At 45.9% G+C, this 122489-nt stretch overlaps 2 protein-coding genes and 2 long non-coding RNA genes across 6 annotated transcripts; 1 reads left to right on the top strand and 3 right to left on the bottom strand.

The window, feature by feature from the left end:
* Positions 1 to 494: 494 nt before the first annotated feature.
* LOC125091261 (uncharacterized) lies at positions 495 to 3457 on the bottom strand. Its single transcript, XR_007124632.1, has 3 exons — positions 2973 to 3457; positions 1645 to 1715; positions 495 to 1452 (listed from the first exon to the last, which is right to left on the bottom strand). It is a non-coding gene; the product is annotated as an uncharacterized LOC125091261 (long non-coding RNA).
* Positions 3458 to 5634: 2177 nt separating this feature from the next.
* On the bottom strand, positions 5635 to 12843 carry LOC125091260 (uncharacterized). Its single transcript, XR_007124631.1, has 4 exons — positions 12397 to 12843; positions 10851 to 11003; positions 7879 to 7994; positions 5635 to 5692 (listed from the first exon to the last, which is right to left on the bottom strand). It is a non-coding gene; the product is annotated as an uncharacterized LOC125091260 (long non-coding RNA).
* A 12547-nt stretch (positions 12844 to 25390) lies between these two features.
* ZBTB33 (zinc finger and BTB domain containing 33) lies at positions 25391 to 33008 on the top strand. 2 transcript variants are annotated; one of them, XM_047716155.1, is made up of 2 exons: positions 25391 to 25528; positions 28011 to 33008. In XM_047716155.1, the coding sequence occupies exon 2, from the start codon at positions 28013 to 28015 to the stop codon at positions 30029 to 30031; it is 2019 nt and encodes a 672-aa protein (XP_047572111.1). In that variant the 5' UTR covers positions 25391 to 25528; positions 28011 to 28012; the 3' UTR covers positions 30032 to 33008. The 2 variants fall into 2 exon arrangements, with proteins under 2 accessions (XP_047572111.1, XP_047572112.1); XM_047716156.1 differs by lacking the exon at positions 25391 to 25528 and adding an exon at positions 26951 to 27305.
* Positions 33009 to 34079: 1071 nt separating this feature from the next.
* Positions 34080 to 83265, bottom strand: TMEM255A (transmembrane protein 255A). 2 transcript variants are annotated; one of them, XM_047716723.1, is made up of 10 exons: positions 83010 to 83265; positions 76198 to 76340; positions 66750 to 66812; positions 64599 to 64688; positions 59452 to 59520; positions 58221 to 58292; positions 57749 to 57837; positions 49637 to 49799; positions 43443 to 43586; positions 34080 to 36493 (listed from the first exon to the last, which is right to left on the bottom strand). In XM_047716723.1, the coding sequence occupies exons 1-10, from the start codon at positions 83065 to 83067 to the stop codon at positions 36335 to 36337; spliced, it is 1050 nt and encodes a 349-aa protein (XP_047572679.1). In that variant the 5' UTR covers positions 83068 to 83265; the 3' UTR covers positions 34080 to 36334. The 2 variants fall into 2 exon arrangements, with proteins under 2 accessions (XP_047572679.1, XP_047572680.1); XM_047716724.1 differs by lacking the exon at positions 58221 to 58292 and having other exon boundaries at positions 83010 to 83263.
* Positions 83266 to 122489: the final 39224 nt, after the last annotated feature.

The raw sequence follows: 122489 nt of genomic DNA, 5'->3' as shown, positions 1-122489 counted from the left end.
GCCTGCTTCTCCCTCTGCCTGCTGCTCTCCCTGTTTGCATGCTCTCTCGGTCAAATAAATAAAATCTTTTTACAAAGTAAAAACAAAACAAAATCAGTTTTATTACAAAAGTACTGCATGCCCACTGTTGAGGAGAGTAAGCCAGGCCGCACGCAGGGAGAGACTGGCACTGCAGGCCGATGGACTCTGTATCAAGTCACAGAAGCAAGAGAAAGAACATGGAAGACTGAGGAGACCGTCGTTCTCAGGCTAAGAGGATGCTGCAAGAGGCACAGGGCATGTGTAATCAGAGAGGGATCAATCAGGGTCCCAAATTCACCCTGAAGACGACAGAGAGCTGCTGAAGGATTTTTAAGTAGGGACAGATATGCTCACATCTGAGCTCTCAGAAAGTTCATCAGGGCACCTGGGTGGCCCAGTCGGCTGAGTGGCTGCCTCCTCATTTCAGCTCAGGTCACGATTTCATGGGCAGCGGGATCCAGCCCTGGGTCAGGCTCCATGGTCAGTGGGGAGGTCAGCTCCAGATTCTCTCTGTCGGGCCCTCCCTCCCACCTGCACACCTGCACACTCTCTCTAAAATAAATAAATCTTTTTTAAAAATAAAAGGTAGTTCACTCTCCCAGCAGTGAGGAAGAAAAGTAACAACAGGAGCCAGGAAACCCCAGTGACATCAGGGGAAGAGACACCATTATGCAATGTCCCCAGAGGTGGGGGGGGGGGGTCAATCATCCTGTCAACCATCAGCCAGGAGAAGGCACAAAAAGGGGGCTTTCTGGGAGGCACCACGCCACGGAGGGTGGGGGTGTCCTCCATAAATCAGCTGCCAGCCGGCAGGGGGTCCTCTGAGGTGTGCCTTTTGGAAAATGGCACAGAGGTGCCCGCTGAGTGTGAGGACGACACAAGAGAGCTGCTCCCCGGGCCTGACGCAGCCCCATGGGGCTGGCTTTGCTGCCACACGTCTCCCGGCCCGACCCCGCCTCGGTTCGGTTTGCTGCCACGACGTGCCTTGTACGGCTAGACACCACCCATCTGGGGTCACAGCGCTTGGGTCTGGATCTCAGCTGTGTGAGCCTGAGTGCGGTGTCGCAACCTGCTCTGCGCCCCATTTCCCCATCTCTAAGACGCAGTCTGGAGCCACGTGTGGACTGAGCAGCACTGAGAACAGCCAGCGCTTAGCGGGGCTCCTGGCACCGAGACAGCCAGTGCTCAACACCTCTCGGCCACTGTCCTTAACCTTCCTCTGCAATCAGTTCTACGAAGGAAAACGAGTTTTGAAGCCAGGCCTGCAGAGTGATGCCGCCTTCTTACCACTGGAGTCTGAGTCAGAGTCAGAGTCAGAGTCACTGTCGCTGTCATCAGAGTACTTCTTGCATTTTCTTTTAGAGGATTTCTTCTTTCTCTTTTTCTTGGACCTCTCTTTCAAATGATTAGAATTCTTCTTCTTCTTTTCTTCTACATGAAGTACAGATATAAAATTAACTTCTAGGCAAGTATTACGATTATCAATTTTACTGTATCTGAAATACTGAAAAAGAACAGATGACGGGCAACTTGATTTGTAAAAGCAAAGTCTACTGTTTGACTATTTATAAACTTTTTCTTCAACTTCTCAATACAGCAGCTCTGTAGTAGTTAAAAAAATACCTTCTGAAGTAGAAGCTGAACTGGTGCTTTTCTTTGGCTCATCGTCCTCCACTGGTGTGTGTTCATCAGAGCTGAATTTAAAGAAGACGGTTGTAAGAATCAGAAAACTGATAAACCGTGAATCATGGAGTATAAAAATACAGAATCAAAAAATTTCAGTAATGACACCGGTTGTCCAAGAACCATCAAAAGCAAACACTGGAATAACTTTGTAAAGGTACAGTTCAAGAGTCTACCACCTTCAAAATAACATAATAATCATTTACATTTGCATGCTTTAGCATTTACAAAACACTATTCAAACTGAAAGGAACATATAAGATTTATATTTTCTTTTAAGACTTAGTTTACTGGGGCACCTGGGTAGCTTAGTGGGTTAAAGCTTCCACCTTCAGCTCAGGTCATAATCTCAGGGTCCTGTAATCAAGTCCCGTGTCAGGCTCTCTGCTCAGCAGGGAGCCTGTCTCCCCTCCCACCCCGTGCCTGCCTCTCTGCCTACTTTTGATCTCTGTCTGTCAAATAAATAAATAAATCTTTTTTAAAAAGACTTAGTTTATTATCTGAGACACAGAGAGAAGTGGGGAAGGGGCAGAGGGAGAGAGAGAATCCCAAGCAGATTCTCTGCCTAATGCAGAGCCCAATGCAGGGCTCGATCCTACAACCCCAAGATCATGACCTGAGTCAAAATCAAGAGTCGGACACTTAACCAACTGAGCTACCCAGGTGCCCTGTAAGATTGATATTTTCAATGCTGCCTACAAGATACTTCAGACCTAATGGCATGCACACTGAAAGTGAAGGGATGGAAAAACATTTACTGTGGAAATGGAGGTGGAAAGAAAGCTGGGGTAACAATACTTATATCAGACAAAATAGACTTTATTTAAAAAAAAATTTTAGGGGCGCCTGGGTGGTTCAGTGGGTTAAAGCCTCTGCCTTCAGCTCGGGTCATGACCCAGGGTCCTGGGATCGAGCCCCACGTCAGGCTCTCTGCTCAGCAGGTAGCCTGCTTCCCTGTCTCTCTCTGCCTGCCTCTCTGCCTACTTGTGATCTCTCTCTGTGAAATAAATAAATAAAATCTTTTAAAAAATTTTTTAAAATTCTGAGTAATCTATATGCCCAACATAGGGCTTGAACTCATCACCCCAAGATCAAGAGTTGTATACCCTACCGACTGAGCCAGCAGGGGCCCCAGACAAAATAGACTTTAAAACAACAACTAGTAGGGGTGCCTATTTTCCATTTTTTTGGTTTTAAAAATTATTTTTATTGTTACATTCCAAAGAGGACATAAGAGCAAAAAGCCAGTTATCTGATAACTGCTCTACCTTTCAGAAGGAGGCACCCAGAAAGGAACTCCAGTCTTAGTTCAAAGCTGTACACAACAGAGCTCAAACAGCCGCCTCTCCACCTACTGGAAATGTTGACAAATGTGTGTATGTCACCAATCCAGAGACAGCTGGGGTTAAAAGAAAATTCCTTTATTGCAAGCGTCCAAGTTCTTAGGATTCATCCTTAAAGATACTGGAAGAAAATGAGAAAGACCACACACACCAGACCATATTTAGTCATCAGAGTAAACTAGCGAATTGCTAGTTTATTCAGGATGCATTGCATCAGACACCACAGTACACAAGGAAAATCTGCATTTTATGAATAAATGAATTCAATAAGAACTCACACAACAAGAATCTGGTGCATTTACACAGTAATAATGAAGTGGCAGAACGAGATATTAAGAAAACAATTCCATTTACAATTGCACTAAAAATAATAAAATACCTAGGAATAAACTTAAGTAAGGAGGTGAAAGACCTGAACTCTGAAATCTATAAAACATTGATGAAGAAACTGAATATGACACAAACAAATGGAAAGGCAGCCCATGCTCATGGATTGGAAGAACAAATACTGTTAAAAAGAGCATTCTACCCAAAGCAATCTACAGATTTAATGCAACCCCTAGCAAAATACCAACAGCATTTCTCACAGAACTGGAACAGATAATCCTAAAATTTGTAGGGAACCACAAAAGAATTCCAACCAGCCAAAGCAATCTTGAAAAAGAACAAAGCTGGAGGTATCACAGTCCCAGATTTCAAGATCTACTACAAAACTATAGTAACCAAAATAGTATGGTAGTGGCACTAAAACAGACACATGGATCAGGAGAACAGAGTAGAGAGTCCAGACATAAACCCACACTTTTATGGTCAATTAATCTATGACAAAGTAGGCAAGAATATACAATGGAGAAATGACAGTCACCTCAACAAATGCTGTTGGGAAAACTGGTTGGCTACATGCAAAACAATGAAACTGGACCACTTTCTTACATCATCCACAAAAATAAACTCAAAATAGATAAAGGACTTAAATGTGAGACCTGACACCATAAAAATCCTAGAAGATAACACAGGCAGTAACCTCTCTGACACTGGCAAATGATCTATCTGATAATGGGTTAATATTCCAAAATATATAAAGAACTCACAGAACTTGGGGTGCCCGGTTGGCTCAGTCAGTAGAGCATGTGACCTTTCATCTAGGGGTTCTAAGTTCAAGCCCCACACTGGGTATAGAGATTACTTAAAAATAAAATCTTAAAAAAAAAGAACTCAAGCAACTCAACACCCCAAAAAAAAGAATATCCAATTAAAAAATGGGCAAAGGACCTGAACAGATATTTTTCCAAAGAAGACATCCAGATGGTTAACAGACACATGAAAAAATGTCCACATCACTCATCATGAGGAAGTGCAAATTTAAAACCACAATGAGGGGGCGCCTGGGTGGCTCAGTGGGTTAAGCCGCTGCCTTCGGCTCAGGTCATGATCTCAGGGTCCTGGGATCGAGCCCCGCATGGGGCTCTCTGCTCAGCAGGGAGCCTGCTTCCTCCTCTCTCTCTGCCTGCCTCTCTGCCTACTTGTGATCTCTCTCTGTCAAATAAATAAATAAAATCTTTAAAAAAAATAAAAAAAAATAAAACCACAATGAGGTATCACTGTATACCTGTCAGATGGCTAGAATAAAAACACAAGAAATAACAACTTCAGGTGAGGATGTGGAGAAAAAAGAACCCTCATGCTCTGTTGGTGGGAATGCAAACTGGTACAGCCACTATGGAAAAGAGTATGGAGGTTCATAAAAAAATTAAAAATAGAGGAGCGCCTGGGTGGCTCAATCAGTTCAGTGTCTGACTCCTGGTCTCAGCTCAGGTGTTGATCTCAGGGTCATGAGTGCACTGAGTGGAGCCTACTTAAAGAAAAAAATTAAAAATAGAATTACCAAATGATCCAGTAATTCCACCATTTTTACCCAGAGAAAACAAAAACACTAACTAGAAAACATATGTACACCCTTGTGTTTATTGCAGCATTATTTCCAAGAGCCAAGCTATGGAAACAGCCCAAGTGTCCAATGACAGACAAATGGATAAAGATGTCGTGCATGTATGTGTGTGTATACACACACACACATACATATACGTACACATACACTATGGAGTATTACTCAAACACAAAAGAGAATGAAATCTTGCCATTTGCAACATGGACAGATCTAGAGGGTATAATGCTAAGTGAAATAAGTCAGAGAGAGACAAATACCGTATGATTCCACTCATGTGTACAGTTTAAGAAATTAAACAGAGTGAACAAAGAAAAAAAGAGGCAGACAAAAAACCAGACTCTTAAATACAGAGAACAGGGGCTCCTGGCTGGCTGTTAGTGGAGCTCGCAACTCTTGATCTTGGGGCTTTAAGTCTGGGCCCCACACTGGATGTTGAGATTACTTAAAAATAAAATCTTAAAAAGAAATACAGAAAACAAACTGTAATTGCCATAGAGAAGGTGGGTAGGGGAGTGGATGAAATAGATAAAGGGGATTAAGAGTGCACTCACCAGGGTGCCTGGGTGGCTGAGTCTGTTACACATCTGCCTTCAGCTCAGGTCAGGATCCTGGGGTTCTGGCTCCCTGCTCAGCACGAAGCCTGCTTCTCCCACTTCCACTCCCCCTGCCTGTGTTCCCTGTCTCGCTGTGTCTCTCTCTGTCAAATAAATAAATAAAATCTTTAAAAAATAAAAAAATGAGTACACCCACTGAGATGAGTGATAAGTAAAATTGCTGAGTCATTATATGGTGCACCTAAAACTAACATAATACCATATGTTAATTATACTTGAACAAAAAAAAAATCCATGGAGGAATCGTAAATGCATATTGCTAAGTGAAAGAAGCCAATCTGAAAAGTCTACATACTATATGGTTCCAACTATACGGCATTCTACTAAAGGCAAAACTGTGAAGACAGTAAAAAGATCAGTGGTTGGAGGGCAGAGAGAGATGAATAGGCAGAGCAGAAAACTTTTTAAGGCAGTCAGACTCTTGTGTATGATAGTATAATGGTGAGTACATGTCATTATACAGCTGTTCCAAACCCACAGAATGTATCATATCAAGAACGATTCCTAACGTAAACTATGGACTTTGGGTGATTATGACGTGTTGGTGTAGGTCTCACCGGCTGTAACGGAAGCACCAGTCTGGTGAAGGGTGCTGACAGTTAAGGGGGCTGTCCATGTTTGGGGCAGGGAGTATGCGGGATTTCGCTGTATTTTGTGCTCAGTTTTGCTGTGGACCTACACTGCTCAAGAAAAAAAAAGTGATTTATCTTTTCAGAATGAAACCACAGGGTAAATACAGGAAACTATAAGGAAAGATGGAAAAAACTAGAGATGGGAAGACTGAAGGAAGACCTCATGATTGCAAGGACATAGGGTAGAGCGGCAACCATTCTGTCCCCAGAGCAAGAAGCTAACACACTACAGGAAAAAGAGATTTCATTCTGTTGTAGAGAATTCTGAAAATGAGTATTATTAAAATTCTATAATAGTTAAAAAGGGAATTTCCATATCATATAATCTTTACCTCTGGAGATCACATCCAGAATAATTTAGTTATTGCCTAGAACATTATTTTTAGGGATCCTTCCAACTCAAATTCTATGATTTCAGGTTCTTAAAATCATTTCTCTTAAGAAAAAGTTTTCTGGTTTGTTATTTTTATTTTTTAAAAGATTTTATTTATTTATTTGACAGAGAGATAGAGAGCACAAGTAGGCAGAGTGGCAGGCAGAGGGAGAGGGAGAAGCAGGCTCCCTACTGAGCAGGAAGCCCGATGTAGGGCTCAATGCCAGGACCCTGGGATCATGACCTGAGCCGAAGGCAGATGCTTAACAACTTAGCCACCCAGGAGCCCCCAGTTTGTTTTTAGAAGATTTTATTTTTAAGTATGCTCTATGCCCAACATGGGGCTTGAATTCACAATCCTGAGATCAAAAGTTGCATGCTCCACCAGCTGAGCTGGTCAGGTGCCCCGTAAGAACAAGTTTCTGGGGCACCTGGATGGCTCAGTGGGTTAAGCCTTTGCCTTCAGCTCAGGTCATGGTCTCAGGGTCCTGGGATGGAGGCCTACATTGGGCTCTCTGCTCAGAAGGGAGCCTGCTTCCCTGTCTCTCTCTGCCTGCCTCTCTGCCTACTTGTGATTTCTCTCTCTGTCAAATAAATAAATAATCTTAAAAAAAAAAAGAAAGAAACAAGTTTCTGATAATCCTTTATCACCCTGTCACAAATTACAAATTCTACCTGTCAAAGCACATTGTTTCAACTCAACCTAAAGTAGACCCAGAAATAGATGAGAGGTGGGGGGTCTGGCTGGCTCAGTCAGTAGAGCACACAACCTTTGATCTCAGGGTGGTGAGTTTGAGGCCCATGTTAGACATAAAGATCGTTGAGGGGGGATAAAAATAGAGAAGAGGGAAAAAATGCTTATGAATAGCACCAAGGAAGAAAGAAAAAAGGAAAAAGAAGTAGCATTAAGCCTTCAGAGACTACTGATGTTAGGAAAATTAACTAAACCAAGCCATACTGGTATATTCATTTTAAGAAATCCCTTTGTGATGCTAAAACCTGACAAGCAATCTGCTACTGAGTTAGCTGAGAAATTCAAAATAATAGAAATGTATCATTAACACTGAACCCTTCCATGAATAAGAAATTAGCACCCCATGAATTATAATTTAAAGAAAACATTTAGCTAAAATCCACTAGCAACATGTTTTAATTCTTACATATGTTCTACGTTTTTATTTTTTTAATGATTTTTTTTCTATTTTGTAAAGTAAAAGAATATTATAACAAAATATCACATACTGGGTGGCCTTTATTTTCTCACCATTCTGGAGGTTAGTAGATGAAGATCAAGGTGCCATCAGAACTGAATTCTGGTAGACCTCTCTTCTTGGCCTGTAGATTGGCAACTTCTCCCTGTGTCCTTACATGGCCTTTCCTCTGCACACACAAGAAGGTGGGGGGAGATATCTGATAGCACTTCCTGTTCTAAGGATACCAGTCCTACTGAATTCAGGCTCCAGCCTTATGACCTCATTTAACCTGAATTACCTCTTAATTCTTTTTTTAAAGATTCATTTTTAAGATGTTATTTATTCATATGAGAGAGAGAAAAAGAGAGCAAGTGTGCACACATGTGCATAGGGAGAAGCAGACTCCCAGCTGAGCAGGGAGGCTGATGCTGGCCTCAATCCCAGGACCCCAGGATCAAGACCTGAGCAGAAGGCAGATGCTTAACCAACTGAGCCACCCAGGTGCCCCTAAAGGCTTTACTGCTAAATATAGTCACTTTGAAAATTAGGGCTTCAACATTTGAATCTGGGGGGGGCACAATTCAGTCTGCAACAAGGATTCTCTGGAAATAGTCTTCATACTTCAGGAGCTCCCAAATCTTCAATCCTCTCTCACTTTAATCTCCTAGAAGATACTGGCATGCAAATTGTTAACTCAGTGGCTAGACTGTAAGGTGCTTGCATATATGTCTCTAATCTGATAGGTCCCATTAAGTTCTATTTTCCCTTTACATTTTAAACTTTAAATTAATAAAAACTTGGCATAAATGTAAACTCAACACTTAGGATCTGATGTTCTGATAGTGCAAATGGTACAGACTGGAGTCAGCCTGAGCAACCAGGCTAGAAATGCAACCTTGGGAAGCTGTCAAGTGCATTTCTTCTGCCTCACACATGACATAGCTCCTAGTTGCTTATTTTGTCTTCTGCAATAGGTGACACAAACAGTTTTACACCTGGAAATAACTTCATTTGTTTACACATAGTTATGAGAGGAAAAAGAAGTCTATTTCAAATCTTTTTTTTTTTAAGATTTTATTTATTTATTTGACAGAGAGAGATCACAAGTAGGCAGAGAGGCAGGCAGAGAGAGAGAGAGAGGAGGAAGCAGGCTCCCTGCAGAGCAGAGAGCCCGATGCGGGGCTCGATCCCAGGACCCTGGGATCATGACCTGAGCCGAAGGCACAGGCTTTAACCCACTGAGCCACCCAGGCGCCCCAAAAGAAGTCTATTTCAATTTGGTTAACACTTTAGTTTTCAGAAACCCAAGAATCAGTAAAGACAATTTTAAAAAAATGAAGCACTAGAAGGAGACAACAATAAAGGGAGTTCTGAAAAGAAAAGTTCTAGGTCACGAAAGTTATATTCATTGAGATTCAAGGTTGTTCCCGCTCTATGCTTTCCCTTTAGTTCCTTTTTGGAAAAGGAGTATATTGTCTATAGCTCTTTGGAGGACACTAAAATAATTTTGTTTGCAATTCCTTCTGTTTCAATTTTTGTTGTTATGCATAAACTGAGAAGAAAAAAAGGGGGGCATAATTCTCCAAAATTTAGCTGCTTATGTCTCTATTTGGTTTTTCAAAAAAATCCTTACACATAAATGTATTTTGTTTCATTGTTTGAATAAATTTATCTTTCTTTCTTTCTTTCTTCAGGAGAAAAGGTATTAGAACTATGCAGAGTGGGACTCAGAGGGTCTCCAACTTTGAGGAGCAATCTAAAAATAAACATACAAATAACAGTTCTCGGAATATATGAGGAGTATAGGGGCCAGTGATGCCTGCCGGCCTGTAAAGGCACGCAGCTCTGGTGGCGTAAGGCTTAAAATTAAGGCCCACTACTATGTACTGCTCTGACATCTCGGAAAACCAGCAGTAAGGCCTCCACTGGCCTAACGGCAAATTCCTCTCCCCACTCTGCCTCTGTACGTGAGGTCCCCTAGCCAAACAACCCTCTTCATCATAGGGAACAGGCACAGTTCCAGATTATCCCTGAGTAGTGGGTCTTAGTCCTCTGCCAGCATATGGATCTCGTCTGCTCAGTGTCAGGTGTCCTGTGTTCGGCCTCCGCATAACCTGGGAGGGAAAGCCCTCCCTGACCAACAAGGTGAATAGGAGACCATTAAGATTGTCCCTGTTGCTGCCTGCTTTCATCTGTACTAGTAAGATAAGTCATGCACAAACGCAAATCTCACCCAAGCTGTTCTTGCATCTTTTAGAATTCTAAAATAAGAAGCTACTTGGTGGGGGCGCCTAGGCGGCTCAGTTGGTTAAGCGGCTGATTTCAGCTCAGGTCATGATCTTGGGGTCCTGGGACTGAGCTGTGTCAGGTTCCCAGCTCAGCAGAGTCTACTTCTCCCTCTCCTTCTGTGCCACCCCCCCACCGTGCTCTCTCTCAAATAAATACATAACATCTTTTAAAAAAAGAAAGAAAAATCACAGCTTCCTAGGTGCAACTTTATATATATATAAAGATATCTGTAAGTCTTTATATATATGTGTGTGTGTGTATATATATATAAAGATATCTGTATATCTTTATATATATATAAAGTTGCACCTGTGAAGCTGTGATTTTTCTTTCTTTTTTTGTATATCTTTATATATATATATATATATATATATATGCATAAAAGAAGCTATTTGGTTTGGCACACAGATTTGAGAGTACCCTTATGAAACACAGAACTGGAAGAGGTAGGTCTTCAGTATACTCAGGACTGTTTTTACTCTCTCTGCTCCCGGGCATGAAACCCTAGTAGCTAACAGGAATGTATATTCTGTTCCAGGCACTAACTCATTGCAACAACTCTAAAAATATCAGCACTATTTTTATCCCCTTTCTATAGGTGAATAAATGAGCTAGAGAGGTGAAGTAATTTGTCTGATGTTTTGACTCTGAATTCAAACAACATTTGTTAAGTAGAGCACAAGGTGCTGGATGGTGAGCCGAAGTTCAACAACAGACCACAAGAGAAATTAAAATAGAGTAGTTAATTACTCACAAGACCTGGAGGAAGTACAGGGAATGCCTCCAGAGGCCACACAAGGAGGTCAAAGCAGAGTGCAGATGGAGACAGGGCCTGGGGTATGGGCTTTCATTAGGGTCTGCGGGTGTGGTGCTTCCGAGTTCCTAGTTTAGAGTGTGATCAGTCAATCTAAAGCAAAAGAGAAAAGAGCGCAGTTTTGGTAAGCCCCACAGGGACCTTATCTTAGGGACCATACAGGCACTGGGAGGCAGGGGAGACGGTTGATCACAAGGGCTACTGGGGAAATCCTATCAGGAACTTACCATTTGCTTGTGACTCTGTGGGCTGCTATCTAGGGCACATGCTTGCATGGGTGGGGGGTGGCTAGTGTTAAGTTTAAGGTCTCTGCAGGCCACTTAGCCAAACAAAATAGATGCCCAGGCAGCAGCACCATGGAGTAGCTTGGCGAAACTCTCCACACTCAAGGCCACACAGGGATTAAGTGGCAAAAAACGGCTTCAAACTCGGGCAGTCTGAATCCAGAGACTATCCTCCTATGCCTTATTACCTCCATGCCAGAAGAAAAAGAATCAAGACATCACCCAGCTGTTGTAATTTCAACCTACCTCTCAATGCCTGTAATGTTTTTTAAATTTTTAATTTTTTAACACATTCAAGGAAGGCCCTTAGTATGGTACCTGACACACTCAATGAACACTCATATAGCAATAATTATCTCTTTTCCTTCTTCTTAAATTACTTTTCCACTCCGATACTCACTTACATTAGAGGAAAACTGAATCTCACCCTCCCCTCATTTCTCAAGATCAAGATTGAGACCCCTTTTTAACAAGACCTTTCTAGGTAGCCTCATCTCCATTAGAGCACATCACTTTTTCTACATTCACCCAATCACTCTAAAGGAATGTTCTTTTAGAGAACATTCTTGGAGGAAGGTTCTTCTAACTTTACAATTTAAACCCATTTCCAGGCGCCTGGCTGGCTCAGTCGGTAAAGCATGCAGCTCTTGATCGTGGGGTTGTCAATTGTAGCGTAGAAAGTACTTTAAAAAAAAAAAAAAATCACCATAATCTCAACCCTTCCCGACTCCCTAACAAAGAATTTCCGTTTACATATCCTGTTATCATCTCAAACCGATCTGCTCAATCAACCCACCGTGGTTGAGCTAGCTCTTCACTAAGTGCTAGACGCTGTATATTCTGTAATGAATAAAATCCTCATTTCCACGAACTCAGTCCAGTGGAGAATAATGCTCATGAATGAGACATAACGCGAATAAATGCTACACATAAATCTGCGACCCCTGCTCACCGCCGCTACGATGCCGGGGACGGGAGAGGGGGTGGAAGGAGGTGATGGGACACCAGGGGCACTGGAGGAGGGCGCCCAAGGATGAGCGAGCATTAAAGGTTGGAAAGAGGCAAATAAGCGACTGCGGTGCGCAGACTGAAAAAAAAGATGAAAATGGGCGCAAGGAAGGGAGAAGGGGGAGAAGTGCTAGCGGGATGGACGATGAAGGCAGGCGGGCTCCTCGGGGCGAAGGTGCGTCCGTCTCACTCACCTCCTCCCTCTCCCCGTCCCGGAGGCCAGGCCGCGCGGATGGTCGCTCCCGGAGGGGCGCAAGGAGCGGACCAGGAGGCAGAAGCGAAGTTGGCGGGGGGGGGGGTGGGGGGGAGCCTCTCTGGAGAGCGGGAGAGCGAACGGCATCTGCAGGGCTGGTGTGGGGGAATCCTCGGTCGGGGCCACTCCCCTGACGGCGCTGGCCATTCCAGGGCCCGCGCAGCCAGCAAGAGTGCGAGCGAGAGCCGCGGCCCCACAGCGCACCGGCGGATTTGCCCGGCTCCGCGCTCTTTCACGAACAACTGCGACGCTTCCCCTCGGATCCCGACGCCTCCGTCTCCGGACCGCAGAGCGGGACACTGGAACCATCGTTGCCACCAAAGTAGGGAACACGCTCAGGAGCCTGGGAAAATCTCTGTTGCCTTGGCTCCCAGAAGCCACCTGCGCAACCGCCCGAAGCTGAGAAAAACGTGGAAAGCGTTCCGGGTACGTCGGCAAAACCCTTCCCCGGGGCTACGTGGCGTCCAGCACATGTGAAACGGGTGGTGTATCCGTGTAAATAAGCCGCCGCTGCTGCCATGGGTTCGGAGCGCCCGTCCTTCCAGTTCCGCAGGAGGCTCTGCGGGTCTCGTTCGGATCAGAGAGCTTGTCTTAGCCTTACACCTGAAATACCCCAGGGGAAGGATGACAGACCGCAAGGTACATTTCACAGAATGGCCATATCAACAACACAGTCAGTTCCGCTGTGTTTTAGGTGCTTTCTGTGAGTCTCTGTATGTAACATATTCTATAATACTGGGCGCTTAGTGTGTCTCATGGATATGTGTATATATGTATGTATGCATAATATATGCAGATATACGTGTATACATGTACATATATGATATATAGGAATGGCTCAAGTCGAATCACATCTTTTTTTTCTGAGCCTACCCTGAATTAAAAATCTAAATGGGGAATGGGAGGAAAAAGCACAAAGTAGTCAAGGTACTTCTACACAGCTGATAGCGTATTTATTATAGTGTTGTCATATTTAGCAAAAAGAAAAAATACAGTAGACCAACTTACATTTGAATTTCTGATAAACAATGAACAATGTTTTAGTATTAGTTGTAAGGTTTCACAGGCGAGATACACACGACACCAGGCGAGATAGGAGCAAGGCAAGGTTTATTAAAGGCGCCCTTGGGGAGGTTCCGCACTCAGGAGAGAAGAGTGTGGGAAGTCACACACAGGAAGGGGTTGAGTGAGCTTTTATTAGGCCAGGGTAGGGCGGGGCTCATAACCATATTTGGTAAGGTTAGAGGTTGGGGGTTAGAGAGTCCCAAAGTGGCTGGTTTCTGTTTCTCACATAGGTTTTGGTTTACTCAGGGTGACATGTCCTTGACAAATGTCCTTCTGGCGGGAAAGTCCTGGGTGGGGGAAGATGGCGGCCGCCAGGCCGCCAGGACGCCAGGACGCCATCTTATTGTTCCTCCTGCATTCCCAGGGCCGCCGACCCAACATTCGGACCTTTTTGGTGTAATAGGGGCAGCGACTCAGATCTGGCTACTTCCTGCTGGCAGGGGGGCGTTGTCATAGGGTTCCTTGGATGTGGGCAGGCGGGAGTAGGGATGCAGGAGGAGCTAGTTGACAGTGACCCTGGAAACCTCACGTATGCCAGCCTGAATGAAGCCAAGAACACAGGGGGCGATTAGTAATAAGAGGCAAAGGAGAATAAGAGGACTTAGGATCGGGAGGAGCCAGGTCATCAAGGGGGAGAGCCACCATTAAGAGAGGGTTGCTCCAGGGCAGGGCTGGCTATGGAGGGAGTCACGGACTTTTGCCAAGGTGTCGATATTGGTTTTGACTATACCGGATTCATTGATATAGTAACAGCACTCTTCACTGAGGAACATGCAGGTTCCTCCGTTGTTTGCGGTGAGAGGGTCCAGGGCTCCTTGATTCTGTAGAGCTACCTGAGCCACTGAGGTAATCTGCCACTGTAGGGATGCCAAGGACTCAGCTGAGGCCTTGACGGCTGTCCAGAGCTGTTCAGATAAATCTCGGGTAGTGTCTATGGAGTGGGCTGGGGCCCCAGTGCCAAGTCCGGTGGCCACTAAGGAAGATGCTAAGGAGACCCCAATGACCAGGGGAAGAAATTCAGCCCTTTTCTCTTGGGGGAGGGGGATAGTGAGGATGGCCATTTCCGCTAGGGCTGGCACCCTCCAGGCTGGCAATCTGTGGTGACCAGCTGACTAGACCAGGTGGTATTCCCATGGGTCCAAGTTTCCACTAGGAAGAAGCACCACCTGAACCCAGGGTCACCAGAGGGGCGGCTATGAGGGGGTAGAAGGAGGTGTGTGAGGAGAAGTGGTGCAGGAAATCCTCAACCGTGTAGGCCGCAGGGTCTGGGAAGTCCAGCCATCCTGTGGTGGAGCTCACTTTAGGCTGGAAATGTGTACCCGTGGGTGGTGTCCCGGACGTTTTGCCACGGTGGGGGTTGTAAGAATAACAGTATGGGGGCCGGTCCACCTGGGCTGTAAAGATTTTGGGAGAAGTTCTGGTAGAAGAACCTGGTCCCCTGGGGTTTAGGGACTGGGGGAAGTCTCCACCCAGGCTGTTGGAGACGGGGATGGTCGCATCACCATGGGGCCCTAAAAGGGCTCCTAGGAGGGTCAGATGGGGCAGATAGGATAGGAGGGGTGGAGGAGAAGCAGGGAGGTTGTGATTGAGCAGGAAGGGCCTGCGGTTCAAGAGTTCAAAGGGGCTGAGTCCTGACGGTTCGCGAGGAGAGGCCCTGAGTCGGGTGAGTGCTAGTGGGAGAAGGGTTGGCTAAGAGAGGCAAGTTTCGAGTGTGAATTTGGTGAGTTGCTCCTTGAGGAGGCCATTGGCCCTCTCGACCTTACCCGAGGACTGGGGATGATAGGGGATATGGAGTTTCCAGGTAATGCTGAGGCTCTCGGAGACTTGTGTTGCTGGAAATGAAGGCTGGTCCGTTGTCCAATTGTGGGGTTCCAGGGAGCCCAAATCTTGGGATAATGTGTTTGATGAGAATTGTGGCGACCATGTCTGCTGTTTCCCTAGCAGTGGGGAACGCCTTGATCCAGGCTGTGAAGGTGTCCAGGGAGCTGATGGGTGGGTCCCGGTCTGCGGAGGCTGCCCTGGGCGTTGACCGCAGAACAGGTTTTGGGGGCCTGGTGTACATCCTTAATGGTCTTTTGGAGGAGGGGGTGGTGAAAGAGAGGTTGGAGAAATTGGTATAAGGCCTTTGGACTGATGTGAAGGGACTGGTGGATGTCAGTAATGAGGGTGTGGATTAGGCCAATCGGGAGGGCAATTTTGTCCTGGACATAATACCATCCCTTGTCGCCTAACCTGCCACCTAATGTCTCAAGGGCCCGAATCTCCTCATCAGTGTACGAGGGACTGTAGGGAGTGTTGAGGAATAGGAGGGGGGCTGGTGAGGAGTTTAAGGCCGTTTATTGAGCAATAGAGTCGGCCTTGTTGCTCCCTAAAGAGATGGGGGTCCTTGGAGGTCTGATGGCCATGGCAGTGGACGATAGCCACCTCAGTAGGGTTATTGAGGGCCTCAAGAAGTTTGGGAATGAGAGGCCTGTTGATTATGGGGGTTGCCTTGGTCATGAGGAATCCCCTTTCTCACCAAAGGACAGAGTGGGTGTGGGTAATAAGGAAAGCATATTTGGAGTCAGTATAGATGGTGACCCGTTGACCCTTAGATAAGTGAAGGGCCCTGGTGAGAACCACGAGTTCTGCCTTTTGAGAGGTAGTCCCGATGGGAAGAGGGGCTGCCTCTATGACAGCATCTAGGGTGACCACTGCATAGGCAGTGTGTCGCTGTCCATCCGGCACTATAAGGGAGCTCCCATCCATGAACAGTGTGATTGGGGTCAGGCAGTGGCCGATCCAAAAGTCCTGGATGGGAGGGAGTAAGTTCTTCCAGGAGTTGAGAGCAGGAGTGGGAAGGAGTGAGGGTAGACGAGGGTGTCGGCAAGAAAGTGGTGGGATTTATGTGAGGAGAGACAGAGTGTGACCTGGGGGTTTTCTATGACAACAGGTGGTAGAGTTGAAGACGGGAAGGAGTGAGTTGTGCCAAGGACTTGTGGCTGACTAAGTCTCCCAGTCGATGGGGAGAGAAGACCGTGAGGGGTTGTCCTAAGGTAAGTTTGAGGGTCTCCTTTGTAAGAGAAGCGGCTGCCACTAGGGCCCTGAGGCAGGGCTGCCATCCCTGGGCAGTGACATCTAGTTGTTTGGAGAGATAGGCCACTGCCCCATAGGTGGGACCAGTTGGTTGGGCCAGGAGGCTGGTGGCCAGCCCAGACCATTCGTCTGTGAAAAGATGAAAAGGCTTTGAAGGGTCGGGCAAGGCCAGACTCGGTCCCGAAATGAGGTGGTTCCTGAACTGGTAGAACAGGCATCTGACGGAGCCTGGGTCGGTTAGAGGTCCCTGTGGTGTGTCTTTGGTGGCCCGGTATAAGGGCCGGGCCAGAATAGCAAAATTGGGAATCCAATGTCTAAAAAAGCCCACCAGTCCTAGGAATGACAGTAAGTCTTCCACATTCTGAGGGGGTTGTAGGTCTTGTAGGAGGCGGATACGATCTCCTGTGAGGGATTTGGAAGTGGGAGTTAGTAATATTCCCAAGTAGGTGACTGAGGGAGTACAGAGTTGGGCCTTGGCAGGCGAGAATTCTACCACTGAACCACCAATGCTAGAGTTGGGCCTTGGAAGGTGTCACTCGGTATCCCTTGGTGCCCAGGATATTGAGCAGATTGGCAGTATCCTCCTGAGAGGAAAGGAAGGAGGGGCTGCAGAGGAGGAGATCATCTACATATTGGAGGAGAGTGCTGGCCGTGAAGGTCCACTGTTGGAGGGGAAGGTACACTGTTGGAGGTCTGTGGCCAGGGCCTGACCAAAGATATGGGGGCTATCTCAGAAGCCCTGGGGCAGGACCGTCCAGGTTAATTGTCCAGAGATATGTATTTCAGGGTCCTCCCAGGTGAAAGCGAAGAGAAAATAGGAGTCTGGATAGAGGGGGATAGTAAAGAATGTGTCTTTGAGATCCAGGACCGAGAAGTGGGTAGTGCGTGGGGGGACGTTGGAAAGGAGAGTGTAGGGATTGGGAACCACCGGATGGAGTGGGACTACTGCCTCATTGATGAGTCTTAGGTCCTGTACCAGGCGATAGGCTCCTGAGGGTTTTTTTAATGGGAAGGATGGGGGTGTTGCATGGAGAGTTAATGGGGATAAGGAGACCCTGCTGCTGGAGGCGGTCGATAATAGGCTTAAGTCCTCGTGGGTGAGTCATTGAGACAGGGAACTGTGGGCGGGATGGAAATGTAGACTCTCCTTGAGTCCTGTCTTAACTGGGGTGTGGTGGGTTGCTACTACAGGTCTGGAGATATCCCATACCTGCAGGCCTACAGAGGGGAGGCAGTCCGGGATAGAGGGTGAGTCAGAGGTGAGTAGGGGAAGAATGAGGTGAGCAGAAGTCAAGGGAGAGGGAGAGAGAGACATATGGTGGCCTGAAGCTTGAGGAGGATGTCCCTGCCTAGTAGGGGAACAGGACACGAAGGGATGATGAGGAAGGAGTGTGAGAAGGGGAATCCATCCATGCTGCATGCGAGGGGGAGGGTGGCCTTTGGAGTGGAGGAAGTACCGTCAATTCCCATGACTGCAACCGGGGAGGAACGAGTAGGACCCGAGTAGGAAGGCAGGACGGAATAAGTAGCCCCCAAGTCCAACAGAAAGGAAATGGACTTACCCGCTACCTGGAGTGTGACCCTGGGCTTGGTGTGGGTGAGAGGGATGTCCGAGTCTGGGCCTCATCAATCATCCTCCGATCGAGTAGTTGGAAGGCGGGACTTACCATCTCTGGGTCACCCCCACGTGGAGGCGCTGGGGATCCCCCGAGGCTCGGGCGGTCCGATTTCCAGTGGCCCATCATGCGGCATTGAGGGCACAGCCTAGTAGGCGCTTTGGGATTGGGGAAGTGACGGGCCCAGTGTCCCTCGGCTCCGCATTTGAAGCAGGCCCCTGGAGGGGCACAATTAGGTGCTCCCTTCTGTTGACCCCCAGAACCTGCTGGCCTCAGGGCTGCTACCAGGGCTTGGGTCTGCAGTTGGACCTTCTGTTGGAGCCTGGCTTGGCGCTTAAGTTCCGCTGCCTCCTCTCAGGAGTTAAAGACTTTAAATGCCATTTTCACCAGATCAGAAATGGGAGTTTGAGGGCCCTCCTCTGCTTTCTTTAATTTTTTCCGAATGTCGGCGGCTGTCTGAGAAATCAAGAAAACAGTCACCCCTGCCAGGGAGGCCGGGTCTAGGTGAGTATATTGAGTCAGCGCCTCAGTAAGTCTGTTTAGAAATATGGCTGGGTTCTCATTTGGTTCCTGAATGATTTCCCTAATTTTATCATAATTGATGGCCTTGTTGGAGGCTGCCCGCATGCCGGCAGTGAGGCACTGGACCATGTGGTCGTGGCACCGGCAGCCATCTTGGCCATTCTGATAGTCCCATCCGGGTTCTACAGCTGGGACCGCCTGAGCACCAGTGGGCATGGTGGCGTCAGTGAGATGGACCTGATCAGCATGTTCTCCAGCAGCAGCCTGAATGCGCTCCCTCTCCTCTGTGGTGAGGGTGGTGGTTTGGACCACATGTAGGTCGTGCCAGGTGAGGTCATAGGCCTGGGCCAGATATTGGAATCCCTTTATATAGTTTTCAGGGTTGGCCTCAAAGGAGATGAGAGGGGAGAGTCGGTGGGGGCAGTACCAGGATGGGAAGGGGTAAGTTTTTCCAGGAGTTGGGGTAGGAGTGGGGAGGGGTAGGGGTAGATGAGGGCGCCAGTTCAGAAAGCCTGAACATAAGGGACCTCTGCCCATCTGCCTTGGTGTCTGCCGAGGTTATTTAGGTCCATGAGAATCTGATAATCAAACGTGCCTTCCGGAGGCCATTGGGACTAATTGTCTAATTGGTATTGTGGCCAAGCGACAGTACAGTAATGTATGAGACATTGTTTTCGCAGGTCTTGATCTAATTCCAGGGTCTTAAGGTTAGCCAGTAGACACCCTAGGGGTGTTTTGGAGTTGAATTTGGATTGGGAGTTCCCCATGATTCGTTGCCAGGCAATCCGAGGGCTGGAGGAAGGCGTCCCCTCGTCCAACACTGGGTTGCGGAAAGACTGTGTCGACTGCCGTGGAGGTTAGGACGTCTCCCAACTCCCGGAGTCGCGGGGGGTCACCTGGTGACCGGCGGGGTCAGCCCTGACGCGGCCGCGATTCGGACAGGGCTTTCCAGAGAGACTCGGAATCAGGGGAAACTCACCACAGTCTCGGAAGTGGCGCTCGGAGAGGCAGGTCCAGGTCCAGATAGGGACAGGAGAGAGCCTCCTCACCGAAGTGGGCGCTCAATCTCCTCCTGGGTTTCGGCACCAAATGTAAGGTTTTACAGGTGAGATACACACGACACCAGGCGAGATAGGCGCAAGGCAAGGTTTATTAAAGGCACCCTCGGGCAAGGTTCCGAGACTCAGGAGAGGAGAGTCAGGGAAGTCGCGTGGGAGAAGGGGTTGAGTGAACTTTTATTAGGCCAGGGCAGGGCAGGGGCTCATAACCATATTTGGTAAGGTTAGAGGTTGGGGGTTGGAAAGTCCCAAAGTGGCTGGTTTCTGATTCTTGCATAGGTTTTGGTTTACTCAGGGTGATGTGTCCTTGACAGATGTTCTTCTGGCAGGAAAGTCCTGGGTAGGGGAAGATGGCGGCCTGGCGACCATTTTATTGTTCCTCCTGCATTCTCAGGGCCGCCAACCCAACATAAGTATGTCACGTACAATAATAATGCAGTATTAAATGACTATTTTTGGTTGAAGATGAGAAGAACACTGTTGTACCTCCTCCATGTCCTCTAAATTTTATTCCTTATAGCTTTTTACTTGCTGTTTGAGAATGGGGAAGGGGAGGCAGCCCTGATATCTGGTCGCTGGATTCAGAGTCCAGAGTGCTAGCCCTGATATCTGGAAGCTAGCAGGGCATTCAGGCCATGTTCTTCTGTTGGACATAACATTAATCTAAGACAAAGTCACTAGGAGACTGAAGTAAGGCAAAACAAGACCAATTTGTAATTTTGTCTAATCATAGACTTTTTTTAAAAGGTCACTGTGTCACTCAGAAAACACCAGACATCCCCTCTCTTGGCCAAAATGGGTGACTGCTACTTTTTCAATTACAGCTTTATTCCTGCTCTCTTCTGCCCTCCCTAGAAATAAGATTTTACTGAGATGCCCAATCATACAGTGCTGCTTTCTGACAGCATTTGATCTAGAAGGAGCTCCCCTTTCCTTAGATCATCCCCTAAATTGCCCAAATACTATAATAGGTTCTTTCTAATGTCTTCTTACTGAAACACCCCACAGTTCCCTATAGTGAGCCTTCTCCCTCCCTGCAAAGAATAATAAACCCAACTTGTCAACTATGGGCATGTTCCTGGTGATCTTTGGTTGAGGGGAATTGACGTGTTCTACTGCCTAGAATGTCCTTTCCCAGATATATGCATAGCTCTTTCCCTTATTTTATTCTGTTCTTTGCTCATACATTATCTTTTCAGAGAGGTCTTCCATGACCACACTGTTTATAGTGGTACCTGATAGTTCTCTATCCCTTGACACTGTTTATTTTTCTTCACAACATTCATTATTATCTGATATTATACATTTAGATAATATATGCACATATGTTTATCATATGTCTCTCCCATTAGAATCTAAGTTTTACGAAGACTGGGACTTTGTCTTTTTGATTGTATCCACACTGCCTACAACATTGCCTGGCACAGAGCAGGTATTAAATGATATGCATTTAATGGACATATGAACAAATGGGTTTTTATTGTGTCAGGGTTTGTAATGGTTTCATTCTGTCACATAGTCATTGTTTGGTCTTAGTCCTCCATTTAAATAGATTGGCTTACTGCAAAATGTCAGTTCTTAATTTTTTATTTTGACTCATTTCTTATTTGAGTTTATTTCACATTGCCAAGTAATTTTTCACAAAGAACTCATGGGTAGTATTTTCCTTCAATTTTTTTTCATATTTGAAATAAGCTACGTGGTTGTTGTTGCTGTTGTTCTGTAGGTTCTGTTATTGTTAGCAATTGTCCACTCCCTCTTTCCCATTCAGAGTGTTATCTGTCCCTATCTAATTGAGTTTGGAAGGCTTTAAGAAGAAAAAGAGAAGCAGCAGTATCAAGTCACTTAAAGAGCAAATTGTTAGGATTAAGTAGAAAAGGGGATAGAGATGAACAAGCAAATGTATATCCAGCTCTCATTAGGTACCAGATGCTCGTTCATTCAACATTAAGTAGCCATATTTATCTACCATTGAGTGAATCAAATCAGGCTTCACAAGTAAGTTTGTGAGGAATTGCATCTATCTGGAAGACCAGGCACCTGCCAACCAACAGGAGAGACAAACTGTGGATGTGAAATGAATGGTTATTCCAGACTGAGGGTTCCAGGCACAGACATGGAAGCAGTTTGGAAACTGAAACTCAAAACAATTCTGTGGGAAGGTATTATTTCTATTATGCATAATTATAATTATTTCTATTATTCATTTTTTAAATCTTTTATCATCATCCATTGAATATATATTAAGCGCCCACAAGATTCTTTGCATATTAATACAGGAGAGGACAGTTGCTGCCCTCAAAAAATTCATAATCAAGTTCAAACAAGGCAAGCAAACACTGACAATGTGGTTATAAAACCTAACTGATTCCATTATCAGCCAATCAAAAACCTTCCAATAATGTGAAATGTTTGCTACCTTTAAAATCTACTGGGTTATTTGAAGTAGGCTTAAGTCTACAAATAAAAAGAAAGTGAAAGATGAAATGAAATTAATGAAACTCTCCAATGATCTTGTCCAAGAGGCAATCATGAAGGTCACTCAAATTTCTTGGTGTCCTTTGCTTTCCTACCAGAAAATTCCTTTCCTGATCATTGAATCCCCTTTGGGTATAGGTAGCTTTTAAATTTTAATTTAGTTTTTGCTGGGCTGGGGGGTGAGGGACATGACTAGAAGGGAAGAGAAGGTTTCCTGCCTTTAAACATCAGGTTTTCATTATACCTTAGTTGGGGCTCCACATTTTAAAAATTTTTTCAAGAGATTTTGTTTATTTATTTGACAGAGCGAGAGAGAGATCACAAATAGGCAGAGAGGCAGGCAGAGAGAGAGAGAAGAGGAAGCAGGCTCCCTGCTGAGCAGAGAGCCCGATGCGAGGATGCAAGGCTGGATCCCAGGACCCTGAGATCATGACCTGAGCTGAAGGCAGAGGCTTAACCCACTGAGGCACCCAGGCGCCCAGGGCTCCACATTTTTAAAGCCCTTTCAGGGAAGGGGAAAAGGCAAGGCAATTCTCTTGGCCACCTTGGTGCTGGTAATGCTGGTGTAAAAGAAATGACATCATGTCTTCCAGTTTACTGAGAGGTAACCAACAAACATTTTATATCAAGAGTGCAGCTACTACCACTGTGACCTGTATTTCAAAGATACATCTCATTTTAGTTTTAGTCAACTAAGCTACTGAAAGGCAAAGAGTTTCTAAATTTTCAAGAAGTACTTTTTCGCTCCTAAATTTTGGGAGAGGATGACTCTGGAAAATGGTCATTAATGGTCATTAATCTGCTAACTAGTTTTATTAAATCTGCTAATTCATTTTGTTAAGTGCTCAGTTCCAGGAAAATACTAACCATCTGCTTTAGTTTCCTTTACAACAGTGGACTCCTATTTCCTGTGAAATGTCTTTATATTAAACAATGAAACTCATAATTTTAAGTCCTAATTTTTAAAAAGCCCAATAATGCAGTAACTCGCACATTGTTTTCTCACAATACAAAATCTTGAAGAGCCTAAGGAATTTCATGTGGATTTCTTATTTCCGCGTGAAAATACAACTGTATTACACCACTTTGGTATTTTTCTATGTGGCTTTACTTTATTGACAATGTAGAATAGATTAGGGATGGATCAATGGTGACATTCTTGTCTGATTTCATGTTGAAGAAAATTAGATACAGTAAGATTTGTTTTCATTCTGGAATATCCTGATGGACATTTTCAGCAAGGTTTTTGTACGAAGGAGGCACAGGGATTCCGAATGAAAGATAAACGGGCAAATTCAAGTATTGGGAAATAGAGGAAATATCCTATACGTATTTTTTAAAAAAGAGAATGAAGGTAGTGAATGGCCTTAACTGTTGAAGACAAAATCTAATATTATGGCTCCTTAGTTGGATACGATCAATAATCAGCCTAAAGGGAGAGATTTTGCTCTCCAAACACCCATTCTGTTGCTCAGTTCATCATGGTACTCAGTCAGAAGTGTATTACCAGAGGGTTTTCAAAAATTACCAGGACTTGGGGCACCTGGGTGGCTCAGTGGGTTAAAGTCTCTGCCTTCGGCTCAGGTCATGATCTCAAGGTCCTGGGATGGAGCCCCCCATTGGGCTCTCTGCTCAGCAGGGAGCCTGCTTCCTCCCTCTCTCTGCCTGCCTCTCTGCCTACTTGTGATCTCTCTCTCTGCCAAATAAAGAAATAAAATTTAAAAAATTACCAGGACTCATTCATATATTCATTCATTAAACAATTATTGAACACCGATTATGTGTCAGACACCAAAACCACCTGAGAAGGAAATGCTATGTAAATAAAAATAATAAATTAACAGTGAAGTATTAATTTAGGGGTGCCTGGGTGGTTCAATGGCTGGGCCTGGCCCTTCGGCTGGGCTCAGGTCGAGATCCTTCCATCCTGGGATCCAGCCCCTGCGTGGTCCCTGCTCAGGGGGGTGGGGGTGGGGGGTGTGTGTCTGCTTTTCCCTCTCTCTGCCCCTCCCCCCACTGGAGCGCGAGCAATCTCTCTAATAAATGTGTAAAATCTTAAAAAAAAAAAAAAAAGAAAAAGAAAAAAAACCAGGGGCGCCTGGATGGCTCAGTGGGTTAAAGCCTCTGCCTTCGGCCCAGGTCATGATCCTAGGGTCTTGGGATGGAGCCCCACATCAGGCTCTCTGCTGGGCAGGGAGCCTGCTTCCTCCTCTCTCTCTGCCTGCCTCTCTGCCTACTTGTGATCTCTCTCTGTCAAATAAATAAATAAAATATTTTTTAAAATGCTTAAAAAAAAACAGTGTAAGTGTTGATTTATTCCTCTTTCAAGATACAGCTCAAATGGGAACACTTAGTTTGCTCTTTCGTTCTCTGTGTTCTATAACTTTGGACAGGTACTTTTGTCGACGTTGGTGTTACCATCTACTGAGCTCTTTGGGAAGGAGACCTTGGCTTACTCATTTTTGTATTCCACGGCACCTAACAAGAGATTTGGAATAGCTCAAACAGGTGGTCAGTAAATGACAGTCGAAACGAAGGGATTAAGATAGTACTGCATCATTTAGTATTCAACTTAGAAGGCAGTCTGGTGTCCAAACCCTAGACTGAGTTCTTAAAAACAGTGTGATGTCGCTGTTAACGTGTCATCCGAGAACTTGAGTCATCCTGAGTCGATCGATTCGACTTGGTGATATTTATTCAGATTCTATTTCAAGGTGGTTTATCGTCTAAGAGACGGGCTAACGGAGCCGTTTCAAACTTGTAAAAGAAATGAAACTCGTACGGTCTCCAAAAGTTTTCACGCCCTAGAAGGTTGCGCCGACTTTAGGATCCCAGCCGCGGGAGACCGACCGCATAACCCCATCTTTCCCTTCCCTTTTTCCCACCCTTTCGCCCTCCGGAAAGGGCCGAACGCTCTCAGAGCTTCCCAGTCTCACTCCGCCCCCCGCGGAAGGAGCCGAAGGCAGCGCCGGGCGCCGAAACGCGGCCGCCTGGAGCTCGGGCCCTTCCGGAAAGAGCCGAACTGCGCTCGGAGGAGGAGGGCGCCTCCGGCTTCCGCGCTGCGCCCCCGCGCTGTGCCCTCTGTCGGTGGCGTGGGGCAGCTGTAGCAGCGGTGGCGGCAGCCGCGTCGACGTCGACCAAGACTGGAGCGACGTTTAAAGAAGGAGCCGAATCGCCGCGGAGTCCGGCTTCTGGTCGTTGGAGGGCTCCCACCCGTCCGCGCGGCCCGACGAGGAGAAGCGGCGGCGCCGGGAAGCAGGTGAGGACCCGGCCCGGGGTCGGGAGCGGCGAGGGAGCGCGCCCGCTGCCTCCGTCGCTGGGCCGCGCCTGCGTTTGCATTCTCCTCACTTGAACCAGGAAGCCGCGGAGTCGGAGGCTCCGCTCCTCCGGCCCTTTCTTTGTGTGGGCCCGGGAGCGAAGGAGGGGACGAGCCCGAGGGCCGCGGCGCGGTCCCCTCCGCCGTCAGGGGCCGAGGGGCTGCCGGTGCCCTGGGTAGGCCCGGCGCATGGGGAGCCCACCGCGGGGACCCACTTGGCTTTTTGCTCGCCTTCCGCCTGCCTTTTTGTGCCTCCTTTTCTCCTCCTAGCTCCTACTTTGATTTAGAGGTTTTCTGCCCGGCCCATCCTCCCCTTCCGTCCCCTTCTCAGGGCACAACAATGCCGCCTGCTTGGCCTCATCCCCTCCCAGCACCCCACCCTCCCGTTCGCCACCTTCTACTTTCCCCGGCTCGCCGGCGGACCCCCGCCCTGGCGGTGCGTTCCTACCTCCATCTGGATTTGCAGGAAGCTGCCTTTTCGCGTGAATTGGGGTGAAAAAAGAAAAAGAAAAAAAAAAAAAAACACCTCGGTTGCAGCCGGCTGGGTGCAAATGGGGAAGAGGGGGTGGAGTAAGGAAGACGGGGTTCAGCTACCGCAGGGAGCCGCGTGTTGGTTGGCTTTACTCGCTCGTGGATGGCGTTTCTCTCTTTTCCACCTTCACCTGCCTTCCGTCAAGGGTTTGTCTCCCAGCGATGCGGAATGGCTTTTCCGGAGGCAGGTCGCAGATCTCGGGGTGGGTTCAGAGCGATCTGTGCGGTTCCTGGGCCCACCCTGACGGGGAAAAGCGGGAGGAAATCTAAACAAAATGAAACCAATTCCCGGTGTCACCTGGACACGTACGTTTGATGCATTGCCTCCTTCCAAGAGCGCATTTGCAAACGACAAAAATTTGTATTCGGAAAACCTATCTACCTACTTAAAAGCGACTTCTGTCGAAATCCCCGTCTTTCGGAAGCCCTGGTGGCTGGCTCGCTGTCCAAAGGTCACCCTTTCCGATGAGTGCCTTTAGGGTAACCTGGAATTCCTTGGTACTGTTAAACGAGCAATGCCTTATAACAAATGATCTTTCAAATCCTCATTTCTAGACTTTTTGCCTACTTTTTGTTTTTAAGCTGCAGTTTTGAAAATTTCGAAGATGCTTGAGACGCCCCGCCTTCCACGTGTATATAACTTAAGCACTGTGACGACAGTGCTACTATTTTGGTAACATTAAAGGGAAAGAATATTAGCAATAAAAGGGTTTCTCTACCTAAAGTACTTATCAGCCAATTGTGTGTGTGTGTGTGTATATATATATATTCTATAGAAGTTAAATACATAAAAATTAAATATATAATATATGTATGTATTTTAAGCTACTAGGCACCCTTGTTACTGCAAATGTATTCTGTGACATGCAAAAAAAGAATGTTTTGGAGTGGTACACAGCATTGCTCTTTACTGACCCTCCCCCCTTTTTCTAGAGTGAGTAACTGCTCTGCTCCATTAAGTTTATGTTTTCGTTTTCACTAACACATCTGGTATAAAAAAAGTTTTCATACCAGTGTGCGTAATTCTTTACATAATTCTTTACCAACAAATTGAAATGTTTCATGTTTTCATGCAAATAAGCATTAAGAAATGGTGACCTTTCCTTTGTCTTATTTTTTTCACAGTACCATCTGTTGACTTCGCTTGGCACTCTAACATTTCACCTCTGGAGATTGTAAGAGTAGAGAGGTGAGGGGAAGGGGCAAGGAGATGATGAAAGGGGAGAGGGCAAAAAAGGTGTTTCATAGTTTATCTAAGTGAGGCACCCTGATTTAAATAAGAACAGAAAACTGACCGGCAGTCTGGAGGTAATAATTGTCAGTGTTTATAAACAGTTTGGTCTTTGGCTATAGGGAGTAACTTTTGAATGTGTTCTTAGGATCAGTTAAAATTTAGGAAGAGTATAGGATCGCTATTGCACACAGTAAGCTTTTCTGACACTTAAATCATTCGTTTACAGGTGAAATAACTTTTGTGTGTTCACGATGAAGACTTTTTTCCTAAAGTTTTAAGATCGTTAAAAATAAACTCTTGAGTCTTCTTGGGGACAGTACCCAAAAGTGGAACTGAGAAAATTAATTCTAATCCTAAAAAATTGCTTAGTGGTGACACATGTATCTGAGATTCAGAGGAAGAGATTACCGTTCAGATCTGTAGATCAATTAAAAACTCACTTGTCTTTTCTCAGGGGGAAGTCATGAGATATGACACATGGTCCAAAAGCCAGCCTGTATGAACAGTTTATATACAAGCCAAAAATTTTATGCCAAACTTCAGTTAAAATTTGAATACACCTTTGAATGGTGCTGCAGCTTACATTCTGAAATGATAAAGTACTTCTTGTTTTTCTTTTCTAATCTTCTCCCACCCCTTCCTCCTCCCTTTCTCTTACAGGCATGGAGAGTAGAAAACTGATTTCTGCTACAGACATTCAATATTCTGGCAGTCTGCTGAACTCCCTGAATGAGCAACGTGGCCATGGACTCTTCTGTGACGTTACCGTTATCGTGGAGGACCGAAAATTCCGGGCCCACAGGAATATTCTTTCAGCTTCTAGTACTTACTTCCATCAGCTCTTCTCAGTTGCCGGGCAAGTTGTTGAACTGAGCTTTATAAGAGCAGAGATCTTTGCCGAAATTCTCAATTATATCTATAGTTCTAAAATTGTTCGTGTTAGATCGGATTTACTTGATGAGTTGATTAAATCAGGGCAGCTGTTAGGGGTTAAGTTTATAGCAGAACTTGGTGTCCCATTGTCACAGGTTAAAAGCATCTCAGGTACATCTCAGGACGGTAATGCAGAAACCGTACCTCCTGGTTCTGGTGACAAGAACCTTGAAATACAAAAGTCAAAAGATGAAGCCCAAGATAACGGGGCCACTATAATGCCTATTATAACCGAGTCTTTTTCCTTATCTGCTGAAGATTATGAGACAAAAAAGATCATTGTTACCGATTCAGATGATGATGACGATGATGTCATTTTCTGCTCTGAGATTCTGCCTGCAAAGGAGACTTTGCCGAGTACCAATGCAGTGGCTCAGGTCCAGCCTAACCCAGGTTCCGTTGCCATTTCAGATGTTGCACCTGGTGCTAGTAATAACTCTCCCCCTTTACCAAATCTCACACCTACTCAGAAACTTCCTACTTCTGTGAATCAGGCAACTCTGAGCCAGACGCAAGGAAGTGAAAAATTGCTGGTATCTTCAGCCCCAACACATCTGACTCCCAACATTATTTTGCTAAATCAGACACCACTTACTACACCACCAAATGTCACTTCTTCACTTCCAAATCATATGTCTCCTTCAATCAATTTGCTGGTGCAGAATCAGCAGACACCAAACAGTGCTGTTATAACAGGAAACAAGGCCAATGAAGAGGAGGAGGAGGAAATTATAGATGATGATGATGACACTATTAGCTCCAGTCCAGATTCGGCGGTCAGTAATACATCTTTGGTCCCCCAGGCTGAGATCCCCCAGAATGCCACTTTTGATGGATCGTTGGTACAGAAGATGCAGATTCCTACACTTCTGCAAGAGCCACTTTCCAATTCTTTAAAAATTTCAGATATAATTACTAGAAACACTAATGATACAGGTTTAGGATCAAAACATCTAATGGAGGGTCAGAAGATCATTACCTTAGACACAGCTACCGAGATTGAAGGCTTGTCGACGGGTTGCAAGGTTTATGCAAATATCGGAGAAGATACTTATGACATAGTGATCCCCGTCAAAGATGACCCTGACGAAGGGGAGGCCAGACTTGAGAATGAGATACCAAAAACACCTAGCGGTGAGACGCCCAGCAAACGTATGAAAGTAAAACATGATGATCACTATGAGTTAATAGTAGATGGGAGGGTCTATTATATCTGTATTGTGTGCAAAAGGTCATATGTCTGTCTGACAAGCTTGCGGAGACACTTTAACATTCATTCCTGGGAGAAGAAGTACCCTTGCCGTTACTGTGAGAAGGTATTTCCTCTTGCAGAATATCGCACAAAACACGAAATTCATCACACAGGGGAGCGAAGGTACCAGTGTTTGGCCTGTGGCAAATCTTTCATCAACTATCAGTTTATGTCTTCGCACATAAAGTCAGTTCATAGTCAAGATCCTTCTGGAGACTCAAAGCTTTATCGTTTACATCCATGCAGGTCCCTGCAGATCAGACAATATGCGTATCTTTCTGATAGGTCAGGCACTATGCCTGTAATGAAGGATGATGCCGTTGGCTATAAGGTCGATGCTGGGAAAGACCCTGCAGTAGGGACCGCATCTACTCCTCAGAACAAGCCAATGACCTGGGAAGATATTTTTATTCAGCAGGAAAATGATTCAATTTTTAAACAGAATGTAACAGATGGCAGTACCGAGTTTGAATTTATAATACCAGAATCTTATTGAACTTTGAAAACTCCAAAAGTTTGGTTTGCATTCAGGGGCAGGGGTTTCAAAAGACCTGTAAAACAAATTAAGGTGAAAACGAGTTCATTTGATCTGCCACATCATCTGAAGGCAGTCTAGTTGGATTATTTGTTGATAATTTTTAGAAGCAAATTATTCTGAAAGTTTGAGTAGAGATTGAGATACCCCCGCCCGAGTATCTGTTTGTATAGTTAGCTTTCAGCTCGTTTTAAAGAGGCAAGAAGAAAAAAAAAAACTTGGAGAGATAGTTTCCTAAATAGAATTTGAAGCAGTCTGAATGTTTTTTGAAAATAACTGGAGTTATTAGCATACCCTAGTCTATCTTACAACTTTCCCCTTCCATGTTAGCACTTTACTGCTGAATTCTCAATTATCTTAATATTGAGACTATAAATGCGTGTTGTGTTTTGGATGTGGCAAAAAAAAGTAAATAAGAACTTCTAAAGTTGTTCTGGAAAATTGCAGAATAAGTTTCTGCTTGGTTGTGTATTCTGCTAGCCCAAATGGATAGCAACCTCCTGCCTCCCTCCCGCCATGAAAATGGCCGCACAGACAAGTGTCTCATCTGAAGAAAGAGTTTTAGTTAATTAGAATTGAGTTTTGCTTTTATTGCCATTGTCTGGAAAAGACTTTGGTGGCTGGACTACTGTATATATATACCTTCGCGGTTGTGGCCTCAGTGGGCAGAGGTGTTAATGGAAAACACATCTCTGTATTGCAGACAGGAGGAGAGGAAAAGTTCTGTTGCGTTTGTTTTGAGTTCTGTGTTCTTACATGATAGAGAGTGGAAGTGAATGGAGAGTTCCCTTTTTGTTCATCTGGTTAAAAATGTTCCCCTTCCGAAATTTCAAAGTTTGAATCCGAAAGCCACCAAATAAATATTTCATTATGTATAAATCTTTATAAATGATAGATTCCATAAATGAGACTCCTACATATTTTAGGCAGGAGGCTACCGGTATATATTTTTAAATGTTCATATTACTTAGAATTTCTAATAGAAAGTTTTCATTCGAAATAGTTGAATTCATGATCTAGTATTTTCCTTTCACAAGACCTTTTAGGTTTTTACCCCTTCTAAAGTAAGTTCCATTCCATCTGCAAAGTGCTGCAATATTATAGCAATCAGAACTATATATGTAATGTTATATAGGCTTGTTGATTCCCGTTTATCTTGCGAACAATACGTGTACCTTTCTTCCTTTTCAGGTGACACATATTTAAAACACTTAGAGAATAAAGTCAAAACTCACTGAAGTGATAGTACTAAAAGGAAGCAGGTTGGAACAAATATATAGCCTAGCCTTTATAACAGGATTAATGTGTTGAACTTCTGTAAATTACTTTTTGCAAAGGAAAAAAATTAATAGATACTGAAAAAGATTGTTGTGAATAGTCGTTAGTCCTTTGTAACCTTGCTTAAATATTTCTTAATTCAACATAGATATTTTCTTTCTCTTTAACTATGTATTTTTAAAAATAGTCTATTTCTTGACTTTGAACTTAAAGCTTTAATCGTAATTTTTCACGTATACATCATTCTTCTGACGGTAAGCCAGATTCAAAGATAATGGTTTCAGTGTTTCACTTGGTAGCAGAGGGTATCAGGCCTCAGTATTTGCAATGACGTGAGAAGGAAAAATGCTATAATCTTCTGCTTACCGAGGGCTAGAATGATGTGCATCTGTCTGTTTTCTGTTCGGAGTCTTGACGTTCAAACCATTTTGCGAACTAATCCTTGGAAAAGTTTAAGTTACCTTAGAACTTAAGACTCGGATCTCTGGAATCACAGTATCTGTTTCGGTTCTGTGCAGATACTGACAACATTACTCTGACTATAAGGTGCACTCAGAAGTATTTCCGGTGGAAATCTGTGTGAGTTTCATTAATGCTCTTTCACCAGTTAGACATAACTGCTTCTGTGAGTGTGAATGATACCTACAGCCAGCAGAGCTTCCAGACCTTTCAAATTTACCTGCTAGGAAAATTAGTTGATCATAATAAAACTTAAGAGTTTCTAACAAGGCTATTATGACAAACCAGGTATTGAGTCTGTAAGGGAAAACTGTCCATTCTGAAGAATACGAACAGAATTATTATGCCCTGCTGCTGTGCTGTCAGTTTTGAGTATAAAATTTAAACTCTGTGCCTAATGAAGGTGTCTTCTAGAGTTTTCTGGGGAGAAGGAAAACTGGAAAGTTAACTTGTATTTTTGCCAGAAGACTCTTCCTTGCATGTATGTCAAGGTCTTCAGTTTTTTCAGAAGTTTCTATATCCAAAGTTCAGAATTTGTGCAAATTAACTCCTTTGGGGCTGAAACCATTCACTCCCGGTGTTTATTGGGTTGGAGATCTGTAGCAAGATTCTGTTTAAAACTTCCCATGGTGTTTTCCTATTTCGTACTTCGCTTTCTGGCTACTAAATTCCTTCTTTTTTCTTTCAAGTTGGCTGCAAATTTGCGCCTACACTAAAATACCTGTAAACCTTCTGGATAGGAACCGTTTGAAAATACCAATGTGCTGAAAGAGATGACAAAATGAAAATGCCCAAACTAAGCAAAGATTTTAAAATGCCATAGCAATCCTGCAAGATTTACTTTAAAATAGATTTTAAATGATCATTACCATCTCAGTACTGATCCCCAAATGCAACTACTATGAGGAATTGATGTTGTCTTTTCCCCATTGTACCAAAAAGATAAATGGTTAAAAATGGTCAAGGTATTTCGTATTGTCAAGGCATGCCTAATCTAAAGGATTAAATGTTAATTCAACAGCACTGGCTTCCTCACCTCTGTCAATCATACGAAACCGTGTTCATTTCCACCCAGTACTGTAATGTTCATACTTGTACAATCTTTCCTATCATATGACTTTAAGTTCTACTTTTCATTAACCATTTCCTGGTATTAGTTCGTAGAGCTTCTTATGGCAAAAATAAAATGTTATAATTCTGATTTTCGAGTGTATTTTTTACAAGGTTATCTTTCAGAAATGATACAGACTTGGAGGACTTGGCTGGCTCAGTTGGTGGAGCATACGGGGGGGGTGGGGGTCATGAGTTCAGGCCCCACATTGGCCATAGAGCTCACTTAAAAAAAGAAAAGAAATTACATAGACTCTACTATTTTGTTTTTCAGTTCAGAGGATATTTCTGATGACAGCACAACAAAGTTCCCCACTAGGTTTGTTGGGGTGCTGACAGTACTGACTCCATCTTTGGCTCTCCGTCTTCTTTATGTCTGCGCAGTGACCTCCCTCAGGGCTACACGTTCCAGGGCCCTTGGAGGTTAACATATGCCCTGACCAGAATGTAGGAAGGCTTGTTTTGATCTTTCCTAAAGTTGTCGAAACAGCTAGGAGAGCTAACAATTTCTTCCCCTCCCCTCTGGCACACAGATGGCACCACTTTATTTTTTTATTTTTATTTTAAAAGATTTTATTTATTTGAGAGAGAGACAGTGAGAGAAGGAACACAAGCAGGGGGAGAGGGAGAGGGAGAAACAGGCTTCCTGCTGAGCAGGGAGCCCAATGTGGGGCTCAATCCCAGGACCCAGGGATCATGACCTGAATCGAAGGCAGACGCTTAACCAACTCAGCCACCCAGTCACCCCAGATGGCACCACTTTAGATAACTATACTTTGGCCTCACCACAGTGCTCTGTAAAATCTGTGGGTTGAGGTCCAGACTTTGGAGAACAGCTGTGCAGTGCCTGGATTGTGCCCACTCCGCCGCGACCCCCCCCCCCCCAGCGCGCCGGCCTCAGTGAGTTACCCTGAATCAGACTATCCGCGGTATGGAGTGGCTTGCTTCGCTGGCTTGCTGCTTTGTTTGGTCTCAAAATGCCTTCTCAGTCTGGAGGATACTTCACTGTCCCTCTTCTACCTTCTAAAAGGTTTTACATGTTGGTTCATCGCATCCCCATTGTTCCTTGAACCATAATAGTCAAAAGTGAGTGGGCTGTTGTTAGTTGCTTTGGAGTGTTTGTGATACTTTTGTGGGTTCCATGAAGACGCGTGTAAGTGGATACGGAGGAGGATAGTTTTATTAATTTGAAACATCACAAAAGCAGTCTGGGTTTCCAACATGGCAGTGATACAGATTTTAAGCAACATCCAGTTTGTAGAGGTTCTGGATTAATATTTTAATGTTTCATGCCCAGTTCAATACTTTAAAGCAGAATTAGGAATAAAGCAGTAAATATTACAAAATGCAGTCAAGTTACATATCGGAAATACAAATTCCTTCATTACAGCAAATGTTCTGCAAAAGAGTAAAGCAGCAAATATTAATTTTTCTAAGGTAACATGCACTTTATATAATTCAATGTAATAAAAAAAGAAGCTGCTCAAATTAAGTGTTACAAAATCTATTCTGTTTCAAGTTATTTTGTAAAGTAAGAAAAATACATAGAAATGAGTCAGAGTCTCAACACTTTAAGAAATGTGATAAATGTAGGATATACTGTGTAATGGTGCCTTTTAAAAAATTAAATACTCATACACGTTCACTAAAGCAACAGGTAGTGTAAATGGCAAGAAATTTCATTGAGTATTACAAGTTGGTATTTGTATAGTAAGTCAATTGGTCGTTAGTCCCTTTTTGAAGTCCAATAGAACTTAATATGCTCAGAACTGTAGAAAATAATAGTAATTTTATATAACGCAAAAGGGTTCTAGTTTTCCTGATTTGAACTCTGGATGAGACATCATTCATAATGCCGGAAGTTAAACCGAATGCTTTGCAAACATTTACTGTGAACAATGAGGGCACTTGTGCCTTGATAATTCTTGATGGCTGGGTGTCTACAAGGTAGATGGGAGCACCAGCATTTGCCTGCTACCTCTAATCCATCAAGTCGGGAGGTAGCGAAATCGGCCGGAAAATTTTCCAGTATGCGTTCTGTGTTTGCAGAACTAATTAGGTACCCTCCTGTAGCCCCTGTATTTTTACGTTATACAAGTGTAGGATTATCCATCTTCCTTTAAATCACTCAAGTCTCAGGTTAACATAAGATCGCAGTGAAAGTGTTCCTTCTGAAGTGAAGGCATGGGTGCCGAAGTGTTAAATTCGTCAGGTGGATGGTTTAAAGCTATGCATAATTAAAAGAACCATACAAACACCTACCACAATGTGCCGGATGGATGTGAAATCTATGGTAACACCTAAGAATTTGTCAAGTTGGCTACTTTTGAGGTTTTGCAGACTTAAAGCGGCATTGTAACACTTTCATAATCTTGAACACTGTCATGATTGGTCTCAACAGAAAAAAGGGCCAATAAGAGCAGTGGCATTAAAATACAGATGATTCTCTCGGGGTGGGGTGCGGGATACGTGCGGTTTGCTGGGATTGAAGCACAATATTTGAAGATTAAATAGTCACAAAGATTAGTAACAATTCATCATCACCACCCAAGAACCTAGCCTAGCATTTTAAACTCTGAATTTTAACCGTAAGACCTCCCACAGCCAATGTCTTCTGTAACACTGCACCATGCAGCAGAACCTCTGTCTCTTAAGTTATCGAATGTGTCACCGAGATCGACTCAAAACACCTCACACGTTGGTCTTTGTATTTCAGCGCATCCTAAACAATCAGTCCTGTTCCCACTACTCGAGGGAATATTGCACTTTTCCCTTTGGGAGGTACTGATAACGAAAGCTGAGCTGAACGATCACAACAGCCATTTTTTACAATACTCACAGAGAAGAAAGGAGTACAAGATACAGGCAGCGTTTTTTTGACATCCAGACACAAGCAAACAAAATCTTAGCCAAAACTCTCTGCATTGGAACCACTGGGTAGCTCCAGCTGGGAAATTTTCCTTAGGGACTGACTTCAGTGGTAGGGAAAGATAGGGCCTATAGATAAGCCAGGTGCTCAACCCAAGGTGCTAGGGTGGCGGTCTGTCGAGGGTTTGAGGACGACACTGCATTTACACAAAGTGGAACAGGTGGCAAGCCCCGCTGCCGCAGAGGGCCAAGGCAGAGCCATAGGGAAACGCAGGTCCAGGTCCCAACGGGACAAGCTTCTTGCTGGGATGGCTCCCCAGCCTTGCTTAGAGTGTGCGCTGCCCTTTTTGGAAGCGCTGGGTTCAGCCTAGCCACCCCTGCTCTGCACTGATAAATGAATAAGCTTCATCCCTATCTTTCCCTAGCTTGGCAGGCCTTCATAAAACTTTATGCATAAGAATCACACTTTAAATTTTGTACCCTACACACTTCCACTAAAGCAGAAATACAAAAGCCACGATAATCTCAATAGCCAGCAGGCATTCGTCTTTAGGGGCTGTAAGGTGGTGGTTTTTCAAAAGGTGGGTAGTAGGGGGGAGAGTAGCGGGGCGGTGCGCTCGAGGACCACATGTAGCTGGGCGAAGGGGAGGCGGACTGGGGCTCATCAGAAAGTCCGGAGGGCGGGGAGGATGGGAAGACACCGGAATGCTGTGTAATAAAAACGAAACACCAGTTAAAGCAGCTGGGTCGCAATCCACCCCCGCCCCAGCCCATCGTTACTTAAAAAACGAGTGTGGACCAGGTGTGCTTCTGTTTGGAACAACAGAGCGCTCCAAAGCCTCACAGAGTTCATGCGGGGCATCAGCCGGGGGGTCCCGCTGTCGCAGTCACTCAGGCTGCACAGCGCCCGCGTGGAGAGCATGGGGTCCTCCTCCCCAGCCCCTTGAGCCCTGCATCCAGCCACCTGGTCACTCCTACTTCTGTGTTGTCTCTTCAGTCCACCACCTCCCTGTCCATGTTTACAGCCCAAGCCTTCAGTGCCTCTCCCTCGAGCTATGGCAACAGCATCCCGGCTAGTCTTTGGAAAGCTACTTTGGGCCTTAAGAACTTCAGAGGTTAAGCCAGTAATGCCTGGGAAAGTCTTGGCTGCCAGAATATGTCCCAGAGCCCATCCCACAGACCAAAACACCAAACAAGAACTAAGGTCAGAGAGGTTAACTGGGCTTTCTTGGATCTGGGCTTTTCCAAGTCTGACAATTTGTTTCATCTTAACTGCAGCCCACCCGCCCGAGCGTGGGGTAGGTCGGAGAGCAGAGAGGAGCACGGGCGCGGAGATGAGAACACCAATGGTAAGAACAAGGAACAACCTGCCAGGTTGCAGTGACGTAGGATTCAGTATTACTTCGTGTTGTCTGACTTTAGTAGTCTTTGGGAAGGGAGAGGATAGAGATTTTTTTTTTTCTTTTTAAAAACAGTGAATTGACACATCAGGAGTCATTGCTACTTCTCTTTCCCTGGCTCATGTGTACCCTTGACCCTGATGACTTTCCTGCTCAAGGAGAGTTGGCCTGTTTTCATTTTGTTCATTGATATATCCCCCAGAGCTCAGAACAGTGCTTGGCAAGTAGTAGGTACTCAATAAATGTTGAATGAGTGGCCCTAACCTCAGGAGTATATCAGATGAACTTGGTATGTTTTTTTAAAAAAGATTTTATTTGCTTATTTGAGAGAGAGAAGCAGACTCCCCGCTGAGCAGAGAGCCTGACGTGGGACTCCATCCCAGGACCCCAGGATCATGACCAGGGCTGAGGGCAGACAGTTAACCAAGTGAGCCACCCACATGCCCCAACTTGGCATGTTTTTTAAAAGTAAAACACGTTTTCAAAGATTACAGTCACATCTTGTGGGTACCTCTCCTTGCTCTGGCGGTGGAGCATGGCTGAGGCCTGGAGACTGGAGGGGACTACCCGGACGGCAGGGGGTCAGAGGCTGGTTTTAGGCTCTCAGGAAGGGTGAACATAATAAGCCAATGAACAGGGCTGGAGAACTGCAATTTTCTGGTGTGTCTTAGTTCTAGGAGGAACTGGTACATGAAAAGAAAAACAAAAAGGAGTGCCTGGGTGGCTCAGTTGCTTAAGCACTGACTCTTGGTTTCAGCTCAGGTTCTGATCTCGGGGAGCCCAGGGTTGGATTCCAGGTCCAGCAGGAAGTCTGCTTGATCTGTTCCCTCCCCTCCCCTCCCCGACTCTCTCTCTCTCTCAATCTCTCATAAATAAATAAGTAAATAAATTTTAAGATATGGCTTTTAAAAGAAAAACAAAGACCCACTTACACCACAATTTCTCAACAGTTCGAGTGCTGTTTGCGGGAGGTTATGCCTTTACTTTGGCTGGCCAGTCTGAGTCAATCATGTTATTTTTAAAGGTCTGGGGCTACTGAGAGTTGGCCTTGATATGAGATTTCTGGAGCCTGAGACAACCTGGCTGAGTCTCCTAATCCCCAGTCCTCATCCCTGCACTCCTTAGAAAGGGCTGTCCAGGTATCTAGGTCTTGCCCATGGCACTGAGATATCCATCCACATTGTGCTGGGATGACAAGGGATGTGGCTCCCATCACTCCCTCCTCCTCCCCCACCCCATTCATTCTTTCAGCCCTGAGTGAAGGAATGGACAGGGTCAAAGGACCTGCAGAACCCTTAAAGACAAAACATCTTGAGTCAGTGGACTTAAGCCTGATTCCTTGCTAAAATCCCAATTTCTCTCTCCACTCTAGGAGGACTTCCTAGTTTTCCATTCTGCACTACAGGACTCCCTTCTTCCCTCCTTCCCTCCCTCCCTCCTTCCCTGTTGCTTTCAAGGGAGAGCACTGTCCTCTCAGCCCAGTGGGGACAAAAGTCTCCATACCAGGGACTGGAGACATGGCACTTGACCCTTCTAAAGGCGCCACGGGAGGGTGAGAACGAGGCGGCCGGGTTTAGGTGCTCCCAGACAGGAGGCGCAAGCTTCCAACAGCGCAGCAAGAGGCCGTTCTGTCCCGGGAGGTGCTGCGAGAAGCTTCTGTGGGCAGCAGCTGCCGAGGGTGGCAGTTGCACACTTTGATAGTAAAAGGGGGGGTGTGTGTGTGTGTGACACAATGGCCTTTGGTTCTCACTTCTTGCTTTCATGTTTGGGAAGGATTCAAGCGGCCGGGAGTGGTATGATTCTCACTTCCCTTTGAGGACACTGGGAGTCTTAAGGATAAACTTGAAGGACTCCTGGCAGAGCTAGGGAGCTAACTGGCTGCAGTCCACACGCCCTTGGGGCCCGGGGTTGGGGGGGACGGGGGGGGGGGGAGGGCAAGGCCCACAGGACCCGCACATAGTTTCCTAGCAACCAGCAGGCACCTTGGGAAGGATCTGGCTTTGTTACAGCTGGGGAGCTGGCCTGGTGCTTTTTGGTTCCTGCCTGGGAGTGGGAGTCGACTTTACTAATGGGACAGGCAGCTCAGCAGAACAGAGCTTTGAATCCTCGCACGCCACAAAGCATGAAAAGCATCTAAATAGCCTACTTCTGGGCCACCGTGGTCACTTCGAGCCTGCCGCCTGCCCAGTTGCTCCTTGGAGGCGGGGGCGAGAAGCGGGGTGAGCCACAGGCTGAGGGTGCTATCAGAGGATGACCCCCCAGCTCCCCACCCCCACCCGGTGGAACACACTTGGTAGGCGAAGGGGAAATACAGAGAAACGGTTGAGCTGGGGCAGCCACAGCCTTCTAAGGTTTTCGGTAGCCCATGCCATGCACCCCCTCCCCCAGGACTAAAGCAATCCTCCCATTAAACGGGTCCAATCTCTAGGGGGTCATTTTTGGTGGCTACGGTACCTTCACAGGCTTTGATAACGAGCATAAACAGAGGTGTCTGCATTTTGCGTAGGCTGAGACTTTTGTTTACTAGGTGGACAGGTGAGGAGGCAGCTCACCGTTAGTGAAGGAGGGGGACCCACTTAGGGCCAGACTGGGAAGTACGGCTGGGACCCTTGAAGTGTTACATAAAGCTCCCTTAGGTTGAATTTCCCAGTGCAAGTAGAACCCGATGCCTTATACCCTGCGGAATTTGGGCTACTTGGCTAAAACCAATGTACAGGTAGGAGGAAAAGTAGGGAGGTTAGTGAGGAGGCCAAGATAGCCTCAGTTTCGATCCTTCCTGGCTTGGGGAATGGGGAGCTCACGAAGCGAGGACACTGTGGAGTCCAATGTTTACGAGAGTCCCGTTTCTCCCAGCTCAGCACTCACAGCCTCCTCAGGGCCATCTGACTAGAGCGAAGCCCTCATCGTGTCTGACCACAAGGAATATTTCCTAAGCTTCCTAACTGGACAGCTACCCAACGAGGGCACAACTTGGAGGGATTAAAATAAAATCCTATCCCTCTTTTTCCTCTCTCTTCTATCAGCCTTGGGGTAAAAAGGAGCAGTAGTTTTCAAACACAAAGTTACATATATGGTCCTATTTAGAAATGACCCGAATGGGGAAGTCATTTAGAAGAAAGTCTAGAAAAGTCATCTGTGATGTGGGCCCTTTTTCAATCTGAGAAGATCATAAGGAAGCTCTGGCTTTTTTTGGTGGCGGGGGAGGGTGGGGTAGGTCTGTCCTTCTGGAAGTTTTATCGTCAGAGCTGGTGTGCGGTTTTGCTGATTGCTTTCTATTTATCTAAGAATGCAAGCAAGGTGTTCCCTCATCCTCTTGGCTTTCCTGGGTAAAGACTGGTATTTCCTCCCATGAAACTAGAAGGGAGGGGTGCCTGGGTGGCTCAGTGGGTTAAAGCCTCTGTCTTCAGCTCAGGTCATGATCCTAGTATCCTGGGATCGAGCCCAGGGTCCTGGGACTGAGCACCGCATCCGGCTCTCTGCTTAGCAAGGAACCTGCTCCCCTCCACCACCACCCCGCTCCACCTGCCTCTCCGCCTACTTGTGATCTCTGTCTGCCAAATAAATAAATAAAATCTTTAAAAAAAAAGAAACTAGAAGGGAATGAAACTTGGTGAACAAAAGAAAGCTCAATTCAAGCACACCACTGAAGTTCCAGAAGGAAACAGTTTACCTAAAAACACATCACTTGGGGCGCCTGGGCGGCTCAGTTGGTTGAGTGTCTGACTCTTGGTCATGATGTTGGGATCCTGGGACTGAGCCCCACATGGGCTCTGCTCTCAGTGCGGAATCTGCTGGAGATTCTCTCTCTTCCTCTCCCTCCCCTTCTGCTCTTCCCCCTGCCCAGGTGCGCTCTCTCTCTCTCTCTAAAATATATAAAGTCTTTAAAAGAAATTTAAAAGTCCACATCACTCAAAACCCACACTGCCCTACTCTGAAGTCTCTAATGAGGAAACACAGAGACAGGTCAAATCTAGAAAAAGAACCAGGAGAGGTATGAGAAGTGTCCCAGCAGCTCCTGGAGTGGGGAGCAATTTAATAATTAAATTATTAGAGAGTTTACTCTATAGAGACCCCTTCTGAGTCACGATTAGGAAGCCCGTAATTTAAATCGGTAAAAAAATATAAGTGTCCTAAAATAACTGGGGGAAAAGATCTATGCTGGGGTCAGATTTATAGCTTCCCCAAAGAATTCTTCAAGCCAATCTAGAGTCAGACAGACTCCAATGACAAGAGATGGTCAATGGCGCAAGACTCTTTCCCCCAAAGGATGATATTTGTATTGGATATATAAATCGGATGACACACGTGAAGACCTCAGCACCACAGCTGGTGCGGAACAAGGGCTCAAGGAATGGGAGCTGTTATTAAAAAGAGGAGTCAATCTTGTTTTCATCCCTGGGGTAGTGTGTGAATGAGGAACAATGGACAAAGAAATGTCTCCATACCCTATAGACAGGCTTCCTATCTTAGAGTGTACAAGGAGCATCACCAGGGGGATGATTGTTCCTACTTTGGAGTTCGTTAGAAAGTAAAAATTCCTAAAATCAATATAATCAACATAATTTGCTTTGATAAAAAATAAATAGAGGCAGCCTCTGGGGCTGGACTATGTGTCTGTGGCCCCTCCATCCCAGGATGACCTTTTCTTTCCTAAAGTAAGCTCTATGCCCAACGTGGTACTTGAACTCAGACCCCGAGATCAAGAGTTGCGTGCTCCACCAACTAAACCAGCCAGGTACCGCCCCGGGGATGACTTTTTATTACTTTTACTCCTGTGTTAATTTCAGCATCCCTGCATCCTCTCTCTCTCTTTTAAATATTTTCTTTATTTGAGAGAGAGAGAGCCCACACAAGAGAGAGCATGAGGGGGTTGCAGAGGGAAAAGGAGAAGCAGATCCCCTGCTGAGCTGGGAGTCCGACTCCGGGACCCTGGGATCATGACCTGAGCTGAAGGCAGATGCTTAACTGACTGAGCCACCCAGGGGTCCCATCCCTGCAGTCTCTTAAAGGACTCCTTTTGCCTCTGTCACTGCTGAAATTATCTGTGCCTTTTTTGAACAGATTTGTGTTTCCCAGTCTATACCTATTTGGGGAATGAGTTCCCTGTAAATACCGTAGGCTTTAGAACAAGTTCCGGCACTATTTGTTCCCAAGCTTTGATGGACACCTCCTTGTTCTGGTTCTGCATTTTATAAGAGTGAACAAGTCCATGGTCACATGTATTACTGTTGCAATATACCGGCCTAGACCTCCATGCACAGCATCGGAGCTGAACAGAAGGGCACTGTCTTCAACAAAATGGGGCTTTCCAGGTTCAATTATTTTGTGAATCTAAAGCTGAAATTAGGTTTTGTGTTTGTAAACTGGCTGGCTAATTGGAAGTATCCCCAAACAGTCGTGCCTTTATGTCCCCTTGGAGCATCCAGGGGCCCTTAGGAGAAGCAAATTCATTATGGGCTCCTCTCCTTTCAAAGGTATTTTCCTTTGGTTCTCCAATTTTCAATTAACCAGATTTCCATGTAATCCCACTCTTCTATGGTCAAGGGTTGACGATCACTATAAATGTTGAAAAGACCATTTTGCTTGTTTCCTTGAAGTGCCTAGCCCAGTGCTCGGCACACAATGAAGGCCTTTTAATTAAGTGTCTTTCTTGGTTCTCTGTTTTTCTGTGCTTCGTCTCAGCTCAAAAAGAAAAGGGAAAGTGCAAATTTGGTAACTCTATTTCGGATCTCTGTGATAACAAGGCAAAAAGGGGGGGTTGTTATTAAAAAAAAATAAACCCTTTCTCTGTATAGTCCTAGTTAAGGAAGTCTGGAGGAAAACCAGGGAATTGTTCCTTGTTACAGATGCTGTTCAATCCATTGGCCAGAGTCTGTTGTGTTAAAGAGCAGGACTAGGCCTCTCTCAGTGGTAGAAGAATGGGAAAAGCCACAGTTGGACAGGGGTCCCTACTGATGTACTAATGAGTAACATCCTCTCCTGGGTGCCTGTCAAGGCGCTCTGGGACACCTCGATCCTTGCTCCTTCTCTCCCTTTTCTTCCATCTCTCTGTTTCCTGTGTCTTTCCCACCCTCCCCATCTCTCCTATCTTGCCTTGTCTGTAAGCTGGTCACTAGTCCCCACAGGCTGCTGATGGCCATCGGGCTGAGGGCCTGGCTACCTTGTCCATGGTAGGGAGGTTCCGTAATCAGGGAGAGAACAAGGCAGCACGAACAGCAGCAAGAGTCCCAGACAGTTCTTTTTCTCTCAAAACATACCTGAAAGTCGTAAGCAGAATATGGCGGCAGGTGGGGAGGGCTATGGTAGTAGGTATTGTACGATGCCACTTGAGGACGAGCATAGTAAGAAACCGTTGGATGGGCATTTTCAACGGAACAGTTCAGCGCCGGCAGAGTTGGGTTCTGTAGAAGAACACAGATGCGAAACAAAATAAACGTTCATCACCGGGAGACAGTGTTAAATAATAAGAATAGAAAGCCACCGGCAAAACTAAGGAGGCAATAAAGAGATCAGTGGTGGCCAGGGGGTATATTGGAGGGGCGGAGAGCGTGGAGGGCTTTTAGGGCAGTGAAACTACTCCATGATAGTATAATGATGGATGTGTGTCATTATACTTTTGTCCAAACCTGCAGAATTACAACATCAAGAGTGAGCCCTAAGGTAAACTATGGCCTTTGGGGGATAATGACTTGTCGATGTAGGTTCGTCCTTGATAATAAATGTACCACTCTGCTGGGGATGTGGTTAACAGGCGAGGCTACATGTAGGGTGACAGCACCGAGGACATGGGAAATCTCTGTACTTTCCTCTTAATTTTGCTGTGAACCTAAAACGCCTCTTAAAAAAAAAATGAAGTCTTAAAAAAACTGCAATGAGGGCACCTGGGTGGCTCAGTCGGTTAAGCATCTGTCTTCTGCTCAGGTCATGATCCCAGGGTCCTGAAAGCAAGCCCCGTGTAGGGCTCCCTGCTCAGCGGGGAGTCTGCTTCTCTCTCTTCCTATCCCCCTACTCATGCTCTTTGTCTCTCTCAAATAAATAAATAAAATCTTGGGGGGAAAAAAATCCCACTATGTTACATAACATGATTCCTGACATGTAAGTCAGAAAAACAAAAAAAGCAAAGACCCAAATAACTATGTATGTATGTACGTTTGTAAATGAAAAGAAATCAACCTGGGAAGATTCACAACAGACTGTCAACTGTGGTTATCTCTGCAGAGGGGAGTAGTATGGGGAGGTAAATGGGGACCACTCACCTTCTTTTTTTTCTTTAAGATTTTATTTATTTATTTATTTGACAGAGAGAGAGAGCACAAGTAGGCAGGGAGAGGGGGAAGCAGGCTCCCCCCTGAGCAGAAAGCCTGACTTGGGGCTCAATCCCAGGACCCTGAGATAATGACCTGAGCTAAAGGCAGAGGCTTAACCCACTGAGCCACCCAGGTGCCCCATTTTTTTTTTTACGTAAGCTCCATAATGGGCGTGGAGCCTCACTTGGGGCTTGAAGTCATGACCCTGAGATCCAGACCTGAGCTGAGATCAAGAGTTCGACCATTAACTGACTGAGCCATGTAGGTGGTCCTCTTTTTTTTTAATTTTTTTTTAAGATTTTATTTATTTATTTGTCAGAGAGAGAGAGGGAGAGAGAGCAAGCACGCGCAGACAGAATGGCAGGCAGAGGCAGAGGGAGAAGCAGGCTCCCTGATGAGCAAGGAGCCCGATGCGGGACTTGATCCCAGGACGCTGGGATCATGACCTGAGCCCAAGGCAGCTGCTTAACCAACTGAGCCACCCAGGCGTCCCTCCTCTTTTTTTTTTAAATATGTATTACTGGCGTCATTTCCCCCCCCAAATTATTATTTTGAAAAATTCAAACCTATAGAAAAGTTGAAATCAATTTAAAAAAAAAAACCAAAAAGACAAAGAAAAGAATAAGACCCAAAATACACTGCTAAAGGAAGTGGCCACTGACCATTAGTTCCCAAACACAGCTGTCCCAAGCAGGCCCTTACGAGTGCCGCATGGGTCAAGGTGTAGGGTCCATGTTTTTCTGATTTTCCGTGTCGTTAATACTGCTGCCATATGTGTGGATAACCAAGAGCTGTCTGCAAAATCAATGGGTCTTGATTCTCGGTACATATCTACTGCACATTAGCAGAGAGCAGAAGCTTCCTCTGGAGTGATAAAAACGTGTGGGCAGGCTTTGGCAATGGCTATAGGCAGCCACGTTGGGAGTGTTGGCAGAGGAAGCTTCCTTATAGCAAGTTTCAACACAGTTCTGCTGCTCTCTTCCTTGGAGTGGGTTACTGTTTACATCTCCCAGAGTTTTGAAGAGCTACAAACGTCAGGCATTACAATGCAGCTCCCAGACAAGAAGAGAAATGTTTGTCAGCCCCTCCCACGTGAGATTCGTGACCATTCCAAGGGCTGGCTCGCTTTATAGAGAAAGAGTGCTCAGAAACACCCTTATCTCTCCACCAGAATGCTAAGAAGAAATTTCATCCCCAAAGAAGTCCCAGAAAGCATGTTCCCTTGGCCTTCTGTCAATTAAAAGCACACCCTCCAGCTCTTGCAAAATGAAACCAGTTCTTCTATGCAAATAAACTAAGCCTAGCCAGAGAGAAATAATCATGCAATGTAAACTCCATCTATAAAAATTTCTGTGGGTTCAGTGAGGCCCGGGACGGCGGGGGGGCGAGGGGGAGGCGGGATCATCTTTGAAAGGAAGATGACTGTTACAGAGACAGCAGCACAAGGGGAAGACTGAGTGAGCACAGGAAAGGCACAAGAGAGAGGAGAGTCAAGGGTAGAGAGTGTAGACAGAATGGACAGGGCAAGAGAGGCCCAGGGAGCAAAGACAGGTACACGGTTGGGCAGGGAAGGAGCCAAGCAAGTGTCTCGTGAGGCCTTACACTGCTAACTGTGATTTTACGACAGATCTGGTCTCTGTGTCTATTTGTGTGAGAGTACAGCAGTGTGTGTATTTCTGTTAGAACTCGGGGGTCCTGGGGGGGGCTGGGTGGCTCAGTCGCTGAAGCAGCTGCCTTTGGCTCAGGTCATGACCCTGGAGTCCCTGGCTCAAGCCCCACATCAGGCTCTCCACCCACCAGGCAGTCTGCTTCTCCCTCGGACCCTCCTCCGTCTCATGCTTGCTCTCTCTCACTTTCTCTCTCTCAAATAAATAAATAAATAAATAAAATCTAAAAAAAAATCTCTGGGGCTCCGAGGTTATGAGACTCCCCATTACTGATCAGTCGCATTCTGAGCTTCAGGGGAACAAGAGGTTTCAAGGCGGCCCAGGAAATGGTGAACGTGGTCTTGCCTGGACAAGACATTGTGGACTTTGGAAAGAGTGCCATTTTTATGCCTCCCCACTTTCCTCCAAACCACAGACACCGATGAGGAGAAAACGGCAAGATACAGTCACCTTTTAAAGACCCATCTCAACTTCTATCCTGGGTCAAAAGACACTTCATCAAATATTTCTCAAAGATCCTCTTCCCCAAGCCTCCTCTGGTAAGGGAATGAGGACATCCATCTGTGTCCCTCTCAGGAGGGCACATTCTGGAAGCGGCAGCTCCTAGCTGATCCTTCTGACAGCTGCCAGCTCCCAGCCCTTGGCTCCTGTCCTCACTCCCTAGGAATGGTTTTCACCCGCCAGCCCCCAGTGGGCCTCCCTGCCCATCCCTGGGCCTGCTGCTCAGTGGGGAGGCACACCACAAGTCCCCAACCGTGTTTGGACCCAGGCCAAGGACTGTATTTAGGCTCACCTGGTTGATGTTCCAGGATGGCCTACACCACGTCTCATTTTAGTAAAGCCATCAAACAAAGGGCTCCTTCTTGGCCCCCATCTTTCACTCCCAATCCCTCTCCCATCTCAGGAATTGAATGCTTTGCCCCTGATCTTTGCTCTGGTCTTTCGTTTTCCCCACTGGTCCTTGACCGAGTTCCCAGGCCCGGTATTTGTACTTCCCTGGCCTTCCTCCCCCTTCCCTCCGAAGGAAGCTCCAGACAGCTGGAAACAACTCGCTTTCAACTGTTCTAAATTAAAGCAGCTAAACAAAGGAGGTAATGTGTGTTAAAACACTTGTAGAACTGGAAAGGGATGTCCAAACGTTGGTCTGGGCAGCTGGGGTACAGTAGAAAAAGCAAAGGCTCTGGCATCGGACAAAGTTCTGGGTAAGTCACTTGACCTCTGTTGGCCTATTTCCTCATCTGTTAAATGGGGGCAGAAATACTTACCTCATCAGGTAGTAAGAGTGAGGAGGAGTGAAGAAAGTAATCGTGCAAAAACCCTTTGTATAGAGTAAAGGACCATCACTGCTACCTCTCAGGACAGACCCTCAACAAACCCCTTTTCCCCCTAAAGAAAGATCAAAAGTCACAGTAAAATGAAGATTCCAGAAATAAACCTATACATTGATGGTCAACCGATTCCTTGCAGGAACCCCACGGAGGCTGCTGAGTAGCTGCCACCCAATGCTTTTGAGCCTCAGGGCAGCTCGGCTGCCCAGGTCCGAAAGCACTAGGAACCTTCCAGAGAACCCTTAACACCCATCCCGCTGTCCTATCTCCCCAACTCGCCAACCCCAGAGCTTCTCTTCCAGCCAGACTGGCTCACATTCTACATGGCGCCTCAGCTTTCACCCATCCCCTTGGGGAAAGTCTCCAAGAACATGGGGTATTCTTTGCTCAACCCAGAAACAGCTTTTCTGAAAGCCCTCTCACCCCAAAGCTCCCTCAGGCCCAGACCTACAAGACCTCCTCCCTCCGAGGGTCCCACCTATGCTGATGTGTCCCCCACCCCCTTAATGCTTCAGCTTGCCCTGGTGTGGGGAGGGGCGTAGGAATGAGAAATGTGTGTATGAGGGGTGCCTGGGTGGTTCAATCAGTTGAGGGCCCGACTCTGGGTTTCAGCTCAGGTTGTGATAGGGTCATGAGATCGAGCCCTGCATTGGGCTCTGCGCTGGACCTGGAGTCTGCTTGAGATTCTCTGTCTCCCCTTCCCTCCTCCCCACCACAAGCCCCACTCTGGCTCTCTCTCTCTCCCTAAAAAAATAAAAAGTGGGAAAAAAGGGGAAATGTGTGTGTGAGAGAGGGAAAGAAAAAAAGACAGACAGACAGACAGACTGGATGTGAGCGGGGAAGGAATTCTCCTGACTTGGAGTCAGGAGCAGGAACATTCAACTTCCTGACAACCTGGTCCAGCTCTAGAGTGTTTTCTTTTCCCTTGTCTTATCCCCGCCTTTCACTTTCCATTGCTGAGCCTTTGACCGTCCAAGGTGACCATCCAAGGTCAAATTACAAACTACCTTTCAGGTTCCTATTCCTCAGGGAGCCCAAAATGGGACAGAAACAGCCCAGGGCTTAGGGGCTATCTGCCTCATTTCCGGGGTCAAAGGAAAACCTCTTTTAGGTACAAAATAATTCCCTAAACACAAGTGGGACCCCTCTTGTGGTACTCAGTGGTACTCAGTCCTGTGGTACTCAGTGGTACTCAGTCCTGGCTGCAGAACAGAACCATCTGGGGAACTTTTAAAAATATTGATGACAGGTCCTCAATTTAGACCCATTAAATTAGAAGCTTTGGAGGAGGGGTCCAGGCATCTGGGCTCTTTTAAGCACCTCAGGTGATTCCATTCTAATAGGAAGCCAGGTTGACAACTGTAGCACTAAAGCTATTATCCCCATAATCAGAGGTCAAGGTTTGTTAAACGAGCAAAGAAATGCTTACAAATGCTTTAAAAGCAAAGGAAGGAAGAAGCCCATTATTATAGGGCACTTACTTACTGGGGGCTGAGTCCTCCCACACTTTTGTATGGCGCCTGCGTATGCGTGCACGTGCACACACACGCACGCACAAATATGGGGAGAGGTTGAGAGGGAAGATGGGGAACTCAGGGAGGTTGAGGCTGAGGGCAAGACCGCGCAAGCAGCTTAGCCCAAGGCTGGCACACATGATCTTTCTGGAGAAACTCCAGGGTGAAATTCCTGGGGAGGGGGAGACTAGCATTACTCTTACCTGAGCTAAAAAAAAAAAAAAAAAAAACAAACCACCTCTTTTCTTCCATCTCTCCCCAATCTGTTAAGGGAAAAACTACCCAGAAAGGTTTCCTGCTAACAGTGTGTATTTGTGTGTGGCGGGGCGGGGGAGCACGAAAGGCTATGTTATATAACCAGCATGAACGGGAGAATTGAGGCCACCAGCTCCTCAACCCCACCCCCAGAACGTGCCTCAAGAACTCGGGCAACTCATGTTAACAAGAAATGTTTGCACGCTAACGACATTGCCTGGCTCCTTCAACTTGAGTTGTTTGAAGGCGGCTATATTCTTAAAGCGACTGCCTCTGATTCCTCCCTTCAAAACATGAGTTCCCCATCGCCTCCAGCCTCCTAGCTTCTACCTTGGCTCCCACCAGGGGCCTCTGGAATGGGAAGGCACTTCCTTCCTTACCATGTCCTTAAAGCCTCCAAGGACCGCGGCAGTGATGATGCCCAGGAACAGGCCGACGATGTTGAGGATGGTGGCAGACCAGAGCAGGTGGTAGAGGTGAATGATGTCTTGGCAGCTGCTGACGTCAATGTACTCGTAGTACCCACCGGTGATCTCCACGCGGCTGGACGGGGAGAGGCACACACCAGTCAGTCCCGGGGGAACAGGCTGTCTGTCTCTCTCTCTCTCTCTCTCTCTCTCTCTCCCATACACAACCCCCCCAGGGCTCTGGCTATCAAGCAGCTCAGCAAAAAGACAGGTGAGCAGGTGGGGAGCTCTGGGGAGGGACAGCACAGCCATGAATGTGTTGGGGGAGCGAGGCGCTATGATAAAATGTGACTGCTGTGTATCCAAAAGATAAATGAAAAAAAAAAAAAACAAACAAAAACCCTCCTACTGATCAGAGAAACCCTTGTCACCATCACTAACAGACTATGTATGCATATCTATCTATCATCCTAGATGTCGATCGGATCCATGATTTTTAAAATAATACAATTATAATAGCAAAAAGGGCTACAGTGCTCAGTCTTAGATAGCATATGTGGGCACTTGGTCCGTGCCAGGCCCAGTGCTAAGCGTTTTACATATGTGAATTCATGAAATCTGTGCTGTTGAATATGGTAGCTACTGCTCATGGCACCGTTTAATTAAATTAATTAAAATGAAGTAAAACAAAAAATTCCGTGTTCAGGCTCACCAGCCGCATTTCAAGTGCTCAAAAGCCGCACTTCTAAGAGCCACACTGGAGGCTGGCAGAGCAGATTACATTCCCATCATTGCAGAAGGTTCTATTAGCACGGCAAATCCTTACGTTAGTCTATGAGGTGGGTCCTATCACCATTCCCATTTTCCAGATGAAGAAACTGAATCACAGAGAGGTTAGGGGCTTGCCTAAGCCATAAGTAGGAAAGCTGGCATCTGAATTCAGGCTTCAAAGGTTTCCCCATTTCCTCTTTCAAAATAAAACAGCAACAAACACAAAAACATCGTCCCAGGAAAAAACTGAAGACATGCTGCTGCCCAAAACCTGAATCTCATCTCCCTGGAGAGGGCTTCCCTGGGCACTCAATCCGAGGACACCCCCAGGCCCTCCCCGCCCGGCCACCGTCTCTCATGTGACTTGCTGTGAACTGAATTGTGTCCCCTTCCAACATTGGCAAGTTGAAGCCCTAGCTCCCACTATGATTGTAATCCGACACAGACGGGGGTTTTTAGGAAGTAATTGAGGTTAAATGAGGTCAGAAGGGTGGAGCCCTAATCCTATAGGATTGATGGCTTTATAGAAAGTGGAAGAGAGAGAGAGAGAGGAAGAGATCTCCGTCTGCACCCACCGAGGAAAGGCCAGGTGAGGACACGATGGGGGATGGGGAAGGTGGGTGTCTGCAAGCCAGGAAGAGAGACTTCCCCAGCCTCGCCATGTGGGCACCCTGATCTCAGACTTGCAACCTCCAGAACTCTGAGCAAATGAATGTCTCTTGTCGAAGCCACCGCGTCTATGGTATTTACCACGGCAGCCCAGCCCGAGCTGCCTGACAGGTTTACCCTCCTTGGATTGCTAGTCTCTAGCACTTACTCGTTCCTGTCTATCTCTTGGACCTGAATGGAAGCTCTAGGGCAGGGACTCGGCTTGTTTTGTTCAACAACATCCCTGACACGTAGCTGGTGCTACATAAACACTTGCTGAGCTGATTCACTGAAAGTTCCTGTCTTCTTGGATGCTGCAAACTAGCTTACAACTTGGCCTGGGAATCGTTAACGAATCTCCAGTATTGTGCTTCTTTAAAAAACTGAAGGTTAACCTCCAAAGGGAGGGATTGTTCATGCCAGAAAAGACTTTTCAGCATCACAGATGATTTTATTTTATCTTAGGATTCTTTACTATCAGTGTTTTCAGTGTTTTTTCTGAGGACTTGCCATCTGCGCGGTTACGGGACAGACTGCATCAGAACCATCTGCGTTTGTGTGTGTGTGTGTGTGTGTGTGTGTGCACGCATGTGCATGCGCGCCTGCCTGTGTGTGTCAGTGCATGATTTGTGTGTCTGTGCGCGCATATATCTTGGAGAAAGAGATGCTTAAACATGCAGATTCCCCGGCCTGGCTCCAGTCCCATAGAATTGGGCAGAATGTCTTAGGGTGAGGCTCAGGGATCTGTGTTAACGAGCTCACTGATGTTTGAAACCCACTGTTTTATTTATTTATTTTTTTTTATTTTTTATTTTTAAAGGAAACTCTGCCCCCTACGTGGGTTCCAACTCTCAACCCAGAGAACAAGAGTCACACACTTCCCCGGACAAGAGCCTGCCAGGTGCCCTGAAACCCACTGTTTTAAATAGTAAGCTTCTAGAGTAAGATTTTAAAGGTGTCTTCATTCATCAGAATTTGAACTGGATTTCAGTATGTTCAAGGGCAGAGCTGGAGCCCACCCATAAGCAGGAAGAGATACACAGAAATCTTATTGCCTAAAGCTTAAAGACCCATGACTCCCTGGGTACATCCATGAACACAGTAACTCCAAAGTAATTATTACTCGTGGCAGGTAGAATATTTTGCTTTTGAGAGTATCAAATAAGAATACATATATCTAGCTATCATCAGAGATGTCGATCAAATCTATAATTCTGAAAAATAATGCAATTATAATAGCAAAAAGTGCTATAGTCCTTACTATTACCTGGTTCTACTCTAAGCAGTCTGCAAACACTAACTCAGTCAATCTCTATAGTAACCCTATATGGTAGGGGCTATTTTTATCCCTGTTACATACAGATGAGAAAAATCAAGGCAGAGACAGAAATTAAGAGGTAGAGGCGAGATTTGAACTCGGACACTCTGGCCTGGAGTTTGTACTTAACCATGACATCTTGCTGCCTCTCGAAATCAAAACTGAGCACCACTGACATAGAACACTGTGGAATTCTGTTACTCTATCATTATGAATTACAATCAAGCAAATCAGATTTATATTGCATGCCACATTTTTTGGATATTACTTGCACGTATCTTTTCTTTTTCATTGAACCGAATACAAAACCACAAGCCATAACATTGGAAAGAAGACCTATTTCATTATCTTCTTGAAAAATTCTTGCTTCTGATATAAAATATGAACATATCCCATGTTTATTGGGATTTTAAGGCATTACTCTCAAGAGTATCACTTATTAATAGATTTATGCAGTGAAAAGAAAGATAGCTTACTGCCACAAAGAGGCACAGACAGGACTGCCGAAAGGCAGGCCGGTGGGTAAGGGTGAGTGTGGGGTTGTTGGGGCGCAGGAGAGGCTGAAGAGTCAGCTTCTGACTTCCCCCAGGTTATCTTTGTCTACTTCCCAACACACGAAGGGCAGGCCGGGAGTACACACAGACAGGCAGTACTGCACAGAAGACTCTAGAGTTGGACCACGTTTGGATCCCAGCTTTTGTCACTTATTGTCTGACCCTCAGCAACTTTCTTAACTTCTCCGAGCTTGGGGGATTTAATGAGAGAATGCACGAAAGCACCACTCCAGTACCTAATAAGAGCCCCCGGCAAAATATGTAGCTATGTTTTTCCTCCCCCCTTCTAAGAGCCAGCCTCTGGCAATGAACCTTAGACTCTTGTTCTTAGAAGCATTGACATTTGAAAGGCGCAGACCACACCACTGTGATAGGTTAGTGGTTTGTTTAAAAATATTTAATAATTTTAGATACTATATGTTTGGTTCCAATTTGAGCAGGTTCAGCAGCTACTGAAGTATTTTTTACTTAACCATGAAGCGAAAGAACATTAATGCTTAGATCTGGTTCAGGGTTTAGCAAATGAATATGGTTTGTTTCTCTGTGAGATTCCGGATTCCACTTGGTTCAGTCTCTAGACTGTAAGGCCCTCTCACCAGACCCTACCACTGCCCGATTAAGCTTCTTTGAACATTTTGAAAACTAAATCATTCATTTAATCAAAATCCTCTGTGGCTCTCCATTCATTACCTTCCTGATAAAGAGTCCCAGTTCCTCAGGCTGCCATAATCTGATTCTAGAAGGGAGTCTACACTCCAGCTAGCCTGGAGCCCCCAGGAGCCCCAGCCTGGCCATGCTGGCTACTTACTCCAAACCTATGCTCAGATTTCTGTCCCTGCATGGAGGGTGCTGCCTTCTGTTCTCTGCCTAGGACCTAACCTCTCCCACTACTCGAAGCTTCCGTACCATCTCTCTAGTGTCTTCTACAAGGATTCCAGTGCCCCATTCATTGGCTTTTTCCCCTGGACTCCCACAGCCTCAGACAGCACGTTCCTCTTAGTCTGGCACTTCGCAAATGTCAGTAATTCAGTTAGTCATTGAATCCAATGTTTATTGAGGGCCCACTCAGTGCCAAGAGCTAGGCTGGGTGCGGAGGTTACAGTCAAGTTGGACATAACGTCTCCACCTAAATTGTAACCTCTCAAGGGTGACGGTCTTCTCTTACACTTTTGTTGTGTCTCCCTCACTGCCTAGCCCAGTGGTAGAAACATTCTAAGTCATCAATAAACTCCTGGTGAATGAGTAACTGAGTTCAAAGACGATTGTGGCGTTGATCATGAGCTTGATTGCCCAATATAGGCTTTCACCCTCTTGCTCTCAACTTGCTGGGTGCCCGTGGAGAAACAGATAACCTCTCTGTGTTTCAGTCATCATTTAACAAAGGAGGAGGCAATAGACCTTGGATAAGGCAGCAGGACATCCTTCTGCCCTTCCATAGGGACCTGGAACCCTGGAAATCTGCACGCGGGACTAAGCCACCCTCCCCACAACCCCCACTGGTAAACTGAGTTCCATAAGGGTAAAATTATGCTTTCTCCATACCTATTCTTCTCGAACAGTCCCTGGCACATATTTTAGGAGCTCTGTAAAAGTTTGTTGAAGGGAGGAATGAATGAAAGTAAGCTATCTCTTTCTGTTTTATTACCAGTGGAGACAGCTGACAGACTACCCCATATCCCTCCATTTCCTTTAGGTGACGCATTGGCAATCAGTGATATTGACCTGACCTCTCCAAAGCTGAGCGAAGGGCTTTGAGGAGCTGCGTCCTAGAGAAAGCCACCTTCCTGCACAAGGCTAAATGGAATAATCTATGTTTGGTATTAAAACCTCACTGCCTTGACGTCAGAGAAGGTCTGTGGGTTTGAGGGGACAGTAGAAACTCTGTTTCCATAGCACTATACAAATGACTGCCTGATGTTTTTGTTCCCACTTTTTTTTTCCTTTCTTGGCCTCCTTTCCAGGAAATGGACTGGAGGAGCTGGCAATTGATTAAAAATAGGTTTCGTGTGAGGAAAACAAATGCACACTCGGCAAAATTGAAGTCCCCACATCTCTCAGAATGCTTGTTGTTAGCTATATTTAGGCCTGGAGTTCAGGTCTCTTTGGCACTGACTGGAAAAAGCCTATGGACAAGGAAAAACTTTCCCCTCTATTGTAGGATCCTTGCCTCTTTAAATCTCGTGGCCCTAGTTTATATGACCCCATTGAGACTGTTTCCCGATGGAAAGTTCAGGAAGTCTTTTCCTAGTGGCTTTGCCTTTGGAAACTTAGCACTGCCGACAGGGCCTTGACTGATGCCTGGGGTTGGTCTCCGGGCATCAGGTAGGTGAAAACCATTTCCAGGCTTGAAGATCTTTAGGGACAATATCCCTGTGACCCCTCTTAGTTGCCTAGGCCAATATTTTATCTTACTAGTGAGGAAGGTGTTCTTCTTTTTGGTACTTTCCCAAAAATGTCACTCCTGTTTCATTAGGTCTTTACTCATGCCTGGTCCTGTGCTGGGGCCTGGGGATATAGATAAGATGAAGTCATGTTCCCTGCCTCTAGAGAACCCAGAGTTTAGCACTGCTCCTTATAAAATTCCTTTAGAGAATTTAAAGACCATCCTGGCCTACGTTGTTCTAAGAAAGTAAAAAAGTCAGTTATTATCAAGCTCAGATTGACAGGAAGATATACTGGGGCTCCACCTTCAGAAAAAAATTTCACCTAAGGACTCAGTTAAATGTAATTTAAAGTAGGGTTTAGTTTGTGCAAACTTTTTCCAGCAACACACCTAATTGCAAAGAGAAAGGTGTGTGCGCAAGGAATCACTCTGCAGCTCTCCCCGGGCTGGCCTCCCCTCTTTTCCATCTCAGGCCTGTGGTGCTGGCCAGATCCCAAACCCCGCCCCACCCCATCCCCCCCCACCCCAGCCAGGAAGTGGGAAAAGAGGGGGAGAGGACCAGAGGAGGGGGGAGAGTAGGGAGACAGTGAGAGAGAGGGAAGGAGGGGAGAGAAGGACAGCAGTAGGGAAAGGGAGGCAAGGGGAGGAAAAGGAAAGATAGCAAAATAACCCCAATTCCCGTGGGACCTATTTTACATTCCTTTGATCATTTTTGGAAGGATGAGCTCAGGAAGTACAATTATAGCCAGCCTTTCCATCACCGCTGCGAAGGAGGGAAGTCCTTTACAAGTGTTAGTTATTATTACAACATGAATAATTGAACCTCCCAGATAATCCCCAAACCTCATTTGAGTCTTTAAGTTTCTCTTCCTCCGCCTGCCAAACCTTTTAACGAAATGAGGCTGGTACAAGGGAAAGAGGTAAAGGGCTTGGGTGAGTCCCGCATGTCTCCTCCCTGCCTTTAGTCTGCCAGGTCTTGATTCTCAACCCAGAGTGACGGGCCCCCCCAATACCGAGAGGAGGGAGTGGGAGTGAGGAGGGGGCTGCATCTATCTGATCCTTCTGGATCTAGCTCCAGCCAGGCCCCCTCTGCCAAATCCCTTCCTCTCTTCCCTCTCCAGGCCTGCAGAGCCCCATATTCCACACTCTAGCATTCGGTGGCTTATGGGGTCTGGCGTTGAGTCCAAATTGCTTACAGGGTCAAGTCCAAAGTCATTCCCGTGGCCCGTGAGCTCTCTGTGGTCGCTTCCTACCCCCTGTCAAACAGGCCCCACCTCACAACTGCTGGGAATGCCCTCCCCACTTCTACCCCATTTTGGTTTGTTTCCTAACTCCCTACTCATCCTTTAAACTTCAGCGCCCACATCACCTCCTCCTTGACACTGTCCCCCAGCAACTCTGAGTTTAGTCATTTGGGTAACCAGTTCCCTAATGTGCCCACTAATCCCCACTCTACTTATCACACTCTGGCATATGTAATCAGTTGTCCATACATCCCCACTAGTCTGTGAGCTCCTCAGCGGTAGACACTGTATTCCTACCCCCTAAATATGTTTTGAAAGAAAGAATAAGTGATGTTTTTGCAATTAGAGGGCAGAGAGCCAGGGTAGTTGTGACAGGACTAGCACCGAGCCTGCTCCTGCCACAGGGCCTTTGCACTTGCTGTTCCTGCTGTTTGACATACTCTTTCCTCAGGTATCTACTTGGGTTGCCCTCTGCCTTCATTCAGGTCTCTGCACAAATGTCCCTTTCTCAAAGAGACCTTCCCTGGCTACTCTGTCTCACACAGCACACAGGTTCCTCACCTTGTCACTATCTATCTACCAACCCTGGCTCATTTTTTTCTCAGACCCCTGATCAACCCTTGACATATTATATATTCACGCACTATCGGCTGTCTTCCCTAGTAAAATATCAGCTTCATCAGGGTAAGGACTTTTATTCTGTTTGCTACTGAATCAGCAGGGTCTAGAACAGGGCCAGCCCCAGAGAAGGGGCTCAGTAACTATTTGTTGAGGGCTGTTGAACTTGGACTTAAGACAGAACTGGGTTTGAACCCCATCTCTACCATTTCGAGTTCTGTGTGACCTTGGGCTAGGTGTCTGCTTCCTCTGAGCCTCACTCCTCACTCTCCACATCTGTAAAATGGAGATGATCATCCTACATACATCAGAGATGAGGACTAAATGAGATCAAATATTCCAAAGCACTTTGCACGGCGTCTGGCACTGGGGAGGCAGGTAACGCTTATTAGCCGAAATCTGTTGACAGACCAACATCTTGCATTTCTCTGATCTGGACAGCAGTGTGCCCTTGCACTCTGTCCTCCCCCCCCCCCCCGCCTCCCTGCCCCTTATAGTCCCCACTGGGGTCAGACTGTCATTCCCGGAGCCTGGCCGCTCAGCACGTACTTGCCACAGTTGTAGAGGTCGCAGCAGAAGCAGGTGTTGCCCCGGATACGAGGCGTGCAGAATCCTCGGCTCAGGTGAGGGCAGTTCACCTGAGGGCACACACAACAGTGAGGGGGCGGGCTGGCGGGGATGAGGACATGACCCTCCAGGACTGGAAATATGAGTTAGTGACTGATGGAGACAGCAAGGACGGTATGGACAGCTGTCAGATGAACACCCCCGCTTGGGAGAGGGATGGGGCTGGGCCCTGGGCTGTCTGAACTTGTGCCTGAGAGGGGCCAGGGTCGATTCCAACCCCGGCCACAGCCCTCAGTGCCCCATCCCTAAGGTCAGAGATGCAGAGGAAGGAAGGATGGATGGAAGGACAGATGGAAGAACAAATGACAGTAGGAAACAGGACAGGTGGGGAAGGGGAGCCAGGGGATGGGGGCGGGGAGAAGGGGAGCACATGCAGGCTGAAGTACAATAGTACCTCTCTAGCTGCCTGGGTAAGGTTCCTCATAACCCTCGCGGAAGGAGAATTTTTGGTTGAGGAACTTATGACCTTATATAGGAAAAATAGGATTAGGGGGAGCAGGGTTACAAGCAAACCTATGGAAGTCATTATTAATATTTTCACAGTCACCAAGTTAACATAAGAAAACGATCAGCATGAAATCGAGAGAACATCAATGACATTTTTACATACCTCGAGTTTGCAAACAATTTACAAGATCAGTTTTTCCATTTACCATCTTTCAAGAACTTTTCCAGACTCCCTTCCCCATATGGATGCAATGAAGTGCTTATAAGCGGACGCTTTTTTTTTTTTTTTATATCTGGTCCTTCATGTAAATGCTCACTGCCTTTTTGATAAGCTGTCAGCACACGCGCCTTTCTACTCCTCCCTTCGAACCCGAGGATAGTTAGAAAAAACGGTGAATTTGCAATGGGGGGAAGGTGGGGGGGGGGAGCAGGTGAAAGGCAGGGACATAATAGATGTATTTGCCCTGGTGCCTTGGGAGGAGGGCACCATTCCTTGGGCACCACTCAGACAGTACTTTATGTCGAATGGCAGTTTCATGTTTGAGGGCTCTCTGGGTTGGGGGGCCATTATTATGTGTTCTCTGAGCAGGCAGTGGGTTGGGTCACTTTCTGAAAATGACCCAGAGCTGAGCTTCCCCTCACTGCCCACTGCCTCTGGTTCTGTGTGAGGCATGGAAGAAGGGAGAAGTTGCCATGCAAAGTGACCCAGACTTCTCAATGGCCCTCATTTGGCTTCCTGACTTGTCTTGTGCGTGGGACTCAGGCTCTGCCTCCCTAGTCCAGACCCCGGGCTCTGGTGCGGCTCCTGCTTTTCTTCCCGCTGGTCACCTAATCCAAGCAACAAAACCATCATCTGCAGAGCCGGGGCGGGGGGGCCTGCCTTGGGGCCTGAGCTCAGCTGTCCCTCTTGGGATGGAAGCCACACACTGAGAAGCTGCCTGCTGGGGTCACGGGGGCAGCCTGTGGCCACAGAACAAAGTAAATCTGATTAGGTCTCAGGAGGCTCCAACCTATGACCGTGGCCTCATTAGCACTTGTGCTCTGACCCACTGAGCAAATCAACTACAGACACCTAGTGGCAAGCCTTAGGCCTGTGAAAAGGAGTAAAAGAAAGGGGGTTTCCGGCAGAACGGAAGACCCTCCCAAACGGTAAGGCACGCAGCCTCATTCAGGCTCACCTCCTCAGCCTCCTTCTGGGATGTCTTGGGGACATAATGGCACCGGTTAGCGTAGAGTGGTTTCAGATCCTGGAAAGGGAAACAGCAAACCAAAGAGTTTGGGTTTTGGAAAACAAAGCAGCAAGTGCTCTGACTGGTAATAAAACTTCTAAAAATGCGCACACACGCACACGCACACAAGCAGGCAGCGGGTCGGGTTAGTTTCTGAGAGCGGCTCATCTATGGAGTCCAAGAATCTGAGGATTAGAGACAAATGTTCTCGTAACTGCTTTCCACCGGGCCACTTGGTTAATGAGAAGTTAGGAAATTGACTGAGAAATCAGTTCCTTGAAATTTTCTCTCTGGTTTTCTTTTATTTCTAGTCTCCATCTTCCTGCCCAGAGTCCCCAGGGAACAAGATGCAGGACTCTTACAATATGGTATTCCCGAAAGGAGGGAGCCCGGCTCCCAAGATGAGGTCTCATTATCACCTGAGCTCAGGAAGCAAGCCCCAGGGGGCTGAGCAGCTGCTGAGACTGCTGTAGATTCTAACTCAGCTGAACTACGAGCCATTTTCACTCAACTACACAGATTAGATGAAGACCGTGACCTCTGAAAATACCGCGAAAGCCCAGAAGACTGACATGGGGCTCAAGGACAGTTGACTTACCCTCCTGGCTTGGCCAGCTTCCTGGTGAGGGAGCTCTCTGGCATGGGGGTTGGGGTAGATCAGACAGACACGATCCAGCGCTGCCTGGGAACTTGCAGGCAGGGGATGCTGTTCACTTTTGGGGTGATGCTAAACATCCCCCAAGGGGTAGGGGGTTTTGGCCAAAAGCAGGCTAGGATAGGACAAGCAGTTTCTGCAAACCCGCAGAGTTTGGCCAAAGCACCCTCCCTCCTGCCCCACTTTTCTCACCAATTTCAATAACCCTGGCGGTTGCTTTTCCCCACACATGATTTGCCATCTCCTGTTCCTGGTACCCCAGGGCCTCCAGCCTCCCAGCCTCCCAGCCTGCAGCCCCACCGAGGACCCAGGACTTTCCATCAGCGGCTTCTACGTGAAACCTCCTGTCTGTCCAACGTTGGCTTAGGCTGGAGTCAGGCTGGAAAGGAATGAAGGTTCTTGTGCTCATACACAGCAAGGTTGATTTTCCGTGCTTGGGAAATAGCAGAGGCCCCTATTATCTTGGGGAAGGGGAGGCTTGATGTGCTGGTCACAGTCCTCCTGACCTTCCGGTTCTGCAGAAAGTGTTCAGCCACCAACTAAATGAAGACAGACACATTCACACGTGATGGGTGCCCACATGCCGCACTGAGACCCCCATCGGGAGGTAGGAAAAAGTCACTCAACTCAGGCTCGGCAACCTTTTCAATCTGAAGGGCTACCAATCCCGGAGTGAAGAGACGGAAATGAAAATTGCTTCATGAGCAATAGTGAGTGGCTAGTCTGTGCCAGGCCCCCTCAGGGCAGTTCCCACCCATCGTTTCGTATGGCACTCAGACGAAGTCTGAAAGGGAGGTTACTGTGACACAAGAAGGTAAAGTAACTTTCCCAGCTGGCTAATGGCCGTGTTATCGGGAGGGGAAGGGAAGGAAAATAGGGAACGAGAGAGAGAAGGAACAAGACACATTTAGAGGGGTGTGTAAGAAGGGTAGGTCTTGAGAGCAAATGCACACGCCCCGCCCCCCAAGCCAAAGAACAGGGCAAGATGGCGCTGAAGGACTCCAACAACTGAAAAAGCCGGCTTAGGGGCGCCTTGGCCATCACAGCAGCTACAGCATGCAACTCTTGAACTCGGGTTGTAAGTTCGAGCCCTATGTTGGATGTAGAGATTACTTTAAAATAAAATCTTTAAAAAAATACATTATTAATTAAAAAAAAAAAGAAAAAGAAAAGGCTGGCTTTAGCCCACCCAAGTGGTGCTAGGGTCCAAAAGTGCCTTTCATTAAACTGGCCAATAGGTATCGCCATCTGTCAATCAAAGCCTTCTTCCTCAAAACTCCCTGGCAGATATCACAGGACAGATACAGCATAAGCAGGAAGGTTCATCCAGCCTTACCCCAAATCTCTGAGTCCAAAGGCCTACTGCAGGCCACTAACTCTAGGAAGTACTGAGGGCCTGGAGTCTGAGACAGGTAGGCGGTCATTAGAGGAAACTTTAAGTAAATATAACTGGAATTTTCCCCATTGCCTCTGATGGAGGCCAGTGATCAAAAAAACATGAGGAGGATCAAGGAAATGCAAGTCAAAACCACTATGAGGTACCACGTCCTTTCCACCAGGATGGCTAGAATTAAACAGTCAGATAGTAAGAGTTGGCAAGGATGAGCAGAAATTGGAACTCTCATACTTACGCTTCTGGCAGGAATGCAAAATGGTGCGGCTATTTTGGAAAACTGTCTGGTAGGTCCTCAAAAGGGTAAACATAGTTACCCTATGACCCAGCAATTCCACTCCCAGGCATGTACCCAAGGAAAATGAAAACATGAGACCACACAGTACCTGAATGCTTACAGCAGCATTATTGGTAAAAGCCACAAGTCAGAAACAACCTAAATGTCCACCAGTGAATGGACAAACCAAGTGTGGTATATCCATACAGTAGAATATTACCAGGACATAAAAAGAAATGAAGCACATGGCACAGTGCGATGAGCCCCCAGAATATCACACTCCGTGAAAAGAAGTCAGGTCGCAAAAGACCATAATATATAGGATTCCATTAATATGAAAGGCTAATTAATGTAGGGGAATCTATAGAGAAGAAACAGTAGCCTAGTGGTTGCCTAGGGCTGAGGGGAATGGGGCATAGGGAGGTGAGAGCCCAGACTATGGGGTGTGGAAAACCTTCTAAAATTGATGTGGTGATGGTTTGCTTGTAACAGTGAAGATACTGAAACCTGTTGAATTGTACACTTTAAACGGGCAAATTATATGGGATGTGAACTATATCTTAATAAAGCTGTTTATTTGTTTTTTTTTAAGATTTTATTTATTTGACAGGGAGATAGCACAAGCAGGAAGAGCAGCAGGCAGAGGGAGAAGGAGAAGCAGACTCTCCGCTGAGTGGGGCTCCATCCCAGGACCCTGGGATCATGACCTGAGCTGAAGGCAGATGCTTATCTGCCTGAGCCACCCAGGCGACCCAATAAAGCTGTTTAAAAAAATACACATCAGGAGTGGGAGGAGGAGGGAAAAGGAGGAAGCCATTTTAGCACATGATGCCGTCAAAATCTACTGCAGGCTTCTTGGCCACTAGGCCTCTGTTACCATGGAGACTGCCTCGGAGTGAATACTCCTTGTCAAATGGGGATAATAATGTCTGCCCTACATATCTCACAGGATTGCTGTGGGTCTCAAATGAGATAATAGATGGGAAGGCACACTGAAAAGCTAAATGCGCTCCACAAAAACAAGGCATTATTGTTATGAAAATGGCTCCTGTTGAATGCAACATAGCACCCACGCTGGGATTGGGCTGTAACCTCACTACTACACAAACAGGTGTGTACTCAGAGGGTAAGATGCAGAAATGCTAAGACTTGTTACATGAAGGTGGTAGGCTTGTGGATGTCACAAGTTCCCCATGTGTCATTTTTCTTTCTAAGAAGAAAAAGACGAAGAAGATGGCTGCCCTCAGCTAAGATCAGAAGGATTGGGTCTGATATCAGGGCCTACATTTAAATTCTTGACCCCGAAAAGAAAATTGGGCCAAGAGCCTCTCTCTCCCACCCCTGACTCTGCCCCCTGCCCAGAAATGACCTCCTGAGTCACCAGTTCAGAAACTCTTTGTGGGGCAGCACTGACCGCATGAGTTCCTCTAATCTTGGCCAACGACGGACTGACTCTTACGCCTGAGAGGAGGGTCCAAGAGCAAGTTGGAATTGAAACAACAGCATCACAGATCACCCTTCCCCAGATCCAACCATACTCAGGTCACTGCCTCAGGACGACCGGCACTATTTGCCAATATCATTAATCCAGAGAAGCTTCGGGTAATACAGGTTTGCTCTAAATTGGCTGTTTCAGAAAACAAAACATTTCCAACTAGCTCACGAGATGTTTTCATTTTCTAAACAGGAGTATCTGTGTCTGTCGTGGGGACCCAGTAGTTGCCGTGGCTTGCGTTTGATTTTGGTTTGTGAGCGATCAGGGCTACGCTATGACTGCCCTGGGACGTAGGCACTTTTGCTTTTGTGGGCCCCTCTCTCCATTAAAAGATAGTGAAAATTATATTCTCTTTAATTATATCTAATGACTGCTTTGGTATAAAGACAAATATATTTATATGTGAAAACTTCTCCTTGACCTAAAAACTCATCCCTTTTCTACTGATTTGGAAAGAAATGATAATATTTTTATGAAACCCTGGAAGTACCATGGGTCACAAGCACTGTGCCCATTGTGCCTAATGGAGAAGTCAGCCCTGGCAGAATAGTCTGGAATAGTGTGGAATGGCAAGTACGAAAAGAGGGGCAAGGGTTCCTGTGGAGAGCCACATGGGAATGCCCTGAACCCCAGGCTTCCTCAGAGAAGAGCCCAAGTTTGGGTTTTAGGAGTCAAATGGCCTTTCTCAAGGCACAGCTTTGAGGATTTGGCCCCTCAACTCCAGAACTGGGCTCTGAGTGGAAGCTTCTAGCCCTAGGGTTTACTCTGGACCCCAGTCACATCACTAAACACCAACCCCTGTTATAGGGACAGCAAGGTTCAGCAATCTGTGAAGAGGTGACTCTGTGCTCAGGGTCTGCTCCTGCTGCTACTGAAACCTCCAAGGCTCTCAGAACTCATACATCTTCCCGCTTCTCCCTACCTCTTCGCCCCCAGCGTCCCTTCCAAGCCATTCCCCGGCCCCAGTGCCCTTGCCTCTGCCTTTCCAAATCACACCTTCATGTCAAAGGCGATTCAGGGAAGCCTGTCCTGGCTACTGGAGTCCAAGAGAAATAGCTGTGGCACTTAGAGTTCATACCCCAAGCTTCGCCCCGGTTCTCTAGATGACTGGGGGTTGAGCGGCGTCCTCAGCTTGACGCTCGGCGACTTGAGACAGGGATCCCATTTTCCCCCTCCTCTGGACCCAGCCCAGCCCTTAGCACACACACCCGGCACACGCTCAGTGAAGTCTTGCTCTATGGCACACTTCCTCTGACCTAGGGCTGAAAGTACTCACAATGTGTCTGGCAGCGAAGACCCCGTCGACGATGGCACAACAAAAGGCCGCAATCACACCAAAGCTGATAAAGACGATAGAAGCCACCAGCTGCGGGGGGGGGGGGGGGACACGACACAACACAGGTGTCTGTTAGCCTTCCACTCTTGCCGCTCCCCGATACTACAGGACCCCCAAGAGAAAGCCAGCCAAAGGTGAACTATGGCCGGTCGCCCCATGGGGGTGCTTTTTTTCAATCACTCAGGATGAGTGGGAGCCAGGGGAGGCTGGGTTAGGGGCCGCTGAAGGCATTTTTTACATTTTCGGGGCAAGTTAAGAAATCCACTCTGTGAGTCTGTGAGCATACTGTCTGCGGAGGAACATTCTCTCCCTGTGGAGGAATTTGATTGTGTGTCCCTCCCTCCTCAGACTCAGAACGATGTTGCACCTTTGACGTTGCGTAGCCCAAACCCCTGTTTTATTTACTGTGGGGTTGGAGGCTCAAAGAGCGGAAGTGGTGCGCCCAGGGTCCCCATCCAGTCTACAGAAGAGCCCGGTGCCCACCAACTCCCGGGCCAGCGTTCCTCTCAACCCCTCACTGTGGGCCGCGATGGAGATGGCGATGATTCTGAGTTCCCACACAACCCCACCTGGCCTTCTGCGTGGTTGAGGAAGGCACATTCAACTTATTAAGATTTAAATATCGAAGACATCTCCCAAGAATGGAAGTCTCTGGAACCGATCAACTCTGTGTAGTACTTATGAAAATTTTTAAGAAAAAGGTCTGCTTGCACCAAACTGCCCTATACTCTGATCATGTTAGATAACAAATTTCCCTAATAATCTGTCTTCTGATACAAGGGAGATAGCACAAGCTGATGTGGGGGAAGGTGCTTCCAGGGCCGGGGGGTGGGGGCTGGGGGGGTGGGGATAGGTGTCACCATCACCCACCATCTGCCCAGGGTTGATCCTCAGAAGGACACAGAATCAGTCCTTTTCTTCCTCGAGGTGTTTGTTGGGGGAAAAGGGGAAAAGAGCACAGCATTAAACTGCTCTCCAGGGAAAAATCAAATCAAAGTCAAGACTACCCTAAGGTTCTCCTTCTCAGCAGGCTGGGAGGAAATACTTCTCTCCTTCAGGATTATTCAGAAGCCTCTGCCCATCAATCTCACTTCACAGCGCTACAGAGAATTAGTAAATAATGGATGAACGCTGTCGTGAAATTGGCATTATTAGCTATGCGATGATCAGCCCTGCAATTAAAACTCCCCCGTTATTTTGAATAATGTAAGCCCAGAGAGCAAACAGGACTGGCGGGAGAGGCGGGGAGTCGAGGTGAAATGGAAGAAGAGAACGCGGAGCGCTCCCCTGAGGGAATTCCCCGCATTGCTGGGGGAGAACAGACGGTTGGAGTTCTCTGTCCCTGGAGCTATTAAGTTATCTGATTAAACTTGCCGTTAAATAGACCCCATTATCAAAGTCTAGATGCCACAGAGGCTTGTGCTGGGGGAGCCTAATCAGTGCACCTAATCAGCCTAATTAGTGTCCACCTAATCAGTGGACAGCCTGACCACTGTCCAGGCATCCTGATTTACAAGAGTCTAAAACTGTAATATGCTTGTAATTCGGTCGGTGCCAGGAAATCCAGCAGCTTGCCCTTGTGGGCCCCCATTAGGACATAGAACTTTCTAAGTTTTGCCTCCTGTTATCTGCTCATTCTTCCTTCGAACCTTACAACACACTTAACTTCGAGCTCTGGGTAATGGGAATACGTTCGGTTGGCTCGCTGTTTTGTCTTCAGCGGGCCCATTTGTTCTAACTGAAGTCTCCTAGAGGGTGATATCCTAAAAGGCAGGACTCCTCTGCAAAAACGTCCCACAAATTTATGCATCAGAGAGGGAGGAGGAAAGCAAAGGGCAAGATCCAGAATATTCTATCCCTTTCACTTAAGGAGACTAACCAGGGCACTGAGGGAGTGTCGGGCAAGACAGGAACAAGTCCCATACCACAGGGTCACTTTAGAGTAAGTTCCTTGGTGGCTGAGGGGAAAAGGCAAAGGGGCATTTTCTTCTGTGGCCCGACCTGGGAAACCTTAAGAAGCATGTTAGTTACCCATATGAATATTGAGCTTTTCCAGATGAAGAGTACGATTCCATAGCGATGAAAACTTACCATCTGCCGTTTGTTCTCAACAAGGTTTGATCCAATGATTCCAAGGAATGATCCAAAGCCGAGCTGCAAGGCAACATGGCAAACATATGGGAAGGTGATCAGCCTGCCCACGCAATGGATGGGATTCAGGGCAACGAACAAGGTCTGATACGACACATGCAGCTGTTACACAGATACGACGTGTTCAATAAAAGTATTTCTCCCACCATTTGTCCATCTTTCCTTGTAGAAACGAATCAGACCTAAGAAGAAACTCATGTGCCCAAAAACTCAAAGCAAAGGTCAACCAGAGCTTTTCAGAGTCTGCCTATTTCAATGTCAATATCTATTACCTAGCGCATGACTGTAAGACTCAGTAAGAGACATATAATGGTGAAAAGCACACGTTATAGTCTGATCTTTATCTTTTTTTTTTTTTTTTTGGAAAGGAGATCATCTACTCTGATACATGGATTACAAAGTAAAGATTTGAAATAGCAATTTTTGATGCATCCGGCCCACTAATCAAACCTAGGAAGTGCTTTAGAAATCAGCAAGCACCTTAACCTAGACTTAAAAAAAAACCCTATTTTTTGAAAGCCTGTATTTGTGGCTGACCCACTGCAATTTATGTTAGCACTTACTCACCTCTTCTTCCATCTCTGCTTCATTTATGGACAGAAAGCATTCATTAGAGGGTGAACAGAAATGGCCGTGTAAAGCCCTAAAAAAACAATCTCCCTAAGTGGCTGGAATGATGGCTCACTGTAGCAGGTCCCACTTTCCTCTCCCTTCTGCCATTAGTGGACTGAGTCAGCCAGGCTCAGCTGCACACGATCCCTAACCGATGGCTGTCGGTAGCGATAAAAATGGAATAAGTAAAAAGTGGTGAGCACGGACCAATAAATCTTAACACAAGCTCGGTGATGTAGTTACAGGTCTCTTTAGCCTCCCTGATGGGCCAGGTTTCCATCTACAGCTTTACTGTGGCTCACAGGGTCATCTATTTCCATCTGAGGCCCCCCACGCCTTACAGCTGAACTTGGAAATCTAATGGACCGAGGGCAGGGCAGAAATGGGGTGGAGCTCGTGAGGGCACTGAGTGCTGGTCTCAGAAACCCAAGAATGAAAGGGAATGAACGGAAGGGATGAATACAAATTTCCAAGGACTCATTTGGCCACTCAGCCAGCAACACTTCTTGGGAAATAGACGCCGATGTGCACGAGGGTATATCCCATACCCCCCAAGACTCTACTGAGAACATCCACACTCAACAGTTAAACTCCGCCCACCTCGCCGCCGGCTCTTATTTTAAATGTAATTTAAATGTCTTGTCGTAAAGTATACTGATTAAAACCTGGTTCTCACACCAGCCTGGGTTCCTACCCCAGCTCTTCCATGTTTGTCTGTGGGATTTTGAACAGACGGATTAGCCTCCTTTGGCCTCAGTTTCCTGATCTGGGAAATGGGGACTCTAGCAGGGGCTACCTCATTGGACTTGTGCAAGCATGAACCGGGAAGATACATTCCAAGAACTTAGCACAGTGCTTGGCACACAGTAAGTACTCAGTACATATTGCTCCCGTGGTTTTTACTATTTTTGAAGACATTTACCTTTTGAGCAGCTCTAACCTAATTTGAGCTGGAAAATCCTATCATTATTTGCTCGATTTCATAAGAGAGCTTCATGTTTGCTCTTTCCCCTGCCTGCAGTATATTCCACAGCTTTTATTTTTCAGGAAGAATTCTGTGACTAGTCTGTGCTTGTGGCATTCTGGACCACTTGGGGAGATGGAGAGGAGGTCGGAGGCAGCTTCTCACATGGAACGTAAGTCTGACTAGTTTATCAGTATCCGCAGCTGTTTGGCTTAATGTCTCCTGAACCCCAACAGCAGGCTTGGCCTTCAGACGGGAAGCAAAAACGCTCGACATTCCAGGTGCTCTCAAATAACTCCCTGATGGTAGTGGCCAGAAGAGGTGGGCTGAAGCCTCCTGGAATTGACTGGAAAGACAAGGCACCCGGGACTTGAAGTCTCAGGTCAGCCAGTGACTTTATCCAGTTCCTTCCCTTTCTCTCTGTTCCACTTGAATCTACTCTGATTCATTCGGTTTTTTAATATTCACTAAATACTTGTGTCAGAGAATAAGACATGACCTCTGCCCCCCAGCAGTTTGTAGTCCAGTGAAGGAGAGACAGACCTTGGGTTAAGGACCACAAGAAAGGGATAAAATAGTGCTATAGGAGAAGATGATCATTCATTTTGTATTACATCCCTGGCCCCACTATCTATGAACTGTGTGACCTTGGACTAGTCCTACCCACTTTGCGTGTCAGTTTCCCCACCTATACAATGGGAGTCACAACTAACTACCACACGGGGCTGCCGGGAGGATGAAAGGAGATAAAATATGTAGTGTGACTTCTACTGGGTATTTACCCCCACAAAGACAAAAATACTAATTCAAAAAGATCTATGCACCCCTACATTTATTGCAGCATGATTCAGAATAGCCAAGATATAGAAGCAACCTAGGTGTCCACTGATAGACAAATAAATAAGGAAGACGAGGTGTATATACATGCAGGGGAATATTGCTCAGCCATGAAAGGATGAGCTCTTGCCATTTGTGGCAACATGGAAGGACCTAGAGGGTACGATGCTAAGTGAAATAAATCAGACTGAGAAAGACAAATACCATATGATTTCACTTATATGTGAAATCTGAAAAAAACTAAACAAATGAGTGAACAAGCAAACAAAAAGTAGCATCAGACCTATAAATACAGAGCCCAAATGGATGGTTGCCAGAGGGGAAGGCGGCGAGCGAAGGGCAGTGGGAAATACAGGTTTCCAGTTATGGAATGAATAAGTCATGGGAATGAAAAGCACAGAGTGGGGAATATAGACAATGGTATTGTCCTAGCATTGTATGGGGACAGATGGGAGTGACACTCGTAGTGAGCGGAATATAATGCACAGAGAAGTCGAATCACTATGTTGTACACCTGAAATTAGTTTAATATTGTGTGTCAACTATACCCAAATTTAAAAAAATTTTTTTAATTAAGTGTGTGTGTGTTGGGGGGTACCTGGGTGGCTCAGTCAGTTAAGCGTCTGCCTTTGGCTCAGGTCATGATCAGGGGGTCCTGGGATCAAGCCCCACATTGGGCTCCCTGTTCAGTGGAGAGTCTCCTTCTCCCTCTCCTTCCTGCTCCTGCTCTCTCTTGCTATCTCTGTCTCTCTTTCTCTTTATTTAAAAAAAAAAATAAAGTATGTGGTGTGAGTCGCATAAGGTAAGATGCTAAATAAATGGCAGTTCTAAGATTTCACAAAGGAGGAGGCATTTTAAATGGGGTCAAAGATAGGTAGAGTTCACCAGGCAGGGAACTACAACATCTGTTGAGTCATGGCTGGAAGAACTCACTCACCTGGATGGCAGGTTGATGAACTCACCAGCGTTGCTAAAACTACCGTACATTTGAAAAGCATCGAATTTAAAGAAGCATGTGTCCTCCATTTTGGTCACAGTAACGCTATGGAAGTTTACCGGAGCTGATGCCATTCCCATTTGATAGACAGGAAAATGGCGGCCGAGAGAACTGTGTGGACTTATCCCCGCTTACAGCAAGTTAATGACAGGGCCAGGACTAGTCCACAGGTCCCCTGACCAACAGCTGGTGTTCTTTCAGCCACACTGTGCTGCATTTGTGGTGCGTTAGTAGAATAGCGCCCTTCGTCACTGCCCCTCCCTCTCCAGGAAAGAAGTTCCCTGCAAGGAGGGAGTGAAAAGTCCTATTTGAGGAAGAGCCGAGGGGTTGAAAATTAAAAAGGACAAATCAACAGGACTTCCAGAAAGTGGGCAGTTGCTTCTAGTCAACTGTTCACTCTCCTGAGGCCTCAGAAAGGAAAGCTCTGTGGTCACCCCTTAAGAACTGCATGGAATCATGGGAAATGCAGACCTTTGGACCTCCATCTTGATTCCGCATTACCTGAATAAATAACCAATTTGCTTTGTTTTGGCTGCCCTCCATTCGTTGAAGAAAAAGTCAAACCATTAGAAATCAAAGTCAGATTTAAGGGCTCTTTTTGGACTGGGCCCTGTGACTTAGGCTGATTCCCAGTCATTGCGGCAGACACCCAGCTCTGACGCTCAGAAGGATTAGTCATTCAATACATGTTAATTGGACATCTACTGTGCAGCCCGGCACTGTGCTAGATCTGTGATTTGGAGGCCAGAAGTTGGGGTGGTGGGTTATGATACCATGATCAAAGAGACTCAACCTCAAGAAGCTGTAATTAAGTAAACTGGTCCACAATTTCTTCCCATAATCCTGAAATCCAAAAAGCTGTTAAAACCAAAAGGTTATTTTGTTTTGTTTTTTGGTAACTAACTTGGTGGCAAAACCTTGGACTGATGTGAGATTATTTTATAATCTTTATCTACTTAGTATAAAAATTCACAGTTTATTAGAGAAATATGAAGGAGCTGCTTATGGGGGGGGGGTTCTTAAGACCTCACCGGGATGTTAGATAACATAATATATGCACTGTATTATCTTTCTAAAATTAAAAAAAAAGAAGTCTACATTTTCAAACACATTGGGCCCAAGGATTCAGATAAGGGATGGTGGACCTGAATAAATAAAGCCAAAGAATATGGTGCAACAGATGCCATAAAGGGGGATGATGTAGGTATTTTCTGGAACCATGAGTAGGAGAACTCTATGGTAGGGAGTTCAAAGATGGTAGACACCACTGTGGAGCCCTGGGGTTGAAAAAACATCCCAGCCATGTCTTGAAGTTGGGATAGAACAGAACGTCTGGATCAATAGAGAGAGAGAGAGCCGAGGGAGAATATTCCAGACCAGGGCGAACAATGAAAACCACAGCAACAAGGCAGAAAAACCCAAGTTGTGTTCAGGGCCAGGAACTGACAATTTTGGCAAAAGAAGGGGAATGGGAGAGCAGGCCAAGGGCACCTTCAGTGAACCCTGAATGACAATGGTAAGGAGGCAACAGGGAGCCAATGACAGAACTTGCTGGCATTAGACATCTGATTGAGCAAATCCAGATTCGAGTCTCATCTTTGAAATGGACTTCTAAGGTAGGAACTTTATTTTAGAATGATTTTATATTTTAGAAATATTTTCAACAAGAGGTGGACAAAATTTCTGCGCAGTCCACAACAAACCACAAAATCCCCCTATCCAGAGCTCTGTACGTTTCCTTAGCAGTCAATTCTTTTAATCTACACTTTGTTGGATTTAGCAAGGGTCCTCACATGTGAAGCTGAAGCCACACTTGCCGAAAGAAAGTTTCTGGGCTTTTGCCTCAAATGATGCCTGTTGTCTCAGTCTCCTACTCTCCCATGGTAACTCTGATAGAATTTTTCAATTCACACACACACACACACACACACACACACACCTTGGAAACGGGGCTGAAACTCTTATTATTTTTTATTTTATTTTTTCCTGAAAGGAACCCCAGGCTGGTATGGGCCTTAACAGTACGTACAACAGCTGGAGAGAGGGTACAAGAATGAAAGGATTTCCACGCTAATCAGGTGGCCAACCCCATCTTGTGGGTTGCTGGGGAAACACATTTCAAGGCCTCATTCTCCTGGATCTAAGGTTAAAGCGTTACAGAGAAGGAGCAGGCTCTCTCCCTCTGGCCCTTTTCAGCTTTATACAACAACAACCGAGCCCCCTGTTTTTTTAGGCCTCCGCTGCAGAAAGCTCACGGAAGACTCTGCAGGAATGGAATACGTCTCGAACATTCGAGGACAGTAAAAACCATAAGCCAGTTTGTCTTTATCGGTTTTCGTTTTTTAAAAAATCGCAAAGTTCAGCTTGTACAGATCAGCACGTCTTTAAAGATGCATGTGTGTACGTATGTCTTAGGATGATGGTACCACATTCTAGCTCAGAGAGTGGCTTAGGCTCGATTATAACTCACCTCACTGTACAAAGGCATCTTGCTTGGCAAAATACATAAGCCCTAGAAAAGTTTCACCTGAGTTTAAGCTGTGCAAATATAATTACATTTTAAAATGCCTGAGATCTCAATATTTAAATGGGTTGTATGTGAGGTAACTCTTCTTTTAATCTAATAACAGCTCCCTGATTTGTCTGTTTCAAAAATTTAAAATTCTTGCGTACTGTTAACACATTTAACCAGCAAATTAATTGGAGAGAGCAGAAAGGAAGTTTAGGATGATTCTGTGGTGGGTTTTTTGTTTTTTGTTTTTTTTTAGTTAACCCCAAAACAGCAGAGTTCCAAGTAGCCTGATATTTTTCACATTTCTATACAAGAATCATTTATATTCCAAGTGACCAATCTTAAAATGCTCTACTACGTTCATTCGGGTTTTATGGCCGAGCATATTTTAGTTCTTAGGTTTTAGTTCTCCCGGTTGTTGCTGGTTGACTCGAATTAGGTTCTCCTGGGGCTATTTATTAAAATGCAGACTCAATGTGTATTACTTTCTCAATCAAAAGTTAGCTCATCAAAAGGAAATTCAGGTTCCCCGCCCCTACCTGAACCTGCTGGATCAGATTCTCTGTGGGGCAGGGAGCTGAGGTCTCCATTTTCCCCAGCTTCCCCTGCTCATTCTTATACACACCAAGGTGGGGAAACCATTGGCTTAGAGTTTATATAGTACCTACCTCTCTGATAACCAAAAGATTCGATTAGTGAGAGCACTCCATTTCCAGATAAATCTTCATTTCTCAGGCCTGGGTCGTTACTGTATTTGTTACCACGGGATCTGACCTCAAATGCATTTTTCCGTTTTTCAATCTGCAATCTTCCCCATTCATTTTCGATAATTAAAACCCATTTTAAAAGAAACAATCTACAGGAACTCCGAGAGCACCTTTTTTAAAGGTTAAACTGTGGGGGCACACTGTCCTTTAGGGATGGTTCTCCTCTTAACATTTCTATGTTAGCTTTTAGTGAAACACACACACACACACACACACACACACACACACACCACTGCTTCAACTTCCTGGCTAGCTGAACATCAGGTACCCGAATAACAACAATCACAACAATCACTTGTCCTCCTTCCTTTGTTAATGTACTCTAACCTAGCCACCCACGGGCCCATATGCTACAAAGAAGGTTCACAGTCACCATTCTAGAGTAGGAGTTCCTACTCTTAAACGACACAGAAAGCACCTTTTCCTCACCCATGGAGAGTCTGAATCCTGGCCTGAGCATTTGCTCCTCCATCAGAAATATTCTACAAAGCGCAGCTACCTGAGGCACACAGTCATATAGACCCTATATAAATTGCCTTTCCAAGCCACCAAAGTGCAATCTTACCTCCCCTTTCCTCCTCACCGCCCACCCCCCTGCTTGTGTTTAAAAATAAAACCCAATTCTGCTGACAACTGGCTTTCTTGCCTCACCACAGGAAGTGGACTGGGTGAGTTCTCATATCACATGTTTAACAGAGGGCACTGAATGGTGTCTGCGGGACACCTGCCGTTGGCCGGGGCGGGGGGGGGGGGGGGGGGGGGGGGGGAAGCCCTGCCGGCCCAAGGGCCAAGAGTGGGGAAGGAACTTACCGGGCAGCCTTCAGCTCCTGGGAGGTGGGAGGCACAGCCCGAGTCTGGCTAACCTGGGCTATTGAGGAGGCTGACTGTGGAACCCGTGGCCTAGGCAACCTGCGTCAGGCTTGGTCACTCATAGTGCGGGCTTGTCAAAGGCATCCATCTTTAATCCTTTCCTCTCCCTTGACTTCCCTCTCCAACCCCACCTCTCCAAAAAAATAAAAAGGAAAAGAAAAGAAAAAAAGAAAAAAAAACAACAACACAAATACATCTGACCTCTTTGCTGTACTTTAAAAAAAAAAAATTGTCCTAAACTTCCTTCCCGCTCTCTACGATTAATTGCAAATTATAATTGGGAAGTCATACGATTGATAGTGAAATACGACCCAACCTCTAGAGTTAGGCTTTCAGGTTCAACAGGCAGTATGTGCCGATCTGAACGAGGTTCGTGTTTGTTTTTGTTTTTCTTTTCTTTTCCCCAGATTTATTGAGGTGTAAATGGCAAATGAAAGTGTCTATGTTTAAAGTACACAACACGAAGAGCTGGCATAAAATGAGGTTTTTGTATATTAAGAGTCCAGGGGTTTCCAGAGCGGATTGTGTGCACCCCGGAGATGGATGGGTAAAGCAGTCCACTGATCTATGGAAGAAACTACCTGAACTCTCGTTTCCCATTTATTGTTTATCTAAAATGGTAAAAAAAGAAATTAAGCCTTGCAAATTTTCAAGAAACAGACTGTCACTGGCGCCCCCCCCCCACCCCGGCCTTGTGAGATGCCAAGGTGGGCTGCCTTGCCAGGAGGAAAGCAAGATCCTAGAGGCGACCAGTTGTTGTTGACGGCGGAGCATTTAATGTGTACTCGGACTGTGTGATCTAGTTTTAACTAAACCAGTCCCTACAAAATGGGCAAGTGCTTTGGAAAGGCTCCTGCTAAGATGACTCTAATAATGTAAGCAGAAGCGAGCCACAAGAAAATGGCAGAGCTGACACTTCTCCCAGGATGAACTTTTTGTCAGCCACATCGTGGGACTGACGTTAAAAAACAAGGATGCCACCTTATACGGGGACAGATGGCAGCGACACTTGTGGTGAGAGCAGCAGACTAATGTCTAGAAATGTTGAATCACTACGCTGTACGCCTGAAAGTAATGCAACATGACGGTGTGTCAACTCTACTCAAATTAACAAAAAAATCTTTAACCAATGCCAGTGATAATCTAAGTCATATCTGATATGTAGGCCCAAAATATTCAAAATCATCTAGTGCGGTATTTCAAGTAAGGATTTATGGCCACTATCTTTCACGTTCATTCTTTGAAATTTTAGTGTTAGTATGAAGGTATTAAAAATTACTGTTTTTAATCTAATCTTTGGATTTCCATTTTTGTATGTTTTAGGAACATGTCTAAAACTTACAAATGAATAAATACATACATTTTAGAAGTAAATATTCCGCATATCTTTTCTTATAGCAGTGTAGGAGTACTTTGGAGATCAGTGCTGTCGGTCACAGAGCATCAAGCTGTCCTCAGATTTCAGGAAGATCCGGGGAGCCCCATTATATATAGGAGAGTAGATGCCCCAAGAGAAAAGGACCTTAGACTAAGGTTAACACTGCTAGATAGTAACCTCTCCTAGACTGGAAAAACCAAGGTCCTAAAGAATGAGGTGCCTTGCCCGGGATCACACCACTATTCTGGACAGAGCCCCAATTCTTCTGATTCTCAGTCTAGTGCTCTTCTTAATGGGCCCAGAGTTGCCTCTCTAAACACATATAGGGAAAACTCAAGGAGGAAAAACTGAGCAAACACTAGAAACTCAAGCAGAATTGAAAACCGTCAGAGTAGAACCTGAAAGACGAGCCAGAAAGCCACCAAGACCTACCTATGCCTTTTATACTTACAATAACTCCTGGGTAATAACCTCCGACGGTCACATTCTGGGTCCTGGTGGTGGCGGCAAGGCCCACCGTGAGAATTAACACGGACACAATGAGCAAGGTCACGGTGACGTAGATGGAGTTTCGTTTCCTTCGATTGAAGGCTCCTGAAAGCACACAGAGAAGCTGAAATTGCTCATTTCGGCCAGAGAAGGAATGGACTTAAAGGAAAAATCATTAGGAAGGTCTCCCTTTCCTACTTCAGCTGGTCACTGGGGTTATCTCTGGGCAGAGGAATTACTGGGAAGGGATGGCATTTCAGTTTTTTTGCCATCGTCAGGTGCCACGTTTACAATTAAAAAAAAAAAGACAAACTCATATTTCCAGTTGGAAAATGAACAACAGAAGAAATCTTACCAGTTACATAGAAATGAACCAAAAACAAATTTGGGGGCTTTCGGCATTCTGTAAAAGATGTGTCATACCTACTTAGTAGAGTGGTTTTTTTTAGGCTAAATTATGAGGTGTGTGATAAATGGGAAGTGTGCGTGTGGAGATATTAAATGAAAATATCTTAAAGCCAATATGCGACCAAGAAGGGTTTTTTCATAAGCTGGAGATAGGAAATTTCATTTTCAGTGTAAATATCACAACCAAGCCAGGTACTGGGATTTTTTTTTTTCATTTATTTCTGACATTTGCCACCTCATGTATAAACTTTCAAATGGTGTGTTGGCAAGATCTGTCACATAATAAATGTGTGTAATAAAGTAAGTGTTTGGAGGCCATTAGTCCACAAAGATATGTATCAGGGGAGGTAGATGGGGAAGATTATAACTTATACACATTTAGGCTTATGTGAGGGTGACATAAATATAAATGACAAGAAACCCGTTCCACTCAGTGCTTATCAGACACGATAGCGCAAACCAATATATATTTTTTGAAAACAGGCTTATTAAGTCAGATAGAAAAATGGTATCTAGACTCACTTTTGAATTTAATTAAAAAAAAAAAAGGAATGGAGCACCACCCCACACTCTGCCTGCATTTTTGTGGCTTGGGGAAGGGACTCTCAGCGGGAAGTACTAGGCATGAGTTCCCACCTAGGAGTTCTGTAAACAGAAGCAAAGAGGGGCGGAGGGGGGGTTGGTGGTGGGAGAGTCCAGTTCTCTAGCGAGAAGGATGAAGCAGCGGGGAGCCTTATGATGGGGTCGCCCACCCAGGCAGCTTGAGTGGCATTTATGGGCCTAAAGAGGCCACTAGAATCTGCTCCCAGGACCTCGTCATTCTGAAAGGCCTCACTGCAGCCTCAAGGCAGCAGCTGCCTTTGAAGCCGCCCAGACTGCACCACTGGGAGGGAGGGGAGAGGGGATGAAGGAAGGGGGAGGGAGGCGAGACAGAGAGCGAGACCCAGGCCAGGTGGGGGAGGGAAGGGCTGTGGCCGGCCCGCGCAGCCCACAGCCGCTCTGCCCTCCTGGTGTGGATGCAGAGTGCCAGGAGTGCCAACCCTGGGTTCGAGCCACCATCCATCTTGTCTTCCCCAGTGCGGGCCCCGCCGAGGGCTCCAAGGGAGGTGGGAGGGGCTGGCAGTCTCCCCTGACGTCAGCCTGGAAAGTGAGGGACATGACTCATCAGGGTCATTTCTAATGCGATCCCGTTCTGAGACTATTTCACATTGAAATGTAGAAGAGCCGTTATAGGCACCCACAGACTATAAAGAGCCAGACCTCGACCTGGGAGCAGAGGTGGGGAGAGATGGGAGATGAGGCTCCTCTCCAGTGGGGCCTGAGTCCAGCCTCCACGGGGAAGAGCATAAAGGACCACTAGTGACACCTGTGACATCAGGGCCCTTGGTGAAAGATGGCTGTTTGGAATGCAAATGGCAAGCTGATTGGTGGAAACGCTGGGAGCAGGGTTGGGAGAGGGGGTCTGGAGGGGTGGGGCAGGGGAAGGGGGGCCCAAGATTTATTTCCTGTTCACCTGAAGCTTAGTTATCCTTTGTTGGCATCTCGAGGGGCCATAAATGAATGTCTAAACCAGGGTCCCCAAGTCTGTTTGATGATGGGTGCTTCTCGGTGAATCTGTGAGTTGGTTTCGCAGAGGGGCTCTAACCTAAACCTATCAACATCGCCTCCCAATTCCACCTGCCTTCTCCTCTGTCTCTCACCCCATCTTAGTGCTCCCCTGCCTCAAATGAACAAAAGACAGCGAGGGAACATCTGGAGACAACAAGGGTATCTCTGTGACACAGAAACTGTCTCAACACCTCACACGGAAAACACACAACTTTAGAGACTAAACGGCTGCGCGGGGCGGGGGGGGGGGGTGCGTGTGTATGGTCTTTCTAATTTTTTTCAGTATCACTCGCCTGCTCGTTCCCTGCCAAGTGGCTTTAAATCCTATTCACAGCTCTTGGGTCTCCTTTGTAAATATCACTCTAGCTCTTAAAAGCACAGGAGTCAGGTCAGAAAAGTGACTCAGCAAACCACATGGTGTCATTTGAAAATCTATTTTTTCCCCCCTGCTTTAGAACCTGAATTGAAAATCCAGTCAGTTGAGAAACTCGGGCAAAGATCCTACAGATTGACAGGGGCCTTGCCTCCGGATAGGATTTGCTTTGAAAATTCCTAAGAAAACTCTCTTATCGCTAGGTTGAACAGCTTTTCCCTGTCTCCTTCACACCCTCCACCAAGTCACTAGAAGGAGTATAATTGTGTAAGATAAAATTATTTCTAGTGGCGCCTGGGGAGTTGACCATCATAAGGAACCCTGGAGAGGGGGCCGAATGCTTTTAAAAAGTGAAGAATCACCTCTCCATTTACCTTTAGTGTCAATTCGACTTAAAAGTCACATCTACTTAGAACAAGACACACCTGTTCTCCGAATGTGTGGTTCAGGCTTCTAGAAGGTAGCTCATTGTGTCTGTTTAGGACATTTTCCTGGTGGTTGTTTCGTTTTAGAAGGGAGCCCTATTCTTATTAGGGTACAATTTGGGGCCTGCCTTAGATGTTCCCGTGAACACAGGAACATCTGACTCTGATTTTGTCTAGTTAGTCAACCCACCAAAAACCTCTGGCCGATACCGTAAGGTGCTTAAACAAAGCTGGGGGTACTTGAAAATGGTGCCTATCGCAGTGTTTGATACCTAGCGAGCGAGCAGTCAATACTTGTTGAATAAACAAGAGGCAACATATCAGAATCGTTTCCCTTCTAATCAAAAAGACGGGAGGATTGTATGAATAAATATAAGCTGTGTTCGTAGAAATGATTTTTTAAAATAGGGCACACCTGACAGGGTCCCCAGAACTAAAAGGCTTCTGGTCACCTGGTACCACACACCCCCAGTGTCTCTCACTGGCCGGCCTACTTGGTGCCCAGGACATTTCTGTTTAAAGGACAACAGCCACCCCTGCAACCAACAGCAGTGGGAGAGTCTGAAATCCCCGTCACTGGCATCGCCTGCCCCCCTCCGCCCCCAGCAGCCTCCCTGCAGAGCTACTGCAGCCCTCCCTCTCTGCAGTGCCCCACCCCCACCCCAGATTCCCCGTGACGCTCTAGAAGCACCCAATTATTTGCTGTCTCCACCCTTCCAGATACAGCCTGGTCCCCCCCTTGGTCTGAGCCCCCACCCGCACTGCAGTCTTTGAATGTGAGTCCCTCCCTTCCTCTAAAACCTGCTCAAAACTCACCTCCTCCAAAAGTTTTTCTTCCCAAGCCTACTGTATTCTAATCGCTCCTTATTTCATGTTCCAGAGTCCCTATATACTTTGCTCAGTACACATGTTAACTGTAACTGCTACAGTCACCGTTGTAATTGTGGGTCTGGTACACAGCCCATATGATAAATCCAGCTCCAGGATGATGTAGCTGACAGGAAGGAAGGTGTAGGCTGCCAGAAGGTGGGATGATTGTCTCTGCTTACTCATGTTTTACCTTGTGCATGTTCTTGATTACCCCCTTGATTATAGGGTGTACTGGCTATCAGAGTGCAGCCAGGACAAGGGCCCAGTAGCCTGTCCTGTACACTATGTTGTTGATGACTGGCTAACTTGGGGGGCTCGTCTTTTGAACCAATTAGGCTTTGCTTACCTGAGTCAGCTTTGCCACACAAGGAGGGTCCTGGGAAGTCCCAGCCTCAAGCAGCCGGAAACAGGTGGCTGCCCACACAAGAGCCTCAAGACTCTGCCAATCTCCCAAACATTTCCTTAAAGGCGCTGATATCCCGCAGCGCCCCCGCCCCTCCCCCTTTTGCAGTTCTTTAACCAGAGGCGTCCAAGGCCGCTGGCGAATTGTTATCGCGAGGGAAGGAGGGCCCCGCTGTAGTAGAGGTGCCTCAGAGCCTGCGGGCAGTGTTGAAAAAAGGGAGACGGGGGTTGCTGGGAGGGGGATGTAGGGGCGCTGTTCAAATGACCATCTTCATATTGCCAAGTGCCCCCTCTGTTCCCAGCCTTGTACTAACTGCTCATCCCCAGGCAGCCAGCAAACGTAGCGTGCAGGCACCTTGGTGCAGAGTGTGTCTGTGTGTTTTAAATGTTATTGTTTGGGCTGCGGTTGTGTCTTGCCTGTAGGGGGAATCCCCTCAGAAATGCTGTCCCTTGGGGGTCTGAAACGCTAACCCCCACCTCCACTTCTCCTCCCCCGCCATGCAAGGGAAGGTGGCGTTGCCAGAGCTAAGTGGGAGTCGCTCCTAAACAGCCTAGACGCTGATTCAGGCCTGGGTTGTGCGGGCCCCGAGCCAGGGAACTCCGGGGAGAGTCCCCTGTCCAAACTGTGGAAACCCAGGGTTACCACTCGACTCAGGAATTTGCTAGTGCCCTCGGTGTGCGGACTTTACAAAGTGGGAGGCGTGGAGCAGGCTCGCGCGTCTGTAAGGGCTCTGTGATCCTCCTCCCGCAGTATCGAGTCTGGGCTGGGCGAAGCCCACTCAGCTTCTTGTTGCGCAGACCTTTCGAGAAACGCAAGACTGGCCCAGGGCCCCTAGGAACCCAAGAAAGAACTCTCTTCGTCTTGCTCCACAACCCACAGAGCCGTGTGTCAAGCAGCAACATTTAAAGCCCTGGACCCCTACCCGGCCCGCTCCCCTACAGGCAGACGGCGCGGCGCGGGAGGCCCGCTTTGCAGGTGGTTGTGGCCCGCGGCGGGATTGCGCGCTGCGGACCCTCGCAACTCTCCCCCCCAACCCTCCCTGGCGCCACAGTCTGGCGTCGGGGAGCCAGGGGCTGCGCTGGCGCCACAGCTGGCCAAGGTGAGGAGTGCATTCCGTGTTCCCGTGTGCGCGCGCGTGCGTGTGTGTTTGTGTGTGTGTGTGCGCGCGCGTGTGTGTGTGTGTGTGCGTGTTTGTGTGTGTGTGCCTGCGCGCTTGTGTTAGACAGCTGGAGGGAATCTGGTACTGCTGGGTTCTGGATTCGGACCCAAGTCCTTGGCCTCATTTGGACCACGTTGCAAATAACTAGACCTTAAAAATAAAACAAACAAACAAATTCTTATGCTGAATATGCAAAAGCATTGAATATACGGATCTTCCCACCATCGAGGAGATGACACTTTCTGGGGCCCCTCCGGTGAACGAATTCTGTTGAGACCCAGTCTTACGCAGGCAATAGGGAGCTCACATAGGGGGGTTCAACCTTCCTCCCGCCCCCCCCTCTTGAGATGTTCCCGCAAATTCATCGGAGACCTAAGCAGATTGGATAGCAGGAATTCTGAACGGAGGAAATTTGCAGAATGTAAAGTATGTTGGCAAGAGATAATTCGATTTGGTTAGAGTGTATCCGAGGCGAATTTTAAGATTAGGTGGGATCATGGTTTGACAATCCCCTCCCGCTCTCCCGGGCTCCAAATTAATTTCTCCGCCCAGTGAAATCATAGGGTTTGGGAAGGTGCCTAACAGCTGAGGGGGACTGGGTTTGTGTTTTGTTTCTAACTACCAAAAAGCAGCTTCGAGGGGCAGCCAAGTTGATGCCTAGAGGTAGCTGTCCCCAGATGTGATGAGGAAAAGTGTTGAACCAAATCAGGCTAGTGGGTCCCCCCTCCCCCTCCATTCCACCCCGAGAGAGAAAGCGCGACTTCAGAAGATGCGCGGGCTCGCTCTGGCTCTTTCTTTCTCGTGCTCTCACTCGTCCCCCCCCCCCTTTTTTTTTCCACACTCACGCATTTTTATTCCGTGCATTTGGAGCAGAATAGGAATCAAATTCAAGGAATGTTGATCCTGCTGCTGCAGATGGCAGGGCTGGGCTGTCTTGAGTGATTCCTTAGGAATTCCCCTCCCGCCAGCCCCCCTCCTTTCTTCTCCCCCCCGCCCATCCCCCAGGGTTGCGCAAACCCCCCCCCCCTTCAGCGAGGTGCAAGTCCGCCCCCCCCACCACTGCAGCTCTGAATTTCTGGGCACCTTCGACAGAATTGGAAGGGGGCAAGGACTTTGCTTCTCCTAATGTCGTTAGTCGTGAGCTCTTAGAAGTGACGGGGACTTTGCAAAGAGGGAGCGTCGGATGGAAAGCGAAGGCGCAGGTTGCAGGGAAGTGTTTTGATCCCCAGACAGCTGGAATTTACCACTGGCTGCAAGTCTGTCGGCAGGCGCACACAAACACGCACACACCCGCACTCCGGGGCAGGGATACTCCGACGCAAGCTTGGCGCTCGCATCTCCGCGCGTCGCCCCCGCCCCCCGCCGGGCCGCTCCCCTGGGGCTCTGGTCGGCGACCCAGACGCTGGGGTGCGCGGACCCCTACCTAGCCCCGCTTCCCGGCTCCCGGGGCGGCCCGGCGCTCTTAGTCCAGAAGGCAGTGCACTCACCCCTAGCTGCCGCCGCCCCTAGGAAGGGCGGCTGGACTTACCCATGGAATCGGGCAGGGACATGTCGCTGGACCGCTGCTGAGTCAGGGACTGATGCATGGTGAAAGCTGCCCTGTGGCCCCGGCCCCCGAATCTGCTTCACGCGCCCCCGGCTCAGGGCGCCCCGCAGAGCATCCTACTCCGCGGCTGCCGCTCCCCGTCCCTCCGAGAGCTGAGAGAGACTGCCTCTGGTTGCGAGCTGCAGCCCAAGTGCCGCCTCCCCCTCCCTTCCCCTCTTCTCCCTCCCTCCTCTTCTGCCTCCCTCTGCTCCGGGAGGCAGCAGCATAGCAGCGGCGTGCGCTTGCGCAAGACCCCCCCTCCCTCCCCCCTTGGCCCCCCCATCCTAGTTATCCACCTCCCAGCCTCCCAAGCCAGACAGGGAGCCGTTTTAGCCCCTTGGGGCTCAGGGCTGCGCAGAGAAAGAGGGGGAGGCTACAGCCTGGGGCCAATCGGCCTTCTCTGTAGTTTGGAGAGAGGGTCTTGGGCAAACGTCCTGTTCTAGGATTTATAATTGGGTAGGGGGCAGAGTCAGAGGTTCAGAGCTGATGAATACACACACACACACACACACACACACACACACACACACACACGAATGAGCGCACGCGCAGGGGCGCACACACACACACACATTTGTGCAGGTTTGGTCTTAGTGCTTCCAGAATGACATAATGGAGCTGGAGATGATCCAGAGAAGGGCCACTCTATAATCAAGGGGGTGGGGGAGGGGAGAGGGGGCTGCCATATGAAGATAGATTAAACAAACGCAGACTCTTTAGTCTAGAAAGATGAAGGCTGGGAAGGGATGTGACCAGAGTGTATAAAATTATGCAGAGATGGAGAGAGGGAACACAGCCTTATTCACCAGATCTGAGAATTCTAGAACCAACAGCCCCCTAAGAGCTAGAAGGAGATTCAGCTAAAGCAAATACGACTTTGCATCAGCACCATTCCAGTCTGTGCTTTGGTCAAGATGCTTTTAGGTCAGGGGTCTCATTTTCTCATCGCAGCAGCCATGCAAGACAGGAAGAGGAAGTATCCATAATCCCATTTTACAGATGAAGAGACTGAATCGCAGAGAAGACACGAAATTTTCCTGTAGCCACTCAGCCCGTAAGTGGCAGAGGTGGGATTTGATCCTAGATCTGTTGGACTCCCAGCTCAGTGCTCTTGCTGCTATGGCAGCTGAAAAGGAAGATTATATGGCATATTGAAAACTCAAGGCACTCTAGCCCCAAGAGGGACAACAGGATGAAAACGCCAGTAGCTTTGGAAAAAGTGAAACAGTCATGGCTGCCAGTATCCACTGTGGATTGCTAAGGGAAACTGAGGGTGAAGGGGGACTGTCCTTGAACTTGGAGGACAGCAAAGCCCCTCCTAACCGATCCTTCCAGGCCCTATTAGGATATTGAGCTGGAATCACTATGTTGTCTGCCCAGAGAGTGGCTTTGAGTCCTCAAAACAGCAGCAGAACAGAATGAGGCAGAAGGTGAGGAAGAGGGTAACAGCAGGCTGGCAGTTCCCTCTGGCAACTCAGCCCTCTGAGCCCCGCATCCCACGGAATTTACCTGTTTGAAGGCATCCATTCTGTTTCAGTGAGAGCTCCCAGGTCCTCACTGCCAGGTCTCTTTCCAACCACCTCCCCTGATGACGGGGGGGGGGGGGGGGGGGGGGGACGCGTCTTCCCAGAAAAAAGAAAGAAAGAAAGAAATCAAGTACAAAACTCTCCTGAGAGTCAATGGGATGGAAGAGAACTCAGGTTCTTTCCAGCTCTCACTGATCTACTGGAAGGCTTTGTTTCCTTATCCACAAAACGAACCAAGAGCCCTTGCCCTTTCCCATCTTCCAAAGGAAGAAAAGATGCTTCCTGAAGGTTAAAAGGTTAAAAGGAAGCCCTTTGTAAAACACTTGGGCCCCCCAGAGGCCCGGCTGAATGGCCCCTGAGGGTATTATCAGCAGCCTTACACTGTAGATGTGGTTTAGAAATCTGGGATATATGTCTTAGATAGAGACAGGATGCCCACTGATGTACACGTGTGTGTCTTAAGCATGCTTGGCTCGAGTGTTAATCTCCATAAGCCCCACAAGAGCAGACAGCAGTCCTGTACTTATATTTTTGCCGTGTTTGTCTTCAGTCCTGTTTACTAATCTCTCCCCACCCTCTTCACGCTAAGTATCTCATGTACCTAATGTGAAGATCTCCAGCAACCAGCGCTGATTTCTCAGGAGTACTATATAACTAACTGGTTTTGTTTCTGTGGAAGTAGTCTTGAAGAAACGAGGGTTTGGGGCGCCTGGGTGGCTCAGTCCTTAAGCATCCGCCTTTAGCTCAGATCATGGTCCCAGGGTCCTGAGATCAAGTCCCACATGGGGCTCCCTGCTCAGCGGGAAGTCTGCTTCTCCCTCTCCCACTCCCCCTGCTTGTGTTCCCTCTCTTGCTGTGTGTCTCTCTGTCAAGTAAATGCATCTTTAAAAAAGAAAAAGAAAAAAGAAACGAGGGTTTACACAGGCTGGGAAAGACAGATTTCCACATTCTTTGGAGATTTGGGCTCCCCTCCAGCAACCAGAGAGCTAGAGATCCCTGAAGAAGCCAAATAGAAACTTGTTACTGTGCTGGTGTCGGTGGACAGAGGCCTTTCCAACTTTAGCACACTGCCCATTAAATGACACAGAGGGCCCATGTAATTTGACCTTTATAATCAAAGCCATAAACGAGTGAGGTACCCTTAAGGGGGGGGGGGGGCTTGTTTTATGCAACATCTGTATTCCCAAATCCTGCATGAAAATTAAAAGGTATTTTAAAAAGTATGAGAGGAGCTGACTATTTAGAAGAACTGCCTACTTATATTTCCTTCATCCTGTCTCTTGGGGTACCTTATGGGACTTGGAACACAGCAGGCTCTCAGTCAAGTTAAAAATGACTTTGAGACCAGGAGCAGTGACTGTAGCGGCAGCTGCAGCCGCTCAGTGAGTAGTGGTAGTCCTCTCTCCAGAGATGGTGTGCTTATTTGGACAGAGGATCTGGGATAAGGGGAGGGACTAGAATGGGAGCTTGGAAAAGAAAAGGAGGAAAAAAAAAAAAAACCGCAACCCACATTTCAACCAAGCCTGGTACAAAGACGCCCTTTCCTCAAAAAAAAAAAAAAAAAAAAAAAAAAAAAAAAAAAAAGTTATTTTACTCTGAATGATCTGGACAATTAGAAAACAAGAGGTAATTTTTTTCATGGGCTCCACCCTGATTTTTTTTTCCATAGATTTTTTTTCATAGTCAGAACGCATGTAGATTTTATACGGTAATAGGCTCATAGTAAAATTTACCAATAGGAGAGCCACCTAGATGAAGGAACAGGTCTTTCATGCCAGCAAGGCTACTATTAAAACTGCTTGGTTAGCTTCTGATAAAGAAGAAATTATTAAAATGGCTTAAAATAAATCCTTTTCATTGCAAGCTTAATCAAGCATATGATGTTGCCCTAGGTTGCAAACTGTTTTATAGCACGAGGAAATGCGCCTGCTTCTCTCCATCTTCTTCAAACCGATGATGAGAGCATTCCCTGGAAGCCTTTGGACCACTAGAAAAATGCCAGAGGGCGCTCTGTTTCTCACACATTCACCCTGGGTGTAGCTGTAGCGCTCCGTCACTGCCTTATTTTGAAGATCAATTTGACCAAACCACTGTATAGCCTTCCTGATTCCAAATTTGAGAGATGTGGGCTGGAGGAGTCCTGTGCACATGGATACGTGCACGTCAGGGCGTTCATGCGTGTTTGGAATGGTGGCCACACAAGTATTCCCAAAAGCACGCACGCACATGCCTGGAAACATCCCAGCCATCGTCCGTCCACTCTGGTTATCACCATTCACCTTTGTGCTCGTAGGCTTGAGTCGAGTAAGAATAGAAGGGAGCCTCAGAATCCTTTAGAACCTCAAAGAGTCCAAACATCCCTAATTGAGGTTGAAGTTGTACTTTAGGTCAATGCCTGGTCCCCAGCGCCTGTGCCGCAAACAGCGGAATTGTGATTTCACCCTCGAGGCTCAACTGGTTCCACTTGTCAGCTGCTCATTTACAATTTATTATTTACTTATTTATTTGAGAGAGAGCATGAGCAGGCGGAGGGGCAGTGGGAGAAGCAGTCTCCATCCCAGGACCCTGAGATCATGATCTAAGCCGAAGGCAGTGGCCCAACCCACTGAGCCACCCAGGCGCTGAATGTTTTTAAGGCTTTTCATCCATATTGCCAAACTGTCCTCCAAAGTATTTTGTAGCAAAGGGTCTTCCCACCCTCAGCATGTCCAGCACGTGTGTGGATCCCCACAGTTTCTTGGCTTTGGCTTTGGCTTTGCCTTGCACAGGAGATATTTGTGCACTTAAAACACACCTGGTTACAGCCAGCAATGGGAGGGGTGGGCCTGGAAGCTCAGTGGGAGCTCAGCGGCCCGGGGCATTGGGTGGGAACCACAGGTCTAGGAGGCAGAGGCTGAAAGCAGTCCCAGTAGGGAGAAAACACAGTGTCACCCTCCGCAAGAACCTTAGAAACCTCCAACTGCTTAGTTGTTTTCACTGTTGTGTTCATAACTTTGCTGTGTAGCACACACCCCAAAGTCTTCTTTTTCCGTAGCTTTCAAAATTTCTGTAACGGTCACTTAGTCATGCCCAGTCCGTAGTAGGGACTTAAATACATGCTGAATACAGGGAACTTTAAATCATTGTTGCTTTTTTTCTGCTTCCTGGATTAAAACATGACACTGTAAAAATTCTCCAACCTGCAGAGGCACATGAAGCAGCAAATTACCCTATTCCCCTCAATTCTACTCTCCAGAGATAACAATTTAGGGGCTGAAATGCATTTTCCCTGATTTTTTCTCTTCACGCATGCCTTGGTCGGTTTGTTTTGAGAATGAAATACTCCATTTTTAAAAGCAAACTTTTCAATAATAAAAGAAAATATTTTTTTGTTAAGTGTTATAAGTTCCATTTAATAGCGCTCAAATACACTGCATCCATCTTCGGTCCATCAAACCCAACAGTAGTGATGCTTGCACAACAAAACTCTCTTCAATTTATGTTACAATAACTACTTAGCTCTTATGAGCGAGGAATGGAAATTACAACTCGGATCTGATCACTAATGTGTGATGAAGAGCATCGCGAGAAGTCTATGAAGATGAATATAAAGAAATGGTTGTGGGCGCCTGGGTGGCTCAGTGGGTTAAGTGCCTACCTTGGGCTCAGGTCATGATCCCAGGGTCCTAGGATCGAGTCCCGCCTCGGGTTCCCTGCTCAGTGGGAAGTCTGTTTCTCCCTCCCATTCCCCCCCGCTTGTGTTCCTGCTCTCACTGTGTCTCTCTCTGTCAAATAAATAAATAAAATCTTAAAAAAAAATGGTTGTGATTTCAAAGCACATTGCTTGGAAAATTAACAAAATGTCCAAATACGAGAGGTGTACATGCTTCCAGTGTATTCTTGATAGGAAAGTTCAGAAAAACATCTGTTTCTTACTACCAAAGGGAGGGTTTCTTTTTAAGATCAAAGTCTGTTTTTTTCACAGAATTTCACACTTCCCTAATTTGAAGGCATAAACCAGCAACAGAGAACAATAACGCATGCATCAATGAATACTCTAGGGAAATCTTGATATTCGAAAAGGCTAAATAATGCTTTTGTGAATTTTCGAATAAATTTAACAGAGGTTAATAGTCACCGAATGTTAAGGTTAGAGCGAGACTGGTCAGTGGGTAAACATCATTGCCATATTTTATACAGTAAACTATTTATTGAAGGAAAATCCATACAGAAAAATTCACCACGCATATTACTTTTTAATCAGGGGGAAAAGGTCAGGGGATGAGAGTGAGTGGCCTTAAGGCCACGGGACTGGGTTGGAGGATCAGTCGGTGGGTCTCACAGTTTGGATGTTCTGGTTTACCTGCTAGAAATGGCGGTTGCTGGGGACGGCGGAATAGCGTTCAGTTGAGCTGTAACTGCCGTGTTTCCTTCCTCTAATTAATTACAGAGCTGAGTACATCCTTTCCCTGTATCCCCATCAAAAAATATCCATTAAACATCTAATTAGATGTGGCATTGTCACAGGCAGGGTTGGGGAGGGGTGCATCCAACTGCTTGGTTCAGGTTTGAACTGGAGAGGATTTTTGTGTTCAGTAGTTTCTGGGAATCAATAGATCTGCTCCCAGTTCAAACTGCCCCACAGAGCCTTTAAAAATGTTTACACTCCGTGACCCAGTAATTCCACTTCTGGGAATCTGCACTAAGGAAAGAGAAGTCTGAACTGAGATTTATATGCAAGAATGTCCATGGCAATGTTCTTTATAATAAGGAAAAAAATTGGAAAAAAAAAAAAAACCCTGAAATGCCCCAAGTTAGGGATATGATTAACCAGATAACACAGCCATATGGTGCATATGTTATATAGCTATTAACATTGTGTTTTCAAGTATTAAGGGCATAGAAATATCCCCAGTAATGAGTGAAAAAGTGGGTTGTATATTTTGAACTCAATTTTGTTTAAGATTGCATATATATGCAGAGAAAAGTGACCAGAAGGAAAGTCATGAAGATATTTACTATAGTTAACTCTGGGGAGTGGAATTATAGATGACTACCTTCTTTTTTATACTTTTCTGTGTTTTCCAAATATGTTCGGTGAGCATGTATTATTAACATGAGCCCCCCCCCCAAACCCTGCAAATTCCAGTTTACGAACAAATTAAATAGACCTGTGAATGTTTCATAAATTGCACTCTGTCCTCCCTGCAGTATGGGCTTGGGGCTGCTCAGGACCCACCTGCTTTGGTTCCCTCTCTCTGTGTCTCTCTCTCTCTGTCTCACACAGACAGACAGACACACAAACACACGGCTCTGCTTTCAGTCGTCTTTGCCCGAGTGCAAGTTTCAGACAATGTGCAAGTTTCAGACAATACCTGTCACCTCTTTCAAAGAAATTTGTATTTCTCTTTCATCACGTGATTATTAAGGCTTGTTGGTGCTGGCAGGGGGCAAGTACTTTTTCTGGTCCAGCTCTTTCTATGCCCCTGAAGTTACGCCGGTAGGGGGCTGTCTACTCTGCGGATTGCCTGAAAGGAAGAGCTTTTCTGAGAGACTGACCTGTCTGGGAAGATAAAAGGAACTCTGCCTGGGTTGGGATGGTTGGATGGAATTTGAGGCAAAGGCAGAACAGAGAGAGGGAGAAAAGGAGCAGCTTTGTTTATTAGCGAGGGCGCCTTTGGTAAGGTTGCATTTTAGCGTCCGACTGCTCAGAAGAAACACAGCTTTGCAGTTCAGTTGGAACCGTCAGAAGTTCCCTTGAAGATGAAATGCCCCTCACTCCAGACCTGGCCCTCGGCTCTGCCCAGGAGCCCAGAGACGCGCTATAACGAGGAGGGGTTGTCCAAAAAAGCCTGCTTTCCTTGAGGAAACAGCCGACACCTCCATGCCGAACAGCCCAGAAGTGTATAAACTACAGGGGGAAAGTCTTTCCCTTCCCCATCTCACTTTTAAGAGGCAACCTCTGTTCAAAGTCTGGTGTGTATTTGCCCAGACTTTTCCATTTTTCCTATGCATATACAGGTGTGCACATGCACACACACACACACACACACACACATTTACACGCGTAGGTATTGAATAAGAATAAAGCCAAACCGTAACTCTTATGCTGCAACTTACTTTTTTTTTTTAAAGATTTTTATTTATTTATTTGACAGAGAGAGATCACAAGTAGGCAGAGAGGCAGGCAGAGAGAGAGGAAGGGAAGCAGGCTCCCTGCTGAGCAGAGAGCCCCGATGCGGGGCTCTATCCCAGGACCCTGGGATCATGACCTGAGCCGAAGGCAGAGGCTTAACCCACTGAGCCACCCAGGTGCCCCGCTGCAACTTACTTTAAAAAACAAACAAACAAACAAACAAACAAACCCAATTCTGTTTCATGGGCAGATTTCCATGTCAGTTTGTATAGATGTACCTCACTTTTTTTCCCCAGCAGCTACCTAACATTCCACCGTGTGAAAGTCTCAGACTTATTTAACCAACCCCCCGTGGTTGGACATTTAATTTAGTTCCAGTTTTTCATAGTTACAAGCAGTACTGCAGTAAATATCCCTGTACATATACCATGGAATCAATTTAAGGGGAAATCTTCTTTCCATCAGCTGTGCATTACCTAACCATTTGCAATTAGTTTCCTGGGCTCTGGAGAACAGTTTTTAATGGCTATGCCAAATGTTCTGTAGCGTCCCGAATGGTCCAAGGCATCCTTGCCAATTAAGTTGCAGTCTGCTACCCTCTGCATTTTAAGCGACGTTCCGCGCTGAGGACCCCGTGCAGTCTTACATTACTGATGCAGGGTTACAACGCTCTATCTTAGTACTGACGCCCTGCACTTGGATGCACACCGGCTGGAGAGTGGGCGGACCCGGCACCATCACCCAGGGCAGCCCAGCCCAGGGACCAAAATATGTGACCTTCCCTCTGTTCACTTCCAGTCTCTCTCCACGACTTCTGGCAGAAAAGCCCAGCTAGAGAGCGAGGCACCTTATTTGCCTACCTACTGGCTTGAGGGAAAGGAATAGGGGAGCACAAATGCCAACACCCACATGGTAGGAGATCAGGCTGCTTGCCTCCCCCTCTTGCCACCCCCCTCCTACCCCCCTCTCCCCCGCTCTCCCCCCCATCTGCCTCCTCTTACCCAGGTGCTGACCGTCTCCGCCATGCCTTCTGGCTATGTAAAAGGCTTTTTTTTGCCCCCCTATTTGGGGGTGATCTGATCATTGTCTGCACCCCCACCAAAGCCCATCTCTTTTTTTTTTAGAATTCTCAGTTGCCAGGATTCATTTGTGTTAGCATGACAGTGCTGAAGGCTTGGCATCAGGAGATCGTTTTCTAGTCCTTGGCCTTGGACCACTTCAATCTCTCAGAGCGTCCATTTTGACGTCTGCAAAATGGGGCTAATACGAGTATCTTCTTCACAAGGTTGATGTGCGATGATACGAGAGAGCGTACAGCAAAGCACACTGAAAGCAAGGAACAGTGTTCTGTGATGGTATAAGGTGCTGTTATTATTTATGGATTCTTCCTCCAGCTAAGCCAGCTTTATTTTGTGTTTGTTTGAACAGGGGATTTCTGGAGAGTATAGTGCTTTAACGGGGAGGAGTGCTTATTACAGCAAAAATGTCAGGCCATGGAGCAGGCCAGGGGGGGAAGCTATTTTGAGACAGGGAAACCCTTCCAGACTTCAAATCCACATACGCAGGGGGTTGCTGGCACCGCCAGGACAGAAGACTGACCAGAGTCCCCAGGCAAAAATGTCAGAAAGGTCTCTGTTACCCTTTTCTGTCTCCAGGGAAGAGGACGGGGGGCGAGGACAGCATGGATTTCTGAGAGCTGGCCTGAGGACCAGTCCTCCCCAGGGAGATGTGTTCTAGCAACTGTTGGGTGTATTTTTAAAGGTCAGAGAGGCTTTGGCTCTATAGGATGGAGGGGCTGTGACACCTGATTAATGTCCGTGCAGTACTTTCCAGAATGAAATTTAATCAGCAGAATGATTTCAGCAAGCAGCTGCCTGCAGGAAAATGATCCTGTTCTAATGGTGGCTTGTTTGATGTGTTGGCATTGTAGTGGGGCACGTACATTATTAGTCCAGCCCAGGGGGCCCCAACTAGGACACTGGATCAACTAGTAAGGAAATGCAGCAAGCACCGGCAGCCCCCCTCTGGCTCTTGAGTGGGTCATCACTGTCAGATTGTCAGTTCCTGCCCGCTCCCGCTCCCAGGACCTTGGCTGTCAGCCTCCCTCTCACCCCCGGGGTCTTTCCTGTCTGCTCCTTTAACCCCCTCCTATCATTATTACCCATTCCCCGGGTCCTTCAGATCCGTCATTTGTCGTGCTACCCCTCCCCAGCTTCAAGGCCTTCCCTGACAGCCTTCTCCGACACGCTCGCACATACACACAGGCGTCCCTCCCCTGCTCCCCCCACCCAAGAGGTGTTCTCATGGCTTCAGTGGAATGAAAAATGACCTCTCCTCATAAAATGGCCAGAGTCCCCTGGTCTAATTAACCCTTCTTGGCCTACTTTTCCATCAGAAGCACAGAGGCTATTATACTGACTCGCAGAAATTCTGTCATTCGTATCACATTCTCTAACAGGTAGAAAATGCAGCAGGGACCCGGGTGACTGCCATGTCCCACCGTTCAAATGACAGTATGCTTTACATCCAAGCTGACTCTGTTGCACTGTCCTCAATAGTATCTGTGGTGTGAGATGTTGCCCCAGGAGTAGAGAGAGGTTGAATGACCTAGGCACAAATTCTTGCTGATCTTTGGTCCCTAATTTGAAAAATGGCCATACAACCCCTCCAGAGCGTACTCTGATATCACCACGGGGATCCGACCCGGGATGAGGGCAGTTTACATTGGAAAGGGGAGCCTTTGGGAAGCAAGAAGATTAAAATGGGTAGCATCTCCCAAACCCTCTCTAAGCTCAAAGAAAGCGTTGAGCAGTATCTTCTCCATGTGTAGCTGAGAGTACTTCATGACTCCCAGCCTTGAGGGAGGAACGAGACATGGAAGAGGTTGAGGGAGAAGCAACAGGAAAAATACAGCTTCCACCAGCACCACCTTCCTGCTACCATGCATGGGGGAGAAAGCTTCCCTCACTGGAGGTGGGTGCAGCTGCTGTCTTGCCTTCTACTTGTCTCGGCGGTGGGGAAGGATTTCCCAGGTGGGACAATGCACAGGTTGGGGAGTGGGAATTCCCATTGCGCCAGTGATTAAAGGAGAGAGGGACAGAGAAATAGTTATTTTGAAGAAGAAAGGGGGAGGCCAAAGAATAAAACAAGGATTTCAAAAGAAAGAAAGAAAGAAAGAAAGAAAGAGGGAGAGAGAGAAAGTAAGACTCACTTGTAAGCTTTGCTGGAGGCAGAACCCTGGGACCCTATATGTGAAAGGAATCTGGAATCCAGGAAAAACAAAAAACCGACGAGTGTTCCCAGCTGCATTAAGTTGTGTATGCTTTTGGGGAGGTCTAGAGGTGGAGCTGGACCAGAGCGGGCAGAGGTGGTATCCAAAGTTAGAAGACACTTTCACTAGCACACAATAAACCATCGTTGAATACTCGCTATGTGCCAGATGCTAGAAATAGATAAGATTCAGATCCTGCCCTCAAGGAGTAAACAATTAAGTAGGGGAGAGAGATTTGTAAATTTTTAAAAAATGATAATTTCAGCACAGAAAACTAAATGCCGTGGTAAAGGTGTTGCTGGATACCGAGAAAGGACTGAGAAGGGTTTCTAACCAGGCAAAAGAGATGGAAGAAGTGGTGCCTGATTTAAGTATTAACTTAAGACTGACTGTTTCTGTCAAATAAATAAATAAAATCTTTAAAAACATTTCTATATGTTTGGAGGTAATGTCCCCAACTGTTATTATTGAATTGTTTATTTCTCCCTGCAATTCTTTTTTTTTTTAAGATTTTATTTATTTATTTGACAGAGATCACAAGTAGACAGAGAGGCAGGCAGAGAGAGAGAGGTGGAAGCAGGCTCCCTGCTGAGAAGAGAGCCCGATATGGGGCTTGATGCCAGGACCCTGAGATCATGACCTGAGCTGAAGGCCGAGGCTTAACCCACTGAGCCACCCAGGCGCCCCTCTTCCTGCAATTCTGATGGTGTTTACTTCACATATATGGAGGATGGCCTGTTTTTAGGTGTGTATATATTTATAATTGTTGTATCTCCTTGAATTATTGACCTTATTATTATTATTATAAAATCTCCTTCCTCGCCTCTACTAACAATTTTCATCTTAAAGTCTATTTTGCCTGATACTAGGATCTCCACTCCAATTCTCTTTTGGTTACTGTTTTCATGATACATCTTTTCCAGCCTTTTAGTCTGAACTTAATTGTGTCTGTGAATCCAAAGCACGTCTCCTGTAGACAGCAAATAATTAGATCATGTTTTTTTATTCCTTCTTCCAATCTCTGCCCTTTGATAGTAGTGTTTAATCTATTTGGATTTAATGTAATTATCAAAAAGGTGAAATTCATGTCTGCTCTTTTGCTATTTGTTTTTTCTATTTCATGTCTTTTGTGCTCATCAGTCCCTCCATTACTGCCTAATTTTGTGTTAAATGGATTATTTTCTGGTCTACCATTTTGATTACCTTATTGGTTTTTTTTTTCTTTTACTATATTTTCAGTTATTTTCTTAGTGGCCTCCCCGGGTACTGAAATGAACATATTGACCTATAAAAATTGAGTCAAAATTCAAGAACTTTGCTCCAAGAGAGCTCCATTGCCTCCTCCCTCCTTTGTGCTGACTGAAATACCAGTTACATCTTTATACACTAGATGCCCATCAATACAGGTTAATCATGATTGTTTTGTGCAGTTGTCTTTTAAATCAGAAAGGGGAAAAAGGAATGTGATACATAGTCTAAAATTAATATTGCATGTTGCTTTGACATCTGGGAAACTTCGGAATGCCTCCAATGGCCTAATGGCAAATTTCTATCCCACTCTGCTTCCACAGCTAAGGACCTCTGGCCAAACAACCCTCCTTATCACTGAGACCAGGCACGGTGCCTACTTATCCCTGAGTGGTGGGCTTTCATTCCCTGCCAGCCCATAGAATGATTTCAACAAGCCAATCACATTCTCCCATGGGAATCAGGGGACACCCTATCCTCTTGATACCACCAAGCCTACTTCCTTCCCACAATGCTTGGTTGTTCATTCTGATCCCATGTGCAAACCCCGTATGGCTCTATGTGACATACAGTGCCCTCCTCGCTCAGGCTGTAAGTGTCTGTGTCTAATAAACAGGGTCAATCTCATGTGGCCAGTGTTGGATGTTGTGTGTTCAGTCATCCCCATAATTCTAGGGAAGAATCCCTCCCTCATCAATGAGGTGAAGAAGAGGTGATCAAAACAATTGGCATCATGAAGAGGATAGACCAACCATGACCATAGACACCTGGTTAGTTTTAATTAAGGGGTCATGGCTAATTAACTGCTTCCATGATATGGCAAATGCTGTCTGGGACAGAGCTGCCAATTGCTGATGAAATTGCACTTCAGTTTGTGGGGCACTCTATGCTCTTTGCCAGGTATTGGTGTCTCTTCTCACCAAATGCTCCAATCCTCATGACAAGCATTGCTGCTAATTGACTTTACCCTAGTATGACATACCGTTGGGTTTGGTCTGGGGTTGGCAGGTGGTACCTGAGACTTCTGACTGTGAAGGCAGCACACGCAGTATCCTAATCACTTGGCACTTGAGTCCCAACTACCAAGGATGAGGCTGTAGCGCTCTGGTGACTGTGTGTAGCCTGGTTATTGTCACTGGCTGCTTGGGCAGCCATGTCAAACTTGTCTGTGATTGTGCGCTGCCAGGATGGGCCTGGGGACACCTCTTGGTAAAGTTTCTGGAAAGGAAGGAGGCCACCATCCTGGGAGAATGAAGCATGGCACCTCAGTTGCCTAACCATCATTGTTGCTCAGATGAGCATCTTTGCTTCTCTCATGAGGTGCTACTTCCTTTGCTGTTGTCATGTATGATCTCCTGACCCCCCAAAAATATTGAGGTGCACATCCAGTGGTAACCCATGGCCCAGGTACTAATTTTTAAAAAAGGAAGGAGTGGGGCGCCTGGGTGTCTCAGTGGGTTAAAACTTCTGCCTTCAGCTTGGGTCATGGTCCCAGGGTTCTGGGATCCAGCCCCGCATTGGGCTCTCTGCTCAGCAGGGAGCCTGCTTCACCCTTCTTCTCTCTCTCTGCCTACTTGTGATATCTGTCTGTTAAAAAAAAATCTTTAAAAAATTTTTTAAAAAAATAAAAAGGGAAGGAGTATGTTGGTACTTAATTGCTTTCCCAATGCATAAGGCCCCAGAGTGCCTGGACTTTGCCCAACACTGCTGCTCACCAGTGCGTCAAAGGGCTAATCTTGTGATCATGGGACTTGATGGATCCCATGCAGGTCACAGACAAAATGATTTTACTCTATGTGGACCTCAACCCAGGGAAGATTGACTGGCATTCTCTGGAGGAAGACCTGCCCTATGGGGCAGGTCTCGGGGTCCCTGAACATTTCCCCAAACCACCACGAAGGTCCACATCACAGATGAGTGGGCAGAAATAGAAACTAAAAGTTGAGGCTTTACTTAGCTAGAAATCTAAAATTTTTAAAAATATTTTATTAACAGAGAGGGAGAGAGAGCACACAATAAGAAGGAGGAGCAGAGGAAGAGAAAGAAACAGGCTCCCTGTGGAGCAGGGACCCCCAAGGCGGAGCTCAATCCCAGGACCTCGGGATCATGACCTGAGTCCAAGGCAGATGCTTAACCAACTTAGCCACCCAGGTATCCCAAAATCTGAACTCTTACTAGGGACTTTTTACAGAGAGAAAAATAGGAGAACAAAGGGAAGCCCTTGTGGGGAAAAGAGTAGGATCATGGTGGAATTGTGTACCCAAAGCTCTTCTGCTACACCATTCTGTTGCTTGTGGCTTGATGGCAACCAAGAGCTCACTCCTCAGGGCTACAAGAAAAAAAAAACTAAATTGAAATAAAGGCACACAATTTGACACTATTGGAAATCCAAAATTTACTAAAAGAATTATATAGCAAAAAGACAAAAGGGCACTGATTGGTTTTGTGCCCCTATAATATAGGCTCTGAATTAATGTCAGCATTTGCTGAAAGGCACCAATTGGCAAACCTACATGGACTTGATCAATACTGAGACTCAAATTACAGTTATACCTGGGGACCCATTAAATTTAAACAAGGTACTCTCTATAATCTTCAGGGAGTTACTGAATATAAAAGAAAGTACAAATAGGTATGACTCACCTTAATGATTAGAATTTTTATTTTATCTAAATTCCCATGGTCATAGTACCTATTACCCTAAAATACCATCTAGTGGGCACAGACATTCTGACCCAATTGAGTAATAAGTGAAAATTATATAAAGTCTCTGGCCCTTATCAGTTGGCTTGGCTAAGTGAGATGCCATGGATTCCCCAGTTTAAAAAGTTAAGATGGCCCAATGTAACTTAAAACAGGGCCCTGAAGGATTAAAAGTTATTATAGAAGACCTAATTAGTGAAGGGGTGATTATCCCCACTGCTTCTTCATTTAACATCTCAGTTTGGCCTGTTCTTAAACCTGGAAAGAATGAATGGAATGAATTCATCAGTGCTCTGGCCCTATCCTTCAAGACCCCCGTAGCCAATACTGACTATTGGAATGACTGACTCCATCCACTAGGAAATATTTTGCTAGTTAGACTTGAATAATATATTCTGTTCAGTGTCTATTTCAACAGGCTCTCAGCAGCTGTTTGCCTTCACCTCTGAAAGGACATGCTTTACCAAGCTACCCATGGGGTACTTCAGCAGCCTTGCCATTACACACGGTCTTTGCTAGCAAGATCCTAACTGCAACCACCTTTCTCTAGAAACACAGACACGATGTTACATTAATGACATCCTCCTCCAGGGAGATTCATTTGACACATTTACTAACAATATATAAATACTCATAAAGCACCTCACAAAAAGGAGACAGACCATTGCCACGCATAGTACAAGGCCCCGCCATCTCTGTTGCATTCCTGAAAATTCTTTAGTAAACTGAGGGTTTTTCCATCTCTGACACCTAAGAAAATACCTGTTGACCCTTTAGCACCCACAATGTTAATACAAGTCCAATATCTTCTAGGATTTGGGGGCGGTGGGGGTGTTCTGGAGATACCATATTCTTCATTTACAAATTTTACTTTATTTCATTCATGTTGTTGCTTGCAAACTGGAGCCACCTTGTTGGCTCCAACAAAAAGCTCCAGAATCTGTCCAAATTGAAATCAACAAGCACTCCTATTAGTGTCCTCAGACACTCCTTCATGCCTCCTTTCACGCCTCCTGTAATCGCTAGACAACCTATGATGACAGTAAGTGGTCCATAGGCTTCTAATATAAGAAATTGCCCTTCATAGCCCTGCACTGTACTATTAGGGCAGCAATTTGCTGGCCACATACAGAGATCTCCTGAAAGTCAAGGCTCTCACAGTCCCTTAGACTGTGACCTTCTACACCCAGCTGCCCATTATGCTTTGTGTCATGGAAGCAGTATCACAAGCAGATCACAGCTACTGAGACTTCCTCGCTACTAGGTGGAGCCAAACCTGGACCCTCTGGTAGATCCCACGTACAGGAGGCTGGTCTTCTCTATCCTCAGTCCCTTGCCAGAGGCCACGATGCTAGAGGAGGTCAAATTTCTCCCAGACCCTTGGCTACCTAGGGACTCTTTTAGGATCAATTGAGTGACCAGGAATGGGAGTCCAGACACTTTATGGATGGCATTGCACCATCATACATGATGCAGTTCAGTAGAATGTTGATAGTTTTCATTCCATAATGGAGAGTCCCTGAAAAGGATGGCAACACCAAGAGTCAGTACAACTGGCCATATTTCAGGTAGTCATTTTAACATTGGATGCTTGGCCAGCAAATAGTATCATTTGCACATTTTAAAAAAGATTTTATTTATTTATTTGACAGAGAGTGAGAACACAAACAGGAGGTGGGGGCAGAGGGAGAGGGAGGAACAGACTCCTCACTGAGCAGGGAGCCCAATGTGGGGCTCAATCCCAGGGCCCTGCAGGGGCTGAATCCCAGGACCCTGGGATCATGACCCAAGCCAAAGGCAAAGGCTTAACCAACTGAGCCACCCAGGTGCCCCTCATTTGCACATTTTTAAAAAACCATTGGACCACTGCCTAAGAGTTGCCCCTTTTGGAGGCGCCTGGGTGGCTCAGTGGGTTGAAGCCTCTGTCTTCGGCTCCGGTCATGATCACAGGGTCCTGGGATCAAGCCCCACATCGGGCTCTCTGCTCAGCGGGGAGCCTGCTTCCTTTCCTCTCTCTCTGCCTGCCTCTCTGTCTACTTGTGATCTCTGTCTGTCAAATAAATAAATAAAATCTTTAAAAAAAATAAATAAATATGACTCTCCTTTAAAAAAAAAAAAAGAGTTGCCCCCTTTGGAGTAAAGAACTCTGGAAATCTCTTCCCTCACAGATATCCAAAATATAAAAGAAGCACATGTGTCTCTACATATGCTAAGGCCACACACAATGCAAGGCTTTACCAGGATGTTCCTTATCACCTTTGGAGTTATATTACTGTTAGTGACAAGGGCACTCATTTCATTTCTCAGAATATACAATGCTGGCTCTTAAAGAAGGCATTCAATGGGATTTCCCCTATAGGGTGCAGGAAGTTGATTTAATTGAAAGGCATTATGGGCTCCTCAGATAACTTCTATTTAAGTTACAGAGCGGCAAATGGACACCCCCCCCCACTGGGTGTCACTATATCCATAGACATTGATTAGTCTAAAATCATGGCTTCTGGGGACACGCACTCCCTGTACCAATGCCACACAGGTCCCTCAAATGCCTTTTTGGGACATAAAGGGGAACCCCTCTAAAGTTCATGTTTTTTGACCATCATTTCACCACATGGCCCTCTTCCTCCTGGTCAAGTACTTAGTTCACTTCCTAGAGAGGCTCTTCTACTCCCTAAAAACTTTAGTCATAACCAAGATTGAAATTGATAAGACATTCATGGGGTTAGGTGTGATGTCAGTCCTAAAATTAATATTCTGTGCTGCCCTGACAGCTGGTAAAATCAGGAGAGCCTCAAATAGACTAACCACAAATTCACCTCTCCACTCTGCTCCCATGGATAAGGTCCCCTAGCCAAAACAAAACAAAACAAAACAAAAACAAAACAAAAAACTTCTTCTTATCATGGGGAAGCTGGCACAGTTCTTGTTTATCCCTGAGTAGCTGGGATCAGTTCCCTGCCAGCCCATGGAATTATTCAAACAAGCCAATTACATCCTTTGTGGGAAACAAGGGTCACCTCACCCTCTTGATACTAGAAAGTCTGCCTCCCACCGACCCTGTTTGTTCACTCTGTTCTCAAGTGCAAACCCCTTATGTCCGTCCATGACAAGTGGTGTCCTCTTCCCCTGGACTGTGAGTATATGTGACTTAGAAACTACTGTTAGTCTCATCTACATACTGTCCGGTGTCATGTGTTTGGCCATCCTCATAATTCCACATTGGGGAATCCATTCTTCACTGATGGGGTGAAGAAGAGGTGATTAAAACAAGGCATTATAAAGAAAAAAACCCACTTGTATTGTCTTTATATTTACCTATGTAATGAAGTTTATCAGTTTTTAAAATGTGGATTCAAGTTACTATCTACTGTTCTTTCACTCAAGCCTGAGAACCTCTGTTTAGTATTGCTTGTAGGTCAGGGCTGCTAGCAATAAATTCCGTTAGTTTTCATCTGGGAATGTCTTGGTTTCTCCCTTATTTTTCAAGAAAGCTTTTGCTGGATATAGAATTCTTAGTTGACAGTCTTTTTCTTTCAGCACTTTTAAAAAAAAAAGATTATTTATTTATTTATTTATTTATTTGACAGACAGAGATCACAAGTAGGCAGAGAGGCAGGCAGATAGAGAGGGGGAAGCAGGCTCCCTGATGAACAGAAAGCCCAATGCGGGGCTCTATCCCAAGACCCTGGGACCATGACCCAAGCTGAAGGCAGAGGCTTTAACCCACTGAGCCACCCGGGCACCCCTGTTTCAGCACTTTTAATGAGTCATCTTACTGTGCCCAGCTGGCCCAGTCAGTAGAGCATGCAACTCTGGATCTCGAGGTCATGAGTTCAAGCCCCACATTGGGCATGGAGCCTACTTAAAAATACATATATTTGTCTAGTAATTCCAATGTCTGAGCTTTCTCAGGGACAGTTTCTATTGACTACCTTATTTCCCCTGTGTATGAGTCAGTCTTTCTTTTTTCTTCACATGTCTCTCTGCAGGGCAGAAACCCCAAATGGAATACAAAAAGAAACAAATGAATATGACATATTTCAAACAGATAACATAAACGCTTTAGGGTTTGGGGTGGAGAAAAAACTAACCCAAGAAACGTTTGAACACAATTTTTTGGCTATATACCCTCAAACAAAATAATTGTAACCAAATAGTATACTCTAGTTAGTATGTATGGCTTTTTTTCAGTTGTATAGGTTAAAAATTCTCAAGCTACAATATGGAAGGGAAGAAAGCTAGAATGAACTCTGTGGTGTTGGATTTCAATCCGAGCTCTCAGTATGAACTCATGGTTTGTAATAAGTTTCACTTGCATATTTTCTGGCTCTGTCAACTGGTAAGACCAAGTACTGATAATGCTCTAATGACTTTGGGCACATCTAATCCCAGAATCTGAGATCTACTCTTCCTTAGTAAAAAGAACCAGGGCTACATGGAGAAATGGCTGATTCCAAGGTTGGGACAGCAGAAATATCTTGTGGTGCCAGAAAATAAGGAGCTACTCAAAGAATGAAGTTAGCTTGAAATGACTTCTGATAGTCCAATATGGGATAATTTGATGAACAGAATAATGATAGTAGTGAAATGTAACCCATAGAATACACACAAAAAAAATTTTTTTTATCGTAGGAGCAAGTCTTTTTTAAGTAAGAACAATCTTGTAGGCATCATTTTAATGTAGTCTTTAATGTATTTGTTACAAATGAGAATTAAAGGACTAGAATTTACTTTCCAAACTAGGGCAAGGGTAAATTTCCAAAGCTAAAGGAAGGTAAACCAGTATGTAAAGCTTACTTCTGTAATGTACATTACAAACCTACTGAGTGACTTCCCATTGAGGCTCAAAATTAGTCCAAGGGAGTGTCAAGGGGGAAATTAAGCCATATCTTGTTTGCTTCTTTCAAATTCATCAGACAATACTGTGGCCCAGGAAGCACACAGTACTGCTCTAGACACTGTGACAACAGCCTTTTCTAGAATGCTAAGCTACCTCTAATGTCTGCAGACTGCTCCAACCACATGTAAACCACCCATGAGATACGAACTCTTAGTCGTGTATTCGAAATGCATACATTCAAAAGTACCATTTTTAAATAAATTGGAAAGTAGGGAAACCTTTAAAAAAAGATACATTCTGCTATCACACTACTATAAACATAAGTGTGTGGGGGGTATATATATAGAGAGAGCAGATAGTAAGCTTTAGGTGAGACGGTAAAAAAGAAAAAAAAAAGAAAGGAAATGTAGATTTTACCAAAGGAACTACAATAACTGCCCCAAGCTACAACTATAAACAGATTCGCTACCATGCTAATTTGCCTAGGTTCTGGGGGGAAAAAAACTAAAACAAAGAACAAAAACAAACAAACAAAAAAACCCAATAAGAACAAAAACAAAAAAACAATCAAAACAAAACAGAAACAAACAAAAACAAACTCACAATAAAACCCACCATGGAATAAAACAAACGTTGATGAGTCTAACTGATACAAACAGAAAGGGGAAGAACTTTCTTACAGTAGCATTCCAACTAATAAATGTAGAAGGAATGATGGAACTAGAAAATCACCATTTGGTGACCGCCGTAATAATACTTGTTTCAGGCAAGAATCACCAATCAATGCTAAGACTAGTGGGTGAGAATATAACCAGAAAAAGGATATCTACATAGTACTGAAGCATCTTTCCATAAGATATGTATTAATTATCAAGAGTAAAATGTAACTTTACAGTGCAGAAGCCTGTTAGGGACCACCTTAACCAAATTGTTGCAGTTAATAAACATTGTGAGCAAAAGCACAAAGCACTATCATGTATCTCTAATTTGATGTTCCATAAAAGACACAGCATCACTCTCTGCTACTCCCGGCAAAAATGCATAACTTAAATCTAATAATGAGGGATCAGCAGAAGAATCCAAACTGGGGGATATTCTATAAGATAACTGGCCTGTACTCTCTAAAAAGTCAAGGTCCAGACAAAGAATGAGGAACTAAGCAAGATTAAAGGGAGTCTAAAAAGACAATTAAATGCAGTGTGTGATTCTAGATTATATCCTGGACCAGAGGTTTTTCCTTTTGCCCTAAAAAAGACCAGGGTGACAATTGGTGAAATTTAAATTTAAGATTAGTACATTTGATAAAAGTATGATATCAGTGTTAATTTTTTTTATTTTGATCATTGTTCTTAGTTATATATGAGAAGTTCTGTTTATAAGAAATACTTATTTAGAGAAGGAACATCAAGTCTACAACTACATTTTAAATGTTTCAGAAAAATATATGGGGGAAGAGAAAGCAAATGTTGTAAATTGGTAATTTGGGCAGTCTGTGTATGTGAAGGGTATAGAATACACTCTTTCACATTATCTGTAAGTCTGGTATTATTTCAAACTAAAAAGTTTTTAAAATTTCTAGGAATAGGGACGCCTGGGTGGTTCAGGGTTAAGCCTCTGTCTTCGGCTCAGGTCATGATCTCAGGGTCCTGGGATGGAGCCCCATGTCGGGCTCCCTGCTCAGTCGGGAGTCTGCTTCTCCCTCTGTTCATGCTCTTTCTCTTTCTCTCTCAAATAAATAAAACCTTTTTAAAAATCCTAGGAATAAACTCAATAAAATGTGTGTAGGACCGCTATATGGAAAACTATAATGCTTTACTGAGAGACACTGAAGATCTACATAGAAGAGATATAAGAAGACTCATTGTAAAGATGTCAGTTCCCCCAAATACAGATTCAATGAAATTACAGTCACCTCCCCTCATGATTTGTGTGTGTGTGTGTGAGAGAGAGAGAGAGACAGAGACAGAGACAGAGACAGAGACACACAGAAAGGAGAGAGATACTTAAAAGCTAAATTTTAAATGTATCTAAAAACACAGAAGGTATTGTTGATGCTTTTAAAGAAGCAGAAGCAGAAGTGAGAGGACTTACTTTACCAAATATCAGCCATATTATAAAGTTATAGTAAACTGGGATGGTATGATACTGGCACAGACAGACAAAAGAATGCCCTAAAACAATCCACATATATGGAGACTTGTTATATGACAAAGATGCTACTGCACAGAAATGGAGAGACAATGGTTTGTCATTTCAAGACCCCTAATAAACAGATGCTGACATGGAGTTAGAGATGCGGGACGTTTATTGGGAGTGGGGTGAGTATCACCTGTGAAAGATCAAAGAGAAGGAAGCAGGATTGTGCAGCAAAGAGCCTCAAACTGTGATACATACCTGATCAATTTTTGGCCAGTCCAACAGGGAGCTCTAGAGCAAAGATGACCTGTTAGAGGGGTCCCCACATTGGGCAGAATTGCCAGGATAGAGCACTCCCTCCATGTTCAACGGCAAGTTCTTTCCCATTCTCTTTCTCCATGGCTGCCATAGTACATCCCTGGTGCTGAGCGGATCAATTTCTCCACACATTTTTGGGAACAAGTTTTTGTAGTTTTCCCATTAGGATTCTCTTCCTGAGTAAAACTTAGAAGAGGGAAGTTAGTGGAAAAAACCCTTAGCAGTCGGTCCCAGAACTACAGCTGGAATCCATTGTCTCCTCTCTCACTATCCATCCTCAGCTCCTCTCACCCTCCCTCCACTATTGCCTCTGCTAGTCCCGGTGGCTTACTTGGTGAAGTGAGTAAAGACCTCATTACTGAGAAACCCAAGCCCTAGTAACCAATACACACCTCAGTTTGGGGCTGCTGCCCTTGCCTATTTGCAATTAAAATGGAGCAAGGCAAAGGAGTACCAAGGGTTGTCCAAACGGATTACATAAGCCCCATTCCTATTTTATTCTGTCCCCATTGTAACCACAGGCCACTGGGACTTGCCAGAAACTCTACAATGCGTGTCTTCTCACCCCCTTACTCTTCCCACTCCATAGGGTCTGCTGGATCACGTGAGTTAAGCAGCTGGGCTGCTTCTACCACCCAGAGTTCCTGTGAAGAAAGACTTACTGCAACTTACTGCGAAGTGGTAGATTTCAACATCCCTGGGTATATGGAGTGGATCGGTATTCCCAGGTATGGAATGACTTGCTCTAAAATCCAAATGGTCCTTCCTGGTGTGTGCTTTTTTTCTTTGTGGTAGAGATTACAAGATACCACAATTTGGGGGGAGGGGGTTGGGGGTGGTGGGGTTATGGACATTGGGGAGGGTATGTGCTATGGTGAGTGCTGTGAAGTGTGTAAACCTGGCGATTCACAGACCTGTACCCCTGGGGATAAAAATATATTATATGTTTATAAAAAATAAAATAAAAAAAAGATACCACAATTTGTCTATTGCTTTGGTAGGGATTATCCTGCATGCCCCTGACCACTGGATTCTTAAAAACATCATTAAATCTTTATAGGATTTATATCCTACAATCTGGAGCACATGTGTCTTACCAAAGCCTCCAGAGTGCTAGTCATCTCTTGCTCATCCCGCTCAATCAGCACAATGAGATCATCGATGTAATGGATCAATGTGATGTTCTGCAGATGTCCAGAGAGGCCAGATCTCTTTGAACTATGTTATGACAGAAGGCAGGAGAAATAGCACATCCCTGGACAAAACTATAACTGAAGATTGTTATACATTTGGCATGAATGTGAGCTCTTTCTGATTCTCTCCCTTGATTGAGATAGTAAAGAACACATTTCCCAAATCATGGGCATCTATCATGTACCTGAAGACAAATTAATTTGCTCTAGCAAAGGTACCATGATTACCACAGAAGCTGTGATTGGCTTCTACTTTCTTGAGCTTGCAGTCATCTCTAGTTATCTTTCAAGGCCTATTCAGTTTCTGCAGGGTCTATACTGGTGTATCGAATGGGGAACACCATCCCTTCATCATTGAGATCCTTAAAGGTGGCCCGATCTATGCCATACCCTGTCCTGGGGTAGGGAGCAGAGTATTGATTTTGATTTACTATGCCAACTATGGGCTGCATTTTCAGAACTTTTGACTTGGCCTTTCTACTACTGTAGTTCTTATGACACACAACAAAGACCTAAGCAGAGGTTACTCCAGCTGCTAAGCATGTCAATGCCACTGAAGACTCAGTGAGCAGGGAAATGACCACCTGGTAGGTCTACAGGCCCAGCAGACCTGGGTATTAATGTTCAGCAGTCCTCTAAATTTTTCCCCTTTCCCCAGCTTACAACCACCCACATAAATGGCCATAGGGCTCTTTGGGGAAGAATTGGGGCTAGTGTATGGTATGTAATTGTTCTGGTGACTTAGGGTCCTTCCTTCTGGGGACCATCAGTCAATGAGTTCCAAAACCTGACTCCGATCCAGAGACTCAGCAAAGAATCAGAGTTTGCCCAGACTCCTGCATATATACACACCCTTGTTGGCTGTCCATCTCTATGGCCCTAGAGACCATGCTGTGTTAATTTTCTTGACTCCCTGAGTCAAGGAAGGAGGGGGGCACTTGTGCAGCTTCTAAGGGTGCAGAGGCAGAGGGCCTGGGGCTGGGGAATAAATAACTTCTTAGAGGGTAACATCTGTGAAAGATAAAGAAGGAGAACGGAGAACCTCAGACTGAGAGTTTGGGCATCCAGGAGAGTGCATCAGAGACATTGCTCAGGGAGCTGGTGGGCTGGGGCCAGAGTATACCTGCCAGACTCTGTCAGTGGCTGGGGCCCACCAGGGAAGGGCTTGGCTTCTGTTTAAAGAATGCTCCAGCAGACCTCCGAGGTGCAGCAGCTTGAGGCCGACTGCTCACTGCTCTCTTGGCTGCTGGATGGCAAATTCTTCTTTAAAGAAGAGCCAAGCGGAGCAGATGGTTCTTTTCAAAAATGGTGCTGGGATGATTGGGTACCCCCACGGAAAAACGGAAAGAGTTAGGGCCCTTACTTCAACGAATGTGCCCAAATGAGTTAAAAGTAGATTATAAGTCTAAATTTAGAGGGCCAAATTATGTTTTTAAAATGTACATGATTGGGGCTCCTGGGTGGCTCAGTAGTTAAGCGTCTGCCTTTGGCTCAGGTCATGATCTCAGGGTCCTGGGATTGAGCCCCGCTTTGGTCTCCCTGCTCAGCGGAAAGCCTGTTTCTCTCTCTTCCACTCCCCCTGCTTGTGCTCCCTCTCTCGCTGTCTCTCCCTGTGTGTCAATTAAATAAATACATAAAATCTTAAAAAAAATAAAACGTACATGATTATGGTCACAACTTTAGGGTACTGACGAACCTCTTAAACAGTATGCAAAACTGTTAATCATAGAAGGAAAAAATGGATGACTTTGACCACAATAAATTGAGCAATTCATAGAAAAGACACCATGAAGAGAATGAAAAACTGAGCCATACAGTAGCAGAAGATACTTGTAATATATGCGTCGCAAATAGAGTTCTAGGACATATACAGAATTGTTGGAAAGTGATAAGAAAATAAGAAAAATGGGCAAGAAGTCACAAAAAGTTACTCCACAGAAGTGAAAATCCAAATGACCAATAAACATACAAGAATGTCCTCAATTTTATCAGAGAAATGCAAATTAAAACCATTGTGCAATATCACTGCACATTCACTAGAATGGCTAAATTTTATTGTTTTCAAGATTTTATTTATTTACTTGAGAGAGAGAGTGAGCAAGTGTGACTGAGAGAGAAAGCAGGAGCAGAGGGGCAGAGAGAGAAGGAGAAGCAGGCTCCCCACTGAGCAGGAAGCCTGACGTGGGACTTGATTCCAGGACCCCCAGATCATGATCTGAGCTGAAGGCAGACATTTCACTGAATGAGCCATGCAAGTGCCCCTAGAAGGACTAAGTTAAAAAAATATATATTTCTTTCTTTTTAAAGTGAAAACAAGTTTGTTTTTTTAAGATTTTATTTATTTGGGCACCTGGGTGGCTCAGTTGGTTGAGCAGCTGCCTTAGGCTCAGGTCATGATCCTGGAGTCCCAGGGTCGAGTCCCACATTGGGTTCCCAGCTCAGCGGGGAGCCTGCTTCTCCCTCTGACCTCTCCCCTCTCATGGTCTCTCTCTCTCTCTCTCTCAAATAAATAAACAAACAAACAAATAAATAAGCTTAACCAACCGAGCCACCCAGGTGCCGCTACATATATATTTTTAACAGCTTTATTGAGATATAATTAACATCCCATAAATTTTACCCATTTTTAGTGTACAACTGGTGGTTTTTGGCATTATTAGACACATGTAGCCATCACCATATTCATTTTTTGAACATTTCATCATCTCAGAAATAAATTCCATACTTTTGGCTATTAACTCCCTATCTCTTCAGCCTCCCAGCCCTGCCTATTTTGGATGTTTCATATAAATGGAATCATATAATATGTGGTTTTTTGCAATTAACTTCTTTCACTTAGAGAAGTGTTTACAAGGTTCACAAATGTATTAGCCTGTTTGCTGTGCCATAACAAAATACCACACACTGGGTGCCTTCAACAACAAACACGTATTTCTTCACAGTTCTGGAGACTGGAAGTCCAAGATCAAGGTGCCAGCAGGATTGGTTTCCAGTGAAACCTCTCTCCTTAGCTGGCAGATGGCCGAGTTTCCACTGGATCCTCGAATGGCCTCTCCTCTGTGTACCTGCGGAGAGAGAGAGGGCTGTTTCTGGTATCTCCTCCTCCTCTTCTTTTTTTTTTTAAAGATTTTATTTATTTATCTGACAGAGTGAGAGAGAGCACGCATGAGCAGTGGGGAGGGGCAGAGATGGAGAAGCAGACTCCCCGCTGAGCAGGGAGCCTGATGCGGGACTCAATCCCAGGACCCTGGGATCATGACCTGAGCCGAACTAAGGCAGATGCTTAACTGACTGAGTCACCCAGGTGCCCTCTCCTCCTCTTCTTGTAAGGATGCCAGTCCTATGGGACTGACTCACCACCCTTATGACCTCATTTAATCTTAATTATCTCCTTAAAGACTCTGCGTTCAAATACAGTCATCTTGGAGGTCAGGGATTCAACATATAAATTTGGGGCGGAGTGCAGTTCAGTCTGTGACAGTCCTGCAGTCCTATTTATGACTGAATAATATTCCATTGTATAGATAAATCACACTTTGTTTCTCTATTCATTAGGTGATAGACATTTGGGTTGTTTCCACCTTTTATCTATTGTGAATACTACCACCATCAACAGTTGTGTACAAGTTTTTGTGTGGACATGTGTGTTCATTTCTCTTAGGTTATATCCCTGGGAATTGGAGGGCTGGTCATGTGGTAACTCTATGTTTAACCATTTGAGGACCTGCCAGCCCGTTTTCTGAAATGGCTGCACCACTTACTTACTGTTACCAGCCACAGATATGTGTTCCAACCTCACCAAGTCTCTGACAAAAATTGTTATTATCTGACTCTCTTAGTCATCTTCATGTTTGTGAGTGGTATCTCATTGTGGTTTTGATTTGTATTTCTTTGATCACTCATGACATCAAGCATCTTTTTTACTGTGCTTATTGGCTATTTGCATTTCTTCTTTGGAAAAATATTTATTCAAGTCCTTTGCCTAATTTTTAACTGGGTTATTTGTCTTTGTATTATTGACCTGTAAGAGTTCTTTATATATTCCTTGTTCTGTATTTCTTTCATTTTCTGCTCTGGTCTCATTTTGTGTTTCCTCAGAGCTCTTTGAGCTTCCCGGAAGTATAAATAAATGTTTGTCAATAAATTTGTGAAGTTTTCAGCCATTATTTCTTCAAATAGTTTTTTCTGCTCCTTCCTCTCTTTCTTCTCATTCTATTACACCCCTTGCATGTATGTTGGTGTACTTAATGATCTGCCACATTTCTCCAAAGATATGCATTTTTCATCATTCTTTTTTCTCTGTTCTTTGGATTGGATAAACTATTGGTCTGTCTTTAAGCTCACTAATTCTTTCTTTTGCCAGTTCAAATCCACTGTTGAGTCCCTTTAGTGAAATTCTTTTCAGTTACTGTACTTTTCATCTTCAGGATTTATATTACATGGGTTTTCTTTAAAGATTTTATTTTTAGGGTTACCTGGGAGGCTCAGTTGGTTAAGCATCCTTCTTCAGCTCAGGTCATGATCCCAGGGTCCTGTGATGGAGCCCCACATCAGGCTTCCTGCTCCATGGAGAGCCTGTTTCTCCCTCTCCCTCTGCTGCTCCCACCCTCTGCCAAAAAATATATTCTATTTTTAAGTAATCTGCATTTCCAAAGTGGGGCTCAAACTCACAGACTCTGAGATTGAAAATCACACGTTTCACTGACTGAGCCAGCCAGGCACCCCTATTTCATTCTTCTTATAATTTCTCCATCTTTACTGATGTCCTGTATTTGATGTGACATTGTCATCATACCTTTTCTTCTTTAATCATGATTTTCTTTAGTTCTTTGAGCATGTTTATAATGGTTTCCTTGTAGTCTTTACCAAGTCCATCATCTGGTCACTATCGGTCTTAGCTCAGGCTAAGGGTAACAGAGTACCATAGATAGGATGGCTTAAACAGTAGGAATTTACTTCTTAAGGTTCTGGAGGCTGAAAGTCTGAGTTCAGGGAGCCAGTTCGCCAGGCGGTGAGAGCCCTCTTCCTGGCTTACAGATGGCCGCCCTTTTTGTTTCCTCACATGGCGTGGTGGCGGCAGGGGTAAGTGGAGAACACTTACACAAACACTGATCCCATGATGATGGCCCCACTCTCATGACCTCTTCTCAAACTAGTTACCTTCCAAAAGCCACACCTCCAAATACTGTTACGTTGGGGGTTAGGGCTTCAATATGTGAATTTGGTGGGGGACACATTCAGTCCACAACACCGTCATGAGAGTTTCTGTTGCCTGCTTTTTTTTTTTTAACTGCCTGATTACTTTGGATGTCTCATAATTTTTGTGTTGGAAACTGGATATTTTAGATAATATATTATAGCAACTCTGGGTACTGGTTTCCCCTCTATGGCTTGTTATTTGAATTTGTTTATTTGTTTGTTTGATTTGTTTCATGACCATCTGGATTAGTTAAGCGAAGTCTGTCCCCCACCCATCACTACCACAGTGTGAAGGCTCTGATGTTGCTCCTCACTGGGGTGCAGCCTTGGGTAGTTCAGTAGTCACCCTGGGATGACAGTGGTTTTCACAGAGTTCTTCTTATCTTTTTTCCTAACCACATCTAGTGGTTAAGCTCTACCCATTGTCAGTAGACTGCTCTGCTGTTTTCAACAATGCCCAGGGCCCTAAACTTCTCCATAGACTGACCCAATCAAATTCAGAAAAGACAATTCCCAAGGGAAGTGTTTTGACCTTTGTTCTGACCACAGAAGGACTCCTCTCAGGTGTCTCTTTCCTAGGTTCTCTCCAGCAAACTAGTGAATTTACTAGTCTCCTGCCAATTGCCTTTCATCACAACCTCCACTATTTTTGAGGGCTCCTTTAAACTAAAACTTCTCTACACAGTTGCAAATGAAATCAGTTCTTTTGGGAAGACATTCAGAGACCTCTGTTTATGGCCTGCTTCTCACGCCCCCCACCCCCAGCAAAATCTCTGAGCCATGGATCTAGAGTTGAGGGTGGGCATAATGGCGTACTTCTCTCTGATGGCACCCCCACTCTAGAAGCTTAGTGCTCAGTGGAACAAGGAGCAGTAGCTTCAAGTTTTCCAAGCTTGCTTCTCCTAACACAGAATCACCACCTTACAAGGCAGGGCAAGGATGATTGGGATCCCATATTCTCAGCGGTGCTATGCCTCCATCCACAAGTGGGGCTAGGTGGAAGAAGGAAGCCTGCACCTTTTCACAGTCACTGGATCTAAGACCCCCCAATAGGTAGCTAAGGGACAGATGATAAATGCTTACCTCCTGCTCCCCCTGAGAAAATAGTGCTCCAACTGGGAGCTAGGAGAAGCTGGAGCCCTGGGTTCTTGACTGCACCAATCTGGAGTGGAGTTCCCTCCTCACAGGGTTAAGAAAGGGAGTCTCGAGGGAATAGGTCTTGGTTCAAATACCATAGACACTCCATGTTCTCACCAAATTTTAACAGATTTTCTTGAATAGATGTTTCTTAATTTGATGTATGTCCTTAAGATCATTTCTAGAGACCTTTAATGATTGCATATATTTTCCCATAATTTTCACCAGTTTCACCAGAGGGCTGATCTACAGAGCTCCTCACACAGTCATGCTGGAAGTGGAATATATATATATATATAGTTGTTGTTGTGCCATCTCAAAATAAATTGCAGACATTAGGATAAAGTTTCCTTTAATACCTCAGTATGCATCTTCCCCAAATAAGGACATTTTCCTACATAATGACTATACTATTATCATTCTTAAATAAACTAACATAATTCTATAGTATAATCTAATAAACATTCCATATTCAAATTTCTCTAAGAATGTCTTTTATCCATCTTTTTTGTCAGGGGGTTGGGTAGAGACAGTAACAAAACAAGATTCACGTATTGCATTTTGTTGCTTTGTCTCTTCAGATTTCTTTAATTTAAAACAAACCTTCCAACCTTTCTTTTCATATTATTGATATTTTTAAAAGTCCAGACTAGTTGTCTTTTGGAAGTTCCCCACATGGGAAGAAGGTTATTTCTTGAGAGCCATCTATCTTCTATTTCTTGACCTAGGTAGTAGGATTCCCTATGGTGTTAGCTTTTTAAAATTTTTCACTGGGCTGCACAACTCTGCATCAAATTTGTTTATAACCAGTACTAAAAAGAAATGAGCTCTCGAGCCATGAAAAGACACGGAGGAACCTTAAATGAATATATGGGGTGAGAGATGCCAATCTGAGGTTATATACTGTATGATTCCAACTATATAACATTCTAGAAAATGAAAAACTATGGAAACAGTGAAAAGGTTGGTGGCTGCCAAAGGTTAGGGAGGGGGGATACATAGATGGAGCACAGAGGATTGAAATTATTCTGCATGATATTCTAATGGTATCATTATACACTTGTCAAAATGCACAGAATGTTTGACACCAGAAGTGAACCCTAGTGTAAACTATGGACTCTGGGTGATGATGACGTGTCAGTGTTGGTTCACCAACTGTAACAAATGTATCACTGTGGGTTGTTGATAGTGGGGAAGTGGGCAGGGGATAGATGGGAACTCTCTGTAGTTTCCATTCAATATTGCTGGGAACTTAAAAATGACTTTAAAAAGAAAGTCTAAAAATCTGTAAGTATATTTCACAACTTTAAAAAAAATGGAGAAGTATCTGGAAAGAAGTGATTACAGTTCCAGTGCTCTAAGTTTCTCACAGTTTTTAGGAGGTATGTCAATATGTTAATTTTAGACCTTACTTAAGTACACTGGACTGTCAAAGTCCAAATTCCATGCTTTTCCCATCACACCATCCTTCCTCTCTAGAATCTAGTTAGGAGTTATTGACCCTTCTTGGGTGGGTCTCCTGGCTGCCATGTTTGAAAGTTCCCGCCAATCTCATTCTCTCCAAAGAGTTGCTCTGTTCCCTTGGCCGCCATGTTGCAATAGCTGAGAGGTAATGACTTCCTCCCTCCTTCCCCCTCCCGAAGTTAATCGCCATTCGCCCCCTGCCCTAGGGAGGAGCAGTGACAGAAGACTTGGCATACCACTCGGAAAGGTCTCTGACTCATGATCAAGGGGATTAGATGAAGAAAGAGGCCGAGCTAATGATTAAAATGAGAGTTAAGGATAATGTTTCCTTGCTTCTATTTCTAGCAGTACCGCACTAGCACAGGATTGGTTCAAATTAACACCTGACTTTCTGTGAAACGAGGAAGACCAATTTGGGCTCGCAAAACACTTGGGGAAAAATATTTTTGTTGATACCCTAGGAAGTGACTGACCAGAGAAGTCTGAGAATTTTTATAAATAAAATAACCATGAATCTGTGGTAAACATCATTCCATTCCACAGTATCATTCCTTTTTTTTAGCTATTTATTTATTTATTTATTTATTTATAGACCAAATTGTTTATGTCCCTGAACAGAAGCAGGCTCTGTTGGGAAGGGAAGGCATGGAAGTGAGTTCTAAGAGTCAGGTACAGCCTCTACCTTCAAGGTTCTTACAGTCCTATTGGAGAGAAAAAAATACTCAGTCAAGATGAGGAAGGGTGGTAGAAAACCCATGAAATCTTTCACTGGTTTGGAGTGCGTGATCATTTCTTTACCTGCCAGAGGTGAGGCTGACCTCTGAAGAGACGGAAGGCGGTTTTGTAGCTAATTAATTGTGAAAAATGAGGGCACTCTGTAGGTTCCTGAAGAGTGAAGGCTAACAGATCAGTTAACAAATGCTCCTTTGGCAGCTGTCTTTTGTCTTAAAGATAGCTCCGCGAATGTCAACTGGGATCTGTTCTTTTAAGTCCTCAGCAGATTCTAGAAGCCTCATTTCCCTGACCCTCCTTCCTTTCTCTTACCAGTGTCTCTGCCGTCTTGGAAAGTAATAGGACTCCACTCCTTGGACAGTGTTCTACATCCTAGCTGGTCCACAAGTTTAGACTGACCTTTCACCTAGTTAGGGCCCAGAAATGAAGTGGGACTCCATCAAGGAAAAGTGGTTAAGAGATACGATCCTATGTGGACAGTGTCTCTCAGTGAGGCAGTACAGATCAAAAGAGGGAAATGGGATAATCCTCTCTTCCATACATTATGTTCTCCTGATTACCAATAATTTTTTATTTGCTTATTTAATGTCCATCTCCCCAACTAAAGGGCAAATGATATGAGGGTGGTGACCACATCTTTTTCATTATCTGCTGTATCGCTGGCCCCCAGCACAGTATCTGATACATGGGCAGTGTCCCATAAATATTTGTCCGATGAATGAAGATTTAATTAATGAACTAAGTGAGACTGAAGTCCCGACAGGATGTGGATGGAGACAAGCAGATGAGTGAGAAAAGGCGGTAAGAAAGACTCAGGGGTCTTCACTGACCACCACAGGACAGCTGCAGGAACGGGGCAGGACGTGTGAGACAGCGGGACCTTCTAGTAGTCACGGTGGCAAAGGGAGACCGTTCTCCCATGGGTCTTTCATGTTTCTGTGCATCTTCTGAGCTGACACTGGCCCAGAATATTTTTTTCCACAATATTTGTAGAGTGAAAAGCTTTGGAAGATGTGGTGTCTCCCTCTGGAGCAAAGGAAAGGCATACTCACTGCCTGTCATAAGCGATTCGGCTTCACGAAGCTCATTGTTGCTCTCCTGCCGCACAATCCACACCAGGTCTAGGGCTCGTCTGGCCCCTTCCGAGGAGCTCCTGGGAAATCTGGAGACAAGGGGAAGTGACACAAGAAAATCTTTATACTCTGGCTACTACGCTTGCTGTGAGAAGTCAAGCCCCTTGTCTCTGACCCGGCAGCCGGGCAGATTCATACTGATGGACAGGGATTCCCAGAGGGCAGGACAGGTGGAGCTCCTTGGATAGTTCACAAATCACCAGCTAGCTTGAGCTCGTTGGGGGACACTGGCCAACTCTAGATCGAAGGTCCGTAGCTGCTGGTTCAGGAGGTGTACGATGGCGAGATCCCAGCATCACACTCTGTACATTTTCACACACCCCCCATCTTGTATCAAGCGGTATCAATAGAGATTTCTCATCTCAGGACTCTCCAGCATCCCTTCTGTTTATATAGGTCTTTCGTCCTCATTATTTACGAACTCTTTTTATCTTCAGCTCTGTCATGATGTTAGACCATCGCTCTCTCTGTTTGGCTGAAGCTGGCTATGGAGGAGCGGGGCCATTCCCGCTCACCACGTCCCCAGAGGACTGCTCTTCCAGAAGGCCTGATGATTTCTCCACAGAAGTGATTACAGGCTTTCCGCATAATAGCCCTTCGAGAAAGCTGAGGTCTTCAGTGACCGTTCCAGCAGCATACTGTGCTTTCCTAACAGGTCTGGGGCTAGAATGCATCTCCCTAGCCGAGAAAGGAATCAAGTTCAGAGGATAGCCCCCCAGGGTCAGGAGGAAGAAGAGCAGGAACGTTAGGATGAGCGTTCTTCCTTTTGACAGCTTCTGGTCATCCTGCCTGGAAGACAGAACCTCAGGAGACCAAGGGCAAACCAAACTCAATGCCAAGCTGTGCTGGGCTTCTTTCCATAAAGGCGGGGGTTGGGGGGGGAAAGCAGCGGAAGGACTGGTGTACAGCAAAGAGCCGGGGACAGACGGTCCCCATGACTTTGTCCTTCCCCTCCCTGCATCCAGAATCTACAACGTGTAGGTGCCCTCAGGCCTGCAATGGTTAGTTTTTCCTTCCTGGAGTCCAGCCAGATGGCCGGTCCCCCTGGCCGAATTGCCCACTGGCAGAGTTGCAGTGGAAATAACCTCCCCACCAGCTTCAGCTATACCTCCCCACCCCCTCCAGCAGCTGTTGCTGTCGTCGGAACAGAGGATGATTGTTTCACTTCTTGACTTCTGGGCATAGATTTACCAAGCTGAGCTCTACTTGCATTGGAGCCAGAGGTGGTGGGAAGAAACCAGTTCATAAAAGTCCATAAAAACAGTTCATAAAAGCTGGGGTTGCCACCATCATGAACCAAGCAAGGAGGACTAGGGATAAGAAAGGGAGGTGTTTGGGACCCAGGCATGCATAAGAGAGAAAGGGTGCCTTCAGCTCAGGTCATGGTCAGGCTCCCTGCTCAGCAGGGAGTCTGCTTCTCCCTCTCCCTCTGCTGCTCCCCCTACTTGTGCTCTTTCGCTCTCTCTGTCAAATAAATAAATCATATTTAAAAAGAAAAGAAAAGAAAGTGTCTCGAGAAAGTGGGCTCCCGGTTTCTTTTCTTGATGCACATGTGTTTGCTTAAAGAGACAAGAGACTAGGAACTGATTAGCTAACTTCTGTTCCTCTCGCTCCTCAGGTGAGCAGCAACATGCTTTTTTCTCAGCGCGGCTGTGAGGCATTCTCTAAGAATGGGGAACCTCCTAGAAGGTGCATTCATTTAACCCATTTATCATAGAGAGCATCAATCCGCTTAGGAAACCTCAAGGGAAGAAGATTACAGTGAAGATACACACAACTAGATTTCAAAGCAGCATCTTGGTCTCCTCTTGCATACTGTCCCTGCTTAACACCCCAACTGCGGTATTTTCCTCTCACCAACTGGAAAATTGGCTCCATAGTCTACAGAAACAGTTCCAAAGGGTGTTGGTCTGATCGCCTTAGCTTATTACTATCAATCCTGTTAGACAGAGCCCTTTGTCCCTGGCTACCTTATCTGTCACGAAACTGCGGGACCTATTGCTGGTACAGTTACGGTCACCTCTGCGCCACAATGTCCTTCCTTCCTTCCTGAGCAGGAGGCAGTGAGCACGGTGTAGGACTTGGCAGGCACCATGATGAACGGGTCTAGCACAGAGGCCTTTCCTCTGAAGGTCTGCTGCAGCCTTGGTGACAAGGCACCCATGACAGATTCAGCCGATTCAGGAGAGAGAGATGGGCCCAGTTCCCTGTGTAAGTGAAATAGGTAACTGCTCATGTCAGCATTTCCCAAGTCATGGTCCTCCAACCCCTGCGTCAGGTTCATCTTAGTGCTTTTCAAACCTTCAGATTTCTGGCCTATTTCAGACCTACAGAATCAGAATTTGGAGTTGGGATCCGAGAATCTGCACAAGCTCCTCACATAACTCTGCGCACATGAAACTTGAGGACCTCTGCTCCATGCTCATCGAGCTTCGCTTGAGCTGCGGCCTCTTTCTGGAAAGTTCTTTCCCTGCTATCTTCGCTTAGTGAAATCCTGTCCCATCCTTGGAGGCCCAGTTCGGAGGTAGCTGCTTTCATGAAGCTTTCCCTGATTTCATAAGTCCTTAACTCCCACTCTCTCCTTGCTATGGGATAGGACATATTAGGCATATAAGAATGGGGTACAGGCAGGTGTTGGGGATGAAGGCACATCTGGCGTGGAGTTATAGGAAGGGATTTATGTTTTACCCCCAACTTTTCATTTGGAATCATTCAGAGGTAAACTATGATGAATCCTAGAATAGTCTTCACCTGGAAATTGCTCACAATTTGGATTTGCACATATGTTCTCTCTCCATATACGCATATGTGATATACTTATGAATGTATTTGGTGACACATTTGAAATTTAATTGCAGGCATCATGCCACTTTATACCTAACTGCTACTTCAGCATGTGTCTCCTAAGAATAAGAAGAGCATTTTCTCATTCTCTTGCATCATCATAATACCATTATCACATCCAAGAAGTGTTATGTTGATAGAATAATATTATCCAATACCAAATCCATATCAAAATTTCTCGAATTGGGGCACCTGGGTAGCTCAGTGGGTTAAAGCCTCTGCCTTTGGCTCAGGTCATGATCCCAGGGTCCTAGGATCGAGCCCCACATTGGGCTCTCTGCTCAGTGGGGAGCCTGCTTCCCCCTCTCTCTCTGCCTGCCTCTCTGCCTACTTGTGATCTCTCTCTCTGTCAAATAAATAAATGAAATCTTTTAAAAAAATTCTCAAATGATCTCCAAAACATCCTAGATGTTTGTACTGATGCAGAATTCAATCAAGAATTGTGGATTTCGGGGCGCCTGGGTGGCTCAGTTGATTAAGCATCTGCTTTTGGCTCAGGTTATGATCTCAGGGTCCTGGGATGGAGCCCTGAACCCCACTTCGGCCTTCCTGCTCAGCGGGGAGTCTGCTTCTCTCTCTCCCTCTGGCCCTACCCCTTACCTGTGCTCTTTCTCTCAAATTAAAAAAATATATATCTTCAAGAATCGTGGATTTCACTTGTCTTTTTGTTTTTTTAAGTTTCCTTTGATCTAGATTATAGGAGTAACACTGCTTGCTTCCCATTGCGTCACATGGCGGGGCGGCGGGGGGTGTCCCTGTGCTATTACCCTGTTACTGGTGATGCTAAATTCGATCACTTATATATGGGGTGTCTTCTGGAACTCTTTATTGTAAAGGTACATTTTTTTCTTTGAGATTAATAAGTGATGTGTGGATTAATTAGGAATGTGCATATTTAACAAGTTCTTACAGTGAATTTTGAGTGCCCTCAAGTCTGAACCGCTGTTTTGCATGTTGTGATGTGAAGGAAGGTCCGCAAGGCCTTGTCCACCTCCCAGACACAGACTCACCTGAGGATGAGCGTGTCTGTCTACACCGTTCACCTCCCGCTCCCCCTCCCAATGGCCCCTCTGTCTTGCCTGGCTCCAAAGCGCTAGCACAGGAATCATTCATAGGCCAGAAGGGGACAATGCCTCCAAAATGAGGGGGCTCTCTCCCTTTACCAGTAAGGTCATCGGCCTTGTGAAGCAGAACCGTTAAAAAGGATCCTTGCGCTAATCCAGTGAGGGCACATATGGGAACACTGAGGTTCAGAGAGGTGAAGTGACTTCCCCAAGCTATTCGGGGTGGGAACTGGATTCGAATCCCGTTTCAGCTGTAGAGCCCATGCTTCTAAGCGCTATGCCATACTCCCTCCAGAGCACTCACTCTGCCTGACTTCAAGACTCTCTCACCATTTTCTTCCGAAGCCTTCTGGGCCCTCGGCATTCCGGGGAGTAAGGAAGCGGGGGTCCTGGGCTTATTCCCTTTCAAGGTGGGGAGACAGTGTGACGCAGAAATCAATTGGCAAGCGAGTAGCAGAGCAGGGCCGCTGATGGAGAGACGGTAAGGTCTTGCTTATGAATTTGATTTTGATTTAAGAGGCAGCTGAGAGCCACTGTGATTTCTGACTGGTGCTTGCTGAATCCAGAGTGGGTTCAGGGTGGATTAATATCACTGTCCTTTGTGCAGGGAAATGCTGCTGCTTGATAATAAACAGGTTTGCAGGCTTTGGCAGAAAAGACCAATGTTGCCCAACAGTCCCTTCTGTGCTTGGAACACGTGATCGACTGCCTTTAGGCTTCTGGTTCTCTGTCCAGCCTGTCACCAGGAAAAATGCGACCTCTTAGATTCTCATTAGCTCCAGAAAACCTCTCACCTCCCTAACCCCCTCCCTCCACTCCCAATTAGCAGAAAATAAGCCTGGTGGAGGGACCCCCACCCCTTTGGGTAGCCCACACTTTTCCCCGATCACTCAATTCTTCCATGAGAACGCCCGGTCAGATGCTGCAGTGAAATGAAAACGATAGGACAAACAAACTCACAAAAAAAAAAAAAAAAAAAAAGGCAAAAAAAACCCAAGACCATCTCCTACTAGCAAGCCACTGGTAATTTGGGGGTTTACTGTCCAGTTTAGTCTTCAGTTTCAGGTTGCCCATTTTGTAGCAACGGAGGTGTCAGAAAAAACATTTCTGCACCTGTTGCAAAGTCTCAGCTGCAGCTGGAGACAGACACAGACAAACGCATATAGAATGTCAGCCCAGTTTTAGCCTATGTGCCGTTGAAGCCAGCGCATGTACACATAAAGTATCATCCAAGTTTAGTACGTCCTGATAAATTACACAGCATCACATAGGGACACAAGGAGATGTCAAAGTTGGAGGACTCCTAAGAGGTCATCCGGCAAAGCCTCCCATCCTACTCGTCACCTCCTGGCCGAGAGACCAAAGTTCGGGCAGCTCCAGTGACAAGGGACTCCTTGGCTTTCAGAGGCAGCTGGTGTCTGTGACCAGCTTCTTTTCACAAGAGGTCTTTCTAAAACAAGGGCAATCTATCGTCCTGGTACCTGCTAACCACTGGGGGCTACTTCCTTCTTCAGAACAAGGGATCTCCTAGGGAACCCGGGCCCCACCCCCTACCCTAGGGGGACTGAAACTTCTAGCACTATAGTTTCCGAGCCAGAACCCTGGCTGCGACGGCTGCTGCCTCTGATGGATTGTGTCCTGAGCTCCGTTTCCCCAGTGGGGCTGGGGGGTGTCGGTGGGGGCGGCCCCGCCTCTATGGCCCCACTCCTCCGGGCCCACCCAGCGAGCGCGAGGCTCCTGGGAACTGCGGCCTCTGCGGGCCCACTGCGGTGCCGTGAGTCGGCTTGCCAAAAGCCACCCGACGCAGCAGGTAAGCAGGCAGTCAGAGAGGTGCACTGGCTTTCTGAGAAGCAGCAGTCTAGCTAAGGCAGGAATGGGTTCTAACTTAATAATCTGCTCATCACACGCAGTAAGAGACACCCTGACTTATTCAAAGACACCGTGGGCGGTGCAGAGGATGAATAAGCATGATTCACTGCCACTCTGGCACCCGGGGCACGAAGAATAATAAAACCCAAAGAATTGTAGCCGCCTGAGTAGTAAATTAAGAGATCCGGGGCTCAGCTAGACTCTAGACATCAATGTTACCATGGCGATAAAGGGCCCCAGCGTTCAGCAGTTATTATAGAACAGGCGTCTAATAGGCTAGTCTATGTCACAGCCAAAGCCCAAGGGGCTAGCAAAGAAGACCAATTAGCATATCCATTCATTAGGGGCCTCTGCACACTTCTTCTCTTAATTCCAATTAGTTGTTTGTTTGAACCAACGTCTCTTGCCTGCATTATGCTCATTAGTGCCTTTTAGCCACTGGAAATAGGCTTGAATCTCCACAAGGACCTCACAGTTTCCCAAGCCTTCATTTCCACCCCCAGGGGTCTAGGCTTATACAGTCACAAACTCATGGCCCTCAGTCCCTCGAAATGAAAGCATCTCTCACTGTACAACTGTACTCGACAGATGGAAACTCTGCTCAGGAATGTGATGCGCTAAGGGTTCTTCC

This window comes from Lutra lutra, chromosome X, assembly GCF_902655055.1.
Source record: "Lutra lutra chromosome X, mLutLut1.2, whole genome shotgun sequence".
Lineage (NCBI taxonomy): Eukaryota > Metazoa > Chordata > Mammalia > Carnivora > Mustelidae > Lutra > Lutra lutra.
This window is presented reverse-complemented; position numbering and strand designations above follow the sequence as displayed.

Excerpts from the sequence above, each read along its gene's own strand:
- TMEM255A (XM_047716723.1), bottom strand. The coding sequence starts at position 83,067 with ATGCATCAGTCCCTGACTCAGCAGCGGTCCAGCGACATGTCCCTGCCC. Across the intron at positions 57,838-58,220 it reads TTACCCAGGCAGCTAGAGAG|GTGAACTGCCCTCACCTGAG; the intron begins GTACTATTGTAC and ends GTGTGCCCTCAG. Across the intron at positions 36,494-43,442 it reads ATTCTGCTTACGACTTTCAG|CATTCCGGTGTCTTCCCATC; the intron begins GTATGTTTTGAG and ends TTTATTACACAG.
- ZBTB33 (XM_047716155.1), top strand. The coding sequence starts at position 28,013 with ATGGAGAGTAGAAAACTGATTTCTGCTACAGACATTCAATATTCTGGC.